A 139149-nucleotide genomic window follows, 5' to 3' on the forward strand; every position below is an offset into this window, starting at 1 on the left:
GTAAGAAGCCAGACAATTAGAGCCTAGACCCACGTATGACTGACTTTATCTAGGGTTACCCAGACATCACGCATCCTGCACCACACCTCCCTTCTATCTGTATTACTAATATATACTTTTTATCAATTCATTTTTTCACAGTTTTGTTCTAAGCTATAATACACGTGAAACCATAGATTTGTTACACTGATTATTCATTAACATTAAAATAAACGCATAACAATTAACATTTTTAATATTTATCTGTATATTCCTTAATATCAGTCATAACACCAGTTATACACATTTCATATACTTACGAACAGGTTTATCCTGAGTTTTAACTTGAAAAATTCCACCTGGAAAAATGCTTTCAGAGAAGAATAAAGGACCCAAAAACAGTAGAAAAAATGAAGTCCAAGGCCAAATGTTGGGTCATAAATATCTAATTCTGTTCAGAAGAGAGGCTAAACCAAGCAGGCTCTATATTCTCAGCATTGTGGAAGTGTTTCTAATTGCTTGCTATGACAGTTTATCATATTTTTCATGGAGTTAATGAAAGAATTCTGTGACCGTTTATTTCTTTTTGCTCTGAATACATGAGTAAATTAGTACATTAAAAAGCTGATTTTTGCCCTGGCTGGTCTGGTTCAGTGGACTGAGTGCCAGCCTGTGGACCGAAATTTTGCTGGTTCAGTTCCGGTCAGGGTCCATGCCTGGGTTGTAGGCTGGGTCCCCAGCTGGGGGCATGCAAGAGGCAGCCAATTGATGTATCTCTCGCACATCGATATTTTTCTCCGTCCTTTCCCCTCTCTCTAAAAATAAATAAATAAAATCTTAAAAACAAACATAAAAAGCTAATTTTACTGTGTTGCACTCTATGTCAACTGTAATTGAATTTTTTAAAGATTTTATTAATTTATTTTTAGAGAAGGAAAGGGAGGGAGAAAGAAGGGGAGAGAAACATCAATGTGTGGTTGCATCTCACATACCCCCTACTGGGGACCTGGCCTGCAACCCAGGCATGTGCCCTACACTGGGAATCTAACCAGTGACTTTTTGGTTTGCCATCCTGAGTTTAATCCATTGAGCCACACCAGCTAGGGCTGAATTTTTTTTTTTTTAAAGCTCATCCCTCTGTCTCAGTTTTAGCAAGGGTCCCTGAGAAATAGGGACCAATGAATGACCCATCTCGAGTCCACCTAAGCAGGACTCGTTAAAAAAAAAAAAAGATAAACCCTTGCTTGGCAACTTCAGCTCACTGTCAATACCCAGTCTATCAAAGAGCTAGAAAGAACTAAAATTTCCCTCAATATACATGGTAGTTACATTCCCAGCAAATTTTTTGTTTTAAAATTATGAAAGATATAAAGGAATTAGTTAGAGGCTAGGATAATTATAAGCTATTTTCTCATTCACATCCAAGAGGAGAGTCATAAGTTGTAGGACATGCATTGAGTCTTCACTTTTCAGGACTTTTCTACACCGTGTTGCCATACACTGAACACAACTGGTCCTTACCCATTAAATGCCAGCACTGGTCCCTCTCCAAACATTACATCTACCAAAAATATCTCTAGAAATTTTGAAGCCACAAAGACACTGAAAATAATTGGCCTATAAGTATGATAAAAATTTATATAAATCTACTTTTCCTATGTTATTCTGTGATTAAATAGGAATAGTTCAGAACGCAGTTTACTCACATCCTCACATCCCAGTTGTGTATATTTGATTTCATAAGTCTTTGTTTATTCTTAAGGGGCTCTAACAATCTTCAACTATTCATTCATTCAGGATACGCATACCAAGTTTTATGATATGTCTGGCTCTCCTCTAAGCACTGGAAATACAAATTATGTATAAAGACAATTTGTGTCCTTTATACAAAACTGGAAACTCACAGGCAATTATGATACACAACCATATGTCAGGTCATAGAATTTGTTGAGATCAAAATAACTAACACATTTCAGAGGTAGCAAGGTGGAGGGAGGTGGAGTAGGCCATAAGGGTTGTAAATGATGATGGATGGAGACTTGACTTGGGGTGATGAACACATAATACAGAGTACAAATGATCTGTGGTGGAATTGTGTACCTGAAACCTGTATAATTTTATTAACTAGTGTCACCTCAATAAATTTAATAAAAAGGAAAAAATAAATTTAAAAAATGACTAACAAAAAGGTCCTGTAACACACTGAAGTTAGTTCCTCTCTATTCCCTTCTAAATCATGAAAACCTGGTAAGAGAGATCCCTAGGAAGTCTCTGCAAGGCCTCCCCTCAACAGCCCTCCTCAGTGAGGCCCAACCACTGACCCCCTCCACCCTCCATATCTGTGCCAATGGCAGGGTGACATGTTCAGAGCATCCCTCAGGAAGTGACTACCTCAAATGTACCATTGCAGCCTTTCCTATATTTTCCTTTTTCATTCCAGAAACTTAACCAAAGGGGTCAAGATCTGCCTTTAGTCAATGGCCTTCAGAGGAGAGATGTAGGAGGCCCAACAAGGAATAAGATCGACCTAAGAGGCCAGGGAGAGACCAGTACATCAGTTATCATTTGAGCTCAGGTTACTTAGCTCCCTCCATTCATCAAGCAAATTAACCTGCACCATGTTATTACAACGGTCCTTTAAGTGATAGAAACAAGCAGTGTGCATTGCCATTCCCATAGATAGCTACTGCATTGTGGAATCCATGTGAAGGAAGGTATTGACAGCTGATGAGACTTATTCACAAGTTAAGGGCAGACATTGCAAGGGTGCCCTGGGGCTGAACAAATTGCAAATACTGGACATTAAGATGACTTTGAGCAACACTGTGACCAATGTGCTCAACAGTTGCTCTTGCCACAATGCAGAAGAAGTTTTCCTGAGACTATATCTTACAATGTCCCTTGATTACAAATAATGGCATAATGAAATTAGCTGATAATTTAGTGGCTGCTATGACACCGATGTGGTGATTAAATTAAGGAAAGAGCAGAGTTCTTATTTGGCAGTTTTTTTAATACTAAAGATAAAATCATACTGACAATTCAGTGTATTTTCATTAGTATGGGTTTGTGTTGGTTCTTGTTTCAAATAAACAGGTCCTCAGCCCGAGATCTTTCCTATTAGAATCTATTTACTCGGATTTAATTTGGATACAATGGAGAGCAGTTTAAAATTCAAAGATGGAATCTATAGTAGAAACTACCAAAAATTGTGTTTGGGGATGTGCTCTGAACACAATTTAAAGAAGGAGGATGGTCAAGGGTCAGGTAGAGTATTGGCTAGACCTCTCTCGGGACACTTAACAATCCTGGTGGGTCATAACACTAATATCTACAGGAGTCAGGTAGATATCATCACTGAGTAAATAGGCTGGGAGTCAGGTGAGGAGTGGAGTCTGTGAAAACCTCCTGACCTATTGCCCCCTTAAGGAGAAGCAGCTGCTCCTCAGCTGTAGCTGATAGTTACATTGCATAATGGTGGCTCAATGTGGCTACATTTTTGGCTCTTTTAAAGTAAGCCAGGAACCCAAATTTTCTATGTGAAAATCTCGGTTAGGAAAGGTTATCACCAATTCCAAAAATTATTTTAACAACCAACAACAAATTTTAAAAACCCACTGAATAAGCCAATCAGAGCAGGTCTTGGGCCAGATATACCCCTATGACTGCAGTATGTGGGCTTTGCCTCACATTATAAACACTTGAGTACAGATGTCTCTATCTGTTGAGATGTATAAGCATCACAGAGGGGCTATGATACATTTAATTCATTTTTACATCCTCATCACCTATAAAAATGCTTCAATATGGTATATATGAAAAAACTTGCTTAATAACAGAAGGAATTCCACAAAACAAGATGAAAAAGCATAACTAGTTTACTCAGTATGTTCTAAAAACATGTGTTTCACGTGCAGTCATCATGACCAGGGGTCCTTGGGGATGTAACAGATGAAAACCCCCTTCCATCTCTCACCTTCCAGAATGCATATTTTATTATGGAAATAACATTATACCTAGAAAATAAACCAGGTAATACAGATAGGTTATCTCAGATGATTGTTCCTATTTTAGAGATGAAGAAACAGAGGCAAGAAAAAAAGGATTTACCATAAATGTACTGTGTACCCCAGCTCCCTACTTTAGTGTGTACCTCACTAGAGTGCTTTTCCCATAGCAGTTGCTTGAAAATGAGAGCTTGACATTTATTCTAAAATTTTCTGAACTAAATTAGTTATCCTTACTTGTGAAACTGGAAAAGTCAGTGTTCAGGCTGCCTGTCACCACCAGAACCAATAAGTAGAGACAAGGATTGAATCTTCTTGGGTGCTTTATTCAGATGGTCAGTGATCTGAGAAGATAGCAAGTTCTGTCCCCAACCTCTAGGCTGTGGAACAATACCAGCTGCACAGCAGGAGGTGAGCTTGAATGTAATGCATTTGAATCATCCTGAAACCATACCCATTCACCCCCCCACCCCCACCCCCACCATCTATAGAAAAAATTGTCTTCCACGAAACAGGTCACTGGTGCCAAAAATGTTGGAGACTGCTGCCCTAAAAGACCTTCTTACATTTCATTCCAAGCCAGCCTTTTGTTTGTTTGTTTGTTTATTTTTTTAGGAGAAAAAAAATGTAGGTACAGGGTTTGGAATTCAGGAAAAAGGTTAATCAGATAAAAACTGCAGTTCAGCAATTTCCCTAGCATCCTTTCATCTGTTGACCAGTGATTCTTCACCTGTGTCCAGGGCAGAGGGACGGCTCTCCCTGGAACACAATGGCTCAGCTACCATCTTGATTGCTTGCAGTCCTCCTGGGGCACAAAGCTCAAATTGCTTGTAGTCTCCTGGAGTCAGGATATGTCATACCTTCAGTTCCTGAAACAATAGCTTTTACATGCATTAATTACCAAGCTTATTACTATGACTTGAAACTAAAATTTTCCCACTCTTGAGTTCCCCCATCATTTGTACCTAAGTTTATCTAACACATATAAACAGGTATCACCCTGGCCAGATGGCTCAGTTGGTTGGAGCATCCTCTAGTACACCAGAAGGTTACAGGTTCCATCCCCGGTCAGGGCACATACACAGGTGGCAGGTTCGATCCCCGGTCAGGGCACACACGGGAGGCAACTGATAGATGTTTCTCTCTCACATCAATGTCTCTCTCTCTCCCCATCTCCCCCCCTCCCTTTCAAACTATATCCTTGGGTGAGGATTTAACACACACACACACACACACACACACACACACACACACGTATTACTTTCACTTTCTCCAGTAGTAGAAGATCAGAACTTTAAAACAATAATGCTGACTTCTTTGTGCACAGATCATACTGGAAATGTTACAAGGAAAAGATTCTACTGGTCATGTTATATGCTCAGAAATACTACTCTCCCAAGCTTCCTTGCAGCCACTGACACATGTGCCTCTGGAAGATTTGGTGTTGCCTTCCTACAGCTTCCTCCAACCCACATATGTAGGAGATTTAGTTTGTCAGGTTCTAGGTACGCTGGGAGTGCCTGGGAGTGAGCTTTTCACCAGCTAAATACACAGGGTCTATTGTTGCTATTTTGGCCCAGGATATACATTCCAGATTGTTTATAGCAGTAAAAGATTGGAACAAACTGGAAAAGAGAGTGACTATCCCTAAGGCGACAGGGAGATTGAGACAGAGCTTGGGGAGACCAGTTCACTGCAGAAGGATAAAAATCTTGTGCTTTGGGAGCTGGTCTGTTATAAGATATTTAAATCTTATGTGTCTACTTCTCGTTTGTTCTCTTAGGAGCTTAAAAAAGACTTTTTAAAAGATAAAACCCGTCTCAGCTTTGCTAAGTAGCACCAAGAGGGAAAGATCTGGTGACCTGTCGGTTCACAGGAGCAAGCAGCATAGCGCCCTCTGCCGTCCAGTGCAGCAATGGCGGCGGGAGAAGAGGGTGGGACCGCCAAGTCGCTGCCAGACCGGATCACGATAAAGGCCTTTGGGGAGTTTTATTAGAGCAGCTCCTAAACAAATTGGCTCCATAACTCAAGGGGCATCAATGTCCCCCGAAGTACATGCTACAATCCCATACTATGCACCTAACAAAGATTCCCCAAGTGAAAAGGGAAATAAGGAAAAGCAGGAAAATAAGCTAGTCAGTTGAGGATGTGGCAGAGGCTCCACACTCACCAGGCAGGAAGGGCAATTACACGCGGAGGAGACAGAATGGTTCTTCTCCCTTGGTTTCACCTCTTCTAAGAGGTCACCTACTATGGAGACCTCTTCTTACCACAAAGGATCTTTGATCCTCATGTAATTGATCCTCAGTAGTTGCTATGACTTATATTTGTAAAGTTCTTTAGGGACTACAAAATTCTTTTTATCTGATTCTACCACAGTCTTGTAAGTGAAGGCAAATATTTTTACGATCCCGTTTTATAAAGAGATAACTGACTCCCAGAAAGTTTCCATGACCTGCCCAAAGTCAAACAGCTAAGTGAGAAAGAAACAGCCTAGAGTGATGGCAAGCGCTTCAAATCATCCACAAAAATAAAAGTCCCCAATGACTAGAAACCTGCTTCATTCTACAAACTAAGAAAGCATCACCAGCCTACTCTTCCTCTTGCACCCTCCCTAATTTATAACTACCTCACTTGGGCCCCTACCCACTCCTGCCTTCTCACTCTTCTCCCCAGTACCACAGAAGAGCCACCACAGGTACCTCTACTCCTCCATGAGAATCCTCATATTCATAGTAGTGGCTCCGGGCATGAGGGCCCATTCACTAGGCCCTGGGCTGAGGACCCCACAGAGTTACAGTTGGGGATTCTGCTGCTGGGGAGGGGTTGCATCCCTCCTCCTAAGGTACATTATTTTAATGCCCAGATATAGGGAAGAACTGGATGTGGTGAGGCTAGTAGGGTGCTACCCCATTATCTTTCAGGGATGAAGATTGAGACTTTCAGTCTTAACACTCAAATCAGACCTCAAGCAACGTGTGGGAGCACAACACAGCAGGAGCCCAGTGGTCTCTGGGGAAACCAGACCCATGCGTGACCTAGGGGATGAAGAGAAGCAAATGGAAGGCAGCCCCGACTCCTGGGCTCCCAAATAACTGTTTCCACTCCCCAAGCCTCTTTTTTGCTGCAGGTCATATGGGAAAGGGGTCCTATGCTCATCCAGGAGAGCAGTGGCTAAGGAGGAACAGAGTCTAAGTAGAAAGCGTAGATCCTACACCAGCCTCCACCCTGACGGCTCTCCCCAAGCCCTGCTCCCCCTAAGTAACCCCGCAGTTCTCTAACTTGAAGCCAGTCTGGGGAAAAGAGTATTCATAGTTTTCCAGTAAGGAAGAGGTTCCTGAAAGTTGGCTGGAAGCACAGGAATAGGGCCTGAGGAGCCCTTAATGGGGTGGGGGGGGGTGGAAGAGCAGGAGCTGAGATCTGAGGAAAAGAACTGGTTCTGCTTAAATGGCCCCTCTTATGTCCTCCCAGCTTAACTGAAGAAAAACCCTGACCCCTGAGTACTCTTCTCTTTCCAGCGCCAGAGCTAGAGCTCTCGTCTCAAGATTTTTTGCCACAGTCTACACCCTGGAAGAGCTCTCCTACTAGCTCACTAACTTTATGCACTATGGCCTGAGTTACCCATGGGGCTCACCACAGTCTTTGTTTTATTTATTTATTTTAGCCTGACCCCTCTGCCCCGCCTAGTCCCCTTATTCCTGGGTTCAAGGCTTCCCCTGTGATTCTAACCTCATTCTGATCTGCCACAAGCCCATAAACAGGAATCATCTTTCCCCATCTGGAAAATTGAAGTATTAATAAAAAGATACATACTCATGTATGATGCAGGGTCCATAGCCCATGTTAAGTAAATTTTTATGGGATGAAATGGGGCTGCCCTGGGAAAGGAAGCTTCCTAAACTAGGTTTCTCATCCTTCTAGCCCTTTACAACATGGCAGGGTGATGACAGGGCTTCTCCTATCTGCAGAGCTCTCCGGAGCCTCCCTGGCCCCTGCTCTAGTGTCTACATGACTCAGCGTTACAGAGGGCTCTGTCATGTGCACTGCTTACCTGAATGCCTTTGGGACTAATGGGCTAATGGGGTCAATGTAACTGTGACCCATTCAGCTTGTTCTCTTTTTGGAAGAGTTGGAATGTAGAAACTAACTATAGGTTGACTCTTCTTAGTGTTGCAAAATTTTCCCTTTCCCAAGGCCTTTCTTTGAGCTTTTCCTGTAGGTTATAATCCTTAAGCTATCAGTCATATCTGCTGACCTTCTCTGGCTCTTCTAAAAGATCCTCCCACCTCATTCTTGGCAATGCTGGTGAGCAGGAGTAATTCCATTCCTCTCTGGAGACATTAAAGTACGTCCCCATTACTTCATCTTTTACTATGGCCCAATGCTCCCCTCTGCCAAGGTACATGGGGGCCTGTTGCCAGATGAAGAGCCCACGGAAAGGGGAAAGGACCATGCAGGTGCTGCCTGCCCTCTGCTTATGACTCCAGCTGCCAGTCCCTTCCCCCCAAGAAGTCACCTCTGCTTCTTATTAGGGGCTCAGTCCTGAATTCCTGCATGGTGGTAAACGGACCCATGGAGCACAGGCCCTGCTTGCCAGTTGCTACCACAGGGGTATTTGTGGCCAAGGTGGCAGGATTTATCAATGTCTATCCCAAGGAAAGGAAGAGATGACTTTGTACCTCTAGACAGAAAATAAGAACCAGAGTCAAGGGAAAGAAACCAAATATGTGAAATCTTTTTCTAAAGCCATCCTGGGGAACGGTTGAATAAGGTCCAGAAATCCCTTTCAGGCCAATTACCTAGCCATGCTGAACCACGGACAGTCATTTCCAGGTCTTGTTCTGGCTCTACCTAAAACATCTGTCCCCACTTGGTCTTCTAGGGGATTTACTATTTATCCACCCAGATTCAATTTGGTGTCATCTCCTGGAGGAAGCCTTCCTTGTCCCCTGCCATGCACTCCCTAGGCCTGCAGTTAGCCACCCCCATCCTCCCTTCTCTTCTCATTTTCGTATTATTATTATCCAGCTATAGGTATCTTTTCCCCCAGCTGACTGTCAGTTCCTAAAGGGCACAATCTACAGGGTCCAGCAGGAGTAACACCTGCTTGAGTGTGGTTGGTAGGGTAATAATATGGGTGTCATAATTTATAGCTTTAATTTGAACATTTCACCTAAAATGTTATATGTCATGCTTGAGTGTGATATTGTTATGTTACAGAATTACATACTTATAATTTTATAATAAAAGATTGTGTAATTTTAAAAAAGGCATTATTTGTGCCAGACCCTGTATAATATCAGCCTCTGTTGTCTCTGCTTAGAATGCTGTCATATGGAAGGAACTCAGTAAATGTTCATAGAGTAACAAAAAATGGGATCAATTGATTAAAGGACATGAACATCCTTTTGTCTCTTGACATATTGCAAACTATCCTCCAAAAAGTCTGCATCTATTTACAATGCCATCTGCTATGCATATGAGCCAGGATAGTAAAAAGCTAGGAAAATTCCTTGGCAAGTGGAACCAGGAAACTGAGACAGACAGCTGAACAAACTGGCAGAGCAGTTTACAGCCAGATACAGAAGTTCACCTCCCTAGAGATAACATCTAGGCAACAGTCGTACTTTGGTTCCAGGCCCGGAAAAGCAGAAAAGCCAGGTAGGCCATGCCAGGACCTGCTACAATGACTAAGGACTCCCTGCCCTGGCACTGACCAATCAGTGGAGACCGTGACCCTGAAAAGGCACACCAGGAAAACTGATGAATATTCCATCGAGACCTCCCCTAAAATTCCTACCTGCAAGAGAGACATAAAAGCTTCAAGACAAAGGACCCATGGTGAGTGCTTTCCCTCTGATGAGCAGCCTGAACCATTCCTTCCCCCTCTCCCCTCATCCTTCCCCCAGAGGCATGTGTCTCTGAAACTCTAAAGGTCCCCACCAGACTTGCAACCAGGGGAGAAATAGGCAGAGGTAGCTCTTCCCCAGCTAATCCCCTGACTAACCTGTCCCCAAGGCCCCGTTTTCCCAGTGAGTTATGGCAGCCCAGCCTGGGCTCTCCTGTTGCTTCCTCCATGGTGTTCCCTTGTTCCCAGCTTTAATAAATGTGCCCTCATAAGCATCTAAACTTGGGCTGTGAAATTTTTCCTACACAAAGTCAAGAACCCACATACTACCGGCTCGCCCTAGGCAGACCTGCTCAGGGCCAGGTCCCCTGTTCAATAACAAATTAGAGTATAGGTCTCGTTGCTATTTTATTAAGAGAAACTCTGTCCTAATATTTTAACATGTATTTCTTTACTAGTGAAGTTAAATAATTTCCCCACAGTTCATTTCACTAATTATAATCCTCCCATGAATTGGCTCTTTATATCCCAGTGATCATTTTCTGACGGCTTGCCAAGGCTACAACGAAATTTCTTTCTCCCCACCTAAGCAAAGAGCCACAAATTGCTCTCTCCCTTTAAGCAGGTAATCAAATGAAGAGCTTTTTTTCCCATAAATTCTGTAGATCCATATCAAAGTAGCCCAGAAGGCAGTTTACAACCTGTTTGCTACCTAAGGCAGTTAAGATTCTCCACATTGCAGATGTTATTTTCTTTGGTAGGAGCTACAGATAAGAAATACCATATCATTTTTAGCAGATAACTAAAATATCTGGAACAGTGTACGTCTGTAAAAAAATTACCTTTCTCTCTTTTCCCTTGAAATTTGCAAAGTCTCTTCTCTAGAACTTCTCTTCTTAAACCTCAAGAATGAGAAGGAAAGGAGGAGTAGGAGTCAAGTGGTATTGACAAAGCATAGCTCAAGGACACATTCACACGGAGAACTTCTTAGCCAGCCTTGTGGTCAGTTGGTTAAGTTGTTGTGATATAAATTTGAAGGACAAAGTCTTTTTCTCTGTGAAGGGTGGGCTGAGATCCTATTCTATCTCTATACCTCCCTGCTATGGGGCTCCCCATTTCCTCTGATGGACAGTTATGCAAAGAACATGTAATATTTGCCCTGACTGGTGTGGCTCAGTTTATTGAGCATCATCCTGCAGAGTGAGAGGTCACTGGTTCAGGGCATATGCCTGGGTTGCTGGTTCCAATCAGTGTTTCTCTCCCTCTCTTTCTCCCTCCCTTCCCTTCTCTCTGAAAATAAATAAATAACATCTTTTTTAAAAAACGCATTGCATTGGAACTTCTGGCCAAGATGGAGGCAAAGATAGGTACACTTTGCCTCCTTGCACAACCAAAAGAAGGACAAGAACAAATTTAAAAACAAAAAATAACCAGAACTGCTAGAAAATCGAACTGTATGGAAGTCTGACAACCAAGGAGCTAAAGAAGAAATATTCGTCCAGACTGGTAGCGGGGCGGAGACAGGCAGCAGGGGCAGAGAGGACACGTGGCAAGGCGGGAGCTGGAGAACCAGGAATGTGAGGTGACAGCTGGAGGACCAGGTGGGAAAGGCGGCAGCTGGTGGTCTGGGTGGTCCCACATTTGCATGTGGATATACCAAGGAGAACAGCTGGGGAGAGAGACAGACATGCAACCCAGAGTTCCAGTGTGGGGAAAGAAAGCCTCAAAACCTCTAGCTGTGTAAAAACCTGTGGGGGTTGCAACAGCAGGAGAAACTCCCAGCCTCACAGGAGAGTTCATTGGAGAGACCCACAGGGTCCTAGAACATACACAAATCAAACCACCCAGCAATCAGCACCAAAAGGGCCCAATTTTCTCATGGGTAGCGGGGGAAGTGACTGAAAGCCGGTGAGAGCCAAGCAAGCAGCATTGTTCCTTCTCCAACCCCTCCCCCACATACAGCATCACAGCGCAGCAACCAGAATTGCCCTGCCCTGGAAAATACCTACTCCACCCCTTCCAACGTAGCAAGTGGGATGAGACAAAGAAATACGGCCCCAAAGAAAGAACAGATCAAAGCTCCAAAAATAGAAGTAAACCATGAACAGATAGCCAACCTATCAGATCCACAGTTCAAACCACTGGTAATCAGGATGCTCACTGAATTGGTTGAGTATGGTCACAAAATGGAGGAAGAAGTGAAGGCTATGCAAAGTGAAATAGAGAAAAATATACAGGGAACCAACAGTAAAAGGAAAGAAACCAGGACTCAAATCAACGGTTTGGAGCAGAAGAAAAAGAGAGACATTTAACCAGAACAGAATGAAGAAATAAGAATTCAAAAAATTGAAGAGAGGCTTAGGAACCTCCAGGACAACTTTAAACGTTCTAACATCCAAATCATAGGGGTTCCAGAAGGAGAAGGGGAAGAGCAAGAAATTGAAAACTTATTTGAAAAAATAATGGAGAACTTCCCCAATCTGATGAAGGAAATAGACTTCCAGGAGATTCAGGAAGCTCAGAGAGTCCAAAGAAGTTGGACCCAAGGAAACACACACCAAGGCACATCATAATTAAATTACCCTCTCCCAAGATTAAAGATAAGGAGAGAATCTTAAAAGCAGCAAGAAAAAAGGAGACTATTACCTACAAAGGAGTTCCCATAAGACCATTAGCTGATTTCGCAAAAGAAACATTGCAGGCCAGAAGGGGCTGGAAAGAAGTATTCGAAATCGTGAAAGACAAGGACCTATATCCAAGATTACTCTATCCAGCAAAGCTATCATTTAGAATGGAAGGGAAGATAAAGTGCTTCCCAGATAAGGTCAAGTTAAAGGAGCTCATTATCACCAAGCCCACATTATATGAAATGTTAAAGGGATTTATCTAAGAAAAAGAAGATCAAAAACTATGAACAGTAAAATGACAACAAACTCACAACTATCAACAACTGAATCTAAAAAAAAAAACTAAGCAAACACCTAGAGCAGGAACAGAATCACAGAAATGGAGATCCGAGGGGAGGTGGAGGGGAGATAATAGGGATAAAGGTAGAGGGAATAAGAAGCATAATAGGTAGGTACAAGATAGACAGGAGACAGAGGCAGGTTAAGAATAGTTTAAAAAATGGAGAAGGCAAAGAACTTACATGTACAACCCATGGACATGAACTAAGTTGGGGTGGGGGCGGAATGCTGGTGGGGGTGGGGTATACAGGGCAGAGGGGAATAAAGGGGAGAAAATAATGGGACAACTGTAATAGCATAATCAATAAAATATATATATAATGCATATTTACCACACTGATAATACCTTTTTACAGTATGTACTACGTAATATGTGGGAAAATTTATAGATACTATCTCATGCCACACAATTTGGCTTGGCACAATCTCACCCACCATTCAGGCTTTGATGCCTACTCCAGTTCATTTCCAAGTTCACATGTACTGCCAATCCTCATTTAGGCCAGAGCTGTTTATCTCTTGATCTCTGAAGAAACAGTGTTCTTAGAATCTTAACTCTGAACACAGCCTTCATGGCTCAAGTTAGAAACTACTCTCCTTATGTCCATACAAAAGCAATGTAAGATTTTATCTGTGGGGCTTTTTTAGAACCTTTCTAAATGTGGCTCTCTTCATGGTCAACAAATCTAAACTGCTCCTGCCCTGAAAGCTTTTTCCCCTTATCTGTACTCTAAAGAACCTCTTAAAATTCACAATACATGGCATCTAGAGAGCCATGTCTCTTCCAGGCAATCACCACATTCACACAAAATACATTTGATCCAATTCTTTTCAGGAACCTACTACGACTACCTGACTTTATCTAAGTCCTCTGTCACTTGGGATCCAGTGCAACCCATAATCCTCACCTCAGCATTCATGACTGACATGGCTCTATTCAAGGGAAACATATCTCCATATCTCTTATTCAGGCTCTTAAAAGGTGACTACATTTAAGTGACAAGACCACTTGCAAATGGCACCTTGGCCAGGATAGCAGAAAGACATCGCTTCCATGTATTAGAAGCATCTGAGCAGCAGAAGCATATAGATAAAAGACTAACTTATCAAATTTTTTCTCAGATGGCATGACTGCAATGCATTTTTATATTATGATGTATCATGGTGCCAAGCATCTATTTTATTCTTTCCCTTTGGATTCTAATGCACAACTCAGAAGGTACTCATAAAGTAGCCAATATTCCCAAAGTTGTTCATAGCACCTGAGGCACATTTTGCAACTATTTCTTTACTCTTAACTTCGTATAATATTATATATATATATGGATATAGATATGTATGTGTATATATATATATTTGAACATGTGTGGAACTTAATACTAATGGTTTATAATATTCTATGTATCTAGATAGTACTTTAAGAAATGGTAAAATCACAACATAAGTTATAGCACTTTATATGATAAAATTAAAATGATACATAGTATTTACTGTGATCATTTTAACATGTGCAACCCGATTACAATGTTAGAACATGATATGTAAAACAATTAATTTCCAAATCTAAGTATTACTTTAAGAATTGTATTGACAGTACCAGTTGCTATGGCCTTAACAGTAATATATCTACAAATTAAAATTAATTTAAAAAATAATTATCTAATAACTATAATGACTCAAGGAAGATTCGCTAATTTGACATTCATTGCTATTAGGACAAAAAAATATGTGAAAATAGAGATTGTAATGACACAGTAGTTTTGCTGAAATGAATGCAAAAAATTCAAATTTCAGCTGCATCTTTAGAAGGACAATCTGCCTACCTTCCTTCAAACAGATAACATCCAGCATACCATCAGTTCTCTGGTATTTTCAACTTGCCAGGACTTTGGAAAGATGAATTGGAAGGAACATGATTATACGGACACTAGAGAACTATTTCTGGTACAGAGGATTTGTATGACTATAGAAAGGAGACTTAAGGAGAACTACATTAGACTCCAGGGCTCTTCGTGTATTTCTGGGTCACTGATGCAATCAGCATTTGAGGTAAATGAGCGATGTCAGGAGATTTCAAGCAGAGTGAGTCATGTTTTTTGCCTCCTCCCAAACCAGGAGCCCTTAGATTCCCCTGTAGCCACCTGCACTTTCAACCATCAATGCTTTCTTTCCTTCCCACAACCATTACCTTTCCCATTCCCACAATCCTCACCAACCAGAACAGAAACCATCTTTAGTTCAAACAATACTACATCAAGAGCTGGCATAACGCTAGAGAATGACTCCATTAAAGAGAACATCAAGATCAAGGGGAGGAAATATCTTGATTATTTTCAAAAGATATCAATTCCCAGCAAGGAGCCAGAGAAGGCTATAAGAAAGCATAGAATGAATGTGATTTTTAAATGAGATTGGAACAGGAAAGGGTGAAATAAGAACAGGCATGAGAACCACAGGACAGGAGGGTGAGCTGAGTTAGCTGGGTGCATGGTGACTAGAAGTCAGGGGTGACTTAGGAACAGAACTGTGAACCGGAAAAAGGAAGAACCATGCCAACCACAGGAGCCACTGCATCCCCATGGACTCGCCTGGAATGTCTGACACCAACTAAGTAGAGAGGTCAGTCAAGGACAGCAAACCCCTCTCCCTTGCTCCCAGCAGAGAGCGTCTCTCCCTCTTCATAACTCTTGGGTTTTGTATACAGGGACATCTGTAGGACAGACAAACACCGTCCCCGTGGCAAGTACATACACATCCACTTGCATAGGTACAAAGGGATGGGCCTTTCTCCCTCTTCTAAAGATTACCTTTCTAACATAACAGTGTTACCTGTACAGGTGAATGTGCTGAGAAGACCAGCTTTCCCTTCCATAATTCACAGCAGCAGCCACTGCCAGTCAAGGCTAACGCTCGTTGGAGTTATTTGCCTTTTCCTCATATTTTGCCACAGCTTAAAAATCAGGACTTTTACTGATACTCTATCTGTCCTCATACTAAGCTCCTATGTTCTTTTTGACACCAAGCTTTGCTTTCATGAGAAACAAGAGCAGGAGACATGGGAGAAGTCAATGATGATTCATCTTGGAGAAAAACATCCTTAAAAAAAAAAAAATACTTTCTTCATTTTTAGAGAGGGGAAAGGAGAGAGAGAGGGAAACATCAATGAGTGGTTGCCTCTCAGGCAGCAGGACCAAGACGGCAGAGTTCTCCAGAGAAACAGTCAAGGGAAAGCAGGCAGTTAACTCATGCAAAAAATCGCCTGTTTGTCTATCATGCAGTCCTAGGGATCCCAGGAAAGGAACCAACCCCCTAGATTTGGGAACGCAGAGACCGTCTCAAAGGAGGTCACTTCGCTTCCAGCTGGTTACGTCAGAACTGAGATCCTAGTCTAACCCTTGTACTCTTATCCTCCGAGGTGATTTACATATCGATTTGTTTATTGGCTATTAGCAAGCACTCGCTCTCCTCATTGGCTGATACTGTCCGTGCCCACGTTCTGCTGAGGGTGTTCTCGGCGGCGGGTGAGACTGAGGGTCAGAGGCACCTACATTTCCGTTTCCGGTTCGCCTCCGGAGCCATGGCGACTGTGGGAGGCCCGAGGTATCTGCTGACGTTAGGCAGATGGCGCCGGAGCGTTGGAGTTGCACCCCAGTCGCGGGTGAGTGGCTACTCTCCCTGCCCCCGGAGGGACTCTGGATCTCCGGAACAGCTCCGCGCAGAGCGGGAGCGCTCTCGGCAGCTCCTCCCTGAGCGAGTTCCCGCAGCCTTCCTTTATGCCCCGCACGCAGCTTTTCCCCCCCGGTTCTGCAGGCTCATGCCGCCATCGTGCCCGGCGTATCCCAGGTGGATAACAGGTCCGATTTTCTGGGGAAGAGGCCCCATCGCCGGCACCCCGGCATCCTGCAGCTGCCGCGCGTGCGGCTGCCTCAAGCCCTGGCTGACACCGCGCAGTTACTGCTGCTCGGTGAGTAACGTTGGGGAAAAAGGAAGCGCGAAAAGTGGAGACTGTGCCTGTATAAAACGGATGCCGCTTTTCGTCTTTGGCCCTTAGAGAGTTCAGTGCCCAATGTGGAGAAGCAGGTGCAAGCGTTGACCAATTATCTCTGGAGCCGGCATTTACCCGTAGAACCAGAGGAGTTGCAAAGACGGGCAGTACATCTTGAGAAAAAATTCCTGGAAAACCCAGGTAGGACTTAAGAATTATTAAAGGGTAGGTCAAATGGAAAAGTCAGTGAGGAATGAAGAGCAAGACAGAATTTTAGTCTCTCAAGTAGGTAGTGCAGTTTCTTACTTGATTTTCTGGACAGAGTTATCACGATGATACCTTACTAAGAGAAGATAGATTACTTCAGAGATTGCCCTTGGGTCTTTGGTGAAGGTCAATGAGTGCTATAGTACTGTCTTGTCAAAATCTAGATCTTTGTTTTTTTCCTCCAATTCGGCTGGATTAGACCAAGTTTTTATTCAGGTGAACTAAAGTCCCTATATAGCTCCCTGTCCAGTGCTGAAAACTTCAGGGATAGAAGAATAAGTGTAATTCCTCAAGTTATTTTCATGATTGTGAGGTCCTTCATCTTACAGACCTGCCTTTTATTCATTGTGCATTCCCTGTACTTCCCACAGTACTGGGCTCATAATAGGCGCTTAGCATATGAAGTAGTACTAAACTGAACATAATCATGACTTAAGATTTCCAAACCGATTGCTCCCTGTAGGAACATGTAGGAGATGTCACAACCTTAAGTTTGGGGGAAGTGAGGAAATTCACAAAATGTTGTCCTTTTTCTTATCCTTTAAATCTTTACTACAGTTCCCTGGGATGGGATGGATCAAGAAAATAAACTGCTCTTAGAGACAAAATACCATTTAATACACTCTGACAGTAGCAGCGGTGATTGTTATTATTCTCACCTAAAATTTTTCTCTAGAATTGGCTTCTCTCTTAAGCTTTGAAGCTTTACCAAGGTGGAAGCTGGGGAGTAATGGGCAGGCAATATATTCAAATACTGGATTTGAGCCATGTTCTTCCTAGGTCCTCACTTCCAGTCCTTGTTCTCATCCCAGACTCACCTCAGACAGAGGAGAAACTTCGTGGAGCTGTGCTACATGCCCTGCGTAAAACTACCTATCATTGGCAAGAACTGAGGTAAGGGGGGCTAGAGGAACTGCCGAAGAAGGAAAAGTTTGTCTTTTTAAAGAGAGTTGGACAAGTACAGTTGCACAATTTTGTGCTTCAAAAAGCAACCTAGTTTTCAGGGCTCCCCAGGTCTCTCTTCTATGTAGTGAAGGGAGAGTGCTGACCAGGAAGAGCCCTTTCCAAAGATTTTACTGCCTAAAAATCTAGAGGTAGCTATGGGATAGAGGTTATTTCCTAGTGGAAATGACTCTCTCGTTTTTCTGGCAGCTACAACGAGGGACTGAGCCTGGTATATATGGCCGCAAGACTGGATGGTGGCTTTGCAGCAGTCTCCAGGGCATTCCATGAGGTGAAAGTCCCATAACTTCCAACCTGAACTTTTTTTACCATCAGTTCCCTTATTCATAAAGTAGTCTTCTAGGGTAGGATTCTTGGAACATTTCATGTGCATTTGTTTAAGAGGCTTTATCCTCTATTGGGATGTTGTGACCCAGGAAAGGATTAGAATCACTGTTTTAGGAGCTTCCTGTTATAAAAGTATTTGTATTACTTCTCAAAATACAGTCACATCTCATTCCCTCTGTCTCGGTCTCCTAATTCGTATTTAGCAAGGCCCTAAATGAATGTCTACTTACCCTGTGGTGCGGTGTTATATATTTCTTCAGATCCAGACTCAAATTCCAGAGTTTCAGCCACAAACCTTGATGGACTTTGGATCAGGTACTGGTTCTGTCACCTGGTGAGTATCTTTCTCTCGATCCATTGTAGCTATAGAGAGCCCTGCTTATACCACTCCAGTATCAAGACACTGGAAAACCAGAGGAAGAATAGGAAAGTTGGGAATTGGTATGTTCCTTCCCTCAGAATAGGCAGGACATGAGAAGGTACATGGATTAGGGCCAGAACTTAAATGTCAAGTGAAAAGAGACCCATGTTTAGAAACCAAAAAAAACGGGAAAGGATTTAATGTAGGGCATAAGTTTTATATATCATCATCAAAATGTTTTTTGCTTACAAGTAGTTTTTTTGAGTCTGCCTTTTTTTTTTTTTTTAAGGAGTTGTAAATTAAATAAGAAAATAGCATTGTTAGTTTTTCCAACATTTTGACGTAACATTCTGTTTCCCCAGAAGTGGGCTTCATGATAGAGGGGTCTCTTGTAGTAATGATTCTTTGTCATGAAAACTGGTGGTTTATATTTTGTCATATTAGGGCTGCTCATAGTGTTTGGGGCCAGAGCCTACGTGAATACATGTGTGTGGACAGTTCAGCTGCCATGTTGAATTTGGCAGAAAAACTACTGAAAGGTAAGGACAAGGTATAAGGAAGGGCTTTTCTAAAGTTGAAGGAATTAAGAAAGCCAAGGAATACTAAAAAATGTGTTTTATTCGAGGGTAAAGGGGATAGCTAAAAGTTAAAGATGAATCTGGTCTCCTTTCACTGTTATGATCAAACAGAGGGTGATGGAGGCCTTTATTGGACTGTGGATGGGTTGGGTACTATTAACAGGACAGATTATCCACCATTCTCCCTTTCCTTTTTAATATGCCCTTACCCTATGCATCTCACTCTCACCTAGCATTTTTCTTTATTCTCAGGGCCGTGTTTCTTAACAGAATATCACTTCAGTTTATACCTATACACCAGCCATTTTCAACCTTTTTCATCCCATGGCACACATAAACTAATTACTAAGATTCTTCAGCACACCAAAAAATATATTTTTGGCCGATCTGACAAAAAAAGTCGATATAATTTTGATTCACTCACACTGGATGGCTCTTGTTTCGTTTGCTGTTGCCATTTTTTAATTTGACATTCTAAGGGAAAAGAGGTCAGTGCCCCGACTAAAGACTCAGGTGTTGCATATTTTAAAAATTCTTGGGACACACTGGTTGAAAATCACTACTATACACTCAGAGTTGGCACACCTTTGCTTTCCTTTATAGGTGGTTCAGAATATGGGGAGCCGTATGTTCCAGGTGTCTTTTTCAGACAGTTTCTACCAGTATCACCCAAGGCAAGTGGCAATGTGTAGAATATGCTAAATGTGGAATTTGGCAGGTGGAAAACTATTGGCCTCAGTTTTGCAGCCCAGTATTGAGTGTTAGAAGACAAAAGACAGCAGAAGAAATTTAGGGAGATAGAAGTTCATTGTGCTCTGGGAAGCGGGTGAGAGCGGGTCGGTCACAGTCCTTGTCTTCGTCCTCAGGTGCAGTTCAGTGTGGTGGTATCAGCCTTCTCCCTAAGTGAACTTCCCAGCAAGGCTGACCGCACTGAAGTGGTCCAAACCTTGTGGCGCAAGACAAGTAATTTTCTGGTAAGTTGAAATCCCTTTTGCCCTTCAAGTTTTAAAGCTGCTTCACAGTTTTTATGTTTTTCCTTCTCTACATTAGAGCTTATCTTCATTCTCAACCATTTTTTTCTCCTGCATAGATTCCTTTGTCCCTCTTTTAAGGTCACCATCCCCATCTTATATATAATGACTGCTATTCCACCTGTGAATGCTCTTACAGAGCTACTGACATTTGTGTCTTCATGTAATTCAGGGCTTCTGCTTATTATCCCTTTTGTGAATAGATACTGGTGGAGAATGGAACAAAAGCTGGGCACGGCCTTCTCATGGAAGCCAGGGACCTGGTCCTTAAGGTAAGATTCTTTCTCCCTCTCACCCTCCTGCCCCCACCTACCTGTCACTAGTTTACTGGTGCTTCCTTGAAAACTGAAAAGACTGCCATACAAAGGTAAGAGTGACTCTTAGGATAGTAGGCTTGTCAAGTCATTATGATGTGGGTGGTGGTGGGCAAACTAGGGCCTGTGGATCAAACCTGGCCTGCCACCTGTGTTTGTATGAGCCAGACTCTGTTGGGTAAGGCTTCTTTCACACTCCAAATGGCAGACTTGAGTTGTTGGGACAGGAGCACATTTTGGATACTTTATGGGCCTTTAAAAAAAAAAAAAAAAAAAGCTTGCTGATCCCTGATCTAGGACATGACTGAACCAAAAACTTTATCTCTTTGAAATTGTATCAGCCTGTGTATAATCATGAACTTATTTTAATTGTCCTGGAGTGGGATTTTTGAGAGTAGAGGTTGCTGACAAGGAGAGCACCATCCTATGTGCCAAGTTCCTGCCTTTCTCCTGCTGCAAAGAGAAGCTCTTTGTTTAGAGTATTAGAGAGGCAGCCAGCTTAACTCAAAGAACATAGTCAAAAATTACCAGAATTGAATGTTAAAGGAACCATCAATTGACTGAGTGCAGAAATTGACTTATGAGAGTAGACCACTCAGGCCCAGATTTTTTTTTTTTTTTTAATTTTCTTTGATTTCAGGGAAAGGAGACATCACCGCTGGACCCTCGACCTGGTTTTGTCTTTGCCCCAGTGAGTATTACTCCTGCCTTTCCCAGCATGCAAAGATCTGAGCTCAGCTCTGTCTAGGACAAGCGAGAGGCAAACCTAAGCCACCCTCCGCTGCTTCGTGTCCCTATCCAATTTCTTCTTTGTGGATTCCCTGCTCCCCCTGCCCCCTGCTCCTGTGCTCCCTTATCCTTAGCCCTTCCTGACCCTATCACTCTTAGTTTTTGAGTTTTATGATCTGTGGTTCTTTTGTCTTACCTCATGTTTTTTATGTGTGTTTACAGTGTCCCCATGAACTTCCTTGTCCCCAGTTGACAGCACCTAAGCCCCTGGCCTGTAGCTTTTCCCAGGCTTACCATCCCATCCCCTTCAGCTGGGTACGTACCCTGGGAATGTTACAGCAGGGAGGAGATAGCTTGGGAAGGCAGGATGAAAACCAAACCAGAGGTGGAGGAGCAGGAAAATTCAGAGTAGCCTGGAGATCGTAGGGCCTGAATGTGCATGACGCAGAATATGGAAAGGGCTGCAGGAATGGGGGTCAACATTTTTTCCCATGTCTTTTTCCCTGTAACAGTCTCTCTATCCTTACCTTAGAACAAGAAGCCAAAGGAGGAAAAGTTCTCAATGGTAATCCTTGCCCGGGGGTCTCCAGAGGAGGCCAGGCGCTGGCCCCGAATCACGCAGCCCGTCCTTAAACGGCCACGCCATGTGCATTGTCACCTGTGCTGTCCCGATGGGCATATGCAGCATGCTGTGATCACAGCCCGCCGGCATGGCAGGTACAGAGGCTGTGACCCAAATTAGTGGGAGGTGGCCGGAACCTACAGCCCTCAATGGCCGCTCTGTTTCACAGGGATTTGTATCGCTGTGCCCGTGTCAGCTCCTGGGGCGATCTTTTACCTGTGACCACGCCGTCTGAGCTTCCTCCGTCCCCTGCTGAAGATCCCCCTGAGAGCTGACAAGGATCTGTAACAAGAGTGTTCTTGTATCATGCCTGCCAAGGCGAACGCTACCTGGTATCCAGGATGGGAGTGCTGGTATCCCTGTATGTCTGCATTTGTTTGAGGTTTTAATAATAATTAAACGTTTTCAAAGAATGGAAATGGATCTTGTGATTCTTAAAAGATATAGAGGTCAGTTGTCACAGCTGTAATGAAGCAAGTCCTCAGAGTTTCAATGCCTTTCTTCCCACACAAATCTCAAGCTCGCCCTCTCCTATGAGAATCCTGCTCCTTCCACCAGAGACCAGGACTTCGAGGGGAAGTGATCTGGGGTAGTGGGGAAAACGGCCCCCAGCACTCTGAGAACTGGCTCAACAGGTCTCGAGGTTGTTAGGACACCTGAATAGGGGGCCAGCAGCTGCTTAGCCTCTGGTTTTTCGCCCTCCTTTCTTTTCTCTTCATCTCTCTCAGGGCTCCTCAGCTCCCCCAGAGTTTGCCTCATGAGTTTTCCTCAAGAACTGATCCCATCCGGACTGAATCCTCCATCTCCACCCCTAAATGTCCAGGCAGGTCCTTCAGTTTGCTTGGTTCATTTCTGTTTTCCCCTCGGCCTTGCTGTTTCAGAGCGGGAGCAACTTTCTTTGTATTAAAACTCTTAGTTCCTCTCCCACCACATATATGAAACAGGCACAGTGAGAAGTGGTAACAGTATCAATGTTGTCATATACTAGAAATCTCAATGCCCCACTAGACATTTCCATGCCTGGATCTATTTTCCTGGGGTTACAGGAAAGCGGAGTCCCCTCATGTACTAATTCCCAGAGTGGCCAGAGCACCACCCCTCAGCCCCACCTCCTTCCTACCTCCTGGAGGCTCCAAATCCCCTCTGAAAGGATATGGTTCAGGTATCAGCATAGCAACCTATAAGCCTTGGGTTCGGGTAGAGAGGGTATGGAAGGCTTATATCAGATGTCCTGAGTGAAGCAGGACCAGATTATCCCCAACACAAAGTAGCTGGGAAGTAGCTACCATAGACGGTCCCATTTTGGATTAGGCCAGCCCCAGGCATGAACAAAGACAGTCTGCAGCCCTTGGATTAGTCATGGAACTGAAGAGAAGACAGCACAGGGTTGTACCTGGCTGGGAGTCTGGAGTTTCCAGTTTGGTGTGGGCCAGGGGAGGGGCCTCCATGTAGGGGGCGGGCAGGAAGCTGGGGCAGGGCCCCAGCCAGCTATGCAAGACTGCGCAAGCAAAGGCAGCACCAAACAGAGAAGACCCAACAGCCTCCTGAAACTTGGGGAGTGGACGCCACAGCTTTGACCTCTTAAGGCACCATTCCTGCTCCAAAGCTTGTAACTCCATCTGTCATCTGAGGTCTCTGCTTGTCCTGTACCCCAAGGATGGAGCCACTTCTCGGAGTAAAAATTGGCTGCCTGTTTGCCCTGCTGGCTCTCACCCTCGCCTGTGGCCTTACCCCCATCTGCTTCAAATGGTTCCAGATTAAGGCAGCCACAGGTACAGCCCTTCTGCATCTTTGGCCCATAACCTAAGTCTGACTTCAACCCTGTCACCCTATCCTGACACCTTGCTCTGATTCTCTGGCTACCCCAAGCTTGGATGTTGGACGCTGCCTGCTGCTCTTCAGTCACTTTTGTCCATCTCATTTCGTCACTCATTGTCAGCTGGATTGCCGCTCTTGCTTTTCATTAGGTCGTCACCGCCGGGTCCTCAGCCTCCTGGGCTGCCTTTCTGCGGGTGTCTTCCTGGGGGCGGGGTTCATGCACATGACTGCTGAAGCCCTGGAGGGAATTGAATCGGAGATCCAGAAGTTCATGATGCAGGTGAGCCGCTGAGTAGCAATGCTGAGAGGCCAGAATGATGAGCAGAAAGAACCACGGGGAGAAAGGGGGAAAGGATGGAGCCAAGGACATGGGTGGACCAGGAGGGAAGATGACAGCGCGTGTGTTCTGTGGAATGATGACAACGGGCCAGACTGAGCTTTAAGGACAGCAGTGGGGCTGAAGGGACGGGAAGCTGAGCTGCCCCATCCCCCATCTAATTTCTGCTTTTCTCTCCCTAGAACAGGACAGAGAGTGCGGGAAATTCTTCTGGTGATGCTGATTCACCTTACGTGAGTATCTCTCACCGCCAACCTGGAGGGTGAGGAGAACCAGAGACTCTCATACCCAGGCCCTTTTGAGGCGGGACTGTGAGGAATGCCAGGGATCCTTCTGGTCCTCGGCTCAGACACTGCAGGGAAGGGAGGAGCCAACCCAGTCCTTTTGGGCTTATGGAACCCCAGACACATTCTTTCCTTCTTTACTCTTTATTCTCTCCTTCTTCCCCTGGACACTTAGACATGCTCCCCATATCTCACCCCTGCTGACACTGTGTCCCTTTTTCCCGCTGCGTTCTCGTTGCATGTCCATGTCCCGTCCCGGCTTCGTTCCCCCACCCTTTCTAATGCCCTAGTCCCACATTTCCATTCTCTCCAGTCTCCCATCCCACCTCCTCCCACTGCGCTTTCTTCTTTCCTTTCCTGACCCATAGCCCCTCTCTCTGTTCCCAGACAGACTATCCCTACGGAGAGCTCGTCATCTCCCTGGGCTTCTTCTTCGTCTTCCTTTTGGAGTCGCTGGCATTGCAGGGCTGTCCTGGAGCAGATGGAGGATCAAAAGTGCAGGAGGAGGAAATGGGTGGGGCTCGTGTCCTTGGCCTCCACAGTCACGGACCTCCCCCCTCCCCCTCGCGGAGTCCCTTTCGAGCCCTCGTCCTCTTGCTCTCACTCTCCTTCCACTCAGTGTTCGAAGGCCTGGCTGTGGGGCTGCAGACAACAGTAGCCGCTACCGTGCAGCTCTGTCTTGCTGTCCTGGCTCACAAGGGGCTCATAGTGTTTGGGGTAGGACTGCGGCTGGTGCAGACAGGCACGGGCTCCCGATGGGCCGTGTTCTCCATCCTGTCGTTTGCTCTCATGTCCCCCCTGGGCCTGGCCCTAGGGCTGGCTGTGGCTGGAGGCGATGCCGAAGGGGGGCCGAGGCTTAGCCCAGGCTGTGTTAGAGGGTGTGGCAGCTGGCACCTTCTTATACGTCACCTTCCTAGAAGTTCTCCCCCGGGAGCTAGCTGGTCCTGAGGCCCCTCTGGTCAAGTGGGGCTGTGTAGCTGCTGGTTTTGCCTTCATGGCCTTTATTGCCTTGTGGGCCTGAGAGATTCCTGACTTTTCTGGGGACCCATCTAGAATGCTGTCCCTACCACGAGAAGACACCTCCCAGAAGGCTTTGGCCCTCAGGCATTTCTTCACTGAGACTGAGTGGCATTCACTGGACAGCATTCCCACGAGCTGGATCCCAGATTTTCCTAACGGAGATACCACTGCCCATCCAGGACTCAGAAAAGGATGTTTATGTTTGGTTGAGTGCTCATAGATTGGAGAATTGATAGAAAGACCACTGCTCCAGATTTGACTCTTGTTCCATTTTTGCTACTATGTGTAATAAAATGTCCATTTTAGCCTCCCCTTCAGCCATGCTATACTTCATTCCTCCGGGCTGCCTGCGAGCTGCCCAGTGGAGTGGGGAGCGGGAAGGGTGAGTGCTGGATGCAGCCTGCGCTTCTGGAATCAGGGCCCCGGGCCAGTTTGTCATTCGCAGTCAGGCCCCCCGGACATGGGAGCATTGCTGAAATTCCAACAACCCTGCTCTCACCTTGCCTACAGGTGTTGAGATCCTGAGCCAGATTTCCCAGCATTTAGAGAAGAAGAGGTGTAAAAACAGAAAGCGTGGGGATCTAGGTTTTTCCTACATACACTAACCACACCCACCCCACTCCCAGAGCCTATTATCAGCCACCCACGAGCCCTACAGACTCTTGAGATCAGGCTCCATGGAGCCTACTTCCATCTGGTTTCTATTTTTCACACTGAGCCCTGTTTGGCCTTAGGGACAGGATTGCTCTTTGAGCCTCTGTCTCCTTCCATCTGCCCTGTGCTGGGGGATTAAGAAGCGCTGTGTTTGGAAAGGGATAAAGGCGCCAGATAGATTCCAAGGGCGATTACTTGGCTCTGCCACGACGCGGTGGCTTTCCTCGGCCTGCCCTACCTGCCGCTGTGCCTCTGGCCCCTCTCCATTGGACCACTGGTCTTTCAGGTGAGTAACCCCTACAATGTGTTGCTTCTCTTAAAAACCGCACAAGTACAAAAACTGAAGGTCTGGAATTGAGGAGGAGCAGGACGGCTGTGGTCCCGCCCCTGGCCCGTGGGGTGGAGGAATATCTCAGGCACGGAGGAGAGACGGGAAGGGAAGTGTGCCCTGTGAGCTCAGGCTCACGCACCCATTTGCCCCGTCGAATACTCTCCGTGTAGAGGCCCAAGTGGCCTTCACATGGGCAAGGTCTCCTGAGTTTCACTCTCGTCTCATTTCATTCCTGTCTTCTGTCCATCCCATTCCCCTCCCCACAAATTAAGGTGTATAAACCTCATCACCAGCCCAGCTCACGCTGCCTGGGATCAGTGAAAAGCCGAGCTAAAGGCAAAACTAAATAAAAATGTCTGACACAGGAAATAATTTCCCTGAAGCAGCATCCTGTTCTGTTTCCCTTCACTGTTAAACGCACTCACTCATAACACACTCAGAAGAGGGCCTCGGATGCTGTTATAGTAACAGAGCTGCCACACTGAGCATCTGCCATGTGCCAGGCACTCTGCTGTCACTTCCACATATATTCTCTCCCCTTCCCAACCCTGCCAGGGAGATGTTATCCCCGTGGTTGTAAGTCCAGGGAAACACAAAGTTAAATAACTTGATCGCCTAACTGGACTTCAAACCCACGTTTTTGTAATGCTGAGAAAAGCTCCAAGTATAGATTCTCTTCTCCTTCTTACCTTTCCCTGCCCCACCTTTACCTTACCTGTACCTCCTGCCTTATATGTTAGTGTCTCCGGAGAAAGCAGAGAGCACATTGGATAATTGAGGCAAGTTCAATACAGGGAGTGTGTAGAAGGTGTGGGCAGAGTTAGGACAGAGCGACAAACGCTGGTGCGACACCCTGGGGCTGAGTAATAGCAATGCTGGTACCTGGGCTGAAGAGAAGGAACAGTTCCAGAAACTCGAGAGAGCCACCCGCTGAGCGCTGCGGGTCCTGGTAGCGAGAACAACCAGCCTGCAGGGGCTCGGCAAGGAGTGCTCTGAAGCCTCACCTCCGTCCCTGCTGCTACAATTTCACTGTTTGGGCACCTTCGGAGACTTGCCCCTTAACATCGCTCTGGGAGTTCCACACTTTTCAAACTGACACCTCAAGGCTCTCATCACTGTATTCTTCAGTTTTATTCTCCTACCCATTGGACCTCCCTTAGCTATCTTGGACTAATGTCCCTAAAGTCAGGGAAACACATTCCTTGAGAATGGGAGGAAGAGGAGTCCTGAGGCTGAAGCAGAGACAAAAAGTAAAGAGTTCGTGGTTCAGCTTCTGTGAAGTCACCCCACCTCTCCTCTGAGCCTTTGAGCTCTGATCTTGAGAATGGGCAGGACCATGCACAATGGTTATCGGGCCCTCCCTGTGTCCCGAACGCAGAATCACCAAGAGCAATTGGAGACTCAGGAAGCGAACTGGGAACTGGGGAAAGTCAGGAAGAACCATGCCAACCACAGGGGGGCACTGCCTCCCCATGGACTCGCCTGCAATGTTTGGGATGAACGAAGCAGAGAGGTCAGTCAAGGACAGCAAACCCCTCTCCCTTGCTCCCAGCCGAGAGCATCTCTCCCTCTGCCTAACTCTTGGGTTTTGTATCCAGGGACATCTGTAGGACAGACACACACCATCCCCATGACAGGTACATACACACCCATTCACACAGGTGCACAGGAATGAGCTTTTCTCCCTCTTTCGAAGATTATTCTGCTAACACAACAGTGTTTTCTGTGCAGTTTAATGTGCTGACAAGACATACCCTCCCTTCTTCCATATGCCCAGCAGCAGCTATAGGCAGTCAAGGCTGATGCTGGTTGGAGTTCTCTGCTTTTTCTTTGTAGTTTTGTTTACCCAGATGCTAGGTGGGCTGATGATTCCAATTATGCTGCATTTAAGGACCTGCCACCTGCCCTGTGTGTGGTCACCCAGTGCCCTCACCCCTTCTGATCCTGGCCTGCTGCATTTAAAATAGACTTGGACCTATGAGAGTGATGAACTGCTCAAGAATCAAGAGCATGTTCCATGCCCCACTTCCACGTCAGCGTGTCAGCACCAGACATCAAGCTGCACTAGTCGTCAGCTCAGTTTCACTGAGAAGAGTGTGTAATTGCCTGTGGGGTTTCCATAAAGTAATCTGGCAAATGACCTTGTAACATTCCATCCGCAGTACTCTGGCCACTAATACTATAAAGTGCCTTCTCGTTTTTACTTCTTGTGCATCAAGAGCCCATGCGTTAGCCTGCAACAGCCACAGAGTATCTGAAGTTCTCTTGATGATTATTGTTCATACTTATTGAGAACCTTCTCAGAGAACCACAAATATAGGCTAGTTAACTCCTGAATTCTTGGATTCTTATGGGAGGAGGAACTCCTGAGAGGAAACCCTGGTTGCTGTGACTCACCTGAAGGAGATTGGGGTCAACTGAGTGACCCAATAAGGCCTCTAGAAACTGTGTGAGGCATGGTCTGCTGACTTATTGAACCACCTAAAATGGAATCTAGGTGACCCCACAGAGGATCCTGCAGAAAGGTGGTCACAAGATGTCCTTGGACACTTCAGTCAGCTTTCTGTCCTTCCTTCTTTAAAATTATGTTGGTGACATCTCTGAAATCCTATGGTGTTTCTCACTAACAGATAAGGAAATGTTCTAAGTAGCACCTCTCCCAAAACATGAAAATACTATCAATCTCAAGGACAATACCATTCTACTGAATAGGGGCCAATGACTCTGAAGTCACACTTTGTGAAGTGTCTATGCTATACAAGCCCTTCCCGTGGTTTATGTCACCCGGAGAAGAGCATGTGAGAGCTGGACAGGGGGAAGGTAGGAAGGGGGCATGATGCAGGCATACTAACACTAAGAATAAAAATGGTGCTCAGATTCCTCTACAGTTTATTGTTACAGCAGAAGTCGTGGGAGACAGGAGAACACCCTCCACCCATAACACACTGTGGTCAGAGCCCCAAGTAGCCCTTTCCACCTCTATGCCAAGCCCCAAGCCACCCTGCCCTACTTTGGCCCCCTCCCCCCTCCCACTCTAGACACACACTGTCCAGACAGCTACCAGAGTTAGTGCAGCCAATGGCCCCAGGCCCCATCCTATTGCCCCAGCTCCAGTCCTTCCTTCAAACTTGTTCATTGCCCACCACCTCCCAGTCCAACTTCCATTCACACACTAGATATTTCTATCACATCCTGAGGACCACTATCCCACCAGCAAGCCTCCCTGACACATTCATTTAGGCCCATATCCTTCAGAAATCTGAAGGGTTAATGCGAAGCCATATCCACTTTGGTGAATGGAGACCCAGCACCAAGTCCCTTACCCTTGCAACGGGATGAGTAGGGAAGAGTCTGGGGTAGGCACCATGGACAACTACAATGACCTCTTATCCCTCATTTATGGACACCTAGATTAGGGAGAGGGGGTGTGTGCCCTCTCCATCTTATCACCAGAATGAGGGAGGGGATCATTTAGGGCTCTGGGTCCCTAAGACATATTAGGACAGCTCTCCCAGGAGCTCAGGGGAATCACAGGTTAGAGGTCAAGGTTAGGGTAGCAATCAAAGATCAAGGTCATCTTTCCACATGATCTGCCCACCTTCACTTGCTCGCTCTGGCCCAGTGCCCTATCCACCTCCCAGGTTAGTGCTGGGGGAGGTGAGGGCTGGGTCCCACACCAGACAACATGGGCCTTTCAACAGGAGACCTCCATGGTGTGCCCCGGGGGCCCTGAAGGGAGAGTCCCAGACTCGCTGCTCTGGGACAGGGTTCTCGAGCGGGATCGGTTGCCATCAATAGATGCTGCGCTGGTCAGGGAGGCTGTGCGAGACCGAGACAGGCGAGTCATGCAGGATGAGGCCACTGTGGAGACAGCAGGATATGCAGTCAGTCAGGGAAGAGGTGGGGAAGAGAGACTGGCAACTCAGGTAGGGGGAGGGAGTCCGTGAGCTTGATTTGGCAGATGGTGGTAAGTCCAGGAATTAGCCTAAAATGGTTCCTCCCCTCAGTGGCCATCCATCATCCTCGCAGCAATCCCTTATCCTCATGATAGCCTCTGACCCCCATACTCACTGTAGCCCATGCCCTGCAGGAAGTACTTGAAGGCCTCTGTCAGCTTGCCTGGCTGGGGAGGTAAGATGAAGGGAGGGAGACAATGAGGTGAGGTTACAAGCTGAGCAGGAGGCCAAGGCCATGGCAGGTTGGAGATGGGATGTGTGGCAAAGGGTATAGTTCAGTGACACTAATATCCCATCCCCGGGTGGCAGGGGCTACTCACCTGAGTCAGCTGGGGCTGACCTCCAGAGTCGGCCATCTATTCAAAAGAGAGCCATCCAGAAAAATGACATACACATGAGTAAAATGAGCCATCCAGGAGGTAGAAAAGGGTAACTCCTCCCTGTTTCCCCACTCAGGCCCTTAGGCTATTTTATTATTTGGTTGTTTTTTTTTAATTTCAGCTACCCCCCTTGCTCCCAGGCAGAACCCTGGGGACGTAGAAGCTGAATCTAGGATTCAGGATCTATGGCTCTGGACAGGGGGCCAGGAGTCAGGAGAGACATGGAGTAGGGTTACTGACCTTGAGGAAAGAAGTCTGGGTGGGGTCCAGTTTTGAATTACATTCCACCTGGAGCAAGTAGAAAGCTGAATGAATGACATCACACTTCCTGTGGCCCCTCTTATCCAAGGGACCCAAGGATCCAGTCCCCAGTTCCTTTCCCAACAGCCCCTACCCATTTCCTTTTTAAAAGGAATCTTCACCATAGTTGTTCTCTGTGTCCCAAACAGAGCTTGCCTCCTGGCAAGAGACCCCTCTAACCAACGCCTTCGGACTCCAACCCTTTCTCAACCAGCCCCAATTCCCTACTGACCACTGCATCTTCATAGGGTGCTTGGTCTCCTACCACCAGCATCACAGGGCACCTAGAGGCACAGTGTCAGGGAGGAGGTAGTGAGCCCCTTGCACTCCCGCACCCACCTCTTCCCAGAAAAGCAGCTGGAAAATGTTGGGCTCCAAAGGGGAAACAGCCTTCTGAACTGCGCTGACCCCACCAAGAGGATTTAAACGCGGAAGACGTAGAGGGCAATAATTTGCTAAATGGGATAGGGTGGAAAGTAACAAGAGAGTTCCCTGGCAAAAGACTCTCCTCCTAAAGGATATAAGCACCTAGGGAAGATCCGGGGTGAGAGACAAAGCTATATCTCTTAAAGTCTTACTTGAGAGTGATATCACCTCCACGCTCTAAGTTCAGGTCTCGGCGGCTAGAGGGAGGTTAAAAAAGGAGTAGGAATTTTAGACAGGAATACCATCCATCCAGATATAAGCTGTCTCCCCCAAAAGAAAGCGATCTTTTCCCCCAAAAACTACATTCAAATATTGGTGATTAAAAGTGGGAACCAAAGGGGAAGGTGGTAGGCAGGCGTCAAGCACAATCCCTATAGCCACTGTGCCCCCAGGTCCCTGGTCAGAGGAGAGGAAAGGCACAAGGACAGATCATCATCTTACTTCAGGGAATCCAACACTTCAAGAGAAGTAAACAGGAGAAAGGGGAACAGACATCTCCTCACTGTTCTGCCCACCGTGTCTGTGCTGCAGTTGTCCCGGTAACATACCAAGTCCTGCCCTCTTTGCACACCATGTACACTCGGACTTCCCTCTCCTCTCTGCCACCCCCATCCCTAATCACTGCTTCTAAATTACTTTGATATGCATGCACACACATGCGTGCACACGCGCGCGCACACACACACACACACACTCTACCACTGACTTGTTGTAGCTGTTCCAGTACAGTTCAATGTTGTCCAGGTTGGGTGCATGTGTAATGATATTTCTATACTTTTGTATCAACTCAGAATTTCCAGACAGCTCTTCCTGAAGGAAAGAAGAGGGAGAAAGGTTAGGGCTGGGAAGAGAAGCCAGCAGTTACTAGATGCAGAATGGCAAGCTTTCTTCCCTTCCCAGATCCTGTCCCAGCTAAGAAATTACCCCAAGCATTCAAGCCCCTGCTGGTCCCCTCTTTTTCCTCCATCTTCCACAATCACTTACCTGGCTGAAGAGATGTCCAAGTATCATCTCCGAAATGGAAGAGGTGAGGCCTGTTAGCTATGAGGGAAGAGCAGGTGAGAAAGCTCAGAACATTGTGGGGAGAAGAGACCCAGGCAAGTGACACAGCTTCTTTCCTGCTCTATGTCCCTCTCCTTGAAGTTCACAAGCCAATCAGTTATACTGGTAGAGCCTCACTGGACCCATGCTAGGGTGGAATCCCCACCCTAGATCTCAGCACCCAGACCCCTTCAAACCTTGTGTGCTGCCCAGTCCATCCAACCCTTGGCATTGGGGTCAATGTTGATGAGGACAAGACCCTCGACTGTGTCCGGGTGGTTAAGCTGAAGGGCAGCAGAAAGAAGAAAAATCAGAGGCAGGACATGGCTCCTCCCCACTGAGTTCTACCCACACTTAGGCTCCCATGGGACCTCCCTCCCCTACCTTCAGACCCATGTCCTCCTGCCAAATATACACTAGCAAACAATACCCTCTTAACCAGCCTGCTATAGGCCTCAGACCTGCCTTTCCCTCTTCCGGGGGTTTTTAATTCTTACAGCATATCGCGACAAGATGTAGGCTCCAGCTCCAACACCAACTCCAATTATTGTGGAGAAACTGTGAAGAGAAAATGTATGTGTACTTGGTCCAAAACTTTGGTTCACCAAACTCCTTATCCTCCTTCCTAAGGCCATGGGCACAAAGGACAGGGGGGATCTGCCAAGGAGCTAAAAACTGACACTGGTAGTCAGTGTAGGTCCCTGAAGTCTTTCCCCGGCTCCCTCTTGAAGAGCTAGTGTCTTGAAAAGAAACACCCATCCACCAACCAGCCACACATTGTTTTCCTAGGCAGCTCTTTGTCCATTCTCAATTTTCAGAAGCTAGTTCAACTTGTTCTGTTTTAATTCCTACTTCCTCTAGAGGAACTGAAAAGAAGGAAATTTGAAGCAAGATGTTAAAAAAAAAAAAAAAGAAAGAAAGAAAAGACATCTTCAGTGAACAACAGCAAGAACGGGGTTAAAGAGAGACAAAGATGTGAAGCAGAGCTGTTGGGGGCCGTGGTATCCACGAAGAGCCAAGCCAAGGACAGAGCCCAGGAGTGCATACCAAGGAGGCCTTGCCTGGCTTTCTCCTCGTTCTCCAACTCTCCCTTACACACAGGGCTCCCAGTTCCCAGGTGTGTATACAGAAGGAGAGGGAGGAACAGAGACAGGTCTGTCTAGTTCCTCATAGATTATGTCACCCCCTCCTCTTCTTATATAGCTTTCTGATCCCTCCTCAGCCTGAGGCAAGGCCTCACATAGCCCCTTCCTTTTCCTTTCCTCCATCCGTTAGGGCTACTCAGCTGACTCAGGTCAGTTTTCCAGACCCACCCTTTCCCCCTCAACAATCAGGTTGGGAACAGGGAGGAGAAACGATATATCTAGGCTAGAAGCCAAAACTCGCCCAGGAACCATAGTGGACATAGGAGTTCTAATAGCCCATGTAACTCGAAAGAGAAATCTGATTTGGAGGGATCCCCAGGCTTCTCACTTTAAGTACTGCAGGATGCAAGGGATCGTGTCCGCAAGCTGGTCCAGAGATGGATACTGATATCTGGGGAAGAGGGGAATGTTAAGGAAAGTACCACCCTGCCCCCACAGCCCCCCCCCTCAGGGTGTCCTACTCATCCTCTCCTAGAATCACCACTGTCCTCCCTTTCCTCCTCCCCTGCTCCAATCTCCCCCACAGCTGCCATTTGCCTCACAACCTGAGGATGAGGGAAGGAGCTAATTCTCACCCCACAGGGAACACAGGAGCCCCCTCTTCCATCCCAGGGGCATCCACATGAACCCGCACGAAGTTCTGAATGATCTCCTGCATATCCCCGAATTGAAACAGCGGCTGGAAGCAAGATTTATCTAAAGAGAATTCCCATGACCCAAACAACAGAATCAGACAGAGAAGAGTGTCCCCAAGTCAAAACCCACCTTCTTTCATGCCACAGTCAGACTAGGAGAGAACTTCTTGACATACCACATGGCCCCCTTCCTGCCCATGAGGACCCTTCCCCTTTACACTGTGGTTTTACATGCTGCAGGGACCCCCACCCCCCACCCCACCTCTTCGCAGAAAGGAGTGGGAGGAGAAGTGAAGGTCCTTACAGTTGAGTCCCACGTCATGGTAGGTGAGTATCGCTGGGCGTTTGGGTTTGGGGGTGCCATAGACAGTAAAAGTGACAGAGCCATAAGGCGTCTCCACAGAGTGAGTCTGCAGGAAAACAGGTCACCATCAGGGAGGAGTTAGGCTGAGAGGAAAAGAGGCAGGAGAAGGACCCCCACAAAGGTCAGGGAGTTAAACGGGGGCGGGGCAGAGAGAGGAGTAGGGACCAACGTATTACAAACAGGATCAGAAAGAATTTAATTTAGGTAAATTTGACAGTGAAGATGATTTTGAGGGTGGGAAAGAATCATGAAAGATTGGAGAGCATCAAGGAACTCTGAAAAGGGAAAAGGGAAGGAAAGAGGGGAGATAGGGATGGCAAGGACCAGAGTAGAAGGGAAAGGAGAGAGAGGAGAGCCAGGTAGGAGGGCCTCTCTTCCCCGGGGGAGAGAAGAGCCCCTTCTCCCGCCCTGGGACTGCCCCACGCTGTTACCTGTCCCCGGTCCAGGAGGATTCGGGCAGCTAACTCAGCCTCCTGGAGAACGACACACAGACAGATCCACACAAACACACAGCCACGTAGAGTGGAGACACAGATGGAGAGACAGACACCGATAAAGAGAGGTAGGTAGAGAGACGGAAGACAGAAAGAGATGACAAAAAGAGACACGGAGAGGATTAAGATTAGTCTAGTGACATGACAAAGGCCTGGACTCCCAACTGTGGTACATGGGGAGAAATGGAGAAAGTAGGAGTGCGGATTAGGATGAGATCATGAATTTGGAAAGGCAGGAGATGAGGGGGATGCTTGGAAGTCTAGAATTTGGGCCTGTGAGTCAGAGGGTCTCTAATAACCTTGGCCACCTCGGGTGTCTGCCCTGGCAACAGCGGCTTCTCCTCGGTGATCTGCACCTCCTGCAGCTCCGCCATGGTGGCCTGGCAGGGTGAGGAAACACCAAGACTGGGGAGGTTGCCTCCACATCCCCACATCTCCTCGAATACCTTCCTCCTCTGTCAGGACAGGGTAATGCAGGGTGCAGGGGGCCCCAGGAGCTTAAGATGACTCCGGGACACAGAGAGCCTTTCCCGCCCCAGAACTACTGGCCTCCGTGTCCAGGCCCAATGCAGGGAAGGTCGTGTAAGAGGAACCAGGACATCACTTCTCTTCAGACTGGCCACCCCACTGCCCCCCTTGACACTCACACCTCCAGACCCAACTCCCCTGTCCTGGATGGAAATACCAGAGTGAGGCAGCCATGCAGCTCAGGTTTCCCAGGCTATATTTAGGGACCACCCCACACTCCCAGTTAGTTAAGGGGTGAAACTAGTGGCTTAGTGACTGGGTACTCCAAAGACACTAAGGAACAGGTAGAAAGAGTTCACAACTGACTGTGACCTTCAACTAAAGCCCCAATGTCAGCAGCTCAAAAGGAAAGGGGCTAAAAATGACCTGACTAACACGGCCAAGAGGGGGAGGGGGGAAACAAGAAAATGGGGACAAGGGACATCTGTGTCCAACTGACCCAATGTCTCCCTTGCTCCCAAGGTTCTCCCTCCCTCCTCACTGTATATAAATTAGCATACATTCAATATTAGTGGGGCTAGTGTGGAGCAAAGCACTTCTGCACACCAGCAGTCAAGAGCCTGCAGCCTGGGGGTGGGGTCACTTACTGGGCTCCTATTGGCTGGATGCAGTGGGGTTAGGGGTCAGGGTTCTCACTGCTCCTGGCTCTGGGGTCTGAGGAAACAAGGCAATGAGGTGAATGACATGGGAGACACAGGCAGACCCTGGTCTTTTAGGGACATAAGGCTTCAGCCAAGACCTAGATTACCTGGGTCACCAACCCTCCCCAGTCTGTACCCCTGAGTCCAGTGAACAGTCTGCTTTAGGTTTCAGCCTGAATCAATACAGGCTGGAGGGGCCAGCGGGGCAAACAGAGAGCAGGTATCAGTCCAGGCTAGGGGGGAGGAGACAGGGAAGTGCTGATGTGGAGGAAGGAGCGCGGCATGGGTCAGAACCTCTGGATTCTAGTCCCGGCTCTGCCGCTGCTGGTATGACCTTGGCCCAACCAGTACTACTGGCCTCAATTTCCTATTTGCAAACTAGAAGTGGGGACTAGGGGATCCCCAAGACTTTTGACAGCTCTCAGAGTGATAGGAGAGTAGCAGAACAGGACTGTTTCCCTCCACCATTTAAAAAAACAAAAAACAAAAAACTTGAAAAGGCTCGTGCCTCTGCTTCTCTCCTCCATCCAGCCTTAGTGTGGGTCCCACGAGTGGAAAAAGGCGAGAAGGGTGGTCCCGCAATCTCCTCCCAGCTTCCCCCGACTGACGACCCAAAAGGGCCGAGCGCCAGCTGGAAGGATGAATAGGAGGGATGGGACTGACCGAGCCCAGCACCCGGGACCTGTTCCTACGCTGCCGGTCCTCGTGGAAAACGATAGCCTCGCGACGCGGGCGCGGAGCGCCCTGGATCCTGGACACAACCTCGCGCACGTCCCAAACACGCCCTGCAACTCGCCGAGCCTCCGCCTTTGTGCACAGCAGCCCAGCACCCTCTTCTTGAGGGCCCCTTCCCGCAATCGGTTGGTTCCCTGGGAGAGATCAAGCCTCCCACCGACCCCGCAGGCCCCAGTCAGGCCCTCCGGCCCCTCGCCTACCCCTCCCCCTACCTGCTGCCGCAGCGGCCGCTTCCACCTTCACTTGCCTTTGACTCTCCAGCCCGCCTGGGCTCCGGCTCCCCACAGACCCGCCCCCGGCCCGCCCCAGCCCGCCCACGGGCGGACAACTCCCCGCAGATCCGCCCCAGACCCCCCAGTAAACACGCCCCCCCTGACCCCGCCCCAAGCTGTTTGCAGCTGGAGAAGGGCAGTTCAGGGGGCCAAAGGGGAAGTCTAAGGAAAGCAAACTATGGGTGCTTCCGTGCTTCGTTCGCGCTCCCGCAACAGCGCCCCGCAAGCGGGCGGTCGTGGGGTGCACAGGGATCCCTTAGTCCTGCGGGGGACCCCCATGCCCTCCCTCACCCGTGACCTGGATTTGCCTAGCGCACTGTGGCTCCGTCTTTCGCCCCCAGACTCAGTGGTGGGGACTGGTAGGGGAAATGAACCCAGGGTGGTGACACCCCACGATTTCGACTCCGCCCGTCCAGAAAGAGAGTCTGGTTCTGGAAGGAGGAGGTGGGCGGGGATCACCGCTGAAGAGGCTGGGGGTCTCGCCCGTTGGGAGGGGCAGGCGTGCCAGCACCGACTGAGGGAGGGGGGCGTCGAGGGCTCCGGAGTTCCAACTCCGGGGCGCCCAAGGACCTGGTACCTCCTCTCTCTGCTGCGTCCGGCTGCCTGCTGTCCGGCTGCTCCCTGAGAAGTTGGAAAACAAGGCTGGGAGGGGGGGGATGCGGGGGGCCGCTATAAATAGAGGGAGATCGCGGGTGGCGGGGGGGGGGGGGGGGAAGAGGATGGCCCAACGGGGACTCCCAGGTCAAGGCCCTAAGGGGGAGGTGGAGGAGTGGCCAGGGACCCCCAGGGGCTCTGACTCTTGGGTAAACAGGCGCGGGGGCGGAGTTAACTCTGCGGGGGTGGAGTGGGGGCTTGGGGAGGACGCAGTGTCCCGGGCTAAGACCCAAGAGACCCTGTGGCTTCGGCGCTAACCCCTCCTAGTCCGGCCCAGAGAAGAAGGGTGAGATCAGCTCCGTCTGGCTGCATCGCAATGCCCAGGCGACGGTTTCTCAGGGACTACTGCTTCCCTCTCAGGGCTTGGGTGGGTTTGTTGTCCAAGGCTCTTCATTCGCCCAGCCCTCCCCGCACCTAGATGCACCCTCCTTGGCCTCCTAAGAGGAAGGCCACCTGGCATGGGATAGTCAGCTATGGGGCTAAGGAAATTTGAAGTAGCCTTAGGAAAAAGGAAACCTGATTGAATTTCTTCCCACCTGCCCCCCCTCTTAGCTCCCCTCTTCCCAGGGTCCCCACCCCATCCCCTCCTTCAGCCTGGTTCCTGAGTTGCCATTTCGGGGGCTGGGCACCAGGCCAGTTGGGAACAATAACCAATGGAACTGAAGCTGCCAACTGCAACACCAGCATAGACTGCTGCCCCAAGACCCCCAAATTGCCCTACCCCCTCTTGCCTGGGAACCACCCCCCACAACCCCCCTCACCACCCACAACACCCCTCCCATCCAAGGAACATCAATGCCCCTTTCATCCCCTCTTGGCAGGGTTTATTGGAAAAAAAAGAGGGGCCAAGAGGGCGGAGGTGACCCAGAGGAGGAGAACTGGTCAGAATAAAACCCAGCTTTCAACAACCCAAAATCTAAGGACCCCCCTACACTCACTAGTTGAAGCACCCAAGTTTTCCTCTATTCCCTTCCTCCACTCACTTCAGAAGTATGTCCCCAGAAACTGGCACAGAAGCTGGGCACCCTGGCTCCTCGCCTAGTCCCCTCTCCCCTCTGGATGCTAGTTTAACACTCTCTGGGAATAGGAAAACCTGCTGCAGTTAAGATCATACACAGAGATGCACAGGACAGGAGAGAGATCTCACCAGCCCTCCTGCAACTGGGGGAGAAAGTCGAGAATGAGAACTTATGCTTGCTGCCTTCTCTTCTGTGTCTAAAGCAGTTTTACTTGGAGTGGGGGAGGGAAGGACCTGGAAGTTCCAGCATCTAAATTCGTCTCTCTCTCTTGGTAGGGATGACTCAGGGGGAACCTGATAAGAGGCCTAGCAGGGACGTGAAGGGTGGGGCAGGAGGTGGGAAATTTCCACTGGGATCCATTTACTTCCCAGGCCTAGGGGTCTCAGCCTGCTGCAGACAGAAATGACGCTGCTTCTGCCCTAAGATAAGGTGCCTCTCTCTCCGGGCAGGTCCCAGCCTTTCCTGTTGTGGCCCACTTCCCTGTAAGCCACTTCCCTGTAAGCGGCCCAACAATGATAACTGCTCCCTCTAACTTCCTTCTCTGGGGCCAGAAGCAGCTTCAAACTGAACATCAACCCAGTAACAGTTTTAAATATCTGCTATGTGCAGGTCACTTTGTAGATAGAATTCACAGTGTGAAGTCTAGTCATACCCTCTCTAGAAGCTTATGATGGAAGAGTTGAGGTATAAAGATAGAAAAAGTTTTTGAAAAATATAAGATTAATTGTTTAAACAATAAATCCTATGACAGTAGTTTCCCATCCTTCTCAAGTGGGAGATCAGAGATTTCCATTCCCACATGATGGGTGTAGTATCCCCTGATGGAGACAAATCATGAATTCAGTAATACTTTCAAGTAAGTTTGTACTGTATTCTGATAATCAAAACATCTATGTATATAGTAATACCTAGGTGTGCAAAGCATTTTATTTATCCAGTTGTAAATCTTCTGTGTACATACAGATTCCAGGGGTCTTTGCAATATATCAGAAATCCTTGCTCCAGGAGGCTGTAGATCACCAGGTTAGGAAATATTGTCTTTGTACAATACCGAGGAGAAAAAAGGTTTTATTCCTAGGGTGAGGCACCTTATGAGGAGTGCAATCATGGAGTATTTGGGTAGGAGAGAGGGGCGTTCAACCGAGAAGAGGGAACATGGGGGTAAGTTTGAGGGCAGAAATTTCCAAGTTATTTTGAAAAACAGAATAATAGCTACTTTGTACAAGAAACTTCCCATGTATTATCCCCCTATACCATAGGGTAAGTATTGCTGTCCTTATTGTACAGATGAGGAAACTGAAGCTCAGAGATGTCTAGTGACTTGCCCGAGGCCAACAAGCTAGTAAATGACATATCTAAAATTTAAATCCCCACCCAGGTTCATGCCACTCCAAGGCTATGCTCTTTCCACTATGAGATAGCCCCCTCAAGCATATAGTGATTAGGCCATTATGGCCTCAGATGAAAAATAATGCTGATGAGAGGTGGGTGATATTTGTTAAGGTAGATTGGGGCTGAGTGTGAATGTTCTTGAATGAAAGGCAAAAAAGTTTGGCACTGAAGATCCATAGAATGTTCTTGAGTAGGAATAATGGATAAAAAATAGTTTTGTGAAAATTAATTTGGTGGGGGGTGGATAATAGGTATGGGTTATGGGATGGGTGGGGGTAAATCATTCAGTGTAGGAAAGTGGTCATTTAGAAACCAAAGTATGGCTGTGTAGTTCAGTTGGTTAGGGTATCCTCCCAATATGTCAAGGTTTCAGGTTCAGTCCCTGGTCAGAACACATACTAGAATCAACCAATGAATATATAAATAAGTAGGAAAACAAATCAATGTTTCTCTCTCTCTCTGTCTTTCCCTCTCTCTCTCTCTAAAATCAATTTTCAATAAATAAAAATAAAAAAGAAGCCAGGGTAATGAACTAGATATGAGATGACAAGGATTTCAAGAAGTGTGGGAGTAACAGGAATGGAAAGGAATAGATATGTAAGACAAGGAAAAAACACTTACAGGAATTGATGACTGATTAGACAGGAAGGAGAAGGAAATCACCAACCTAACTGTTCTTTTTTAGGATTCCTGAAGTTCATCCATCTATATAGTTTCTGGCGAGAGAAAAGGCCATAGAGGAACCCCTGAGGAACATCCTTGACCTGCAAGGAAGCTTGCCTGAAAGATTTTCAGAGTCTGAGACTCACCCTCACCCTGACCTATTTCACCCTAGCCCACCCAGATCTGTTACACTCCAAGACCATTTCCATGTTGAGCCAAACAAGGGCACCATTTAAAGTTCCTTTTGAGGCTGGTCTGCTAAAGCCAATGAGATTTTACATGTTGGCCTGGGCCTGGAGACTAAAAAGAAGAGTAATGTTGAACTTACGCTATCTTGTTTTCATTAACCCCTTCCCTGGGCTCTCTTCAACCTTTGTTGAGGGTCAGAGCATAAGGCAATTTGACCAGGACGGAGAGGACTAGGTCAAGCTGGTCTGGGATGTTAAGGGAAGTTTGATCACCTGGAGAGATCAGAAGGTTGGCAATTTGTTCAGTGCAACATGCAAGGTAGGGAAACCAAAAGACCCTTCCCCCAAAGACTAGAGCTATAGCTGAGGCTGGACATGATGTCATATAAAATCTACTGAGGTCATAGAAGCTTCCCTCTCTTCCCCTGTCTGTCTCCCCATTGCCACATATGCACACACTTACATACAAAGGCTGGGAAGGGCCAGGCACCATCTGGGCACTCTTAGGTACCAAAAGTGGTGGGGAAGTGGGTGGTGATGGTGATTGCTCAGAATGTAGGATACACACAGGTTTCCCTACTGCTGGGAACAGTAAGTGGAAAGAGGGGAGAGAGGAACAGGGAGGAGGGGTTTTCTTTCCTGTTGCTGATTCAGATTTTATCTTAACCTCCATCCTTTTTACTCCCCAGTCCTCTCTTCCTTTCCTCCCTCACCCCCTAGTCTCCCCCTCTACTGTCCTCCCCCACCTCCAGTTGATCATGGCATCAGAAGCAGAAAAAACATTCCAGCGGTTTGCTGTCTTCGGAGAATCATCAAGCAGTGGCACTGAAATGAACAATAAGAATTTCTCCAAGCTGTGCAAAGACTGTGGCATCATGGATGGCAAGACGGTCACCTCCACTGATGTGGACATCGTGTTCAGCAAAGTCAAGTAAGAGACCAAAGATGGGAGTAGGGGTTGTGAGTAGGACAAACAAGATAGTGAGACATGGAAGGGTTTATGTGATATAGCATTTGTAATAGGTCTACTGAGTACCTACAGGGTACCTGGCACTGTCTACTTATTCTCTGTCCTCAAGACATTCAGTGGGCAAGTCTGTGTAAGGGGAGGGTTGGCCCTTGGTAGGTGACGAGTTCATGTTTCAGAGTTCCTGGATTTCTGTTTGACTGACCAGGGCCAAGAATGCCCGAACCATCACATTTGAGCAGTTCCAGGAAGCAGTAAAGGAACTGGGCCAGAAGCGGTTCAAGAGTAAGAACCCAGATGAAGCCCTGGAGAATGTTTATAAACTCATAGAAGGCAAGGATCCAGCTACCACTGGTGTTACTGTGAGTGATATTCTTCATTGCTAACACTTGACCCTACTTCCCTAAATTTCTGCTGCTCCTTCTCCTCCCTTACCCTCCACTGACCCTAATGCCTGCCAACACAGATACTGTAGGGAGATGACAGAATGCCTCTGGGGCACTCTTGGTACTGAAACGGACTTCAGAGACCACCTGGTCATTTCAGAGGCAAGGGAACTGTGGCCCAGAGAGAGGAAGTGACTTGCCCAAGGTCCACAACTATTTTCATTGCAAAATTTAGACTCATTCTCAAGTGTCCAGTATCTGAGCCAGACAGCTAGGGCCTGGTGGACACAGAGTGCAGAGGACTTGGAACGTGATTTCTACTCTTCTTCCTGCTCTTATATAAGGTCTGATCTCAGACTTTCTGCCTCTCACCCACCCTGTTCCCTATTTGTCCCCTCTCTACAAAAAGCTCTTTCTACTACTCCTGGTTTCAAATAGGACCAGTAGGAGGAACCTAGCTTATTGGTTTTGGGGTTGAAGTCCTCTGGCCATAGCCTCATCAAAATAACTCCTCTGGAAGCAGGAAAACCTCACACAGTCCACTCACTCCCATCCACCAGACTCCTCTTCTCTCACTGGTGGATGGCTCTTGCCACAGTTACTGCCCACAGCCACTTCTGGGTTCTGAGAAAGCAGCACTGTGCCACAGGTAGAGCAAGAATGAAAGGCCATCTTTAGAAAAGGGGTAAAACTGTGGAGGGGAAAGAAGAGGGATCAGACCCATCATCCTCTGGCTTGCAGAAAGCAACAACCGTGGGCGGCGTGAGCCGGCTGACAGACACCAGCAAGTACACTGGCACCCACAAGGAGCGCTTCGATGAGAGTGGCAAGGGCAAAGGCATCGCAGGACGGGAAGAGATGACCGACAGCTCAGGCTATGTGAGTGGCTACAAGAATGCTGGCACCTATGATAAGAAGCATAGCAACTAAGGAATAGCCTCATCTTACTTAGCCTGCCAGCCCTTGACCCTGCATCTCTAACACTAGGGAGCTTGGGGAACAATAAACATCTGTGTGTGCAGCATATAAGAAGCTCTGTCTTCAACCAGGGTAAGGGATGTATGGGCCCGTGGGTGTAGACAGAGAGGAGAGAAGAGAAAGCCCAAGGAGTCAGGGTTTCCAGCTCTCCCTCTTTTGCTCTACTTAGCCTGATGCCTTTGAGTCAAAAGTTAGTATTCTTGTCAACTGATCAGGGCTGAGGAATATATATGGAGATAAGCGATGAACAAGATATGGAGGTAAAAGTATTTGCTATTTGCATTCACATACATTACTAGTATTCACACACCTGCCAAAGGGGAGTAGCAATTCCCAATTTGATGGAGGATGACCCAGATACCACCAACCAGTCCCCTGTCCCTCCGCCTTCCTCATCTGTTGCAATCCAGGATTTGTTGTGGGGAGAAATAGAAGCCAGCTAGGATGGGCCAAGGATCTACTTAGTCTGACTCATTACGAGTTTGTTCTATAGCTGGGGGAAGGGAGAATCCATTTTCAACACTCAGCTGGAAGTGAATTTTACCCCACTGCACCTCCATCATGTTTTGTGTGGAACAGAAGATCCTAGACAGCTAAGGGTAGCCCAGGAAGATGGCCAGAGGTGAGTGGTCTCCAGGGCTTTGAGAGTAGGAGTTCTAGTGCACTTACCGAGAAAGGAATGAAATCAGAACTGAGTCAGATTTTTTTTTAATCTTTTTATTTTTAAATGATTGCATATTTATAGGAAGATGCAAAAATAGTACAGAGAGGTCCCATGTACTCTTCATCCAGTTTCATCCAATGGTTACATCTTACATAACTCAGATGTGGTCTTGAAACCTTCTGCAGCTACAGCTAGGCCCACCTCACCCATCTTGTCAGCAGCAGATCCCAGGGTTTGGGGAACATCAAGAGGGGCTTTGGGAATGAACAGAATGCAGGAGTGTCTGAGGGGATGGAGCAGAGAAAATAACTTGAAACTTCAGTGAATAAAAGAAAGGATTGTGGAAAAGAAGTTGGAGAAGACAGGGTGACTAAAGGAGGCTGGGAGTGTGGGGGAGAGACACTGGGCTCCATGATGGAAGGAGGGAAGAAAGAACACGTTATGTGAAGAAAATGACTTCATAGACGGGAACAGACAGGGAACTGCGGAGTTTCTGGGGAAGTGAGGCTAAAATGTACCTAAAGGTCTCAGGAAGGTCCCTATAGCTAGAGCGAGCTAGCATGTGGGTGAGTGAGTGGAGAGAGTCATAGGGAAATGGGGAAGACTGAAAAGAGAAGGGTGTTGGATATGGGGACTCGAAACATTGAACTTGGTGCCTCTTGCCAGGGTGTAAGCTGAGGCTCTGGGCCTCCATCCAGGATTCAGTATCTGGCCCAGTGGATGGACAGTCACTGCCAACTGGATACAGTCAGGTTCCTGAGTGGGTAAAACTGCCTGTGGGAGAGGGAAGATGATGGGGGAGGGGCAGGTAAACAAGTTGGAAAGAGCCTAGAATACAGTTATGGCTTTGCATGGTGATCAAAGCTCTGGACATTTTTCCTACTTCCCTGGTCTCTTGGGAGGGAGTCCTGCCTACCTTCAAAGTCAGGGAGGAAGTTTTGTACCAGGGATCAGAGTTTTGGAAATGAGGACAGGCTGCTCTGTGGTGGCAATAGGGAGTGGTTCTCAATGAAAACCTCCTTTGCCTAGTAGAGGCCAATGATACCTATTGGTTCAGCATCATACTTCTGGGAACAGAGCAGATAGAGCCTTTGGTTGGTCAGGGTACCATTGTAGCGGCAGCTGGTGGGTGGCTGTTTGGTGACCAGAGAGCAGATTGTAATGGGGAAGGAGTCCTGGGTGAGTGTACAATATTCATTGTAATTCTCACAGAAGTTCTCACAGTGCTTGCAGAATTTCTGAACTTCTGTCCAGGGGACATGTATCACATAATGGCTCTTCGGGCAATATGAGCTTTGCTCTCTGCCCCGCACATAGGCCATCAGACCATTACAGTAGCCCTGGAAACCTGCTGGGTAGTTAACCCTGGGATAGTCAACGTGTAAGTCTTTGAAGTTCTTGATGGCAAGCTGCAGGTTGATGTTCACGACCAGAGTTGGCTCTAGAACAAGTTGGAGGAACAGGAGCCAGGCCATAGCTGGTGCCATTCTTCCTGCTGGTAGAGTTAAGGTGGTTGGAGGCAGAGGTGGGCCTAGAGTGGCTGTCTGCCCCTTCCCAGAGCCTCCAGCATTCCCCCAACCTTCCCTCTGTGCCTTCCCCTATACCCTACGTGCTGGACTGCGCCACAGAGATCTTCACCCAGCCCTAGACTTCATGCCCCAGAGAAAGGAGACGCTTAACCGCCATCACCCAGTCAGCCAGCTGCCTCGGCCATTCCCCGCTTCCCTTGGTCCGCCTACAGTCTCAGCCTCACCCAGTTCATGAGCTGTAACACTTACAGAATATGAGGTCCAACTGGTCCCTGCGTGACCACCTCTCCTTGATTATCCCTGGCCCCAGTCAACCCTTCTGGTAAGAAGATGCAGAGGCAATAGAAGGAACAAGCTGAGCTACGATTCTCTGATTGCTTTGGAGGAAGGAAAGGAGCTGAAAGATGAGCAGGACAGCAGGCAGGGTTTCTTCTTGCCTGAGGTCAAGGACAGCCCAAAGGTGAGAAGAGGCTGGAAAGGTTTCTAGATAAAGACCAGTCCGGGAGGATGGAATGTCCCCTGAGTCTGAGAAGCCCCTGTGCTGAGAGGGTTGGATAGGTGGGAGGAAAGAGACATTACAATCTGTTTTCCCTTTTCTGGTGTCATAAGAACACTTAGTTCCAACCTCCTTGCCAGAAGTCTCTACGTTCTTGGGCTTTCTTTGATGTCCATAAGCCCTGCTCCTGTGGAAAGGTAAGAAGAAAAGTAGTCTCATGTTTCTAAGGAACAAAGGGCTCCTTATTCCTTAGAGAACAGAGAGTCTGCCACTGTCTCATCCCACGCACAGGAGCCCACACACATGCAAAAGCCTCCCACCAAAATGATGTACTAAGAATCAAAGACATATCTCTGTGGACCCTCTACAGTCCCCATCATCAACCTCACAACAACTACAATGAGACAATCACACTACTCCCTCACTGATAACTTCAGGCGCTTTCAGAGTCAGGGCACATGGGGAGATTTTTGCTTGCTGACCCTGGAGCCTCAAACTTGTCAGTAGGTCAGATTAGACAGCATAGCTTGGACAGAGGGGATGTAGGCCATGTGAGCCCAGAAAGTCAGATTCCTGGTATTGTTTGTCAGGTTGGGAAAGGGCTGGACTCCTAACTCTCCCTTTCATCAACATCTGCCCCTTCATCAGAAGCAAAGAGCCTGCCAGCCACAGCCCTTGACTTCCACGGGCTCCAGCCTGGTCTCCCTGCAGAATATGATCCAGGTTGTGGGCTTCCCACAGGAGAGCAGGGAGTCAGACTGCAGAAACCTGAGTGCTCCAAGGCCAATGTGTAAGTTCAGCAGGAGGTACAGAGAGATGTACTGGTGTTCCTCATTCCTAACCCCCTAAGTTGCTCTTTCTGACAGCACAAACGAGAATAGGAAACTGAACCCATCCTTTCCACAACTTGCCTCTCCTCCTTGCCATCTATCTCAGCTTCCTCAATTACCTGTACAAGAAAAATGAGAGTGATCCTAGACCCCTTCTTCTCCCTAACTGTACCTTTAGGGAGGTTTTTGAGTAAAACAGACCAGAAATTGAATCCTGCTCTGCTGTTTACAGGCTGTGCACCATCAATCTAAGTTTACTAAAACACCGTAAACTTCAGTTTCTTTATCTGTGAATGAGGATGATATTTTATACCTTGCGGCAGTATTAGGATTCATTAAGATGTATATCAAGAGCTTTTAGCCCAGTGCCTGGAACATGTTGAGTATTCAAAATGACCGTGAGTCCATCAGACAGGTAGCCCTGGAAATCTTAACTTTTCCTAAACCAGTCCCTTCCATTCCTATTTCCTCCCCTGCTGGGGGTCTCCCCTCTCCTGGACACCACATTCACTGCAACCCTGGTAAGGCTCTACCCTCATAGGACGTAAGGCTCCCATGACCTGGCCCTTGCCATGTCTCCAACTGCATCTCCATGCCCACCTGCTTCCCCTAGGGTGCCCCCACCCACCCCCATGTCCTTGTTCATGTTGTCGCCTCCTCCTGCCCTTGCCCCCCACCAATTCCACTGAGTTGGCTCATAGGAAGACATATCCCAGAAATTCTGTATAAGAAGCCTCTACTTGGAACACCTCTCCAGGGAAGTGTGCACAGCCAAGCAAGCGCAGGTAAAGCCCACGCAGGCAAGTGTCCCATCTGTGTCCTTCAGGCTGGTGTGCAAGCCAGCACTGAATGGAAGCCCATGCATGGAGGTGCTGGAGTCTGGTGGACTCAAGTCTTTGTTTTGAGGAAGCTCACTACACTGCGTGGTCCCCACCTCAAGGCATGCCATCTCTTCCCTATTTGCTCAAAGATGCAACTTGGCCTTTCTCTTTCTTCATTCACTGCCCACCCACCACCACTCACCTCTGCACACACAATTACAGAAATGGAACAGCACCCTGCAGAGGAAAGAGCTCAGGACTTGATATTCGATTACCTACTGAGTTTCTGTTTCCTCTTCTATAAAATGGGATTAATACCTCTCTTACCTCATGAGACTATAAGAACAGAATGAGATGATCTGGGTGAAAGTGCCTTTTAACCATTAAACAATATTTAAGTGGATAACTAGAGATGGTCTCCTAGGTTCCACACCAACTCCCATTTTTCCCCAACTCACTACACATCTGCAAAGCCTCCTTCATTACCCAAATGAGCCAAGTGACCTGGCCCCTTCCCCACTCTGCCCTTCCAGAGTTCCATCTAATACCTGACTTAACATTCATCTTCACAAAGCTTTCTATTATTAGCTGTGCCCATGTTGATTACTCCAAAATATTTTTTAAATAATTGTAAGAGGTCATATGAAATGCACTATGACAAATTTGGGGGAAAATATAAAGGTAAATAAGACGGATCCAATCCAAATTCAGTTTACAATTCAAAAGGAAAGTCTCACATACGAGCATATGTTACAAAGTCATGAGTCACAGAGCCAGAGAAAGTGCTGAGCGTACGATGGGCCTTTGGTTTTCAAATTGCCATTCTAGTAGTCTGGTCTTTAAAATCCTACCCTGGAGGTGTTGATCCATAGAATCGCTTCGTCCAGTCAGACAGCCTTGTCATCGTCTCATCTACTCCCTAAGCCTGAGATGTGTGGAATTACACTGGACTTTACATACACAAGAATTATCCTAGAGATGAAGGAACTAAGTTTTAGAGATGTTCAGCAGCTGGCCCAAGGTCACAAGTCTAATTCAGTAGTTCTCAATGGGGGACAATTTGCTCATATCTGGAGACATTTTTGATTGTCACAACTGGGAGATACTATTGGCATCTAGTGGGTAGAGGCCAGGGAATGGTGCTAAACATCCAACATTGCACAAGACAGCTCCCACAACAGAGAATCCTCAACACACTAAAATGTAAATAGTGCTGAGATTGAGAATTTTGGTCCAATGAGAGAATCAGATTTCCTAATAAGTGCAGACTTATTTATACCTTATATATTAAAAAGAGTTGGTAAATATCTAGGACTTAGAAATACATGTGTTACATTTTGCTTATAATGGTATTGGTTTTTCCACTAGCAAAAGGAGTACCAATAGTTCATCATTGAAACAATTTTGAGTTATTTTTCTTGTAAAGGTGACCTTGTGCATATACTCAACTACACATTCTCTCCCTTCCCCAAGTTTTAGCATTTCTAGAACAACTGACTAGAGTGGCAGGTGCAGCAATGGTTGCCTATGATTGAGGGGAACCCCTAAGACTTTTCCCAGAGTGAGCTCACCTCAGTCTCAGTGCATCACTTTTTGCCCTGTCCAGCTAAAATTACTTGAACAGCATACTGTGTCATGGACAGTTCCTAGGTTGTCCTCAAACCCAAAGGATTGCTTCAGTCATCTCAACTTCTTGTCATAGCTGCACCTCAACCTCAGGGTTGATGTCTAGGAGCTGCATTGTCAGTTTCTCGGTCTGCTAGTTGGTCATGATCCTATCTGGGACTGGGGTCGTTCAGGGGCACAGTGAATGCCTTCTAACCCAGAAGCTAAATCAGTTAAGGTCACTTATCCACAAGGCATTATGCTGTGTCCTATGGGAGATACAAAAGAAATGCAACAGATGGTCCTTGTCTTCTGGGAATTGACAGTCTAAATTGGAAGAAAATAATTACTCCATATGAAGAAATAACCCATGATTCAAGGCAGAAAATTATATGTCTTAAAGACAGTAAATGTAGGAATTTAGTAGTGAGAAAGATCTCTCTGCATTGGGAGAATCAGAGCAATTTGTGGGGGGGGTAAGTTTTATCCTGGAAACTCAGGGGTGGGTCTCAAGGAACAGTTACATGGAGATAAAGAGAGTTACGAAAGGTATATTTGAATAAAGAGAGAAAACCAGCCTGGCTAGGGTTGAGGCCCTCAGTGGAAGAAAAGTCAGAGATAAAGTTGGAAAGACAGGTTTGCCAAATTGTAGCAGACCTTGAATATCAGGCTAAGGAATTTATATTTTATTCTGTGGATAAATGGGGAGCTGACAATGGCCTGTCATAAGGGAGGTCTCAAGCCCCAGTCAGGTTCTCCTCTCTTACGTCCTGGCTTGGCTAAACACATTGGTCTGGAAGCCAAGGATTCCAACCCTCTGTCAGTTCTGCCTCCTCCAGACCCACAGCTGTTCCAGAAAAGGTCATGAGAATTCAAAGACCCAAAGCAAGTTCCACATCTGACCCCAACTTGCTGTTTGTTTCACTTTACCCATTTACGTAAATAAGCCCATTACCTTTATTTACCCTAGGGGCAACAAAATTGGGATAACAGACCTCAGATCTGTTCCCGCTTGAAGGAAAATTCTCATGGGCTTTCCACTGGTATCCAGAGTCTGTGCGGAACTCCGGAAGAGAGACAGTCTGGGCTCTGAAGGGAGGGCACCTATCCAGGCCCAGCCCTCCTCTCCCAGCCCCCCCACCCCCACCCCCTCTCAGCACAGGCTGCAGGAAGCAGCAGCTGTTGTCCTGTGGGGAAGACAGGCAGAGGTCCACCTGGCACTGCTGGGGTTTTCACAACACCCGCCCCAGTGACAACACCCGCGCAGGCGCGAGCAAACACACTCGCATGCACACACACCCAGCAGCCTAGGGAGAAGCTGGGCCAAGAGCAGTGACCGTGGCCATCAAATGAGAAGGATGCTGGGGTAACTAGCTACCTCACATCCCTGGATACAGGCTGCTTGTGTGAGGGGCTTTCTTCCTTCCCATCTTCTCTTCCACCATTTTGTCTTCTGTCCTCTTCTCTAAATTTTCTCTTCTCCCTTCTGCCAGACTCGCTGACCAGCCCTTGGCCTGATGCCTGACTTACTTTGTTCTCCCTAACCTTGTTTCCCCCCTCCGCCATGTTTTCTTCTTGCCGCATCCATGAAGTGAAGGAAAAATGGCAAAATTATCTTACCAAATGCAAAGTGAAGCCAATCTTGGAAGCTGGGCAGTTTAGGCAAATAAATAAAATCACCTGCCTTCTCCAAATAATCGAGGAAGGGTAAGGGTTTTAGCATGAATTGTGCAGATAGTAGGTTCAACTCCTCAAATTTCTTGCAGAAGCCTAACCTTTACTTTCTCTTCCCTTTGACCTGACACAGTAAAGCTGTGTTTACTTTCACATAGCTCTCAGGCAGCCTTCTGGAGAACCTAGCATAATGGAGATGAAGAGCAAACTAGGTTAATTATAATGACAGGAGAACACAAGAGAAGAGGGCAGTGCAAATCGTGGTTTGGAAACATCTCACTCTAGAATAATGAGAAGTAAGAAGGAGTCTGGACGAGGAATTCAAATGAGCTCTTGGCCTCCCACCCGGTCCTGTAACACCAGCCCCCCCGCCCCCCGCCCCTGCTGCCCAGGGCTGGACTGGCCTCTCCTGATCTGCATTCTATCCACAGTCTGCTTTAAACCATGGATTTTATCTCCACACATTTGCATTTCTACAGCAGCAGAGGCATAATTCTCCATCCAAAAGTTCAAACTGCAGAGATTCAGACACCTTAACAAAGCAGTGAGTGCTGTACCCAGAGCCAAGGCGTCGCTGACAGTGACCCAGAGGGGCCAGAGGCCTGTGTGAACTTGCTCCTGGTTCTCTGTTGCCATCTAGTGGCGCTTCCCATCTCTAACTCCACGTTTTCTTTCAAAGATCATCCTGACCCACAGCTGCACTCTCCATCTGCTATACTGATGTCCCCCCGGCCTTGAAACAAACACCCAGATCCTAACTTCTAGACCAGAAAACAAACTTTATGATCAAGGTGGTTTAACATGGCCTCTCTATGGTTACAGTCTGCACAACAGCCGGGGGATCTTTAAACAAATAGGCCTTTTACTCCTCTACTTAGAACACTCCCAGGGCTCCTCACTGTGCACAGAGCAAAGGTGTCAGTCCTAACAGTCTCTAAGGCTTGCCATGATATCGCCTCTGGTCCCTCTCTAAAGCCACCATTCACCTGCTCCAGCCACACTGGACCTGACTGTTCCCCCAGGCATACCCGTCTGCGTGAGGGCCTTCGCAGCACTTTACTTGGAGCATTGTTCCCCAGGCGGACACAAGTTCACTCTCTTACAAGGCTTTGTCCCAGAATCACCTACTTCAATGACCCTATTTAAAAATCACTGCCTACCAACTTCCATCCTGTTCTACTTTTTTCCTTAGCAACTATTGCTTTGAACAAAGTACAATCTATATTTTTACTGCCTTTCCCCCAATGGAATGTAAGGTCCACAAAGATAAGGATTTTTGTCTCTTTGGTTCACCAATATATTCCAAGTACCTTGGCACATAACAGTGCTGAATAAAAATTTGTTGACCACATGAATGAACCTGAACTCAGTATTCTGAGGTCACCTACTACTTACTTACAAGTGAATCCTGAAAGCAAGAATACCATGCTGCTCGGTTTTCCAGGCCTTCCCCCGCACACAGAGCAATGCTTCTCTGCCTCAGTGTCCCAGCTTTTCTGAGTGCTTTATGCCAAGCTCCCCAGAGCCCCCCGAGCAGCAGTGACCCAAGTTTTCCACCAGGAACAGGACATAAAATGTAAAGGAAGGCCTAAGGTACCACCCCAACAGTATTTTCAAGCTAGACAATGTTTAAGTTTTACAAATTTTAATAAAGGAGGAAGAGGAAGAATAAAGGGTGAGAGGCGTTGTGTGCCTTCTTCAGGTAAAGCCAGGTGGCCTTGCTCACCACCTGGAAGTGATGGGCCCAGAGGAATAAGCCATTGTGACATAGCTGAGTTGGGGTGGTGCTGGCCATCCTGGCTGTGATGATTCATCTACTTCCCTGTCTTCTTCATCCTCCAAAAGATAAGCAGCAAATCCTGATGACAGGAAACCAAACAAAGCAAATATCTGGGCTATTCTAGCTCTATCTCTGGTCAGGAAAAAAAAGGCAATTCTTATCACCACAGTGATTGGTTGTTCCCAGAATTATGAACCAGAGGTATATATAGGAGGAACTTAATAACAACTCTCCTTGAAATTCATTTTGGCTTGACATCTAGATCAGGTGCTTTATTAGGGTCATTAAAATCATGTGGCCAAGGGCTAAATGTAGTCTCTGAGTGTGAGGATTCAAGCTTCCTCATTGCCAGACAAGTTTAGGCAGGTACATCAGCTCCATAGGTATTGGCTTATTTGGCACATGTAGGCGGAGAGGCATGCACCTGATTCATTTCCTGACCTGGGAATGCTCCCTAGTCCACGCCCCCCCCCCCAACTCCTCAACAGAAGCAACATAGCCCAGATCAGCTCTTAAGGAGTCAGACAGTGAGAAGAAGCCTTCGGAGAGCTGAGGCCCATCGATGGTAGGTGCATCCTCAGTCCACTGAGCGGGAGCGGCAGCGCGAGGACCCAGTAAAGAGGTGAGGCCAGCAATGGGTCATGGGTGAAGAGACTGGACAGAGAAGGGATGGGTTCTGACAAGATGAGAGTACGCTTGAATGAGAGATAAGATGGGCAAAGGAGGGACTCAATGCGGAGGGGATGGGGACACAGGGGAAAGAGAAAAGTGATGGCAGGGGTAGAGACACAAAATCTGGGAGGGATACAGAGGAGATGGGGATGGGGTCATGGAGGGGATGAGACACAGAGAAAGGCATAGGGACATAGGGACCCAAAGAGGATGGGACTTGAGAGAGAAGAGATAGAACACAGAGTAGGAGGCAAGAAGAACAGAATGAAGGGAGATAGGGATACAAGGTGGGAGATGGGTGTGCAGGGTTAGGGGCTGGGGGCATAGCAGGTGTGGCACAACAGGGGAGGGAGGGATGAGACCCAGGGGGAGAAAGGGAAGTGAGGTATTGATTAGCTAGAAAGAGCAGGGATAAGGAGGCTCATTTCTCAACTACATACCACCGACTCTCTGTCCCCAGTGACCCCAGGCCTCCATTCTGACCATTCTCCCAAGAGAGATGTCACCATCCAAGGCAGGATTCTGCCCTCTACTGTTGCTCCTGTTGCTGGGGCTGTGGGTGGCTGAGGTCCCAGTCAGCGCCAAACCCAAAAACATGACCTCAGCTCAGTGGTTTGACGCTCAGCATGTGCAGCCCAGCCCCCAGGAATGCAACAGGGCAATGGGCAACATCAACAGGCACACAAAACACTGCAAGAGCCTCAACACCTTCCTGCAAGAATCCTTCACCAGTGTAGCTGCCACCTGCCAGACCCCCATCATAGCCTGCAAGAACGGCCATAAGAATTGCCACCAGAGCAAAGGGCCTGTGTCCCTGACTGAGTGTAAGCTCACCTCAGGGAAGTACCCCGAATGCAAGTACAAAGAGAAGAAACTGCATGCTCCTTACATAATAGCCTGTGACCCTCTCCAGAAAGATGACTCTGGAAAATTCCACCTGGTTCCTGTGCACTTGGACAAAGTCCTTTATGTTTCCAGCTTCTGTCACTCTTGAGTTAGGCTTTAATTTCCTCTCTAGGCCTCTGTGTGCTCCTCCTATGCCCAGGAGGTTCTCTTCCCTTCATTTCTTGGAGCCCTTTCCAGCTTAGGCTTTTCTGAGAAGCTAAGGGACAGCTGAGGTCTATACCTTGATGGGCTAAGCTCTGGAAGCGATGATCTTTTATCTTTTTGTTGCTGTTTCCCTAGGTACTCATACCCAAGAAGGGCTGAGCAAGCTCGGGTTGGGGGGTCCCTGGTCTGTGCCTTGTTCATCTTCCCCCCGCCTGACATTATCATGGCAGCAAGACAACAGAAAGAAATCAATGTAAGAGGGGTGCCTGGGGTTGATGGACAGGGCTAGAAGTCTTGCCCAGCTCTGATGTGTCAGTGCGGTGGCCTCTGTGCAAAGAAGTACCACTTTATAGTATTTCACGCTTTCCATGATACAGCCACACGAGACCCTTGTGAGATAGACTTGATGACTTGCCTTCTTTAGAGACCAGGACACTGAGATTTCAGACAGCTTAATTAATTAAAGACCTGTGACATTGGTTAGGAGCAGCACGTGAACTTGAACCTAAGTTTCCTCCCCTCAACATACAGTGCACTTTCTACTTCATCATTGAGGCAGGGTGGGGAGGGGGAGAAAGAAAGAAAGAAAGAGAGAAAGAAAGAGAGAAAGAGAGAAAGGAGAGACCTCTGCAGGACAAGAGGAGAGCTAGACAAGAGTTCACTCATGAAGGTATGTTCCCTGAGAGCTCTGAAAAGCCAGTTACTCTGGGTTGACTGCAATAAAGGGCATTACTTCTCTAGCCAAGAGACTGTTTATGAGGTGCCCCAGGGATCTTAATTTCATTATTTCTCTCTCTGCCTAACTGTCCTCCGCCTTCTCCAATCCAGTGCTTTTCCAGCCTGGGTCCTGGGCCTGTCTCTGGCTGGATCCCCTTGGCCTGAAGGCATAGAGCAAGGGGAGTATCCCAGTTTCAGCTCTCTGCTTCAGGTCACATTTCCCTTGACCTCAAGGGACTTCCGTGGCCCAGAGCCTGCTTGTCACAAACAGGCTGGCGGGAGCTGCCAGAGCTTCCTTCCTCCTGATAATCATCTCTCCTGCCTCCGTGCTTCCCTGGCTCTCCACTCTGGCAGGCAGCCCGGGCAGTTGGGGTTGAGATGTAGAAATGCTACCTCCCTGTCCCCTTGGGCTGCAGATATCACTTCTCCCTCCCTGGTGAGCAAAGCTGAAGAAGCCATGGCTTTATGTTTCCTGGACCTGACAGCCTCTCCCGCATTGCCTGCAGCTCTGACCATTACCGGCCCCTTCTCTCTCCTTTTATCTCAATCCCAGACAAATGGCACCATGGCCATACCTGCCCATACCTGCCCTCCTTCAGCACCCAGCTGGGAAGCCTACTCTCTGCCTACCCCTCCTAACAATTCTAGTGCTCCTTTGCTTCTGACCAGAGTTAGAGGAAGCTTTGGAGCCATAGGGAACTGGGTGTAAATTTGGGCTCAGAGAGTCATGGCTATGTGACCTCAAACCAGCTACTGAACCTCTCTGCATCTGTGTTACAACATAGTAAAATGGGAGTAATACCACCTATCTAACAGGATTCCTGGAGACTTAGAAATGACATTCACGAAGCCTTAGTCAGCCTCCGGCACTGATAGGCATTTAACAATAATAACTAGTAGTATCCATGGTAGCAGTAATAGAAATACCCCTGTCCAGTCATATCCACCTTTAGAAAACATGCAGACCGAGACAAATACTGAACTCAACTCTCCTTGAGGGCTTTCTTTGGCTGGTACGATGTTCGTGCGTCGGCTAGAGGACAAGTCTGCAGGCAGAGTCCTGTTAGGTAGGCTGGGTGAGATGATAAGGAGAGAAGGTAGGGAAGGGATGATCAAAAGAAAGGAGAAAAGAAAAGAACATTGAAGAATTCAAGCAGAGTGTGGGGCAAGTAAGTCTTGGAAGTAGAGATGCACTAAATATATCACAGAGGCTTGAAAAAAGAGGTACATGAAATGTACATTGTGGCCAAATGGTTGAGTATAAAGTCTATATATCCTATAGTCACTACCCTATACGTGTAACATTCTAAATAGATTTTCAACTAAGGTATGAGATACTTGGAGTAGCTGATTTTTTTTCTTCACGTTCTCCTTTTTTCACAACTTTTCATATATGCTTTATTGATGATGTCATGGTTTTGAAGACCTCCTCCTCACAAAGTTTTGAATTTGTTAAAATTATGCCTTTAATGCATCTTTTCAAAATGAGAAGAATTTCCAAATAGGACTTATATAATTTTTTTGAAAATTTTATTTATTTTTTAGAGAGAGGGGAAGAGAAGGCGAGAAACACCGATTGGTTGTCTCTCACATGCTTTCATCTGGGGACCTGTTCCCTGACCAAGAATAGAACCGTCCACCTTTTAGTTCACAGGCCCGGCACTCAGCCCACTGAGTCACACCAACCAGGGCCCAAAGGGGACTTTTTCTTGAAAGACTCTTGACCCAATCAGTATTAAATAATTAAAAATTAAACATAATTAAAAAGTAATCCGTGGTGACAAAGATAAAAAGCACCTTGGGAAGGGGTAAAAGGTAAGCTGGACATGGCCTTGCTTGGTCTAAATATGTTTACTTTGTGAAAACTCATTGAGCTTTACATTTAAGGTTTGTGTACTCACTGTATGTAAATTATACCTCAATAAAAAAAAATCCTCCTAAAATGTATGGTTCTTAAGGATTACTTTATTTAACATGCTAAGTGCTGATAGAGCAATCAATCCTGCAAAGATTAAGATATAATGAAATTATAGAAAGAACTATGTTATGATCTAACTTTCATTATTCTGCCTTGTACTATTTATTAAATTAAATAGTACTTGTATTATTTATTAAATTGTTATAAATACTTTTGGCTCAAAAAGCATATAAGATTCTTCCTAAAGTTATCCAGCCAATACGTTCTCTCCTATTATTCATATTGTCAACTAGTTTTTCCTAATTTTTAACTAACTGAAAATTCTGTTTTTAATTTTATTTTTAAATCATGTTATTATATTACGGTTGTCTCAATGTTCCTCCCTTTGCCCTCCTCCAGAAAATTCTTAATAATTGCTTTGTGTCCAATGTGAGATTTCATAACCATTAATTTATTACAGCATTTTTCTTAAAATAACATACATTTATAATTCCACTGAGTGATAGAATTTCAACATTTTTAAATGTTTATAAGAAAAATTGCACTCCAAGTTTCATTTAGAATGCTTACCACTATTTGACAGTGACCATTCAGATATTAATAATAAATTGAAATGACTTGTCTTTTTCTCATTACTGATGCTTTAACTAATTTGGTTTGACAGTCACCCATTCCTTCACATGATCTTGATCACAGCCAAGTTTAGGAATGCCAGGAATAATGTTGAAATAGGCATTTGGGCTACTCCGCCTCCCAAAGGTCAAAGCTGAGGTCCAAAATAAATAATAGGTTTGAGACTAACACCAGCACCAGCTGAACCTGATGCATTACTATCTGAAAACTGAAAAATAGGAAGAGGAGACTGATTAGTTGTGAGACATTTCTGTTGTTGGAGGTGGGAGCTTAAAGAGGGGGAAAGGATTATCTAGGGAAGTATTGCTCGACCTTGTATAGCAAGCTTTAAAGAATTATTTCAACCCGGCCCTAAGGAACAGAAATGAAATCCAGTTAAAAAAAAAAAAATCACCCTGCCTAATGTGGCCCAGTGGATTGGGCACCAGCCTGCAAACCAGGAGGTCACTGGTTCGGTTCCAGGTCAGGGCGCATGCCTGGGTAGCAGGCTGGGTCCCCAGCTGGGGACAAGCAAGAGGTAACTGAGCCACATCTTTCACATATTGATGTTTCTCTCCCTCCCTTTCTCCCTCCCTTCCCCTCTCTCTAGAAAATAAAATAAAATCTTAAAAAAAAAAAAAAGAACAAAAACAAAAAAACCAACTAAGAACTGGAACTATAATTGTTGGTGGCAAGAATGGCACCAGGTGTTAGAGCAGTAAAGTCAGACCGGGCCTTGGTTCGGCAACCTCGGTACTGAAGTTCTGGTTAGGAAAGAATTTAGGGCCAAGATTCAAACTATAAGAGGAAGTTTATTTAGAAAGAAAGTCAGAGAGGTAGAATAAGTGAGTGGTAGAAGAAATGGGCTCAGGAAACAAGTTACAGAGGCAAAAGAAGGGCCCTTGGGACCTAGCAGAAAGAGAGAGGCAAGGAAAATGTGCATGGGGTGAATGGGATAGGGAAAGGTGAGCCTGCTCTCTAGACAGAGCCATACTGGGTCCTCCAGCTGGAGGGTATTTATCTGGAAGTCTCAGGGGACAATCCCAAAAGAATATTCATCAGCTTTTCAGGTGTGCCCTGTCAGGGTCATAGTCTCTACTGATTGGGTGATGCCGGAGCAGGGGGTCATTAGTCAATACAGCTGGTCCTGATGCCATCTGTGGCAGCGCTTGTCTGGTTTTACTGCTTTTCTAGGCCTGGAGTTGAAACATAACTGAAGTCTAAATGTATTTGATGCCCGTCAGAACCTCATTGTCCTGCGGGCATAAGGGCTTAAGGGCTATTCTCTGGCCTCCTTGTCTTTTCCCCCTGTACAGGGTCTAACCCACATGACTAGAAACATGCCAGGAGAGGAAAGGTCAGGGGAGTGTCTAAATTGGGTGACCAGCGATATGAAAGGCCAGGGGGCCTAAATGTCATGACCAGCAATATTCTAGGTGAGGAGGGGTTACCCTGGGGTGAGGCCCTTGTTTTTCCGGTTTTACCTGTTGCTAGGCACCCAGCGCTTTCCTCCCTGGTGGCCTTCTATACCTGGCCCATCCTCCTTGCTATGCTCATGTCTGTCTAACTGCCTACCATACAATGAGTTAGCTTTCCAAGGAGTGAGACTGAGGTAGATTAGGCAGGGGGACTTTTCTACTTGACGCTGGTTCCCACGAAGTTTCCACTCTCTGAAGTAAATGAACCATAGACACAATGAAAGGGCCAGGTGAGTCCATGCGAGTGAGAAGGGTCCTGATCTCAAGGGCAGGATGTAGGAAGAGGAAATGCCCTTGAGATCAGGACCCTTCTCACCCTGATTCATTTGACTTTCTTCATGGTGTCTACAGTTCTAGGGGATAACCCTAGAACTATGGCCACAGAAAATATACCAGTAGCAGCAACATCCAAGAAGCCTTCTCTTTGAGGGAGCCTTGGCCCATTTCATCACATTTCTCCTATGCTCCTGCACAACTGGGCCTCTGAAAGAGCTTCAAAGACTTCAGATTCTTACTCTTAAAGTCCTCCTCCTACCCTCATCTCACCATGGACAGGTAGAAAGAGCAGTTTCAGATCTTACCGGGATGTTTACTTGTGCATGACTCCAAAGCCAGTAGACTTGGGAGATCCATGAAGCCACAGGGGCATGAGAAAATATTGCTGATAAGGCTTCATAAGAGGTCCACAGTTCACAAGAGGGGACGTAAGGGAAGATGTCTACCCATAATGGAAATACTCACTATGATGGAAAGTCCTCTTGACTTCATACCAGGGAGGTGGGAATTTTCTCATCTATATAAAGGTAAACTACTTCATAGGAATATATGTAGATTAAGTGTAACTATACATAAAGCACTTAGTACAGTGGCTGGCATGTAGGAAAAGTTTGAGTGGAGTTATTTTTATTTATTACTGAAGTGTCAAATGTTGAGTAGCGGAACCTGTGATGGATGGAGCAGGCCTGAGTTCCATGACAAAACATAAAGTTTAAACAAAGAAGACCAAGCTCTCCCTCACTTTCCTTGCCAAAAATAGTTCCTAGCCAAGAGTAGATAAAGTTCAAGTTCAGACTAAAAAAAAAAAAAAAAAAAAAAAAAAAAAATGGTAAATTGTAAAAGAGAGAGAGAGAAATCAATTTGAATATTTCAGAATAGTCTTTCATACAGTCTTATTTTATGTAAAAATAATGCTTTACTTCCTCTCCCTAAAAAAATAGTTTAGTAAAATTAAGAGAGATTTATCTTGTGGTTTCGTGTACCTGGACACACATCAGCATTCAGCCTAGGGCACAGGTGCATTGGCCTTAATGAGGTTTTTCTTTTCTTTTCTTTTCTTTTTTAATTTTAATTTTTAAAAAATCCTCACCTGAGGACAAATTTACTGATTTTTAAAGAGGAAGGGGGAGAAAGAGAGAAACATCAATGTGAGAGAGAAACATCCATCGGTTGCCTCCCTTACATGCCCCAACTGGGGATTGAACCCTCAACCAAAGTATGTACCCTGAATGGAGATCAAACCTGTAACTTTTGGTGTACAAGATCGTGCTCCAACCAACTGAGCCAGCGAGATGAGGTGTTTCTTAACTTTCTCTCCATGAGTGTGTCTCCGACCAGTATTTCTCTTCAAGAATTGAGTGAAGAAAATAAGATAATCATGGGTCCAAGGCAGTAGAAATCTCCTTCACATGAGAGAGAGAGAGAGAGAGAGAGAGAGAGAATACACACAGGACTTCTGGTCAAGATGGAGTCATAGGTAGACACACTTCACCTCCTCATGCAACCACAAGATGAATTACAACTAAATGTCAAAACAAATAATACCCAAAACTGTCAGAAAATTGAACTGCATGGAAGTCCAACAACCAAGGATTTAAACAAGCCACAGTCATCCAGATGGGTGCCTTTTAAGGGAATCAAAGCAGCTCTACCTAATACACAGAAACAAACACAGGGAGGCTACTGAATTGAGCAGACAAAGAAATACAGCCCAAATCAAAGAATAGAACAAAACCCCAGAAAAAGAACTAAATGAAACGTAGATAGGCAACCTATCAGATGCAGAGTTCAAAACACTGGTGATCAGGATCCTCAAAGTACTCATTGAGTACAGCATCAAGATAAGGGAAGAAATGAAGGTTACACTTAGTGAAATAAAGAAAAACCTACAGGGAACCAACAGTGGAGAGGATGAAGCTGAGAATCAAACCAATGATTTGGAACACAAGGAAGGAAAGAGCATTCAATCAGAACAGCAGGAAGAAAAAAGAATTTAAGAAAACAAGGATAGGCTTAAGAACCTCTGGGACAGCTTTAAATGTACCAACATCTGAATCACAGGGGTGCGAGAAGGAGAAGAAGAAGAGAATGAAATTGAAAACTTACTTGAAAAAATAATGAAATAAAACTTCCATAATTTGGTGAAGGAAACAGACATACAAGTCCAGGAAGCACAGAATCCCAAACAAGTTGGACCCAAAGAGGAACACATCAACACACATCATAATTAAAATGCCAAAGTTTAAAGATACAGAGAGAATCTTAAAAGCAGCAAGAGAAAAGCAGAGAGTTACCTACAAAGTTCTCATAAGACTGTCAGCTGATTTCTCAGAAGAAACTTTGCAAGCAAGAAGGGACTGGCTGGAAGTATTCAAAGTTATGAAAAGCAAGGACCTAAAACCTAGATTACTCTATCTAGCAAAGCTACCATTTAGAATGGAAGGACAAAGTGCTTCCCAGGCAAGGTACAGCTAAAGGAATTTATCATCACTAAGCCATTATTATATCAAATGTTAAAATGGCTTATTTAGGAAAAAGAAGATCAAAACTATGAACATTAAAAAGGCAACAAATTCACAACTATCAACAGCTAAATCTATAAACAAAAACAATGACCAAAAAAACTAAGCAAGTAACCAGAACAGGAACAGAATCATAGGTATGGAGATCATTTGAAGGGTTATCAGCTGGGAGGAGAAAGGGGGAGAATGGGGGAAAAGGTGCAGAAGTTAAAAAGTATAATTGGTAGGTACAAAACAAATGGGGAGGGAAGGGGGCCCTGGCTGGCGTGGCTCAGTGGTTTGAGCACTGGGTTGCGAACCAAAAGGTTGCTGGCTCAATTCCCAGTCAGGGTACATGCCTGGGTTGCAGGCCAGGTCCCCAGTAGGGGGCACACCAGAGGCAGCCACACATTGATGTTTCTCTCTTCTCTTTCTCCCTCCCTTCCCCTCTGTAGAAAAATAAATAAATAAATAAATAAAATCTTTTAAAAAAAAAAGAAAAACAGACAAGAGGATGTTAAGAACAGTATAAGAAATGGAGAAGCCGAAGAATTTATATGCATGACCCAGGAACATGAACTAAGGAGGGGGATTGCTGGAGGCAAGTGGGGTACAGGGTAGAAGGAGGCAAAGGGGGAAAAATTGGGACAACTATAATAGCGTAGTCAATAAAATATACTTTAAAAAAAGAAAAGAAAATAGACATAGGGCACATGGAATAGCGACTGAAACATAGAACCCTGATAAATGGCAGCTATGACTGTTTTTATCATGGTTGTCCTTGTCATCCCTGGGAGGTCCAAACGCTGCATGCAGGCTTGTAATGAGCTAAAGGCCACAAAACCCAAGTGAGGAGAGCCACATGCCTCACCTCCGGTTGGGATGAAGACTGTGTCCCCTCCTTGAGGACAGATCCTACAGTCAGGGATAAGGGGAGACAGACCACTCACTGAGGCAAGAACACAGTGGTCTTTGGCTCCCTGAGAAGGCCCCAAAGAGCTACACAGTAAAGAAAAATGAACCTGGAAACAGAGAGAGGCTTCCCAGAAGGAGTGTGGTGACTGAATTTCATGCGATAGAGCGCTGAGGCTCAGAGTTCAGAGTTCAGGATACCTCATAGCCATGGGCCCTCAGAGCCAGGGACTCCTCTTGGAGGAGAATCACTTTTGGAAAGATTCCTTGTGGAAACTTCTGACAAGGCTTCTACCTCAACCTGAGACACACCCACTCCCCTGCCCTGGTTGTTGACTCATTGCCAAGACCCCGATTCCCAACAAACAGACCAAGGAGGACATTCAGAGAAGCTAGGGCAAGGTAGCCCTGTTGTTCCCCAGAGCTACTCAGGAGTAGGACACTGCCCTGCAGTCCTCTCATCCTTTCTACTCTCTGGGCTTTGCCAGCCTGAGCTTGCCTCTAAGCTTCCTAGACTTTCATTCTGCTTGTGGTGTTCTCTTCTTTTCCCTCTTCTCCCTCTCCTAGGGATATTGCTCTATATACTCACAAGGTAACTGGGGAGCTAAATACTCACAAGCTTGGTCTCATCTTTGAATTAACATTGCAGTCATGTTTCACAGGCAGAACTGGTCAAATGCAGGGATGTCAGCGCAATCCATTGTTACGGGTGCTCCTTCCAGTCACCTGTCCTGGCCCCACGTAGTCCATCTCATGGAGATGTGAGCTGTTTGACAGGCAGCTGAAAATCTCCCATGCTGTGCCCAGAGAAACAGAATACTATCAGCAGCCACCTGCCTCCTGAAGCCAATGTTATACCTTCATTCAGCTTTTCTCTGGGTAAATTTTACTTCAAGGCTTCCACATCCCAGAGTGGCTCAGCCTTGGCACCCACAGAAAACAGTACCAGCAACAGTTCTTCTCATACCCCAACATAAGTATGTCATCAGAGCAGCGTAGCTTTCAGCTCCTCACTCACAGTTGACCCTGTTCTGCCACATAGCCTCAGCCCTCCACTGAGGGCCAGGAACGTAGGCTGGACAACCTCATACAGAATCCAAGCTGAGGTTTAGAAAATATGCACCTCATTTTCCCCAGTCACTCCTGGTCATTCGTAGTGGCCCTGACCTGTCCTGCAGCCGCCCAGCTCCTCCTGGGCCACCTTGTTTCCTGAGCAGCCTGCCTCTCACCACCAGGAGGCTGTATGCAGGATGAAGTCTGACCGTCATCCTGGGGGTGGCACTTGGAGTTCACAGACTGCCTCATGGTGCTTCTGTCCTTCAGTCCAGCAACCCAGACAGACTTTTGCGGCACTATCACCCACCCCTCCTAAGAAAACTGGTCTTTAGGTATCATCACTTATCTCCTGCCCCTCTTTTGAGCCACCTTCAAATTTCCCTATAAGGCTTCTCCTTACTTTCTCATCTGGCTACTAACACTCTAATGTTTCTTCTTGTTTCATAGAGATTTAGAACCAGGAGGCATTTAGAAATTATTACACTGAAACTCTTTGTGTTTATCATGCAGTCACTCACTATCAGTGCTCTCGCACGATGGAGCCAGAGAAACATGAACAGACCAGACTCCTGAACCACGAGTCTACCATCTAGTTGGGAAGATTGGATACTCACATAAGAATGAAATACCAAACAAGCTACCCAAATGAGTGGCACCAGGAGTTAATGCTGAAGGACGTTATGTTCTGAAGATATTAGCCTGAGGTCAAGTTGTACAGGAAGGCTTGTGCATATGATCAAGATGATATGATACAGTTGAGCTCTGAAGGCTAGATGCTCTTTGAGGGCAGGCTCTCAGGAAAGAGGAAAAGAAAAAAAAAAAAAGAAGTAAAGTTGAAGGGAGCAAAACATGTCCAGGAGACAAGAGGAATACCAGTCTATTAGAACAGAATTTGAATAGAATCCCAGGCCATAAGATAACTGTTAATAAACAGGAAAGCAGTATGACAGAGAGAGACAACATACCTCTGGAAGGAGACTTACCTCGTTTTCAGTCCTGGCCCTGCCACTTACTCAATCTGTGACTTTAACCTCTCTAAGCCTCAGATGCCTTTCCTGTAAAATGGGGATAATAACATGGAACACATAATATTGTTCTGTATATAAAATTATATATAAAGCACAATGCCTTGGCATACGATAAACACTTTTTTAATGCTAGCTATGAACTAGCACTGTGCCAAGCACATATTATGTTTATAAATGGTGCTTAGTACCATTGCTTTCCTTCTGCTGCTATTGTAGAGCCCTGTTTTCACATGAGCGTTAAGTAGTAGGGTGTGTATTATGTCTAGGGCCCTGTTTAATACCACCATACCATACTAGGCACTTTAACATTTCATCACATCACATTGAATATATAAAATATATATTCCTCATTCAATATCATTATTACAGAAATGTATCTGAAATTATTATTATTATTATTATTTAGAAAGAGGGGAAGAGAGGGAGAGAAACATCATGTGTGGTTGCCTCTCGCCCACCCCACGCTGGGGACCTGGCCCGCAAACCAGGCATGTGTCCTGACTGGGAATCGGATCAGCAACACTTTGGTTCACAAGCAGGCGCTCAATCCACTGAACCACACCAGCCACGGCTGAAATTATTTGTAATAAGCCTTCCTTCTGAAATGATTTGACAACAGGAACTTATGATTGACGCTGTTCCTTCTGCCATCGTGGTACTTGTGAATTCCTGTAAAATAAGCAAATCTAACCTAAGATTGTTCTACAAAGTAATAAACATCTTATGTGTGCCAAATTTCAAAAAAAAAAAATATCGTGCTCACTTCGGCAGCACATATACTAAAATTGGAGCAATACAGAGATTAGCATGGCCCTTGCGCAAGGATGACACGCAAATTCAAGGAGCATTCCACAAAAATAATTAAGTAAGTAAATAAATAAATAAATCTGCTTTATGTTACTGTGGTAGCTGGTAAGTAAATATGTTAAATTTGATTTTTCAGTTGTCTTTTCCAGTATTAGAGCCAAGATTTTTTTTTCCCGTCTCATATAGTACAGACTCGTGAAAATTTCCCTGACCCTAGGCACTGAGCCTGTACTGCTTAACGTATAAAGCACCCCTGAGACTGTGGCCATTGGGAAGACTTGTGATGGTGAGTGACTAGGATCAAAAAATATACAATCAGAGAAACCCCTTCCCCAGCTCCTTGAGTGGGGCTGGCCAGCTGCAGGGTCAGCACCTACCTGAGGGAAAGCTTGTTTACAACTTACTTGGATTCAGAGCTTGCGAAGTTTGTGGTCACTCACCTTGGTGGGCACCAAATGCTTCTGCCAGCCTCGGCTCCTGCTGCCATCCCCACCCCCGCCCTCCACGGCTTGGCTCTTCCACTGCTAATGAATAATCACTTGGTAATCCTTCCAGCCCAATGGGAGAGGCTCTGCTGAAGGCCTGAAAAAGAGAAATGACTTCCTGATGAAGTGTATTTGCTCCATGGGACCCAAGTCAGCTGCTTGCAGGATAATGTTCTCCTGAGCTCAAGAATCAACTATTAAGTTTGCAGGAGGCGCGCACGAAGGGCTCCCCACCATGGAAAGAGAGCGCTCTGCTGGTGAGCCAGGCTCCACCTTGGAAGCAGAGGGACAGACTTCTCAGAAGTTTCCCATCTGGCAATGCAGATCTTAGAAGCCTAAGTGATTTTCGCCACTTTGAGGAGCATTTTATTTCAAAGACAGTGAAGTCCCGCAAATCCCAGAGATGGAGATGCCAGGTTGTGTCTAACACTTTGACACAGACCTGAGAGGCTGTAGCCAAATCAAGTTCCCCACCTTAAGTCATTTGCTTCCTCTGGTCGCAATACCCACTTACTGTCAGTAATATATAAATATAATTTACTCAATAAGCTCAATAAATATGCACTCATTTAGTTCAAATAATACTTTTAAAAGTATTGAAAGTATATGAAACTGTGTGATACCTTATTTTAAGGAATGTGAGTGTCGTTTAATAAACAGAAGTAAAAATAAATATAATGAATGTTAGCCAATGTTTAAAAATTCATTTCAGAATTGTTTTCAGGTGAAAACTCAGCCTGATGTCTGTTGGTTCTATTGGAAAGTGGGGAGAAACAAAGAATTTGCCTTCTTGCTTTATTGGGAGACTTTCTCTTAAATGTTATCAGAAGGATTAAAAGATAATTATTGAAGGCAATTTTCATACACCACTTAAACCACAAACAGAGACATACTCATTACACTCTGCTTCCATGGAAAAAACTTTCTCCTTCCCCTTTCAGCCTGGCACTAGACCAAAGGGATGGACTGGAAGTAAGGAAGCTCATGGCCCCAGCTCTGCACTCATCTGGTCGTGCTGGAAGGGCACTTGCTCTTTCAGGACCTCCTGCTCCTTCATCTGTAAAATACAGAGTTGATTGAGATAATCTCTAAGGACTCTTCCAGCTCTCACCCTCTATCACCCCACAACTTTCTCCAAAAGGGCAAAATGTCAGCCATGGAAAGAACCCAACTCACCACGCCACTTTGCTGGCTGGAGCAGTGATTCCCTTGCTGGGAGTGACTGTTTATCCAGCTTCAGTGAGGACAGGAATTAACCCAACTCCACAACCTTAGTATTGACTCTTTTGGGAATGCCTGAGCTGGGCTGGGACAGTGAGGCATGGCCCTGTGGCCTAGTTTTCTTCCAAGATTAGTTTCCTTTTGTGTTCTGACTTCTCAGAGTTTCAAACAAAAAACACTGAGAAAGAATAGGGGCTTTGGAAGCCAAGAAGAAGCCTTGATTAAAATCCTGTATTTGACACACGCTACCTAAGTAATGATGGGCAAATTCCTTAACTTTTCTGAGTCTCAGTTTGCTCATATATTAAAAAAAGTAATCATACTCACCTCATAAAGTTCTTCTGAGAGATAAACAATGTACATATTTATTGAGAGCATAAAAAGGCACATGACCTCCTGAAATTGAACAGTAAAATGCCAACAGAGTCCTTAAATATTCGAAGCTGCACGAGTCCTGCAATGGTTGACTGAGGGTATGAAATTCTTAGAAGGGCTGGCAGAACCCCCATACCCCATGGTGACCTACTCACCCCCCTAACTCTCTGTGCCATTGTCTCACTTAGGAGGGATGACTCCAGCCAGAGCAGGATTCTGCCCTATGCTGCTGCCCCTGCTGCTGAGGCTGTGGGTGGCTGAAGTCCCAGTCAGCGCCAAGTCCAAACGCATGACCTCAGCTCAGTAGTTTGACACTCAGCACATGTGACCCATCCCCCAGGGATGCAAAAAGGCAATGAGCAACATCAACAAGCACACAAAACGCTGCAAAGGCCTCAGCACCTTCCTGCACGAATCCTTCTCCAGCGTGGCTGTCACCTGCCAGAACCCCATCACAATCTGCAAGAACAGTCATGAAAGCTGCCGCCAGAGCCAGAGGCATGTGTCCCTGACCCTGTGTGAGCTCTCCTTGGGGAGGTACCAAGACAGCAGGTACAAAAGGAAGCATCCTTTATGGTGGCTATGACCCTCCATAACAGAAGGATGGCACGAGGTACCTGCTGGTTCCTGTGCCCTTGGATAACATTATCTAAGGCCAGGTGCGTCCCTCACCCCAAGCTCTGCAGACTCCTGACGCTGCTGCTACATTTCCTCCCTTGACCTCTTTACTAATCCTTAGCCTCTTTGCAAATACCACTTCTCTCCCACATACCAACTGCACATACTCTTAATTCCAGAGGGGGATTTATGGGTGCCTGAAACTATGAGGGAAGGGAGGTGGTTCTCTTTAGCCCTTCGCTGCTGCTTATATTGCGTTCCGAGTGTGTGACACCATGTGGCCCTTCCAGCCCTAAGGGTCTCAGTCAGCAGGGTGGGTCCAGGTTGTGTGGGGTCTACGGCATATATAATTTTGGGGATTATCTTAAAAAAGAAAAATATAAAATTATAAACACAAACTAAGATCAGGGCCTTAGAAGGGCTGTGGTTAGACAGTTCAGAAAGATCCCAGGCAGGGGAGATTATCTAAGGAAGGAGGGCAGGAATATCTGCGAGGATTATGTGTCTGATTTTGCCTCGATAAAAGACTGCTCTTCCTGACTGAGGGTGTGTTACTGTCTGGGGCAAAGTATGGAGGTTGGGAAACCCCTTCTTATCTCTGTGAGGCTTCAGCTTCCCTTGTCTGGCAGACTGGAGAGAGGGCAGTACCGTGAGCAGGCTTGGGCTTGAAGGAGCAGCCTGGACTCCGCTATCCACCCCCTTGAGAACTGCACGGCGACCCCATCTCACAGGAAGGGGAGCAAGGAGAAGAAAAGCAGACTAAGCCCTGGGATGTCAGGCAGATTTGAGGCCTGGCCCCCTTGTTTGTCCTCAGCACCTGATCTCAGGCCTCACTGATACGATCTAGAGCAGGAACCTCAGATTCCTCAAGTGAATTTCTCTCCCTTGGGAATTTCAGAATCAAGGCCTTCCAAGAATCTTGATCTGGCCGTAATTAGTGCTTTTCTAACTAACTGTGGTATAGAAGCAGTTTTATAGGTGCATCTGCCTCAGACCAATAATTGCATAAAATACAATACAATAAAATAGAACATACAGATATAGAAAACCCAAGGTCAAATTTTATTTTATTCAATTAACATAAAATCACTCTATAAAATTAGCGTAAAGCTTCTCAATACTTTCTCTCAATTTCTATACTTACCTTGATATATACTCACACAGAGAAAAACATACACATATAATGCACACACATAAATACCATCATAAGACATGTGCATATACATACATGTGCCCAACACACAAACACACATGCACATAGTAAGGCAGCCCCTCTCCTTCCCTCTACTGACTCTGCCTCCTCCACACACCTCCCTTCCCATATTTAGAAAATTGTTCTAAACAGACTAGGGCTCAGAATAAGGATGATTGGTGAAATATGATATGGCAGAGAACACATAGAACCCAAAAATTCTGACCTCCAACCCCTTTCCTTACTTTCTAGAAAAAGAGATCTAAGTCAGAGTAAGCTCCTGCTACCCACCACATCCATACTATCCACCCCAAAGATAGCTCCCCACGCATCCAGGAGGCCTCTCCACACCACGCTCTGCCCACCAGCATCACTATCTCACCCACCCCTGTGATTCTGACCAAGGGAGACTGACTGGAAGTGAGAGACAAACAACATTCTTCTACCCTTCTGTTTTCACCCCGGTGCCGTGGGCAGGTTCCACTTCCTCTGTCTGCACCTTAAATGATGGTGTTTCTCAGGGTCCTATTCTTAGCTCACACCGCCCTCTCTTGAGTGACTTGGTACACTTCCATGGCCCAGCCCCGATCTCCCAAGTTCCAGGCACATATCTTCATCTATCTGCTGTTACCAGCCTCCTCAGTGTCCTGCAGGCTTCTTAAGAAAAACACTCTGATCTGAGTTCAGATCTGCCTGGCTTCCAAACTTGCCCCTGCTCCTGCAGCATCTCAGTCTTGGTTAGTGGATACATCATATCCCATCATTCAAGGTCCAAATCTAACAGACACTTGTGTCAACTCATTTTATTTGTTTCTCCAGTAATTCCCCATTTATCCCAAGTACTGCCTTAAGGGAGCACAGAAGTTCTAGAGTTTTCTTTTTTCCACATATCGCTCGATTCCTAAAATGTGCCCAACATATGTTATGGCTTTGGAGGGGGCTTTGATTTGGATCAGGCAAACATACCTAAGTTGTTGCAATCAAGAATTCACTCTCTAGCCCTGGCTGGTGTGGCTCAGTGGATTAGGTGCAAGTCTGCAAACCAAAAGGTTGCTGGTTCAATTCCCAGTCAGGGCATGTGCCTGGGCTGTAGGCCAGGTCGCTGACTGGGGGTGTGCAGGAAGCAACCAATCAAAGTATCTCTCGCAGATTGATGTTTCTTTCTCTTCCTTTCTCCATCCCTTCCCCTTCTCTAAAAATAAATAAAATCTTTTTTTAAAAAAAAGAATTACTTGTCCAGCTTTGGAGGCAGGTAAAAAGAATACATTTGAAACATATCAAACGGCAGAAGACTACATTACATTACATTACATTACATTACATTACATTACATTACATTACATTACATTACATTACATTTTTCTCCCACCTTTCCCAGAGTTTCATTCCTCCTAACCCAAAGCCCATTCTCTGTTACATGTTAATCTTCCTGTTACATGTCTCTGGTATAACATTAGGTCTGCGACCGGAGTTAGGCAATATCAGGAGATACTCAGCCATCTGTAACAGCTGTGGCCCCAGAGGCTGGAAAGAGTGTGGAAAGAATTCAGAATAGAATGAATCCTTAAATAGACTAATTATATCTAAGCAAGTGATGTAGCAACCTAGGTGGGAGTTTCTGACTTCCGTGTGTAGGTTGAAGAATTAGATGGAGTGTAATTTGAATCTAGGGGACTTGGGCTGTGAAATTGGCTCATTCAGAGAGTAATGACACAGTGTCCATAAAACACGGCTCAGTGGGGCACTTGGGGGCTTGAGGAGAGCTTTCCAAAAGCCTTGGGACAAATCTCTGCTGGTTACACTCTCCGGGCCACTGAAGACCTGTATCCAAAAAGTCACTTGGGAAGGGGCTCCCCAGCCATTTGGGATGACATAAGTATTTCCTAGTGGGTAAGTTTGTTTTAATATACAAAAAGCTTTAAATTAGGATGGAATCAAACATAGCATCAATATGTTTGTATCAAGGAATTTGTGCATATTTAGTATTTTAGGTTTTAGCATTAATTTAGTCTGTTATAGAAACAAATTGGCCTTATAATTCTAATTTAAAATGTGTAATTGGTTTAGAAGTGTGATTTGAAATAGAACTTTCCTTTAAAAGCAGTTTTAGAACATTTAAGAAAACCTAAGAATTAAACCAGCTCTGGCCAGTGTGGCTTACTTAATTGAGCTCCAGCCTGTGAACTGAAATGTTGCTGGTTAGATTCCCAGTCAGACCACATGTCTGGGTTGCAGGCCAGCTCCCGAGTTGGGGGTGTGTGAGAGGCAACCGATAGATCTATCTATCGCTCACTTTTGGGTGTTTCTCTCCCTCTCTTTCTTCCTCTCTTCCTCTCTCTCTAAAAGTAAATACATAAAATCTGTTAAAATTTTCAGTAAAAAAAGGGAATTGAACCACCACATTTATAAATTGTTAGATTTGTAAGAGATTTTTAGGTATTCAGGGATGTTTTGTTGATTAGCTCAGATGATGAAATCCCTTCATAAGGACATGAAATAAGTTAAATTTTAAAAATATATTTTAAATTTGTTTAAAGGGGTCTCATTAACTACACTTATAAGTGGTACCAAATAGTCATTAAATGCAACCTTTTAAAGAGAGCAAAAGGTACTTGTTTATAAGTTAAGTATAATAGCTTAGGCCCTGGCTGGGTTGCTCAGTTTCTTGAAGCATCATCCCAATACACCAATGTTGCAGGTTCAATCCCCAGTGAGGGCACACACAAGAATCCACCAATGAATGCACGGGTAGGTAAAACAACAGTTCGATTTTCTCTCTCTGTCTCTCAAATCAATAATTTTTTTAAATTTATTTTTAATTTAGAAAAAGCTTAAGGAAGAACTGGGCTTCTGATTTTCATTTTTGAATACAGGGAACATAAATATGAAAAAGCCAGAGTTGCCCTCTGAATATTCTTTTCTGGGCACAAAAGGTAGATAGTAAAAAACTCACACTTCCATTGCAAAACCAGTCCACTTTCTGTGCTGTTTTCATCTACACAATGCACAGTTAGCTTTGGTGGTTTTATTTCCTGGTGTTCTCATGTTCGTTGCTTTTACTGAACTTTCAGGAGGGAGGGTGGCCACTGATGATACAATAGCTTGGATCAAGGCACACAGCTGGCAGCGGTGGCACCGGAACTAAGCCCGGAGCTGTATCTCTCCTCAGTGCCCCCCTGCCCCTGCACCGTGCTGCTTTCAGGTGGGCCATCCTGCCAACTTAAGGAGGGCCCCCCCATTGGATCCCGGAGGAGTTGAGAAAGGGAAGTGCACTTCCCTGAGGCCAGTGTGGTGGTAGCAGAGGAATTCAGCAAAATATACTCCAAGAAAAAGTAAAGCTCAAGAGACTATGGTTGAATCTCCATCCTAAATAGGGGCTTTTTTCCCCCTGACCAAACTGGGAGTTTTGAGACTACATATCACCAAATTAGGTAGGCTTCAAACAACAAAAACTAAAAACAACAGATTGTCAAGCATCTGGTTCTTTCAATAAATCAGGCTGCTGGTGTGTATGTGTGTGTGCCTGTGTGTGTATAAACACACATATGCTCATGCTGGGGAGGTCAAGTTATGTTAGTGTAATTATATTCCACCAATTACAGATTCTTTGGGGACCAAAACTCCTCATTTGGAGTATAAATAAGTTTTGGCAGAAATAAAAACATGACAATGTAATAATTCCTGGGAATCAATAACTTCAGCACCGGTTTTGATTTGGGAGCGTTTGGAGACAGGGCACAGCATATTGAAAGTCCTGTAACAAGAATGGGCGGAATATGGGCAGAGGCCTGTAAGTGGACAATGAGTCCAGGAAAGGGGATGTCAGAGAAATGAAGATAAATCTGTACTCACCTGTTTAGTAGTTCTAAAGACTGGGGGCTTGGCTTCACTGGCTTCATGCTGTCATAATTCCCAGATGGCCTGCCGCTGGAGACTGCTAAGAGCCTTCCAGTGAGGGCTTGGGTGCCACTAGACATACCTGGCACATGTTAGGTCTTCACAAATGTTTGTTTAACAAAATGTGTTTTCAGAGCAAAGGAATGGGGCTAGGAAAATACACAGATCACAAATCTGGAAAGTTTATAAAGTTTCCTTTAAAACTCTCTCATTATGCTTTAAAATCTCCAGACAGGGGGAATCCACTAACTAGGAGACAGACTGTGCCATTTTCAGGCAGCTCTAAATATAAAAAAATTCCCCTCTGTTGAACCTAATCTACATCTCTGTCACTGCAGCAATTCATGATACCCTATTACTTTGAGCCATTCAGAACAAATCCAGTTCCTCTTCACACGCAAACTTTTAAATATTTTAGGAGTTTCATAACCTATGCCTTCCTTATAGAGGATTGGGCAAAAATAGGTTTACAGTTGTTCACATGGAAAATAATACAATCTTTAATAAATATTAATGCAAGAATAAACTTGTACTCACAACTGTAAACCTACTTTTGTCCCACCCTGTATTGCCTCATTAGATAATAGCAAAAGCTATAAAATGGCTCCTACTGTTTGATCCAATAATTCCACTTGCTAAAGTAGGCTAAATAGAAGTAACGCAAAGTGAGGAGGAGTAAATTTATGCAAATCTGCTTGCCCTTTTCTTTGTGTAACAGGGATAATGCAAATTCTAAACAGGCTCGTAGATACAGAGAAAAATAGACTGATAGTTGCCAGAAGAGAGGGTAGTCAGGGGGTTGGGTGAAAAAGGTGAAGGGATTAAGAAGTAAAAAAATGGTAGTCACAAAATAATCCCAGGGATGTAAAGTACAGTGTGGGGAATATAGTCAATAATATTCTAATAACTATGTATGGTGCCAGGTAGGTATTCAAAATATTGAGGGGACCATTTTGTAAAGTATATAATTGTCTAACCACTATGTTATATACCTGAAACTAACACAAAATAATATTTAAAATGTAATTGAAAAATAAAATTTAAATAAAGAAATAATACAATTCCTCAAAACTGAGAGTAACTAAAAAATAATAGAGGGACTATTTGATGCTTAAACCAAAGCATCAAGTTATCACTTCAACTGGAGACAAACACACAAAAATTATACTGACACATGGAAATATGTATGGGCAGTGCCACATGAAGAAAACAGAACATAAAACTATGTTTTCATAGGGTTGCATCAGTAAGGTCTGTAAGTGAATGTGGTGACTTTCCAGGACTCCCTCTCCAAACTATGCATCCTCCAGAGTCTTCCAGCCCTGTGAATTGACATCCAACCCAGAAGCTGTTCCACATTTGCTTTTAATTTCGTCCTATGCATCTCCCACTTGCAAACCTCAGCCAATAGATAAAAAAGAACTTGTGAGAGCTAAAGAAAGCAGGCTACGCAGCAGACCCCAAGCCTCAGCCCTCTCTACTCCCTCTTAGTTTTTACTTCTCACTTGTTCCCACCACCACTCTTGGTCTGTAGGGCTTCCTGCTCCCCTTACAGTCTTTACCTGGAGGGGTGATATCTCTTGGAACTAAGTATGACACTATCTAGGTCCAGCAGTGACAAAATAGACAAGGTCCTTGAGTTCATAGAGCTTATTTTAAAATATGTAGTGGTGAAGGTGGGCTTATTATGAGAGACAAGAAATAAACAAATAAATACATAATCAAATAGAGATAAGTGCTGTGAAGAAAAAACAAAATAACGTTATTGGGAGGTAACACTAGACCAGGTGGTAAGGGAAGACATTAGAGAATGCAACACTTTAGTTAGGACTGAAGGATGAGAGCCAGCTACTAGAATTGTGACAAGAGACCTCCAGGCAGAAGGAAAAGCAAAAAGGCCCAAAATTAGCAATAAGCAAGGCATATTTGAAGACCCAAAAGGCCACTATGGCTGGAGGGCCACTAGTAGCTTCCCACACAGGGTAAGAAATGAGGCTGGAGAAATAGGCAGAAAAAGAGTCGTGATGCAAATGAGAAACCATTGGAAAGGGCTGATGTGCTCTGACTGAGGCTTTTGGAAGATCACTCTGGCAAAGGCACAGCAAATGGCTCAGAAGGAGGTGAGAGTGGAATGTTCAGACCAGGGTGGAAACAAATGCGCTAGCACAGGCAAGATGCTGGCGCCACTAACTTTTGTGACATCTAGTTCAGAGAAAAAAGTTGTACATTTTTAAAGGAATATTGCCAATAAAACAAAACAAAAACTAAGGGGAAATTAAAAAATAGAATTAAAGTATGTATGCTGTGTAGATTTCTTAAGATAACTAAGATGTGTACTGCAGTTTCCTTGGAAGGCACAGGTAACAAGATGATGTTCTCTCAAATCTGTCCCCTCCTGTCTCTAAAATTCCCCTTTGGGGTCCTTCATTAAGTCCCCTTTGCCTTGAGGCATGGGACTGAAGCCTAGCCGAAGCTGCTGCTACTCTCCAAGTGGACAAATAGGGAGCAGCCTAGAGCCCAATACAATGTATAGTGGTAGCTGTATCTCTTAGTGTACATAAACTAGGTAATAGACATTACAAACACAAATGTTTCTTCCACCTACTCTCATGTTAGGATAACACTCTTTCCCTATAAGAACCATATTGGAAATTTTGGGGGGATTATTCTTAACTATAACACTACAGAACAAGTGTAAAGAAAAAATAACTGATTTTCTGATCCACCGGGATATATCTATCACTTTTAGAAAAATTTTCAGGACTGGCTACTACAAAAATAAAGTTAACACTTTTAAATATGATGGCTAGGTGATAGAAGAGGTGGTGTAGTGTTCAAAGTGTTTCTTGTATGGACTTGGACAGCTAAGATGAAACCCTGTAACTACGTGGTTGAGAGTGAAGGCTCTGGAGTCAGACTGCTTGGGATCAAATCATGGTTTCTCCAACTACTGTGTAGTTTATAGAAGTTATTTAACTTCAATAAACCAGAATTTCATCTATAAAATGGGAATTTAATAAGCTGCAAAGAATCTGAAATTGATGAAATATGCTAAGAACTGCTTGTGAAGGTAGGAGAGGGCTTCTAAACCTGCTCCATTCCCCGCCTCCGATTCCTCATAATCTTTCCCCTTCACATCTCCCCAAAACATGTACATAAATACACACTCTATAGTACACACAAACATGTACCACACCTACACACTCTTAGGTAAGAGCTTGCATTCTTAGGAAAGTGGTATTTAACCACTATACTTAATAAAATAAATCTTTCTAATTTATCACAGATGAAAACAACTCCTGGAAAAGAGTAACTGGATTCCAGACCCTGTATCCAGACTCCCTCACACTACAAGCTCAAAAATTTTCAATGTCTCTTTTTTCTTTCCATAGAGGGGAAAATAACCCACTCCTTTTTTCCAGGAGTTCATGGACTCCCATAACCAGCTTAATTTATATTCCACTTTCTAATGGTGGGCACCTTAGGCTCCCCCAACTGCTTCCCAAACAATTTTCTTCAGTATAAGGAATTTAACCAGGTAAGGTAAGGTTCAGACTGCCTCAACACTAGGAATGGATGAGCTGGGTTTGAAACAAGTGAAAGAGGTTCGTAATACAGTTGACTCTTGAGCAACACAGGTTTGAACTGCCCATATCCACTTATACTCAGATTTTTCCATAAATACCTGTACTGTTTCCATCCATGGTGGGGAGTCTAAGGATGCAGAAGGCCAGCTGCATTGTTCGGCCATGTTATATAGGGGACTTGAGCATCCTTGGATTTTGGTATTGATGGGGGTTCCTGGAACTGCTCCCCCATCAATACTGAGAAACAACTTAAGTATTGGGGCAATGTCAAAAGCTGTATGGGGATTTTCAACTACACCAGCATTGGGAGTCAACTGCATATCCTCTAAGAAAGTTTCCTAAGTGTTGGCCTCTGTAACTAGCTATTGGGCACCATTTACCCAGTGGACACCAGGGGGTAGCAAAATCACACTCTCCCGGTTCCCAGGCACTAACCCTAAGGAAGCTGGAGAGTCTTCCTGACTCATAACCCGACAGAACAGAGCTCAAATGGTCACTAGGGTTTGCTCCCCTAGATTAATCTTTTGATGCTATGCAGCAGAGGGATCTTGACTCAACATACACACAAACACACACACATTTTCCCTCACCTATTTTACAGACCCAGTGGAGTGGAGAAAGGGTGGACTTTAACTTTCTAAGGAGGTAAGAGAAGAGCGTTGCATCTAAGCGTCATCTTCCTCTCCCGCTGTCCCAAGGACTGCCCAGAAACGGTAGCCTCCTGACTTTCAAAGGAGCTGCACCCACTGGCAGGACGCTTTCCAAGCATCACCCCTTAGTTGCAGTGGTACATGCCTTCAAACCCCTCTCTGAGAACTATTTGGCTTTTTTTTTAATTGATTGATGAGAGAGAGAGAGAGAGAGAGAATATTTGTGAATTTGTTATTCTACTCATTCATGAATTCATTGGAATTCATTGGTTGACGTTTGCACGTGCCCCGACCTGGGATCCAACCTGCAACCTGCAACTTGACCCCCTAACCATCTGAGCTATCCGGCCACGGTATTTAGCTTTGTGTTCTCCTCTCAAATGCCCACTCCTTGGAGGCACCACCCACCCCACCCACCCCACCCACTCCTGTCTCCCACCCACCCACCCCTACCTCCCATCTCTAACCTCCACCCTACCTGCCCCTGCAGGACTTCCGGTGCACGCTCAGAAGAGGGGCAACACATCTCCTCCTTACTATGTCTAACCCTCCCTCAACCTTCCTGGGGGACACTCGCTGTGTCTTCGTTTTCTATCCAGACTCGAGGGCGGATGGGTGAAGCTAGAACTTTCTTAATTAGCCTACCCCCACTTTGCTGCGTCAGGTAGCGGTCCCCACCGCCCTGAGCCCCAGTGGCTCTGGGAGGCTATCGCCACCCCACAAAAGGGAAGGCTCTGATATTCAGTATTAAATTATGAGGTTCTGGTGCTTTCTCTCCGCCAGCAGAGATGGGAGAGCTAGGGGGTGCAGAGGAGACAGGACAGCGACCAAGGAACTCAGAAAATGTCCGCGGTTAGTGCACACCCTTACAGGAGGATCCTGATCCCGGGAGCCTTCGCCGCTTCAGCCACGATGCCCACCCCAAGCCTGCACAGCTCCCTAATTGCCCCCCACGCTCCCGCCCTCCCCAGGCCGCACAGAGGAGCCCATTGTCAGAGCCCGAACGTTCCGGGACTGAGCAGAAGAGAGGGGAAAGAGGAGGGCCGGCAAGACCTTGGAGGGTGGGAGGAATCCTCTCGTTTCCCTGCCCTTCGCTCCACCCAAGGCGCGCAGGGGCCTGGGGGCGGGGGTCTCTTCTGAGCCCCGGGTTCTGCCCAAGTCTGGCATCAGAAGGGAGAAGAGGTTCCCAGGCGAGTTAGAGACGGGAGGCTTCCGGCCGCCCAAAGATCCCAGTCCTAGGCTGGGGACCCCAGGGAATTCACGGACGCTCCAGCCTCTGTTGTGTCCCCTGCTGGGACTTAAACAGACCCCGCACGGAGCGAGGCGGCGGCGGGAAAAGAGGGGCATCTTTGGCTAGGCGGGCCTCCGAGGGTCAGGGTCGCCGCTACCCGCTGGAGGGCGGGGCGGAGGAGGGAGAGCCAGGCCGAGCGGCTGAGAGTCCAGGGAGCCGCCGACGGGCTCCGCGCAGGAGAGGGAGTCCGCGCAGGGGGCTCCCAGCAGGGGGTCCGGCTCCGGCGTGGAGTCGGAGGCGGGCACGGCGGGGCGGGGCGGGGCGGGGCGGGGCGGCCGTCTCGGCCCTCCCTGGCGGGGCCCCGCGGCCTGGGAGCCCGAGCGAGCCGAGCCGCCACCGCGGCCGGAGCTGTCCCCGAGCCAGACCCGGCGAGACGCGAACGGCGGGAGGGAGGCGGCGGCGCGCCGGGCCCCGCCCGCCGGCTGGAGCGTCGGACGCGAACCCGCGCCGAGCCATGGTGAGTCCCGCGTCGCCACTCCGGGGTCCCCTCCGCCTTCTCGCAGCCCACTTTGGGCCGCCAGTCCCCAGCTTGGTGCCTCTGACGCCTGCTTGGGACTGTTGAGCGCTCCTGGACTCTCCTCCCTCCCATCCCCCCTTCTTGTCTTTGATCTGTCTGTCCGCCCCACTGTCTAGCTCGGCCCCCACCGGCTATTGCCCTCACCCTTTCTTTCTCACTACTCTTCCCCGCCCCTTCCCCCATTCTCTTTGGCCTCGCCCCTAACCCACACAGCTCCCCTCGCCCTCCTCTGTCCTGACCTGTGCCTTCCTTTGCAGGATCTTCCCTCCCCCTACCGAGCCCTCCTGCGGGTTGGGTGCTGCAGCGGCTCTGGAGGGGGCCCGGCCTCAGGTCATGAGAACTGACCTGCCTGGAACTACCATTTTCCATCCCAGTCCCCAGCCCGGTGAGCCGGACCCACCCATCCGGCCCTGGGGGACCGTCCACAGCTGAGGCTGGGCTGGGGCCAGGGACATAGCCAAAGAGGGAAATTCCCTCGGAGAAGAGAGGTTGGCTCAGGGTAGTGGGCAGAATGGGGAGGGGGGCTCGCCGTGCCTGGAGGCGTGACTGCCCGAGCAGACGAGAGATTGCAGGGAGTGGGGGAGTGCCCCTGAGCTCCCGCTGCAGGGAACAGAAGCAGTCCTAGGGCATTCCCGCAGCGGCCGGGGGGGGGGGGGGGGGGGGGGGACAGCACTGGAGGGAGCTCCCTGCAGCGGGTAGGGGACCTGGCACCAGCCACTTAGGTCGCAGGGAGCTGGAGGGCACAGTTAAAATGAAGCCCATACCGACAGCAGTGGACACTATCCTGCGAACTTTCACTCCAGAAGTATTCTCTGAAGAATCACTGCAGGAGTGGCACTGCCAGGGAGCGTCCACTGTGGGAATGGGGTAGGGGGAACACGGCCCAAGGGCCGCCCCCTACGGGGAGTGGAGGACGGGGAGAGGCCCTGCCTGGGGGCGCTCCCTGCGGGGAGTGGAGAAAGGGAGGAGCACGCCCGGGGCTGCTTCTCTACTAAAGGAAGGGCACCCCTCTGGCAGGGAGGCTGGAGCGAAAAGAGGAACTGGGCCAGGGAGAGCTGACTCAGTCTTCTCTGGTCTCTTCTTTGGTCCTGGCCGGTTGGAGGCCTGGTATCTGTGCTCCTGCCTGCCGCCTCCCACCCCAGACCCCTCCTCCCCTCCTGCCGGTGTCGTTTCCTGTGGCTGAGACTCTCGCTCAGCCATGAGCTCACCGCCCCTAATGGGTTGCAGCTGCCTCGCTGCTCCAGCTCTAGATCCCCGTTCCTGGCCTCAGAGCAGACAGCCCACTCTGCCTAGCCACCCCCACCCCGCCCCGCGCGTCTCCACCCTCCCCCCACCCACGCTCACTGCGCTGGCCGGGTCCCCGGAACACTGGGGGGTCTGTCTGCTCGCCCACACACCTTGGGGCCGGGTCTCTGTGTGACGCACTCGAAGGCCCTCTCTAGAGTGGCTGCCCTAGCTTCTCGTGGTCGGGACAGGCAGGCAACTCTGGTATGCAGTTTTGTCTTCAGGGCAAAGGCAGAGCTGGGGGTCGGGTAGGCAAAGAACTAGAAAAACTCTGCAGTGAGCTTCCCCTTGCCCACTTACAGCAAATAAATCTGATAAAATAAACTTCAAAGCCATCTTAAAGGAGAAATAAGTTTGCAAAGAATAGCCTGAGGGGTGGTTGTTTAGAGTGTGGGATGCAGAAAGAGAACCCATGGATTCACTTAAGCAGGTGAGTTTGGAGGCAGCAGGCCTGAGTCTTTTGAGACAGTGGCTCCAGGTGGAGATGGGCAAAGAGGTCCTGCTGGAATCAGAAAAGATTTCAGCTCCAATATATAGCATCAAGACCTGTTCCCTCCTTCCCCACCTGTTCCCTCCTTCCCCACCTGTTCCTTTTGTGACTTTTTCCTCTTTCAACTGTCCCCACACAGTTCTTTGTAACCCAATCCCACATGCTCTAGGAATCCGTGGGTGATTGCTTCAGAGCCACTCTGGGAGAGGGGAGAAGGATGCTGAAATGATTCAAGATAGGGCCTCCCCTCACTCCCCGGTCCTCCTTCCCATCCAGCCACCATCTTTACCACATGATTCGCCGGGTGGTAGCACCGCTTCTAAACACGGGGTCTCTGGATGGTAGGCCCTGTGAGGAGGGGCTTGCAGGATGGCAGTGTGAGTGCCCCACCCTCCAGAGCTCCCAGCCATAAGTCAGTCCCCTGATGGCCAGGAGCCTGTCTCTGCTCTCTGGGGGAGGGCCTGTGCAATCACACTGATTCACAGGAACCAGGAATGTTCGCAAGTCCTCCCTGGCTCTCCACAGTCAAGGCCTCAGGGCTCTCTCATGGAATGCACTGCAAGGCCTGTGCACTCTGAAAGGCCCAGCCCCTCTCCCAACCTGGGCTCATTCAGCCAGCATTTCCTGATTGTCCCCTCTGTGCAGCCTAGCTCCCAAGGAACCATGCTTGGATGATCTCTAAGGATCTGAAGTCTGGTCTTGTCTCTCCCAGGAGCCTGAGCCAGTAGAAGACTGTGTGCAGAGCACACTTGCCGCCCTCTACCCACCCTTCGAGGCAACAGCCCCCACACTGTTGGGCCAGGTGTTCCAGGTGGTGGAAAGGACTTATCGGGAGGATGCGCTGAAGTACACGCTGGACTTCCTGGTGCCCGCCAAGCATCTGCTTGCCAAGGTCCAACAGGAAGCCTGTGTAAGTGGCCATGCATGCCTGTTCTACTTCCCTTGAGATCCTCTGCCTAACTCCAGAGACTAGCCAGAACGACTGATTTCCCCCAACCCAGAGATGCAGCCTACCTTGATACTGATCCCCCCACCCAGAGGCACCGCCCCTCAGATATTAACACATGGACACTCATCTTCCCCAAAAATTGATGTTTCCCCTAAGAAACATCAGCTTCTAAACACCCTGATCCTCCAGACCCAATTCCAGACATATTTTTCCTCATATCAATTTCTCAAGATGCTTACTCCCCCAGATGTGGCTCAACAGAGATCCTTCACTTCTATACTATAAAGACCTCCAAAGAGTCTGAGTCCTCCAAGACAATGGCGTCTGCTGACCATGTCTTTGTAATGACTCAGTTCTTAACTCCCACACATGGAACTAGCTTCCTACCATCGGAAAACTGACCAATTCCAAGCCCTTCCTCTGCCACAGGAACACCCCAAGTATCCCCTCCTGCTCCCCTGGGGTTATAACCCACCAGGCATAAGGCCACTCATGCCTAGGATGGTCCCATTCTAACTGCCCTCTCCTGTTGGTTTCATCAGCAGAAGCCTGAGCACAGCCTCCCATCTCTCTTCCCAGGCCCAGTACAGCGGTTTCCTCTTCTTCCATGAGGGCTGGCCTCTCTGCTTGCATGAGCAGGTGGTGGTACAGCTAGCAGCCCTGCCCTGGCAGCTGCTGTGCCCAGGGGACTTCTACCTGCAAGTGGTGCCCTCAGCAGCCCAAGCACCCCGCCTAGTACTTAAGTGCCTGGCCCCAGGGGGTGGGCGTGTGCAGGAGCTACCTGTGCCCAATGAGGCCTGTGCCTACCTGTTCACACCTGAGTGGCTACAGGGCATCAATAAGGACCGGCCAACAGGCCGCCTTAGTACCTGCCTACTCTCTGCACCCTCTGGAATTCAGCGGCTGCCCTGGGCTGAGCTCATCTGTCCCCGATTTGTGCACAAAGAAGGTCTCATGGTAGGACATCAGCCAAGCACACTGCCCCCAGAACTGCCCTCTGGACCCCCAGGGCTCCCTAGCCCTCCACTCCCTGAGGAGGCCCTGGGCACGAGGAGTCCTGGGGATGGGCACAATGCCCCTGCTGAAGGACCTGAGGGCGAGTATGTGGAGCTGCTGGAGGTGACACTTCCCATGACAGGGAGCCCCATGGATGCTGAGGGCTCCTCAGGCCTCTCCAGGACCCGGACTGTACCCACCCGAAAGGGTGCTGGAGGGAAGGGCCGGCACCGGAGACACCGGGCATGGATGCACCAGAAGGGTCTGGGGCCTCGGGACCAGGATGGGGCACGCCCACCGGGTGAGGGGAGCAGCAGCGGAGCTTCCCCGGGGTCTCCGCCGGGAGCCGAGGCCCTCCCAGAGGCAGCAGCCCAAGAGGTATCTGAGGCCCCAGCAGAGGTGCTGGGGGAAGCCTCTGAATCTTGCCCCCTGAGGCCTGGGGAGGTTGGAGGAGGAGCAGGCCAGGGAGCTGAAGGACCTCCTGGCACCCCTCGGAGAACAGGCAAAGGAAACAGGAGAAAGAAAAGAGCTGCAGGCAGAGGGGCTCTTAGCCGAGGAGGGGACAGTGTTCCTGTCCCTCTGAGCTCTAGGGACAAGGAAGAGCCCAGCCAACAAGAAGCCCTCCTCAGTCTTCCCCCACCAAATGAGCATGAGCTTCCAGGAGGCAGCCCGGTTAAAGAGGTGCACGAAGGTTCGGGGAAACCAGAGTCCGAGCCGAAAGAGGAGCTCACACCAGCAGACGAGAAAGAGCCCTGGCCCCCAGAAGGCTGTGGACCTATAGAAGAGAAGGCCAGAGAGAGAGAACAGAAGGGCCTGAGCCCGGTGTGCATGGCAGGTGAGATGATACTGAGGTCAGTGGGGCGAGGACCAGGGTAGGTTAGGACTCGGAAAGGGGGCTGGAGGAGGAGAAGAGGAAAGGCTGGGAGCAGAACAGCCATACCCGGTCTCACTTGAGGCCCATAGCTCTGTCTCTGTCTGTGTAGGACCCACAGGTCCCGAAGGGCTCCCCTCTGACCCTCCAGCACCAACCCTGGAAAATGTGCAGGAAGTGCAAGGGGACAGAATCCCAGAAGAGGCCCCTCCAGTCTCCATCTCTGATGACCCTGACATAGCTTGGGACTTGATGGCATCTGGATTCTTCGTGCTGACTGGTCAGTGGGCATCGTGGTTGAAGGGCAAGGGGTCAAACAAAGAGAAGTTGGGATGGGCTGCAGAAAGAGGCAGGGCGGATGGGAGGTAGCCAAGGCCTGCCCCCAGCCAGGACAGCCTGGCCATTTTGTGTCCTCAGGAGGGGTCGACCAGAGTGGGCGAGCTCTGCTGACCATCACTCCACCGTGCCCTCCTGAGGAGCCCCCACCCTCCAGAGACATGCTGAGCACTGCTCTTCATTACCTGTACTCGCTGCTCAGGTAATGGAGGCCCATTGCTGGCACCCTGGTCACTAGCCTCCCGGGTCATGAGGACTTTAGCCTCATCTCAGGACACTGACATCCTGACATCTAGGACACCTACTACTTCAACCTCAGATTTTCAGATCATTGACTTCCGACTGTACTGACCCCAAACCTCCAGGATATCTGCATTGTTCTTACAGTCAACACTGCTGACTTTCCATATCCTAAGACACTGCCTAGATTAGCAGGACATTGATTCACTTACTCAGCAACTGTTTACTGAGCACCCAAAACCTGTTAGGGACCATGCCACATGCTAACTTTGAATTTATACCCTCCAGAGCATAGAATTCTTAATTTTCTAGAGCCTGATCCTGTGACCCAATAGCCACATGAATATAGACTCCTGATTGGTAGGTCACACTGCATCTTGGACACGCGTCCCAGACTTTGGGTCTTTGTCCATTGGCTCCCAGACATACCAGGAACTAACTTCTGAGACCTAGTAATGCTAAAGCCATACGCTGTGCCCCTACCGCCTCATCACACACACACACACTCACTCACTCACTCACTCACTCACTCTGCCTCCTTGGGTCTTCCTATCCCCACAGGCCTGATTTACAGATACTGGGGCTGACCGTCCTGCTGGACCTTCGCAAGGCACCTCCCCTGCCTCTAGCACTCATTCTTGTCCTGAATCAACTTCAGGTAACCAACCTCTTGAGACAGATCCTTCTCCTGATCCTAACTTTTCCCTAGCGGCCATCTCAGGCCACCCAGGTACCCACAACTTAGGGTTATTCTTCCCTCCTTTAGGACTCAGGAGACCCCCGCATCATTCAGCGGCTGCTGCTTCTCAGTCATAGTGACCCTCCGACTGAGCTCCATGGATTTCAGGTTTGAGCCCCTCACTCCCACGTAGTGCCCCTTAGTAGTGGAGAGAGAAGAGCCTGTCTGGACCCCCAGGGGGCAATGCCCCAGTGAGAAACCCCCTGCCTTCCCATGTGTCTCCAGGGTGCTGAGTTGCTGTCAGAGAATGATCTGAAAAGAGTAGCCAAGCCAGAGGAGCTGCAGTGGGACTTGGGAGGTCACAGGGAGCCCTCTCCAAGCCACTGGGTAGAGATACACAAGGTAAGCTGCACCTCTCCCACCCAGAACACTGAGAGCCAGGAATGACCGAGCTGAGAACATTCTAGGAGGCAAGGCAGATCTGAGACTCGACCAAGGGAGCTGGGAAAAAGTGGTTTCCCTTCCATTCAACAAACCTACTTAACAGCTCACAAACCATGAGCAAAATGTGCATGTACAATGGGATGAGTATGTTAAATCAATTCTTAATATGCCATGAAGCTTCATATGATTTTGTTTGGAGATAAGTCAGAAACAACGAGCGAACAGTGTCAAATAGCATCACTGGGGTTCCGGAAAGAGCTGAAAGTCAGGAAATCTGGTTCCGGGTCCATGTGACCTTGGATAAGTTACTGTACCCCACTTCCTGAGATGGTGCCTTTCTGTACCTGCTCCCTGCACCAACATCACAGACTCAGGATTGTTGCCCACAAAAGACATCCATTGTGATATAATCTCTGATTCTCTGAATCTAAGCGCTGTGAGTATTCAAGAAAAGAGGTGTAAACATGATCTTAGCCGAGTATTACACGAGGCCTATAACATGGTCTCTTAGTTGTGTACATGGGACCTGGGTATCTAGATAGGCCAAGCAGAGGGTTTTATAGGGTGAGGGAGGCAGAGGAAGGGAGACTCGTGTTTGCTAAGTTGCACAATGTGCCGGGCCCACGCTGGGTGCTTATGTAGCAACATCCCTTTAAACTTCATAAAATCCGTATGACTTACCTGGACTTTATAGTTGAGGAAACTGAGGTTCAAGGAGGTTTCTGGACCTTCCCAAGGTCATACAATTAGTAAGCAACAAAGTCAGGAATTGAAGTCAGCATTGCCTCCGTAAAAGTCTCTGGGGTTGCCCCATATCCACCCTAGAGCGGAGGCTCCTTATCCTAGACTGTCCCTGGACTCCATCCCTGTGTGTGTGTTTCAGGAAGTGGCAAGGCTGTGCCGTCTGTGCCGCGGCGTGCTGGGCTCTGTACGGCAAGCCATTTCGGAGCTGGAGGCAGTGGCGGAACAAAAGGGAGAGGTATGAAATGAGATGGGACAAAAGGGCACAGGGTGGGGACTGTGGTAGGACCTCAACTCTCAACTGCTTCCTGCTCCCAGGAGGCGGTAGGAATGCCTGAGCCCCTACAGAAGGTGCTGGCAGATCCCCGGCTGACAGAGCTGCAGAAGGATGGGGGAGCCATCCTGATGAGGCTGCGCTCTACCCACAGCAGCAAGTATGAGGGACGGGTGTGCTGGGGCAGGTGGACGTGGCGGGCGAGACATGACAGAGGGCTGCCGATAAACCTTAGCTGCCAGATCATTCTTACTGAGAACATATCTGGACAAGATATCATGCTTTTCCACTTATAACTGTCACAAGGTCCCTCCATGCTTTGGAGGATCAGAAATGTTAAATGTCTTGGTCAAGGTTAGTAAATAAATGAAAAAGTCAGGATTCAAATCCAGGCCTATACAATGACCACGATGCTCTCCCACCTCTTGTCAGGATGCAAGGATGGAATAGGAGTGGGGGCTTGAGAAGCAAGGACAGTGGTTCATTCTGCCCCACTCCTTCCCCAGGCTGGAGGGCCCAGGCCCAGCTACACTGTATCAGGAGGTGGATGAAGCCATTCACCAGCTCGTGCGCCTCTCCAACCTGCACGTGCAACAGCAGGAGCAGCGGCAACGCCGGCACCGACTCCAGCAGGTGAGCCAGGACCCCAGACCTCTCTTACTTGGCCTGGGGGACTGGCTTCAGCACCCCCTTTTCACTGATACAGTTGATAGTGTTCTTCTAACCTGGCTTGGTCAACTGGCCTTCCCTCTTTCCTCACCTCCCCTGGAGGTTAGTCATGGTCAGTGTGAGATTCAACAGGAGGGAGATGGCATCACAGGACCAGCAAAGAAGAGAAGCCAGATCTTCCCCCTGCATTGTTTATGTTTGACCAAGGATCCTTAAAGATTGTGAGAGCTGGTTGGTATGCTAGGGCGTTCTGAGAAGAGCTGACTGATCCTGGAGTGCCTGCCTTCCTAGCTTAAAAATAATGTCTGTTGATACTAGCTCTTTATCTCTACTGTGACCCATGCTCTCGCAACTCTTTTTTTTTTTTTTTTTTTTTTGGAAGATTTTATTTGTTCATTTTCAGAGAGAGGGGAAGGGAGGGAGAAAGAGAGGGAGGGAAACATTGATGTGTGAAAGAAACATCAATCAGCTGCCTCTCGCAGGCTGGCACCCAACCCACTGAGCTTCACCAGCCATGCCTCCCTCAACTCTTTATACAATGTCATCCTCCAGATCTGAGGCTGGAAAGACCCCTTGGAAGGAGAGGGCAATGGAAGCCCTAAATGCCTTAGGAACCAAGGCCTTTTTGTGGGGGAGATTCAGTGAAAAGTCTGGCTTCTCTGAATCTTGATTCTTCTCTCTTACGGTTACGAGCCCTGTAGGGATTTGCTCCCCACCCTCCTACGTGGGTCAGAGGGGGAAATGTGATTGCTCCTCCCTCGCCCCAAGTGTGGTGAGTGAATTCACCTCACAGACCTTTATGTGGGCATCAGGGAAAGGGTCAATAAAGGACCAATGTCAAAAAGCAGGGGCAGGGCAGGGGGTAGTGGCAGGGCTGTCTGTTTCCTGGGATTTCTGCATATTGGCTCCCTCCATCCCAGTATCCAAGGAGTTATATATCTTATCGTATGTTTGCTTGCTTGCTTATTAGCTTTTTTCTCTCACTGTTTAAAAACAGTTAGCACACAAGATTTGAAGTCTAAAATGCTCAGCTTGAGTTTTAGCTCTGCTAGGAGTGAGGCGTTGGACAAGTCTGAAAGTGCCTCTGAGTTCTCAAGTCCTCATCTGTAGAATGGGGATGATAAGTACACATACAGGGGTGTTAGGAGAACAAATGAATCAAGCAAAGGACTACAGAAGTGTTGGCTGTTGGCCCTGGTTATTGGGAACATTCTGACTTATGTTCAGCTGTCTCACTCAGCGTCCTGCCATTCTTTGGAGGAAAAAATTACCATCACTTATTGGTCAAATATCCTATAACCAGTGAGTCTCTAGAGCCCTTAATAGGCAACTAGAGCTGCATGCACATAACTGCGCATGCAAGCACACGCGCACACACGCAATACCACCTCCCGAGCCAGCTCTCCAAGCCCGGCCTCTGGGTCCCCTACATGCCCATCACTGGGCTCAGTAAATGTGAAATTTCTCCTGGCCCCTATTTTGGTCCTCATCTCACCATCCTGCCTCGGGCTCACAGCAGTTTTGTTGATTTGATCAAGGCATAGTCCTGGAACCCTAACCTTCCTGCCCAGCTTCCCTTTCATTTGGTACTTTACAAGGATCTCTTACTCACTTCTCACCGTGCCTTGCAGAAACTACTACCATCCACTGTTAGCATTCCCACTTTACAGCTGAGATGAAATGGTTCGCCCAAAGTTCTTCTGATTGGGGTGATGGGGTTGGAACTGGGCCTCAGCTTTCCTTTCCTTCCCTCTGCAAAGCCTCTTGGTCCCTCATTGTCCCGCTCTTCCACCCCGTCTGCCCCAGGTGCTGCAGTGGCTGTCTGGTCCAGGGGAGGAGCAACTGGCAAGCTTCACTGTGCCAGGGGACTGCCTGTCTGCCCTGCAGGAGACAGAGCTCCGATTCCGGGCTTTCAGTGCTGAGGTTCAGGTGAGAAGCGGGAGAGGGGCAAGGTGAGCGGAGACAGTCGGGGAGGAAGGGGCAGGCTTAATGGGAACGAGGGCCAGGTCTGAGCGCAGCCTCCCTTCTCTAGGAGCGCCTGGCCGAGGCGCGGGAGGCCCTGGCCCTGGAGGAGGATGCTGCCTCCCAGAAGGTTCTGGATATCTTTGAACAGCGGCTGGAGCAGGTTGAGAGTGGCCTCCACCGGGCCCTGCGGCTACAGCGCTTCTTCCAGCAGGTGTGTGCACGGCCTCACCCTTCTATGCCCGCCACTGTCTTTCTTCTGCCTGGAGATGCTGATAGGGTAGTGGTTAAAAGCAGGGACTCAGGTGGCCATCTCCCTGGCTTTACCCAGGGGCTCTGCCACCTACTTGCGGAATGGCCTGAGAGGAGATACCAAGCCCGAGTGTGCCTCCATAGGCACCTACCTCGCAGGGCTGCTGTGAGGATTATATAAGCCATAGGAAAAAAAGCACTTAGTGCAGAGCCTGCCGGTGGTAAATTCTATGTAACCATTGGCTATTCTTTCATCTAGGCCACTGTCTCCATACCAGCTTAGAGTGGCATGGTCAGGCAGCACTCATTCCTGATACTGGATGAGTGAGGGGGCATGTTCTGAGAGGACCGGGAGTGTGATGAGCATTGGGAAGCCATCATGAAAGTAGCCAAGAGCTGCCAGCAGGCAGCATGCAGGGGCAGCACAGGACTTCACTCCTTCCTCTCCCCATTCCCAACCCCGTTGGTCTTATAGGCACATGAATGGGTGGACGAAGGCTCTGCCAGGCTGGCAGGAGCCGGGCCAGGTCGGGAGGCAGTGCTGGCAGCCCTGGCCCTGCGACGGGCACCGGAGCCCAGTGCCGGCACCTTCCAGGAGATGCGGGCCCTGGCCCTGGACCTGGGTAGCCCAGCAGCCCTGCGAGAATGGGGCCGCTGCCGGGCCCGCTGCCAAGAGCTGGAGAAAAGGATTCAGCAACAGCTGGGAGAGGAGGCCAGTCCACGAGGCCACCGGCGACGGCGGGCAGACAGTGCCAGCAGTGGAGGGGCCCAGCGGGGCCCCCACAGCCCCTCACCCAGCCTCAGCTCCCTGCTGCTCCCCAGCAGCCCTGTGCCACTGGCAGCCCCGTCGCATTGCTCCCTGGCTCCCTGTGGAGAGGACTATGAGGAGGAGGGCCCTGAACTGGCTCCAGAAGCTGAGGGCAGACCACCGAGGACTGTGCTTATCCGAGGCCTGGAGGTCACCAGTACCGAGGTGGTAGATAGGACGTGCTCACCCCGGGAACATGTGCTGCTAGGCCGGGCCGGGGGGCCAGATGGGCCCTGGGGAGTAGGCACCCCCCGGATGGAGCGCAAGCGAAGCATCAGGTGAGAGCCCAGCCCCATTGGTGCCTAAGATGCAGGCCCAACTGCTCAGCGGGAAAAGAATATGACATTGTTGGGGGTGGTGACTCTCCCATGCCCCGGTCTCCTCTGCCACTCTTTGTTGTACCCGCAGTGCCCAGCAGCGTCTGGTGTCCGAGTTGATTGCCTGTGAGCAGGAGTATGTGGCCACTTTGAGTGAGCCAGTGCCACCTCCTGGGTGTGAGCTGACCCCTGAACTTCGGGGCACCTGGGCCGCGGCCCTGAGTGTCCGGGAGAGGCTTCGCAGCTTCCATCGGACACACTTTTTGCGGGAGCTTCAGGGTTGCGCCACCCACCCCCTGCGAATTGGGGCCTGCTTCCTTCGCCATGTGAGTGATCCTATGAAACTTCATCCGGGTCATGTTTCAGCCCCACCCACTTGATCCTCCTTCTTAATGTCTGTCCCCTAAACCCATCCCTACCAAAATACGTGGTCCAAGACTGGAGCCTAGTGCTATTCCCTGGGTCCCTCTGTGTCCCTGTCCACAAGTGCCGCCTGGCCTTCACTCTCTCCATGGGAGCCCATCATTCCCTTAGCAGACGGAGTGTTCCCTGCTGTCCCCGCTTTGGGCTACAGTGAGGATGTGGAGGAGGAGAGGAAGGGTCTTGTCTGCAGGGATGGCTTACTTCTTCTCTACTGGCACAGGGGGACCAATTCAGCCTTTACGCTCAGTACGTGAAGCACCGACACAAACTGGAAAATGCTCTGGCTGCACTCAGCCCCCCGGCCAAGGTAACCTTTTATCCAACGCTCACGAGAAGGGGCGAGGCCATGAAGGCCTAAAACCCACCCAGGCTCAAACTCTCTCAGGGAAAAAAGCTTTCCTGGATGTGCCCAGGCACATCACCTACCAATAATATCCTGGAACCTAGAACCTAGGTTCTTATCTAGTCCACCTGAGGGATTACTGGGCAAGACTCTTGGTTCCTCTGAGTCTCTGTTTCTACACTGATAAGTGGGGGCAATATTCACTATATCTAACTCACAGAATACTCTCAGGATCAAAAGACCTCACAGCAGATGTGAAAGTGACTTCAAAAGTTAAAAGCCAGAGAATATAAGGGATTATTTGTATTCCTCCTTTATTCCCTGTCAAGATACAGAGGATGACTGAACCTCCTGCAGCCCCCCACCCGCTGTCTTCCTGGGAAAAGGTTTTCACCTTACTTTTGGGTGTGTCTGAGCTTCATCTATCCCAGAAGCCTGGAATACCACCCACTCACCCCTTCCCTGCGGGGACAGAGCTCAGTCCCCACCAGCTCCCGCCCCTTCCCTAATCCCTGTCTCTCTCCTTCACAACCTAGGGCTCTACAGAGTGTGGGCCTCACCTGCCCAGGGCCCTGCAGCAGCCTCTGGAGCACCTGGCTCGGTATGGGCGGCTCTTGGAGGAGCTCCTAAGGGAAGCTGGTCCCGAACCGAGTTCTGAGCGCCAGGCCCTTGGGGCTGCAGTACAGCTGCTTCGGGAACAAGAGACCCGTGGCAGAGACCTGCTGGCCGTGGAGGCTGTGCGTGGCTGTGAGGTGAGGCCAGGGTTCCAGTCACTCTGTCTCACACTGCCTACCCCTGTGGCCTCAGAAGCAGTGTGGGCTGGTGACGAGAGAAATAGACTCACGGTCAGAGGTCCCCAAGCTCTAATTTTTAATCAACTGAATGTGGCCAGAGTCAAGTCACTGAACTTCGCTGGACTTCTGTTTCCTCATCTATAAATAAAGAAGCTATATTCTGCCCAACAGCCCAAGATCCTACATCTGCCTGTGCTTACCTATTCCTTTCCTAATTCTTATCTTTAGCTATCTACTCTGCACTTCTTCCTGCATTTCTACACTCACACTTATCTTTTTCTCCTTTACCTTATCTCTTTCCAGCCCTGAGGTTCCAGAACAGGTTGAAAACCTACCTCCTCTGAGATAGACTTCTTTCCCCATCAATTCTTTGCTGATTCTCTTCCTGGGGCAAAATGGCGCTTTGGTCCCCAACATTCAAAGGCTTCCACATGAGAGGCTATAAACCCTGCTATGCAATATGCCTTCCATCTTCAGAGGCAGGCAGAGCTGCTAGGCCAGGATACAGTGACCAGTAGGTGGATTCTAAGCCAAGGGCTCCCCTGACTTCCTGACTCTGAGAATTAGTCATTAAGCCCTTGCCCCATAAATCACATTTTTACTCCCCATAAAAATACACACAAAGGGCTCCAAGGCCAACAATCTTTCTTTTTCCTTCCTACAGACAGATCTGAAGGAACAGGGACAGCTCCTGCACCGAGACCCCTTCACTGTCATCTGTGGCCGAAAGAAGTGCCTTCGCCATGTCTTTCTCTTTGAGCATCTCCTCCTGTTCAGCAAGCTCAAAGGCGCGGAGGGGGGGTCAGAGACCTTTGTTTACAAGCAGGCCTTTAAGGTACAATGCCTGCAGGAAGGGGGTGTGGCGGGGAATGGGACAGGAAGTCATGTTCTTCTTGAGGACTCAGAGTGTTCTCTAAATTCAACCCCAACCCTGGTTCGGAATCTGCATCATGTAGAACAGATTTTGGCCTGTAACCAGCAATTAGTTAGGGTGTGAGGGTGATAGAAGTCTGTCATCAATCTGCTCTTTGAGGTTTTCCTTATCTTTCATGCAGAAGACTCAAGAGGCATTCCAAGCCAGAAAGGAGGAGGACGCTCCCCATTAAGAACATACGTGGTCCCTGGGGGATGGGAGAAAGGACACTGTATATATAGCTTAACATGACGGAACTGAAGAAACCAAGAGGAGGAAGGCCTTGCTTTAGGGAAACATCCCTGGTATCCAGATAAACATCAGTAGCAACCTATGGCTATGTGGCATGATTCTAAGGGTTTCTAGACTCTGTCCCCATACACTAGTTCCAGTGTTTTGGGGGCGGGGGGGAAGGGGAGTACAATATAGAGAAAAAAAGCCTAGGTTTGGAATAACATAGATGTGGTTTGAACCTTCCTTCTCTAATAAGCTATGATAAACCTTTGGGCAAGTTGCTTCATGACTCTGGGCATTCCCCTTCTATAAATTATGGTTGCTATGGAAACTAAATGTGGAGCACTTGGCCGATGGTAGGTGTTGAGCAAACATTTACTGAACGTCTACCAGATGCCAGGCTAAGTGAAATGCTTTACCATGTGGTACCATCTAGCCAGAACTCACTCCATCCTTACCCACTCTCTTTTGCTCTTTCTCAGACTGCTGACATGGGGCTAACAGAAAACATCGGGGACAGTGGGCTCTGCTTTGAGCTGTGGTTTCGACGGCGGCGGGCACGAGAGGCATATACTCTGCAGGCAGCTTCACCAGAGATCAAACTCAAGTGGACAAGTTCTATTGCCCAGCTGCTGTGGAGACAGGCAGCCCTTAACAAGGGTAATAGGCAGAGCTCGGGGAGGGTGTGCTTGGGGTCAAGGTTACGACAGGTTAGCTGGAGAGCGTGGAGAACACTTGGGAAAATAGGATGTAGGATGGAGAAAGAGAAATGACTTATGAGAAGATGCAAGATATGATTTAAGAGAGACTGCTGAGATACACATTAGTCTAAGGTGTACCAAAAGGAAAGAGGAATCTAGCAAATTTCAGGGAAGAAAAAGCAAATAGTTGGGGAAAAGAGAGTGGGAAAGTATGCATTGGACCTGGGTTCCAGAACTTACTTGCTGTGTGACCTGAACTCGTTTTTTGTTTTGCTTTTGGGGTGTTTGCGGTTTTGTGTTGTTTTGTTTTTTAATTCTCTGAACATCATTCCACTCATCTGGAAAAAAAAAAAAAGGAAAGTAGTATCTACATCTCAGTGTGATAGGGAGAATTATATATGGAAGTACTTGATAAGCTATAAAGGTATGTAAAAATGCAAGTTTTGCTCTGAACACCCAAGAAAAAGGAAAGAACATGAGTATTAGAAGAAAAGTTGGGCAGCTGGAATGGGAAACGGGCAGGATGCAACATGTAGGAGAAAAGAGACAGATGCTTGAGGAGGATTTGAGGACCACTATATCTCCATCCATGTCACGGGGAAGAGTAACAAGAGATGCCAGAGGCATAAGGGAGAGAAATAAGAGGTGAGAAGGAGCAAAAGAAGAGTCAGCCACAACAATGCTAGGGCTGGGGCAGAGAAAGGGCCAAAGGAGGTTGGTAACAGGGTCTCTGTTCCCTAGAGCTCCGAGTGCAGCAGATGGTCTCCATGGGCATTGGGAATAAACCTTTCCTGGATATCAAGGCCCTTGGGGAGCGGACGCTGAGTGCCTTGCTCACTGGAAGAGGTGAGGGCCACAGTGCCGGGGAGTGGTCCAGCAGCCAGGACCTTGACAGTGAGGGCACAGTGGGGAGGCATGGTAGAAAATGAGGAACGGTAGTGAGTGGATGTCTTCCCAGAAATGGGACTGACTGGGAAGCCCTCTATAAAATTTAGGGTCTTTTCAGGGAGCCAGGAGGGCTTTCCCACACCAGCACCCACCCCCCACCCCGACTCTCTGCAGCCGCCCGCACTCGGGCCTCCGTGGCCGTGTCATCCTTTGAGCATGCCGGCCCCTCCCTTCCGGGCCTCTCACCGGGAGCCTGCTCCCTGCCTGCCCGCGTCGAGGAGGAGGCCTGGGATCTGGACGTCAAGCAAATTTCCCTGGGTGAGGCACCTCTCAAGGGGTGGCTCCCCCCAACAGCTGGGTCATCATTGTGATGTTCAGGCTGCTTGTTGCTGAGCAATTCCTTTTTCTAGCCAAGAAGCCCAGTTGCCATGACAACTATTTACAGCTTCCCCATTGCTAAAAGAGCCTTCCATCCGGTTGCTAGGATAATGCTACAGCAGCCTGTTGCTAAGAAGCACTTCCTCTGTACCTCTCTCTAGCTCTCCTTAGGTTTCTATGGAAACTGCTTCAGCTTCCTGTTGTACCTTCCTGGTTCACCATGGCAGTCCTTCTAGTTTCCTATCGCTTCTTCGCCGGTTGCTCTAATGATGCTGCTGACAATTCACTGCCTCTTGGTAGGGGGGGTTCTCTTGCAAGTGGATTGCTATGGTGACTCACAGCTACCTGTTGCTATAGAGCTTTTTATTCCCTGATGGAGCAAGTTGGTTGCTTAAGGTAATTTGGAAGCGTTCTATACCCTGCTCTCACCCTAGCTTCCCCTCCAGCCCCAGAAACACTTGACTCTTCTGGAGATGTGTCCCCAGGACCAAGAAACAGCCCCAGCCTGCAACCCCCCCACCCTGGGAGCAGCACTCCCACTTTGGCCACTGGAGGGATCTTAGGGCTATCCCGGCAGGTAAGTCCTTGCAACAGGGCTGGGAAGGGGTGACCTCTTCAGCCACTTTTTCCTCTCCCCCACCCCTGGCTGACAGGCATTCAGATCAACAGTGAAAAGCAATCTTTAATATCAAAGAGCATAGTGCAGGAGTGGACGAAAACGGGAGAATGCCAACAGCTTGGTTTGGACTTGGATTAAATCAGCAAATTCAGAAACTCTAGAGAGGAAAAACGGGTGAACTGACACTTGGGTGAGAGAGATGGGATACAGGAAAGAGGTCATTTCTTACCCTTTTAATTCACCTCAATTTCTCTCCCCTAAGAGTCATGCCCGAGCCTTGAGTGACCCTACTACGCCTCTGTGACCTGGGTAAGTTGGCACACCCCTTTCTACCACACCCAGCACTCCTTCCCTCTTGCATGTACCGTCCTTAGTCCCCCCCCAGCTGTTTAAGAGTCTGCGTCTTCCCCTTCCCAACCCATCTTCTTCTTCTCTCCTGGCTTCTAGAGGAAATCCAGAACTTGGCTACAGCCCCTCCTCTCAGCACATTTTGGGCTGGGATGGCAGTGGGACATAGTGAAGGACTGGAAGAGCTTTGACTTCCTTCCCTCTGCTTCCTGGAAACAGAGGTCAAAGGACCAGCGCATTTCCCTGCTACCACTATGTCTGTAGCTCTCCCCAACTGGGTGCCTTCTTCCTTCAGAAACCAGAGTAGCCATACTTGCTTGCCTTCATACCCTGGAGATGGGAATTTATCCTCGGCCTCATCCTTCCCCATCCTGGGCCACTCCCAGGGCACGGCCCCATGTCCCCGGATAATTGGTGTTTTCCCCTTCTTCCCATCCCCTGACCCTCCCTAAGAAGACTCTTCTCTACCAGGTTATCCATAATTGCTGGTGACTCCATTCTGGGGTGTCATAGGAAACGGAGCTATGCAAACCAATATATGGGGGCGGGGGGCGGGGAACTGCCAACTTTATACATGTAATTACTGTTATTATAATACTATTGTTGTATTAAATGTATTTACTCGCATTTTGTGTCCAAAGAGCTAGAGCAGTCCTCTGGGTTGAGGTGATAGTAATAACTTAAATATTTCTCCTCAATCGTTAACTAGAACATAGAAAATACAACAAGGCTACAAGGTACCTTCCTTGTATCCCTTCCTGTCCCAAGCTGGGTATGGGCCCAGCCTGGGAGAACGTGCCTCCTCCTCTCACACTGTACCCACTTCTTTAGGCAGAGCTAGTCACAGCCAAGGAGGGATTCAGCACACCCCAGCATATTTCCAAATGAGAGGTCCTCAGACCACAATGTGTTAGACTCCCCTAGGCCACTAGCTACATGCCAATTCCTGGGCCCTACCCCAAAGTTACGGAAGCCAAAGCATGTGGGTAAAATCCCAGATTCTGTATTTCTTAACGAGCTCTTTGGGTGATAACTAAGTGTCTAAAGAGGTACCTCTTCCCTGGACAGAATGGGCCAAGGAGGAGAACAGGACATAGGCAGACAGACTGTGCCTCATGACACTTGTTTATTGGGGACACAAATCTGCGACAGGGATGACAGGAATCGTACCAAAAATAGCAACGTCTACAGGGCCCCTGAAGGGGCTTAGAAGGGTACAGTGCCCCCCACCCCCACCCATTGTACAAAAATAAACTCTCATGCCTATGGACCAGCAAGGACTGGCAGAGCATCTCCTCAAAATGGGTACAACTCTCTCTGCCAGCCCTGGGACCCCGTTCTTTGATCCTCACCCCTGCCACTTCTAAGGCACTGTGACTCCCCTGGGCTGGGTGGGTACCGACTGGCCCACCCCCCTATGCCCTCCACACTCTACCTCTCTCTGGTCCTCTTCGGGCTGGGATATGGGTCCCACGCTGCCCCCTGCTGGCTGCTCTACCCAACTACCTCTAGCGCTCCCCCGCTACGGCGGAGTAAGCTCACTAAACTAATGGCCCCAAAGAGGGTTCCCTACCTCTCTTGCCCTCCTAGCCCCACTTCTCCAGATCTCGACAGCCCGGGGCCCTCCTCCCCTTCCTGCAGAGGAGGACTTGGAGGGGTCTCTCCTGACGGTGCGCGGAGGTAGGGCAGGGACGCGTCAGCCTGGGGCGGCCGGCGGCCCCGAGCCCGACGACTGTGGTGCACTTGCAGGTGCAAGGCCATGAGCTCGGGAGCTCCAGTGGCAAAGGGGCAAAAGAGGCAACGGTGGAGGGCACCCCCCGGCCCGGCCTCGCCTCCCGGCCCCGCCCGCAGGGACAGGTCCAGGGGTTCGGCCTCACCGCCTCGCCCGTTGCGGAGGGTCCTCCCAGGACTGGCGGGTTTCCTACGGGACCCCGGCGCGGTGCCACTGGAAGGCCGAGGGCTCGAGGTGCCCTCCACCCAAGTCGCAGGCTGCTGAGCCGCCTTGGCTCCAGATGTCTGGGCCAAACCGCGCTGGGAAGGAGGCGGCGGTTCCGGTGGTGGCCCAGGGCCAGCCCCGCTCCTCTGCTCCCGGTGGTGGCGCTGCAGGTGGTACTTGAGCGAGCCGGACTGGGTGCCTGCGTAGTCGCAGTGTGGACACTTGTAGGGGCGTTCGCCTGGGGAAGAGGGGAGTTCTATAAGGTCAGAGTCAGGAGCATTGCCCGCCCTCACCCGCACTGCGCTCAACATACAGACCTTTAGGCCAGGAAGAAAACTGCCTCTCCCACCCCTCGCATTTAGTTAAAGGAGGGTTTCCCAACCCCCTCCTCTTAGCCAGTCTGAAGGCCCTGTCTTGGCCAGCCCTCACCTCTCTCTCTGCCCTCCAGTACCCTCCCTACCCTGGAAGCTGCCCCCTCACCTGTGTGTACTCGCAGGTGCACTTTGAGGTGATGTGCTGAGCGGAAAGATTTTCCGCAGAAGGGACAATCCTTGCCAGTGGCCCCCCGGCTCCCTTCAGATCGGGTCCCTCCAACTAATAGCCCATTCTCTTCTGCAATACACACGTTAAGGGAAGTCAGAGGGACACATTGCCCTAACCTTACAGAGCCATGCATCCCACACCCACCCTACTTCCCCTCAGGGTACAGGAAAAAACATCATGCTTGGGGAAATTAATGGATTTGCTGTGAGTTTAACTGGTGCCCTCGGGGGGCCCTTTTTAAAAGGAAGGGACAGGAGGGGAGTTGGGGGTCGTCGGAGTGAGCAATCTCAAACAGGAGACCCCTTACGTACCCTGTGTGGTGGTGGACCTTGCCTGGGTCCCCGAAGCAGGTACAGAGTGCCCTGGCCCCTCCCCTGGGCGCGGGTGCAGTGAAGCCAGAGGGCCCAGCGCCCGGTTTCGGGCCCAGGTTTCCTCCTCGGCCTCCACAACCTCCTCTTCTTCCTCAGGCTCCTCGGCGCGGTGCCGGCGAGCCCGGGCTGGGAGAGCAGAGGACAAGGGGCGGAAGCCTCCGAAGCTGCGGCCAGCCCCAGACTCAGCACCCTCACCATTGGGCCGGGGTTCGCCAGCTCGCAGGCTCAGGTAGCCCAGGAGGCTTGCAGGCTCCCGGCGCTCAGCTGGGGTGGGAGCTGGGGCCAAGAGGAGCGTGGGGCCCAGTGGCTCATAGGTCAGCAGGCCCAGGTCAGGAGGCTGGGGGGCCCGGGCAGACCCTGAACCAGGCCCCGGGGTACGCATTGGGCCCAGCTTGCTGGCATGCACCTTCATGTGATTCTTAAGGAACCAGGGTTCCTTGAAGCAACGGCCACACACAGGACACGCATGATCGAAGGAGGCCTTGTGCTTGCGCATATGGCCCTTGAGAAACCAGGACTGCGTGAAGCTCTGGCCACACACTTGACAACGGAACTCTGGAGGCGCAGGGGGCTCCTCAGGAGTGGCAGGCGCAGGGGCGGGGGTTGCCTCACGTTCAGGCTCCGGCTCGGGCGCTGGCTCGGGCTCCGGTTCCGGCTGGGGGGCTGATCTGGGTTCAGGTTGGGTTGGAGGCGGAGGCTGGGGGACAGCCGAGGTGGCCGCCAGAGGGCGATCAGGAGCTCCGTGGGCCGTCAGGCTGTGGTGCAGCAGCTCCTCCTCCTGGCTAGAGCCGAAACTGCATAGGCCGCATTTCCAAGGCCTGTGCAAGATGTGCAGGTGGCGTTCGCGCTCCGCTGCGGTGCGAAACTTGCCTTTGCAGAAGGGGCAACGGAAGGCGGATGACGAGGGAGCCTGGGGCTGTGACAGGCCCTCAGTGGCAGGGTTGGCCTGCAGACCCCCTGAGCTCCGGGCTCTCCCTAACCGGGCCTCACGCAGTAGCGCACGCTCCTCCAATTCTAGCAACAGGCGTGCGGCAGGGCTGCGGGGGCGCTCGGGCTGGTGCGTGCGCAAGTGCGAGCGCAACAGGGCCCGCTGCGCTGCACGGTGGCCGCAGTGTGGGCACTGGAAGGCCTGGGCACCTGGGTGTGCCCGCAGGTGCAAAGCCAGGATTGAGTTGAAGCGGAAGCGCTTCCCGCATACTGGGCAGGGAAAGCGCCGTTCGCCAGCGCGACTCTCAGACCAGCCCACGGCTCCCATTCCTGGAGACCCTGCGCTAAGGCCTGGCCCGTTTGAGTAGCGCTGCAGATCCAGTTCGCCCTCGAAGGCGGGCGGTGAAGGCGTTAAATGGCCGCCCAGGGCGCGGGGACGTGAGCCCTGTGGAGAAAGATGCAGATGGAGCAAAAGGTGGAAAAAGGAGAGCTGTGTGGGGTAAGAAGGGCATGGAGAGCCAGAAGAACCCAGATACACCAGGTACCCTTCCCACTCACCTTGGGAAAGTTGGAGGATGAATGGGAATTGAGCTGTTGGGGCCACGGAGATAACATAATGATGGCAGGTCAGAAGGAGGGAGAGGTAGGGAGGGGAGGGAGTATAATTGCAGGTATTTGCAGGTTCAGGCCAAGTTTCACTCACCTCCATGGACCCCCTTCACATTCTTTGGTTCTGGGGAGTGCAGGGAAGAGGAGGAGGAAAAGCTGCTAGTGAAGGCAACAGGTGCTGAAGAGCTAAAGCAAGAGAGATAGATTTGAAGGAAAAGATGAGTCCTGATTTTCAGCCATGGAAAGAGTCACCCCCAACTCGAGACTCTTAGCGCCCTGTATTCCTGAAACCTATCCCTTCTTCCTCCTTGCATCTCAAGGCAGGAGGGGGCTGCTGTCTTCAAAACTTATACTCCATGATTTGCCAACCCCCACGGCTCCCTGAGAACACAGATTTCTTCCCCTAAACACATTTTAAATGCCTGGTCCAGAGCTACCACTATCACCACCCCCTGATGTTGGGGGAAGACCATCACAACACAGCCCTCTCTCATTTAGATTGGGCTGTGCAGCTTGGTGAGCAAATGGGGTGGGACTGTCGCTCTCAGACACCTAACTGACCAGCCAGCCGACCATCCTTCCTTTGCTCCACAGTCCTTCCTTTGCTCTTACCCTGTCTTTCTGTCTTCCCCCCTCATTCTCCCTCCCTCTGCCTGGATTCCTGATCCATTCATTTCCATTCATTACAGAGACTCATTCATGCATGGGAGAGAAACACCTCCCAGCAGCAGCAGTCTGGAGACAGACAGAGGGGGAGGGGCACAAAGGGGGAGAGAGCCAGAGGGAGAGGGAATGAAGAGAGAGTTGGGGGAGGAGTGGAAGTTAAGGGGCGCTGCTGGCCTGGGGAAGGGGTTAAAAACTCCAAATACCGGATAGGATTCATCCCCGTGTTTCAAACCTTGGAGCCTGCAGTTGGATGGGGCATCTCAGCCCCTTTGTCCAGGGCTGTTCCGAAGCAGGCTTTCCTCCTCTCTGCAGGGGAGAGGCTCCCTCACACAAGAGGAGGATTACACTGGCTCTGAGCTCAAGAGGCTGGAGTGAGGGACGGGGGGCGGGGCTGGGCCATCTGCACAGATAGGAGCTCAGTACATGCTCTGAGCAGGAAAGGGTTAAAATTCTCCAGGCTAAAATTCCCTGGGCCTGGGATGTGCAGACCTCCAGTTCTGAGGAAGAAGAAGAGCAGTGAGAGGAAGAGGATTGGGGGGGTGGGGGGGTTGCACTCCTGATTCTAAGCTGCAGAGGAGGTTAGCATTAGGACTTAGAAGCAATCCCAGAATTAAGATCCATGGAAATAGGCCTGGAAAGGTAACTGGAAGTCAGGATACCTTCCTGCTTACATACAGAATTTTATCTGCTCAAGGCTAGATGAATGTGGAGTGTGTGTGTATATACACACACACATATATGCACACATATAGGTATGTGTATGTGTATGAGATAGAATGTTTAAGATACAAAGAAATTCCTTACAATAGGCATGAAATGGGATATTGAGAAAGAAAGGCACTCAAGCATTATTTTGCTTAAGGATCTTTAATGGATGAGAACTGGGCCATAAGTCAGCCCTGCTTATTAGCAGAGAAGAGAGGCTCTGGAAGTCTGAGGCTTCTTTAACTTTTTGTATTTAGAGGATGTAATAAAACTCCAAGAACAGGCAGGTACCTGTCATATGTGGAATCTGGGTTATGGGAATTCTATTAACAGGAGGTTAATTAAGAAAGTGTCCTTGTCCCAGGGTCACTAAACAACCTCTGCCACACTTTTAATATTTGTATTTCTGTAACTCCAAATTAGGGCATCCGCCCTCATCTTCTGGATTCTCCAAATCCCGTTTTTGAGACCAAGAGCCTAGCCATGCTCAAGAAAGGTGTAGAGTAGTATTATCAAGAAAGGTGTAGAGTAGGACTGAGGAGTACAAGACTACTGTGGGCCCAGTCTGACCATTAATAGCCCTGCCACCTTCAGTAAGTCACTTAACTTACTCCCAGTTTACTCATCTGTAAAATAAGGGGGTTGGATTGATTTATAGAGATGGTCCTTTCCAGCTCAAAAGTTTTGTAGTGCCAAGTCACAGGACTCTTCTGGACCCCAGAGAGAAGTTAAAACAAATGGTCATCCCTTCAGTACCATGGAGAGTGCAGTGGGCTACCAGAGCAGCCACTGTGGCCACCTCAGTACCATAGATAGAGCTATGAAGTGCTAGAGGGGCAACATTTGACATTTTAGCACCACAGTTAAGGCACTGAGAAAAGCTAGAGGATTTTTTTTTTTAAATTCCTTTCTGGGAGCCATGGGGAGGGGGGTGGAACAGTGGTACCAGGGGGATTATTTTTGCCTTTTGGATGACACTGAAAATAGATAGATGTAACAGAAAATAGATGTAACTAGAAGAATTTTAATTAGCTATAAGGAGTGTCCTGACAGTTACAGTTTGTACATCCTGGAATGAGTGAGTGAGGCATCATATTTGGGTCCATCACATTCTGTTGCTCTCCTGGGGATTCCCGGAACATCCTGGTGTACAGCCAATCTGGTATATTCAGAGGAAGCAGATGGTGGGGGAGGAGGGAGGAAAGGCTGGGAATACTGCATGGTCATAGCTGACTAACCTACAGGCACATACTCTGATTCTAAGAAGATTCTAGGGCCCCTGAAACTGCCTGTAGGATAGCAAGCAAAATATTTCAGGGGAAGCTGACCTCATATCCAAGGCAAGTAGAGTAGGAATAAGGCAAAGCTTCCTCCCCCATACCCAAAATCTGCTTTGCACATGACAAGTTTCTAGGAAAGAAATAGTGATATACAAGAAGATCCAAGTTGAATTTATATTCCTGAGCAGGGCATCTTTCCCCAAATGGTGGTCTCAAATCAATAAAACCCACTGAGAGACCCTCTAGGTGCAATCAAGATTCTCTGAATTACTTCCACACCAAACCAGGTCTCAGGCATATGATCCCATGAGTTTTTCTCAAAAGGAGAAAGCACTGACAGGGCCCAAGATTCTATGAACTGATTTAGAACCCAGGTCATGCTTGTATTGCCCATGGGCAATTATCAACAGTTTTCTATAGTCAGGCCATAGGCACCATCCACGAGATTTGGCCAGACAGTAGCACTGACCTACTTTCCTCACCCACTGGGAATCAGGGGTTATCTTGCCCTTATTTGGGTTCTATAGGGATTCAAGGCAAGTGATAGGGATCAGAAGTCTTTCGAAAGCAACAGGCCAAGTACTTGTATGTGCTAGCAGAGCTGGTAGGGAAGGGGGTGTGGACCACCAAACCTTACTGAATAGGAAAGAATGGAAGGCTTGGTGAAAAAGACTTAATAACAGGGACAGGTACATAGAAATGTCTGCTGACTGGGATACCATGAAGATTGTCCCTCAAACCTTGTGGTTCAATAGTTTTTAGGATCAAAGTGTAAAGGGCAAGGGTTCAAGACTTCTGAAGCGTATTGTGACTAATCATCTGTCACTGATCATTTCTAATACTTGATGTCTTTCCCTCTATTGAGGATCCTACACCTCCACTAGTCCTCTAACAGTTATGATTAACACTGCACTAGATGGGGTTAAAAGGAAAAGGAGCTTCCTTAGATGGTCTAGAGTCAAAACCACCTTTTATCACACAGACATCCCAGTAGTTCGTTTTTATGGTCTCCTCGCCATGGCCCTCTGAACCTCTCTGCTCAGGTAGCTCCTCCAAAGTGACCCCAGATCACAGCTTGCCCACCTTTTACTTTGAGTTCTTGGTAAGGCCTCTATCCCTTCATCCTCACTGCCCTGAGTCGGGGGCATGGAATCTCAGTCATGGACTCCAGCAGGCAAGAGGAAGGTACACCTGCTCACCTACCACCACCCCACCATGGTGAATCTTACTCCAGAGGCATGTCCCAACTTGACCCCTCTTCTGAAAGTTCTGGATTTGGGGGAAGGGGCATACAGCCAGCCCTAAGTCCCCTTAACTGGAACTGACCCTATAAAGGTCAGAGTCTTAGCACCCATATGGGCCTCAGTCCTGGCATTTCGGGGTGGGGGGTGGGCAGGAGAGCCTCTGGGAAAATCCACCTCCCACAAGTAGATTGGCAAGTAGAGGAGGACCTGTGATCCTGCACAGGAGGTTCTTCCGGCAGCACCCCAGACCCCTCCCCAGGAAGATAAGCCAGAAGGATGATGGGGGACAGGGTTGGGAGATTGGAAGGCCAGGGCTCAGCTACCCAGGCCGGGAGAACAAAAGCTGAGTTGCAGCCGCCTCTGCTGCTGCCGCCGGCCGAGCTCTTTGTGACACTTTGTTTGGGACGCAGAGAGGGAAGCACCCCCCCATCCTCTCCCCTCCCCCACCCGGGCTCCCAGAGAGTTTGGGTCCCTTCCCCCTCTACCAGCAGCCCTACCTGGGCCGGGGGGCGGTCATCCACTCTAGCTCCCGGCTCCGCCACCCTGCACCCCCAGGCCCCTCGCGCCCTGCCTTCGGGCCCCTACAAAGACGCCCGTCCTCGTCCCCCGCGCCCCCCCCCGCTGGCCTTTCCCCTTTGGTGTCCCCTTTCCCGGCTCCCCCACCTGGCCCCCTCCCGCGAGGCCCCCCTAGCTCTCCAGGCTTCTGAGGCCGCAGCCCCCACCCCGCCCCCCCAGGAGCTCTGGGCGAAGTTTGCTTGGGGCCGAGCCGGCGCCCCTCCCCCGCCCCCGCCCCCTGCACCTGCTCCGAGCCCGGCGCGCGGAGTGGGCCCCCCCTCCGGGAGGGGGGGGAGGGGGCCGGGGGCGGGGGCCGGGTGGCGGAGGGGGGGCCGGGAGTGGGGGCAGCGGCTACTCACGAGCCCCGGGCGGGCGGCGGCGGAGCGGGCGGCGGCGGCGGCGGCGGCGGCGGGCGGCGGGCCGGCGGCGCGGGCGTCAGCGTTACGTGGGGCCGGGGGAGATGCGCCGGGCCCCGGCCCCCCCGCCCCCGGCCCGGCCCCCGCCCCCTCCCCGGTCCCCCGCCCCCGGCCCTGGCCCGCATTGTGTGCGGCGGGAGGCGGCCCGGCCATTAGCATGCGGGGGGCGGCGCGGCGGCACTGGGAGCCGCGCGGGAGCGGGGCTCTGGCTCCGGGGACTGGGAGCTGGGGACCCCTGGAGCCGCGAGAGGCGGCCGCCAGGGGCGGGGTGCGGGCAGTTTGAAGACGGGGGGCGCTATCGGAGGGAGGGGGATGGGGCGCACAGACGATTCCTACAGAAGACTGGAAGAGATTTTGAAAGGTCATCTCGTCCTTCCCCCAGCCTCCAAGCAGCGCTGCCCCTCCCACCCTAAACCCGGACATACCAGGGAAGGAGTTGGCTCTGCCGCTTTTTCTGCCCCAACATGCACAGACTCGGGAAGTTCTTCCTGGGGTTTTATCTCAAAGCCTCTCCCTACAATTTCTGTCTCTCTTTTTGGGGAGGAGGAGGGGCGATTATAGAGATAATGTCTGCCGTATAAGAAACATTATTAAAGTTACTCCTCGGTCCTTTCTGTTCTTGATAAACAATTCCTGCGCCTTCCTCTCGAATTCTATTTTCCATTCCTTAAGTCACTTTAATGACTCTTCAATACAACAAATATTTACTGAGTGCTTACTAAGTACCAGGCACTATGCTTAGCGCTTTGGGGGGATGAAAAGTGGGGGGGTAGTACCCTCCTTCGAGGACATTATAGTCTAGATAGGAGCCACGAATGTGTAAGTAATATACTCAGATTAGTCAATATTTATTAAGTGCTGGTTCACATATTTAATAATATATAATCCTTAACACTCAGAAATACAATTAGTCTGCATTTATAGGAAAGGAAAATGAGGCTAAAGGGTCTCTTTCCTCTGGCCTGCCAGCTCAGGGATCCTCACTGCAAGCCCAACATCTCACATTCTGTCAGGCCATCACCACCAAATAAAGTTAGACGCGCGGGGGTGGAGGAGGGAGAAGATGCTCCAGTTCTCACCCCTTTAAGTGTGATTCCCACTCCCCAGGAAAGAAGAGCAGATACAGTGTTCCAATGAGTGTTGGCCCAGCACTAAGCAGGGCAGAAGTGGCTGACAAAGCAGGCCACTTTCCTCCCAGTGTATCGTCTGGTAGTAACTCCCAGGGATCTTCTGCTCAGCCTTCTTTCATCATCAATAATAATAATGATAATAGCCACTAACATTTATTGAGCACTATGTGCCCGGTGTTGGGCGGAGCTGGTTCATATGCATTTTTCCTTTTAATATTCAAGGCACACCTGTGGTATTATTAACTTCCCTGTACAAGTAAGGAAATAGAGAGATTAAGCAACCTGCACAACGTCACCCAGGTAGATCCGGGATTCAAACATAGGTCTGGTTGCCTCCAGACCTCCGGCTCTGCATCAAAATGGACCTTCCTGATTTTTTATTTCTAGAGTACATATTTGGGCCCAGCTGGTTCTTCTTCTTACTGTAGGAATAAATATCCCCAGCTTAGCTTCTGAATAAGCCCTTTAGAATATGGGCATCAGGCACAACAGTATGACCTCATCCACACCACTAATGGTTACTAAGCACTCACCGTGAGTCAACAACCCTTCACAGTCATATTATTAGCTCCCGTTTTATCACTCAGTTTGAACAAACAGTAGTTCAAATAGGTTGAATAATGTATTCAAGGTCACACAGCTAGGAAAGTGGCAGAGCTGAGATTTTAGTCCAGGTCAGCTTGCCTTCAAGGCAACTCGTATCTCTCAAAAATATTAATTGTTGCAATAGCATCCTTCCCAAGACTGATCATTTGGGGGCTGTCTTCTATACATGCCTAGATGCAAGTTATCACTAAGTCAAAGAAGATCCCCACTATAAGTAGCGTACCCCATCCACTTTGTCAGTGTCCCATCCACAGTAAACCCTTCGAGAAAGGAAGGATAGAGAAGAAACCATTCAGAATGTGACAGACAGGAAGCTAGGGGAATTAAACCTTGCCTGGTCTTAGGACAAAGCTGCCAGTGGTAATGACATGGGAACAATCCAGACAGTAATGTGGGATTTCCCTAGGGAACAGCAAGTAATTTGAGGAGGAAGCCTAAAAAAGGAGAAAGATTAGATGAAAATGGCAGGGGGTGGGAAGGATTAGAGCTCAGGGTAGAACTGTCCATGGGTGAGTGATAAGAAGAGGAATCCACGATGGGCAGAGATGGGGGAAACAGGAACAGAGCCAGGCAGAGCTGGGTATCTTGTGGAGTGAACAGAGGCTGGTATCTATTACCTATGGCCAACTCCCTGGATCCTTAGGCCCTCATAGGGACCTTTGCCCCACCACACCCCAGCCCTGATAGCCTGTGTCTGCCAGGACAAGTTTGTTGTATGCTCTGAGCTACCAGGTCCTGCCAGGAGCTCCAGGCCCAACTGGGTCCCATCCTTTTGGAGTAGCTGCTTCAGAATAGGTAGGTGAAAGGCCCTGAGCCTCAATTCCCTGGATATTAGAAGCATGCAGAGGGGTAGCTAAAATAGAGGTTCCTGCTTGACCTGTCTCCTGATAGGTGCCATAATGCATTTTTCCCAGGAAAGCACCAACCTTCAGTAATCAAGGGAGCCATGGAGGACAGAGCCAGCCAGCAAGAGCAGGAGAGACCCAGCCCTCGTCTGGAAAAACTACAGCGCTGGACAAGGCACAGACAAAGTGGGCACCTCTTGGTGCTGGCGGTGAGGCCAGGATGCCCCATCCCAAGCTTCAGCACATCCTCTTGTACCTCAATTCAATTTCATCCATGTTTTGTGGACACCTACCATATGTTTGAACCTGCTAGACTCTGAGCTCTACGAGGGTGGAGGAGGTATAGAATAAATAAGGCGAAATCCTTAATCTAGAAGGATTTCTTGTAGATTTCCTGTAGAAGCTTGTAGATTTTTCCATTATGTGGGAAAAATACATAGGTAAGTAATTAAACTATGACATGAGGCAGAACAAGTTTAATGATATCCCTTCTTTCACTGCCCTTGGTTGACTACTTTCTGCCACCAGGCATTCCTGCCAATTGCTTGTCTCTGGGAGAGGAGGGCATTGGGAGGAGGGAAGGAAATCCATGACAGTTCCCCTTCAACCACCCTGCATTCGGCCTCCAGATGAGCCAACTATGGCTAGCAGTGGCTGTGGTGCCCATTGCTGTCTCAGTTGCCTGTCTGAACTCTGCTTGTCACATGGCCACAGCACTGCCACTTGGACCTGGAGCATTGGTAAGACCCACCACAAGGGAGGGTGGAAGGAAGATCCTGGGGGCCCTTCACTAATGGAACCAGAGCTCAACACTTGCCTTTCTCACCATTCAGGGTTTCCTCAGTGGGATCGTTACCCTTGAGCTGCGCAGAGCACCTCGCCTTTGGAAGGTGAGAGGGAAAGAGAATGGAATACTACTCTCCCACCCCCAAAGCGCGCACGCAAACACAGCCCTCAACCCAGAAAGTGGCTCTCTAAGCTAATCCAGTCAGCTCTCTGCCTCTCACTGTCCTAGAAGACTGAAGACAGAAAGCAAAAAACAAACAAACAAAAAACAAAAAACAAAAAACAAAACTTGGAGGGTTGATGGCCTTGTTAGAAGGTGGATGAGTTGAGTTTTGTTTTTGGGTAGGTAATGGTTGGCTTGGGGTTGCAATGAATCCCCTAAGCTGGGCAGGGCTGAACTGGCTCACTGGCAGGTGCAGGCCATGATGATATTAAACATCTTCAGTCTGATCTTTGGCCTCATCGTGGTGGTGGTTGAGGTGATGAAGACAGCCTTGGGGCCTGGTGCAACTGCCTCCTCCAAGGTACAGGTGAGTAAAGGAGAAGGTGGGCAGATGAGGAGGCAAGAGGAAATGGAGAGGGATAAGGACAGGGGCAAACAGGTGCTGGGTTCCCTGTAGCATCCTCAGCCCTGTCTACCTGCAGCTGGACGGTTTCCTGGTGCTGGAGCTCAGCGCTGAGGCCTTCACCCTAGGAGGAGTGCTGGTCTCAGCACATTCCCTATTCCTGCTGACCCAGAGGAAGCCAGGATGCTGCAGGAGACGGAGTCTGCACTACCAAGAGCTGCAGGAGGTACTGAGGGCAGGGAGGAAAGTATGGAGCAACTAGCTAGAAGCTCGGGTTTTGTTGTTGTTGTTTTTGTTAGTTTGTTTTCTGGTTTTCTTAATGGCTATTCTGACCAATGGCACTTAAAGGTGGCACAGAGGGTCCTAGCCTCAAGATGATTGGTTTTCTGACTTTGGACGTCCCTCCCCTAGTGGTGGGTAAGAGGGAATTGGGTTTCTAAATTGTTGGGGCTAGAAATGTGGGAGACCATTAGGAAGCTGCCTCAATATTGGAAGGGCTATGGGAACACAAGAAAAAATCAGAGAGGAGGAGGAAGTTGCTCCTATCTGGGATTCCTCCTTTCTCACTCCTCACACCTCTGTCTGGTTTTCAGGGTCCCTGTGAGTTGGAGGAAGTTACTGATTTGGAGAATGGTCCCACAGTGGCTAGCACAGCAAACCGAACAACTGAATGAGCTGGCAAGGGCAGCAGACGGGTGCTGCTCTCCTACTCAGTGGGAGCCTTCTCCAGACCCTCCTGCACCCCATCCCACCAAATTCTGAAGCTAGGTGGAGTCCCTTGAAATCTACATGAAGTCTGGTGAAATGCCTTCAATTTCCACTCAGACTAGGACTCTTTCTCTTCTAGGGAAAGCTATACCTAGACCAGGTTTTTCTCTCACCTCACCGCCCTGAGAAACTGCCCCCCCCCGCCCCCGCCTCGCCCCCTGCAGGGCATCCTTAAGCCAACTTTCAGCTTCCTCCCTTCCATCTTTACCCACCTCCTCCCCACAGTTTCATATCTTCCTCATCTCACTGTTTCTCTTCTTTCCACCTTTCATAATCCCATCCACTCCAAGCCCGAGTTCCCGGACACGCCCACTCTCTGAAATCAATTCCTGGGTGGTTTAGCTCTCTCCCTTCGACCAGTTTCCTTACTCCACCGCAGACTACAAGTCCCGGAATGCCCCGCTACCCCTTGGCCTGCTGGGAAATAAAGAGCCTTTTCTCCGCGGTGAGGGCGCTGTGCATCTGCTGAGTGACACGAGGCGCTGAAAGTCCGGGCCTAACCGAGTTTTCTCGGACGCGACCACTGGCCCGGCGTTCAGGGAGGAGCCAGGCGGGTTATTCTGAAAGGGGGCACCGCTACCCCAACCACGGCAACTGACAGCTGACTGTGGGTCCACACTACTCTCCCTGGCAGCTTCGGAAACCGGTAGGGGTTGGGGGATGGCCCTCGGCAAAGCTGGGGTTTCCCAGATCCTGTCGCCGCGCCCCCTCCCACAGTGCCCAGGTCCCAAGTCCTGAGACTTGGAGCGCGCGCGAGAAAGGGGTTAGAAATGATGAGTCAGAGCCCGTGGCCCTTCACGCCTTCCTTCCCCGGGGCCTGGGTGCCTGAGGCGGACCGGCTCTCTGGGCAGACGAGTGAAAGGGTCAGGAAGAGGGAGGGACGCGGCAACCCAACCTACGACTTTCCCGCCTCTGCGAGCACGCGGTGTAGCAAGCCCGCGCTGCCGCCACCCCTCCTTGCCAAGGCGGGAGCAGGACTGCGCAGGCTCAGCCTCTCGGTTGCCCAGCCGACCTTTGATCTCGGCAGCGGTCCGGTTGCTGAAGCTCTGGTTGCGCTCAACCCCCCACCGTTTATGACCTTTGCAAGTGTGCAAAGATGACAAGCATATGTGGCTTGAGAAAAGCCCAGGAAAACTGAGAGGCCCAGTAGTACAAAGCAAGGCAGCTTATTAGCCGCTAAAGAAACTAGAAGTCGGTCGGAGCTGGAGTGCTGAAAGAACTCACCCCAAATTCACATAGTGCCCAGGATGGGTGTGCGCATCACACTCATTTTTGTTTCCACTTGAGAAGGCGTCTTTCCCTTAGAGAATGCTGCTTCTCCGGACTCTGCCAAGCCTAGACACCAGTGAGCAAAGAGCGCAGCCTGGCTGCCTTGCCCTAACATTGCAGTGGTGCCAGCGGCAACTCCTTTCTGATTGTGACACCTTGGGAGTGGTAATAGCTGCCCTATGACAAGGTTATGTGAATACTAGTGGGTGGGGATAGTTCTGGGATTAGGCTTTGGAATGGAGAAAACAAGATCTGGGCCTCCCTCTTCTCCTCCCAGTCTAACAGCCAGACTAACGGAGAGCTCATGTGTGAATGATTCACAAAATAATTTTCTTCCAACTCAGAAGGTGGTGGTAGATGAGGAAGCTGGGGGTAAAAAAAAAAAAATCAACAGTTCACTCTCATTGTCTTCCAGATAAGAAATATAGTTTTTAGTGAATTGATCAGAAGTCTATGAATTGCATCCCAATTCTTGGAGAAGTTTAATGACTGTGCAAATAAATCATTGTATTAGTCAGGTTGGGCTAGGTTATGCTGTGATAAGAATGCTAAAATCGCAATTTCTTAAAATTACAAAGGCTTCTCTCTTATACTACATGTCTAGAATAGTCTGGCAGGAACTTATTCTCATTATTCAGTTATTCAGTTACCCAAGCAGATGAAGCACCACCATTCTGAGATCCCGCCATGTCATCATGAAGCTTAGAGTTTCCCTTCCTCCAAGCATGAAGAATTGTTCGTGAGCTCTTAAATGCTTCTGCCTCAAAGGGACAAATATTGTTTCCACTCACACTTTATTGACCAAAGTAAGTCATATAGGCACACCCAACTCAAGACAGAAAAGAGCAGTCTTTTCATATTCCTGTAAAGAGAAGGGAAGCCGAATTACTCATTGAAAGAGTTAATCATTTGTACTGATTCTTGAACAGCTTAGCAGTTGTAACTCATCTATCCTAGCAGTTATGCCCATATCTACTTCTTTGGTTTTGTTCCATGAACTACAAAATGAAGTTCTTAATAGAGTCCTCCCCAAAATTGACAGAGCTGAAAGGAAATTTAGATTCTACTTTTGTTGTATAAGTTTCAGCAAGTCAGACCTCTCTGAACTACGTTTTGCTTACATCAAGATAATCGTAGCATTTAACTCCTCTACCTTACCAGAGTATCAAGGCTAAAATAAAATTGTAGATAGAAAATAATTTAAAACTATAAAGCACTTCAGAGGTTGAAAATAAATTGCTTATAGAGAAGGAGTAGTGTGAATGAGTGAAACAGATAGGGTATTAGGTAATAAGGAATGGAACTGTGGCAAACTAGAAAGCACACATTCTGTTTAACAACCTGACTCCCACTCAACTCCATCCAAACATGTGCTATTTGGGATGGTGGGCCTAGTATTGCCATAGTTCTAATTTTCTTATAAAAGTCAGAAATTCGGACTTTTAAATGTGAAATCTTGTGATTTTATTGTTATTTATTTATTTATTTTTAGAAGGGAAGAGAGGGAGAGAAACATTAACATCTGTGTGAGAGAGAACTTTGATCAGTTGCTTCTCCTATGTGCCACAACTGGGGACCAAACCCACAATGCAGGCACGTATCCTGACCAGAGATCAAATGGGCACACTTTTGCTTTGGGGAACAATGCCCAACCAACTGAGCCACACCAGTCAGGGCAAAATCGTCTGATTTTAAAATGATAATAACCAATTATTTAAAAATTGACCAGATTCAGTCCATAGTCCTTCAATGATAGTCTCTCCATTATACAAACATGGTAGGAATTGTGGACAAAAAAAGGGACCACACACTAAACTTGATAAGCTCAGGGGAGGCAGACATGGTGGCCTTAAAAACTCAAGAGATCTAAAGTAACCACATAGGATGCTCTGAAATTAAAACTTTCTAACTAAAATCAGTTCATGGCAGGTAATCGCATCCTAAACCAGTATTTTTCCCTAAAAAAGTTCAGTCTTTACCTAACCTGAATCTATTGGTTTTTTTGTTGTTTTGTTTACAATGACATACCCGATAACATGCATTTGGAATATCAAAGTAATTTCCTTTTTCCCCCGACTCCTGAAAGCACAACCACCGCACCAGAGCAGAAACCATGAATTCCCTCATTGCTATTATCATGTTAATTGTTAATATTAACTATCCTATATCCTATATATGTAAAAGAAGTATGTGTCTATTTATTTTTATGCAATCCCATAAATACCTCCCCCCCTTTTCTTTCTCCCATCTTCCCCATGAATTTCATGTAACACCCTTACATCTTCCCCTTTGATTCTGATGTGTAAAATAAGTGGTAGAACTGCCATTTTCCAGAGCATTTTCTTAACCTATTGAGATTTTGCTTCCCAGGAGTTGTCATCTGTTTTGCTCGAATAAACTCACAAAATTCTTATAGGTTTGGACGTTTCTTACACTACAGAATTGAGGTTTTCTTGGCCAGTGTGGCTCAAGTTCTGTCGTGTAACCAAAGGATTGAAGGTTCATTTCCCAGTCAGGGCACATACCTAAATTGCTGGGGGCTCGATCCTCAGTCCCTGATGATGATACAGTCCCTGTATGGGCGTATAGGGAAGGCAACCAATAGGCAATCCATGCTTCTCTCTCACATTGATGTTTCTCTCTCTCCCTCTCTCTTTAAAAGCAATGAAAAAAAATATTCTCAGGTGATGATTTAAAGAAAAAAGAATTGAGGTTTTAGATGTGCCATACTGTTTTGGTAGGCCTTTGAGGCTTCTGAAGTTCAAGTCTTGGAAATGTTTAACATTATCTTCTTAAAACTTTTAAAAATCAAATCCCCTCTATGGCATTGGTTCTCAAGTAGTATCTCTACCACCCCCACTCCACCCCACCCCAGGGGTTATTTGACAATTTCTAGAGACATTTTTGGTAGTAACAACTGGGGCAGGGGCAGATATGTAACAAAAGGAGCATTAGATGAGTCAGATTTGAGATTTAGCCCCAACACTACTAATGCCCCTTTCCTGTGCATTATCCTCTGCCACCTGCAAGTGCAGACTGCCTGAGACTTGCTCTGGGATCCTCATTGTCCCCTCGCCCCCCACCGCCAACACTGTCTAGTGCCAGAGTCCCTGGCTGCTCCCTGAAAGCATTCTTCTTTGCTACAGTGCTTCCCAGCAAAGTATCTACTCTTTCATCAGTTTGTCAGCTTGTGTGAAAGTCACTCATATTTTACTTACCATATTTCGCTGTGTATGGTTCTCACTTTTTGCCCAAATTTTTGAGGGAAAAATAAGGATGTACATTATACATGGGTAGTACTAAGTCCATATGTATATATAAATGTTTTAAATTATTTATACTTCTGTGTTAAAAGTGTAACTCTAGAAAGCAATAATGATATTGGTATGCAAAATTATACCCTGGAATACAATAATCGGTTTTATTTCTAAATATAAATATATTTAAAAAATTGGATTAAAAAATTAAATGATTTTTTTTTCCTGAAAGTTTGGGCCAAAACTGTGGGTGCACACTATACATGGGAGCACATTATACATGGCAAAATACGGTAAATTGCTGCACATTGGAACTTCACAGGAGGAAGTGACTGTGATAAAACCCCTGCTGACATCGGTTTTTAAAGGCCTTGACCCATATACCTAGCTTTAAGCATTGAAGAAACATCCTATTCATATGGCTTAGTATGTGTGCAGCTGAATTCTGTGATAGGTGAAAAATTCTCCATGTTGATGAATTTTACCTTCATTTTTAAAAACTTCAGACATGTATTCTGGCCTTAAGCACATGATTATATACAACTAATGATATTTCCCAAATGAAATGATCTGCTTTTGAAAATGGTTCAGATTTTGTGGCAGGGCTATGTCCTCTGCTGCCATCTCGTGGCCTCTTGGCTGCCGGAGTTGAGGTCTTACAAAGAGCCTTCCGCAAGATAATGGCGTGTGGCAGTTGCTTAGCTGGGGCAAGAATCTCTGCACGCTGCGGCGCGCTGGATCCCTCCTCTCAGTGAGTCCACCACGGCAGCAGCACACTTCGCTTGGCGCAGAACCTGGACGTGGTGAGCCCGCGGGAAGCGCGGGGCCTTTCCGACTCATCTGCAGCCCCTTGGGCCTCTGTGTCTGTTATGCAATCCTCGAGATGAGTCTCGCCAGGGGAAATTAGTCAACTCAACTACCCAGGAGTAATCGGAGCTGACCTCGCCTGCTTGGCCTGATGAATACTTGGTAGCCACTCACCACTCTCCACCTGGGACTGGAATGTTCTTAATCTCAGTGAGAAAAGATTACACCTCCGGGTTTCTGGATTTCATTTTCTTGTCTAAGGCCATTGTGTGTTGCTCTGTGTACACGCCCTCCATCTTGGCTTGCCCAGCTGGTGCTGAATCAAGTTTGATGTTTGCTTGATGAGCGGAACAGTGGCATTGTGCTCACCATGAGACAGTGTTTCCTATAAATATGCAGGGTCTGTGCACTGAAGTTATCAGAGGTCCCCCTCTCCAGAGCACAGGGAATCTGGGAGACTGCCCTGAGCTGAACTATTGGTGACTGAGCAGTGACTCAGCAGAGGAGAGAAGGCTGGGAAACATTTTTACTTGGTGCTATTTTTTTTTTCCATTAAAATAATGTGTTAAAAAAACTTTCCAATTGCTAAAGCAAATTTTTAGAACTGTCCCTACTGTTAATTTCTGTAAACGTTACAGTTATTTGTTTGTCTTTTTTATGGAGAGTCCTGACTCTACCACTCCCGTATCACCCCTAATTCCAGAAGAGGAGGAGCAGGACGGAGGATGAGGGGGGGAGGAGTGCAAACTGCTGCCCTTGGTGTTTTAACTGCTTCCCCGTGAGTTCAGGGGGCAGGGCCTCCTTGTATAATTTCCTAGGGCATCAGACCAGAGATCGCCTGCTACTAAACTGCTGTATGTTGTTTCTTTTGTTTTTCCTTCTTTGCCTACATTTTCCTGCCTTATTTCATTTATATCTTTTGTTGTATGTTATTCTCGATTCTACCTATCATCTTAAACTTTATTTTTCTTACCAGAAACTACCTGTGTTCTGTCTAGACTTATTGAGTTGTTTTGTCGATTCTTGTCTATTTTAACTTGTCTTTGTAAAGTTTTCTTGTTTAAAATATTTTTCCCCAAGTCCCAGATCTAAAGGTATGATTTAATTTGTTTTGCTTTTTTATAATTATGTGTTTCCTTTAGTATTAAAACAATGCTATGCACCTACTCTTATGCTTTAGGGAAAGAAAGAGAACTCAAAGTCATGACATAGAAAAAGCAGGACTGATGTCTTTATAAATCTCAAAGATGATTATGATGAAGAGAAACTGTTCTTTGTGAGCCTAAGATGTGAAGCTGGGTCCAATGGTTACTTATTAGAGAGAGGCCAAAAAAGGAGAAGAAACTGAACACTTTTCCAAAGATGAGCAGTTTTGATATTGGACTCTGAACCTCTGGATATGTTAGAGGTATTTTGCGCATGCACTTCTCCTGCCCTGATAGGTTAGTGAAGCATGTATTCAAATATCAGCAGAATGGTTGAAATAGATGACCTTTAATTTCTTCTCCAACACTAGGATTTGGTTTCTCATCAGTAGTGATGTTTTTTAATTGACCATCCATATTCTGTAATGTGAATGACTCATTAAAATCCTAATGAATAAAATTCTAAAGTAAGGTGTAAAATATTTTACTGGACCCCAGAACAGAGTTTAACTGTGGTACTACTGAAATTTGGGCCAGATAATCCTTTGTTGTGGAAGGCAGTCATGTACTTTGTAGAATGTTTAGCAACGTCCCTGGCCTCAAACCACTAGCACAACTTCTCCTCAGTTGTGACAGTCAAAAATCTCCATGCATTTCTAAAATTCTTTAGAGCTAAATAGCCTCCCTCTTTGAAAACCAGTGGCTTAGAGAGATTAAAAAAAATTTCAAGAACATAATGTTTAACTTCTCCAAGATTCTTGTGTTTAAAGGGAGACCTACAAGAACTATGCGTATTACACATCCAAAACCTGAACTCTTCCCCATGTGTCTACCCCCTACTTCCCATTCTGAATTTTCTATCTTTATTTTTTTAAGATTCTATTTATTTTTAGAGAGAGGGAAAGGGAGGGAGAAAGAGAGGAAGAGAAACATTGATGTAAGAGAGAAATATTGATTGGTTGCCTCTCGAGACTGAACCTGCAACCCAGGCATGTGCGCTGACGGAATTGACTGGCAACATTTCCCTTTGCCAGATGATGCCAACCAACTGAGACACATAAGTCAGGGCTGAATTTTCTTTCTTAACTAGTGTTACCACTTGGTCACACTAAGTGAATGCTAAAGTCTTCTCCCTCAAATAATCACAAATGTCATGACTATATGTGGTGCCAGGTGGGTATTAATGACTTATCAGGGGGATCACTTCCTAAGTTTTATAAATGTCTACCATTTATAAATAAATTAACTGGTCTCCCTCATTTCCCATAGCCAATTACTCGCCATATTCTATAGATTTTCCTCCTGCTCTTGAATCAGTCCTCCTCTCATCACCACCTTTCGCCTGGACCACAGACAACAGAAAAGGCTTCCTAAATAGTTTCTATGCCTCTGGGCTTGTCCTTCTCAACAGATACATGTTTCACATTAGCCACATCAATGTGACCATTAGCTTCCCTGCTTAAAAGTCCTCAGTGGTCCCCATCACCTATAAGATCAAGCCCAAGCCTTTTTAAATGGTATAATAACCTCTGTGAGCTGGCCCCGGCCTGTCTTTCCTCTGTCGTCTCACACATCCCCATCCTTGCACTTAGCTCTTCAGCTGCAGCAATCTAAAGAAGGTAGCATGCAGCCTTCAAAATTTTTTTGAAGTATTACTATGTATGATAAACACTTCACCCTGTCTTTGAGCCTCACTCTCTCCCTCTCCCGTTTTTTTTTTCCTTTTTGATTCGCCCAAGGATGATTACAGTGACAGCACTGACTCAGTGATGGGCTGGATGGGGGTCAGGGCTGTTTGTTGCACACAATAGTGAGAAGTTAAAACAATTAAAATACTAATGGAAAGTTAAAGCCGTATCATGTCAAAACAGTTAAGTCAAAACATCTCACTTTGGCGCATGTTTCTTACTTCCATTCCTAAATCAAGCTGTGGGATCTAGTACTAGCCCTATACTAGCACTTCATATCACTATCTGCTACTGATCCTTTCAGACTCGGCCCAGTCCTCACCTACTTGGGGAAGCTTCCCTGAGGTCTTCCCTTTCTCCTTTCCCATAGAAGGAGGAAGAAAAATCATTATCACAGCAGACAGAGTCAGCACTGTGGAGGGTCAGCACAAATAAAACTTAGTAAAATAACCCTTATCTTCCATCAATTTCTCCCATATATTTACTTTTACACAATTTACCACCCCTAGAAGCCCAAACCCCTTTCCCTTTGTCTTGTCACTTCTTCACAGTTCTCACCCTGTATTAAAATAGTATAAAATCCCCTGTGTCTAATCTCCTCTTTGGGTCTTTATTTTTTTTGTATGTCCTTTCTCCTGTTAATTTGGGTTTTGTCAATTTTTGAGCTCCAGCTACTAAACCTAAGAGGATAGAGACAAGTTTTTCCTCCTTACAATTACCATTTATGTGTCCATCTTTGAAGCAAGAACTGTGTCCTATACATCTTTATAACCTCAGAACCTAGCCAAGTGAATGGCATATAGGAGACATTCGGTAAGTAGTTACTGAATGAATAGACTAAGTCAGAAGGAACTTAGAAGAAGGCATTCTACAAAACATAGGAACTCCTGTGCAACATTTTAACAGTCATTCAGTCTCTGCTAAAATATTAACATTAATGGTGCCATTGGAGAAAATCACTCAAACATGGCGCCACAACAAATTCATGATCTCAAACTGCAACTAGACCCTAAAGGCTACAGCATACTACTACTCATGGTAGTTCTTCATTTCCATAGCTGCTACTTCAAGTTTTTTACCTAGTTCTTCATTGTTATTCTAAAGTGCATTTGGAAGAATAACCAAATGATAACAAAAAGAGAGAAAGAAAAGAAAGGGAAGAAAAGGGCATCTGCCCTGGTTGTGTGGCTCAGTGGATTGAGCACCAGCCTGCATATGAAAGGATCGCTCATTCAATTCCCAATCAGGGCACATGTCTGGGTTGCTGGCCAGGTCCCCAGTTGAGGGCATGTGAGAGGCAACCAATCCGGTATCTCTTACATGTTTCTCTCCCTATTTTTCTCCCTTCCCCTCTCTAAAAGTAAATAAAATCTTTTAAAAAGAAAAGAGAAAAGGGTATCTCACCAGAAAAATAGTAAGGTGAGACTTGGCCTGTCAGATATTAATATATATTATAAAGAAGAAATTAAAACTGTGGTATAGGTACTAGAATAGGCAGATAAATGAATGGAACAGAAAAGTGAGAAAAAAAAAAGAGCTCAAGTATATTAAAAGATTTAATGTATTTTGATGGCACTATTTTTTATTAGTTAATTGTAAACTGATTCTTTTAAAAAAAAGATTTATTTATTTTTAGAGAGAGGGGAAGGGAGGGAGAAAAAAAGGGAGAGAAACATCGATGCGTAAGAGATATATCAATTGGTTGCCTCTCACACACCCCACACTGGGGACCTGACCCACAACCCAGGTATGTGCCCTGTCTGGGAATCAAACCAGTGACCTTTTGATTCACAGGCCCTCTATCCACTAAGCCACATCAGTCAGGGCTGATTTTTTTCTTTTAAATTTTTTAAAAAATTTTTAATTATAGATGACATACAATATTATACTGCTTTCAGGTGAACGTAGTTATTAAACAGATACAACTTACTAAGTGACTACCCCATAAGTCTAGTACCCATATGATACCATATATAGTTCTTACAATATTATTGACTATGTTCTTCCGTATGCTATACTTTACATCCCTATGACAACTTTTTAACTGCCTTTTTGTACTTCTTAATCCCTTTACCGTTTTTACCCATCTCCCCAACCTGCCTCCCATCTGGCGACCATCAATATAATTTGTTCTCTGTATCTATGAGTTTGTTTCTTTTTGTTTGTTCATTCATTTTGTCTTTTAGACTCCAAATATAAGTGAAGTCATATGTTATTTGTCTTCCCTTGTCTGACTTACTTATTTGACATAATGACTTCTAGATCTATCCATGTTGTCACAAATGGCAAGATGCCATTCTTTTTCATGGCCTAGTAATATTCCGTTGTATATATGGATCTTTTTTTAAAAAACAAATGATATTGGAACAACTGCATAACTTTGCAAATAAAGTTATACTTCTATCAAACACCGAACACCAAAATAAATTCTAGGCAAAGACTTAAATAGAAAAAATCAAAACCATAAAAATAGTAGAAGAAATATAAGTAAATATTTACATAATCTGGGGCAGATGAGAGCTTTCTGAGTAGAACACTATTGGCAGAGACTAAGAAAAAGATTGATTTAACATTGAAATTTTTAAATTTATGTCCAAAAAATTACAAGAAATAAAGGTAGAGTTCCAAGTGAAAAATTAGGGAAGGATGACAGCAACATAAAGCTAAAATATTGTTCGTATTAACATTGAAAAGAATAGAAAAATTGATATTAAAAAGCCTATTTACTAAAAAAAATTAAATGGCCAATAAATCTATGAAAGATTGTTTCTACTTATAGAAGTAAAAATGCAATTTAAAACAATAATGTCATTGTTCTGCCAATCACATTAACATTTTAAAAATATATGTTTATTGATTTTATTTTATTTTTTTATACTAAGTATTTATTTGTATGCTGCTGCCTGCATATATAAAATAGTCATCCTTGTGAAGTAGAAATTCATGAAAATTCAGAGAGGTAAATGTTAAGGACTGACAAAAGCAGAAGTTTGTATAGTGTGGCACGTGGTTCGGGGATAAGCTTTTTGTACAGGCTTCAAATTTAGCTCTCTTTGAATATTCACTGGTTCATGAAAAGTGGTTTAGAACACCTTCAAATGTTCATTTCATTACAAGAAGAAACAAACTTTCTGGGGTCTGAAGGGATTGGCACTTGAAGATACTCCAGTTAGCAGGGGGTCATGTTGAGCATTCTGCAGATAGAATTGTTTCAAATCTGCAGCTGCCTGGAAAACCTTCATGCAGTTGCCCAGCCTGCAGCCGGAGCTGTTGAACCACTTTCTTCATAGTGGTGACACCTGAAGAACCAGACATGGTGCATGCCTATGTTTATTGATTTTAGAGAGAGAGGGAGAGGGAGAGAAACATCAATATGAGAGAGAAACATTGATCAGTTGCCTCTTTTATGCACCCCCACCAGGGATAGAACCTGCAACCTAGGTATGTGCTCTGACCTGGGAATTGAACCTGCAACCTTTTGGAGTAGGGGACGACACTCCAACCCAACCTAGCCGCCTGGCCAGGGCCACATTATTCACATTTTTAAATACATAAAACCAACTATTGATGAGAATAAAAAAAAAAAGGCACTTTCTTATATCTCTGATAGGACTGCAGATTAGTACACCATAACGGGAGGCCATTTAACATCTTATATCTACAGGTTAAGGATTGTGTACCCTGGCCCTGGCTGGGTGGCTCAGTTGGTTAGAGCATTGTCCTGATACACCAATGTAACAGCTTTGTTCTCTGGTCAGGGCACATAAAATAAGCAACCAATGACTGCATAAATAAGTGGAACAACAATCTCTTTCTCAAATCAATACTCTTTTTTAAAAAAAAATTTAAAAAAAGAATTGCCAACCCTTGGCCCAGCAATTCTGCTTCCAGGAATTTTTCTCAGGAATACTCAGATATGTGTAAGGAGTTACCTATTAAAACATTACAGCATTAACTTAAAAAATTTAAAAGTGCAGACAGTGTAAATAACAGCAATGAGTTGATATTTAAAGTACAATAAACCTAGAAAATGAAATATACTGGCACAAAAATGTAATGAGTGGCAGGCACCATGTCTGGCCAGAAAGGTGTTGAGAAGAAGCCCCTGAAGCAGCCCAAGAAGCAGGCCAAGGAGATGGATGAGGAAGATAAGGCATTTAAGCAGAAGCCAAAAGAGGAACTGAAGAAACTTGAGCTAAAAGCAAAGGCCACAGTGACAGGCCCCCGGGCCACGGGTGGAATTGTCCTTGTGCCTGGGGCAATCCTTAATTCCATTCCAGTTTTAATATCTGGATTCCCTGTCATAACATCTCTTGCCACTTGTAGCTAGAATGAAGGGGGTTTTTTTTTTGTCTTGGAGGCTGTTGTACATTTAAAAATAAACATTTGTAAAAAATAATAATAATAACAAGGAGTAAAAGATGTCCATGGTATATTTCTAAGTAAAACATACACACACACACACACACACACACACACACTCTGCATCCAACAAAAAGGGGGCAAAACATTTGAATAGACATTTCTCCAAAGAAGATTTACAAATTTCCAATAAGCACATGAAAATAATGTTGAACATCATTAGTCATTAGGAAAATGCAACTCAAAATCATAATGAGATACCACTGTACCACTTCATCTCTGCTAGGATAGCTATAAAAATGACAATAGAAAATAACAAGTGTTTTTAAGGATGTGGAGAAAATGGAACTCTCATGTATTGCTGTAGGAATGTAACATGCTGCTGTGGAAAATAATTAGTTTGGTGGTTCCTCAATAGGTTAAACACATAATTACCAAATGAACCAGCAATTCCACTTAGAGATATATGCAAAACAGGTGTCCAAACAACAACAAAAAGGCACATAAATGTTCATAGCAGCACTATTCACAGTTGCCAAAAGGCAGAAACAACTCAAATGTTGATCAACTGATGAATACATAAACAAAATGTGGTATAGATCCATATGATGGAATACTTCTTATTCCACTGTGCTACAACATAGATGAACCCAGAAAATATGCTAAATGAAAGAAGCCAGACCCAAAAGGCCACATTTTATATGATTCCATTGATCTGAAGTATCTAAAATAGGCAAATTCATAGCAACAGAAAGCGTACTAGTGATTGCCAGGGGCTGGGGGAAGATGAGAATGGGGAGTGACTGCTTACTGGCTACGGGGTTTCTTTTTGCAAAGCTGAAAATGTTCTGGGACTAGATAGTGGTCATGGTTGTACAACATCGTGAATGTACTAAATACCACTGAATTTTACACTCTAATCAAAATGGTGAATTTTGTGTTACATGAATTTTACCACAATATTTAAAAGCACATTACAAACAGTTGGTATAGCTTGTTTTGTTTTTCTAAAAGTATATACATAGAAAAAAGTGTAGAGGAATAAATATCAAATTACTCTGGTTGTCCGCTGAGTGGTCAGTTAGGACTAATGTTCTAATTATTCTACAATAATTCTGCATTACTTGAGTCCTTTTTAAAACATGCTATGGAATAATATTTAATGAAATAAATGAGTGTTTATCATATAGTCATATATTATTAAATCAAAACAGTATATTTAAATGATCCCAATTTCATTGTGAAAAACACCTATTGCATAGGAAACAAAACCTCCTGGAAGTGTACATGCCAACGTATTAATGATTATGTTTCAGTGGGATGATTATAAGTGGGTTTTATTTACTTTTTAAAAAATACATTTTCAAAATTTCTACAGTGAGGAATTTTGTGTTCTAAATATACTTTAAAGGTTGTCCTTATATTGACCCCAAAACTCTTCTTACTTCTTAAATGGAAACTTTAGCTGGGAGAAAAAATGGTAAGTTAGAATTTTAAAGGTAAACAACACCAAAGAATTTGGAAACTATTAAAGTAAAGGAGGAAGAGAATTTCAGAGAGACAAGTAAGCATGTTCTTAGAAAAATCTCTTGCATGACTAACAGAGTCAAAGAAATATGGTAGGGAAGAATTACCCTTCAAAAAGGGAAAGGCAAGCTAAGAGAATGAGGATGCAATAAAGTCATATTAAAAGGTACAGACTGGAAGGTGCATTTGTAATAAATTGTAACAAACAGTGTCAGGGAATTTAAAAAGAATTCAGGGAAGGAATGAAAAAGTTTGTTCTAACTTGTGACCTCCGGCTACGTCTGGTCACTAGGTTGTAGGATAGATGGGTTTGTATTAATAAAAAGGGACCTGACCAACAGATTTATGATATAGAGTTATAAAGGAAATAAAAGATATAGCTATAAGGGAAATGCAGGTCAAAACCACAATGAAGACGTACAAATTGGTTGTTACAAAATAGTCCCAGGATGTAAAGTACAGCATAGGTTATACAGTCAGTAATAGGATAATAACTACGTATGGTGACAGGTGGGCACTGGAAATATCAGGGGGGCCACTTTATAAAGTATATGATTGTCTAACCACCTGAAACTAATACAAACTAATATTGAATGTAAACTGTGATTGAAAAATAAAAATTAAAAAAAATGATATACCACATCATAGTGATTAAATGGCTATTATCAATAAGACAAGAAATAAATGCTGGAGAGGATGTGGAGAAAAAGGAACCTCCATGTTCTGCTAGGGGGAATGTAAATTGGTACAGCCACTATGAAAAACAGCATGGAGGTTCCTCAAAAAATTAAGACTAGAGTTACCATATGATCCAGCATTTACTCTTCTGGGTATCTACCTGAAAAATTTGAAAACACTTATTCATAAAGATATATGTACCCCCATGTTCTTTGCAGCATTATTCACAATAGCCAAGACATGGAAACAACCTAAGGGTCTTTTGACAGATGATTGGATAAAGAATATCTGGTACATACATTCAGTGGAATACTACTCAGCCATTAAAAAGATGGAATATTGCAATTTATGACAACATGGATAAATCTTCAGAACATCATGCTAAGTGAACTATGTCAAGCAGGAAAGGACAAGAATCATGATTTCATTCATATGTGAGATATAAAACAAAAAAAACCTAACAAACAAGAAAAAAACTCATAGACACAGACAATAGAACAGAAGTTACCAGAGAAAAAGGGAGGTGGGGGTGGATGAAGAGTGTAAAGTTGGCCACATGCACGGTGATGTGAAGAGACTAGACTTCTGGTAGTGAGTGTACAATGGAGTATACAGATGTCGTATTGTAAAGTTTTATACCTGAAACTTATGTAATGTTATTAACCAATGTTACCAATAAATTTAATAAAAAGGGGGGCCTGAGAAAAGAGCAGTTATGTGCAATTATGTAGCACTTAATAATAATGCCTTCATTTCTAATAATATTTACATGTACCTTTTCATGTTTTCTGTGTACTTGGCACTGCCTTAAACACTTACAGTTTTTTTAAACTCACTTAATCCTCACAACAGTCCTAAGAAGCAGGCACTACTATCCCTGCTTTACAGATAAGAAAAATGAAGCACAAGAAGGTTAAGTAATGTTACACATTAATATCACACAGCTAGTAAGTGAAAGAGCCAATTCATATCCAGAAGCCCTATTCTAGAGTTCATGAACTTAACCACCAAGTCATACCGCCTCTGTGGCCAAGACAGCCCCTCCAACAGTGATTCACAAAGGAAGTTCAAGAGGTCAAAACTATTTTCCTAATAATACGAAGATTCTTCCTCCTTTTTCATTCTCATTCTCTTATGAATATACAAAGGAGTTTTCCAGAGGCTACAGGAAGTGTACTGACATCATCACTATAATAATTAATAGAAAATGTGTTTGTATAGTGTTGTCTCTCCTAGGATTTTTTAAGGCAAGCTCTTTGGGGTCCTAAAATCAAAACACTTGAACACCATTGCCCTAAGGCAGCAGTTTTCAACATTTTTCATCTCATGGCTCACATAAACTAATTACTGAAATTCTGCAGCACACCAAAAAAATGTATTACATTTTTTGCCAATATGATAAAGAAAATAGGTACAATATTGATTCATTCACATAAGACAGCTATCGTGTTGGCTGTTGTCATTTTTTTAACTTGACAATCTAAGGGAAAAGAAGTCAGTGCCCCTGACTTAAATAGGCAGGTATTGCATATTTGTTGGTTTTTTTTTTAAGATTTTATTTATTTATTTTTCAGAGAGAGGAGGAAGGAGAGAGGAGAGAAATATCGATGAGAGAGAGAAACAGCAATTCATTGCCTCCAGTGTGCACCCCAAAGGGGTACCAGATCCACAACCCAGGCATGTGCCCTTATTGGGAATTGAACTTGCAACATTTCGCTTTGCCCAGTCAACTGAGTCACACTGATTAGAGCAGGTAATGCATATTATAAAAATTCTTGCAGCACACCAGTTGAAAATCACTGCCTTAAGATAAAGGGACCATGGTTTCTGAAGGAATAATAAAGATTGATTTCCAGATTTCATTCATTCATTCATTCGTTCGTTCATTCGTTTGTTCATTCGTTCATTTATTCAGTCATTATTGAGCACTATATTCCAGGTATGGTTCCAGGTGTAGGAATTACAGTGGCCGACAAGAGTGGCTTCGTCCCTTTACTCTTTGAGTTTAGTGCAATGGTCATAAAATGAGAGGGTGCATGGAATCCCTTGGTAAACTAATTAAAAGTACAAATTCTGGGGTTAAGTCCTGAGAAATGCAGACTTAATTTTTAGGGGATGGGACTCAGAAATTTTATTTATTTATTTATTTTTTCAAGAGGATATTAAATCATTTATTGATTACACATGATAATGGATGATACACAAACTTCATTCCCATCTATAATTTTCTCTGGTACCATCGTTCGATTTAGATATATCGCATAGGATGTGCCAACAACCATTAATAACCAAACAAACTCCATGACTCTGCTTGGGTGACCCTTTTAATGGTGAACTCCAGGTCACAACATAGTAACTTATCAATTCAACTACACCAAGGTTTCTGAAGACAATGGCTTGTGTGCCCAAGCAGGTTGTAAATAAATTTCAAATGGAATCTGGCATCACCCTGAAGGAATTCTAACTTCACACTGTTGGGGTACTTTACCAAGGTGGCTTCAGAGTAGGCTAACTTTACACAGCACATTTAAAAAAAAAAGACACATTTATTCAGCGTCATGATCAGACCATTACATTTAGCAATCAACAGCATGGGTGCAAAAAAAAAGAAAAAAGAAAAACTGCATTAAAAACCCTTTGTTGGAATGCTTTACACTTTCCACAGAACAGAAACTAAAGCATCCTGTTATGCAGTTAGTCACAAATACAGTCCTTGAGTTTTTTGCCCATTCACATGAGTGTTATCTAAAACGTGTCTTCTTTGTGGCAGCTAGGCCCTGCCACCACTGTGCTTGGCTGAGTTCGCAAATCTGTTGTAACCTGTAGCTTCCCTGTCACTTCTCTGGCTCTCCTCTCCTGCTAAGCTTTGTTTCCTGGCAGCAATTAAAACCTTCTGCCACTGCCATAGCTACTGCTGCTGCTGGAACCGCCATAGCCCCCTTGATTTCGTGGTTTGGCACAGTATTGGCCTCCACCACCATAGGGGCCAGAGCTTCTGCCTCCAAAGTTTCCTCCTTTCATGGGTCCAAAATATGAAGATTGATTGTTGTAATTGACAAAATGTAGCTTCCGCCACCTCCAAAATTGCTTCCATCATTGCCAAATCCATTATAGCCATCCCCACTACCACCATAACCACCACCACCACAGCTACCACCAAAGCCACCTCGACCGCTGAAGTTTCCTCCATGACCAAAGTTGTCATTCCCACCAAAACCACCTCCACGACCACCTCCGAAGTTTCCAGAACCACTTCGACCTCTTTGGCTGGATGAAGCACTAGCCATCTCTTGCTTAAATAGGGCTTTCCTTACTTCACTGTGGTCATTTACAGTATGGTATTTCTGAATGACAATCTTGTCTGCAGAGTCATGGTCTTCAAAGGTTACAAAAGCGAAGCCTCTCTTTTTGCCACTGCCTCAATCAGCCATGATTTCAATCACTTCAATTTTCCCATACTGTTCAAAATAATCTCTTAGGTGATATTCTTCAGTGTCTTCTTTAATTCCACCGACGAAAATCTTTTTCACAGTTAAATGGGCACCCAGTCTTGAGAATCTTGTGAGACAGCCCTCTTTGGTTCCACAACTCTTCCATCCACCTTGTGTGGCCTTGCACTCATGGCTGCATCCACCTCCTCCACAGTGGCATATGTGACTGGAGCACTTGGTGTTTGAATCTCTCATCACCACACAGTCTGTGAGTGTTTCCTATTGCTCAAAATGGCTCCTCAGGCCATCTGTTGTTTCAAAGCTCAACCCTCCGATAAAGAGCTTCCATAGCTGTTCCGGCTCTTCGGGGGACTCTGACGTAGACATGACGACTGCAGGAGAGGAGACTTCACTGATGCTTCCTCAGAGGTGTCCACTGGCAGAAAGGAGTCAATTCTCATTATTTAAACAATGCTGTTGATTCTTTTTTTTTCTTTTATTATTTTTTAAATATATATTTTTAAAGATTTTATTTTTTAAAGAGAGGGAAAGTGTGGGGAGAAAGAGGAGAGAAACATTTGGTTGCCTCTTGCACACCCCCAACTGGGGGCATGGCCTGCAACCCAGGCATGTGCCCTGACTGGGAATAGAACTGGTGACCTTTCAGTTCATAGATCGGTGCTCAGTCCACTGAGTCCAACAGCCAGGGCCTGTAAAGTTGATTTTTAAGTGAAATATCTACTAACCATATATTGAAAAACTGGTATAATGGTTGTTGACCTTAAAGAGAAAACTTGGGGAAATAAAAGTGATCACCATAGATAAAGACCTGTGTGACTCCAAAGAGCAGAATACATACCAGGTCAAAGCTAATCTGGAGGCAAGTTTTCTTCACATGTTAGGCCGTAGTGGTCATGCAAGTGAGGCACAGAGTCCCAATCAACTGCAAATTTTGACTCTAGTGCTAAAGAGCCATGCCAAAGACATTGTCATTAGGATTCTCACACTGGATGCGATATTTTCTATATGGCCTCTAAGCATGAGGGAGTTTTATAAGAACCAAAAAGGAGGGTTGATAAAAGTCACAACTGATTTATTACACCATTTTAAGCACTTATTTTCTTTAACAAACTATGTCAACTTAGATGATAATATAAATTCCAGAGTGACCACTTAGGTTAGAACAGACTAAAAAAGCTGGCTAAAGTTCAAGGACTTTGAGGATAAGAGAATCAGGACTTTAAGAAAGAAGAAGAAATGGAAGCAGCTTCCCAGACATACAAAAATATAAATTTCCCAAATGGATCTATGCATTCAGTACAATTCCAATTAAAATTCCAACAACGGTTTTCATGAAACTTAACAGCCTAATAAATTTTAAACTTAAAAAAAAGCAAACGAATGCAACAAAATCATATCAATAGTTGCCAAAATATACCTGAAGAGAAAAATCTAAGCTAGAGGCCAGATGATGGTGGTACTGATGGTGGTGACATATATGCCCATAAGGTAAAGGTTTATTGTAAAAATATGGTCATTAAGATAGTGTGGACCAATGAAAGAATAGAGAACCCAGAGAAGGGCTCATGCATGTATGAAAACGATTTATGACAGAACTGGTGTTGAAATCAGTGGGATATTAAGAGCCTATGCAAGAAATGGTCTGGGACAACTAGGTATCCATTTTGAAGAAAAAGAAATTTAATTCAAACCTAACAGCAAAACAATATGAAGACAAAACTTAAATTAAAAAATTTTAAAAAGCCCTGGCCAGTGTGTCTCACTTGGTTGGAGTGTCATCTGTAACCAAAAAGTTTTGGGTTCGATTCCCAGTCTGGGCACGTACAAGAGGTGATCAGTTCATTTTTCTCTCTCCCCTTCCTCTCTCTCTAAAAGCAATGAAAAGTGTCCCCAGGTGAGAATTAAAAAAAAAAAATTAAAAGAAAACATAAGAGACTATTTTTATGATCTTAGTTGGGAAGTATTCTTAAGACATCTATTTAAAAAAAAAATCACACTAGGCTTCCGGCCAAGATGGAAGCATAGGTAGATACACTTTGCATCCTCACAGAAAGAAAAGAAGGACAACAACATATTTGAAAACAAAAAACAACCAAAACTGCCCCAAAATCAAACTGTATGGAAGTCCAACAACCAATAAGTTAAAGAAGAAATTCACCCAGACTGGTTGGAGAGGTGGAGACAGGTGGCTGGGGCAGAGAGGACATGCAGCAAGGCTGTGGTTGGAGGACTGTGCAGATGAGACAGTGGATTGCAGTCCCACATTTCAGCAGATAAACTAGGAGGAACAATAGGGGAGCAAGAAAGACCACACAACCCAAGATTCCAGCATGGGAAAAGAAAGCCTCAAAACCTCTGGCTGGAAAAACCTGTGGGGGATGTGGCAGCGGGAGAAACTCCCAGCCTCACAAGAGTGTTCACTGGACAGACCCACAGGGTCCTAGGATGTACACAAACCCACCCACCCAGAGAATCAGCACCAGAAGGACTGAATTTGCTTGAGAGTAGCAGGGGGAAGTGACTGAAAGCTAGCTGAGAGCCAACCAATCACACTGTTCCCACTGACACCTCCTCCACATACTGTGCCACAATGCAGAAACGTGAGTTGCCCTACCTAAGGCTCCACCCCTTCCAACATAACAGGTGCACTGAGACAAAGAAATATGGTCCAAATGAAAGAACAGATCAAAACTTAAAAAAAAAAGAACTAAGAGGTGAAGATACAGCCAACCTATCAGATGCAGAGTTCAAAACATTGGTAATCAGGATGCTCACAGAAATGGTTGCGTATGGTCACAAAATAGAGGCAAGAGTGAAGGCTATGCAGAGTGAAATAAAGAAAAATATACAGAGAACCAATAGTGAAGGGGAGGAAACTGGGACTCAAATCAACGATTTGGAATGGAAGGAAGTGATAAACATTCAACCAGAACAGAATAAAGAAACAAGAATTCAAAAAGGTGAGGAGAGGCTTAGGAACCTCTGGGACAACTGTAAACTTTCCAACATCTGAATCATAGGGGTGCCAGAAGGATGAGAGGAAGAGCAAGAAATTGAAAGCTTATTTGAAAAAATAAAGAAGGAAACCGTCTCCAATCTGGCAAAGGAAATAGACTTCCAGGAATTCCAGGAAGCTCAGAGAGCCCCAAGGAAGTTGGACCCAAGATAGCATGCACCAAGACACATCATAATTACATTACCCAAGATTAAAGATAAGGAGAGAATCTTAAAAGCAGCAAGAGAGGAGATAGTGCTGTGGCTGATGCAGCTCAGTGGTTTGAGCACCAGCCTGTGAACCAAAGGGTTGCTGGTTTGATTCCCAGTCAGGCAAATGCCTGGGTTGCAGGTACAGTCCCCAGTAGGGGGCATGTGAGAGGCAACCACACATTGATGTTTCTCTCCCTCTCTTTCTCCCTCCCGAAGCTCTCTCTAAAAATAAATAAATTTTTTTTTTTTTTAAAGAGGAGATAGTTACCTGCAAAGGAGTCCCCATGAGACTATCAGCTGATTTCTCAAAAGAAACCTTGCAGGCAAGAAGGGGCTGGAAAGAAGTATTCAAAGTCATGAAAGACAAGGACCTATATCCAAGATTACTCTATCCAGGAAAGCTATCATTTAGAATGGAAGGGCAGATAAAGTGCTTCCCAGACGAAGTCAAGTTAAAGGAGTTCATCAGCACCAAGCCCTTATTATATGAAATGTTAAAGGGACTTACCTAAGGAAAAGATCAAAACTATGAACAGTAAAATGACAACAAACTCACAACTATCAACAACTGAACCTAAAAAAACAAAAACAAAAACAAACTAAGCAAACAACTAGAACAGGAACAGAATCAGAATCAGGAACAGAAATGGAGATCACATGGTGGGTTATCAGCGGGGAGGGGTGGGTGGAGAATGGGGGAAAAGGAACAGGGAATAAGAAGCATAAATGGTAGGGACAAAATAGACAGGGGTGTTAAGAATAATATAGGAAATGGAGAAGCCAAAGAACTTATTACGTATGACCCATGGAAGTGCGTAAACTAAGGTAGGGAATGATGGTTGAAGGGGGTTGCATGGAGGAGAGGAATAAAGGGGAGGGAAAAAATGGAACTACTGTAACAGCATAATCAATAAAATATACTTTAAAAAATAAATTAAAATGAATTAAAAAATCACACCAGAAAGGAAAGGATCGATCAATCATCTGCTATTAAAGTTAAGACCTCCAGTTAATCAACACATCATGAAGAAAATAAATTATATTTTTAAAATACATAACTATGTAAAGATATTTGCTACACATTTAACCAGCAAAATAGCAGTTTTCAGCATACAAAAAACTGTACAAATTAAAAACAAAAATACATAAATAAGCACCCCTAGAAGATAAAACAAGAACAGCTCCTAGTGGATTAGTAATATTGTCTGCTTAGTTGGATTGTGAGTGATTGCATTTTTTAATAAAGATTTTATTTATTTATTTATTTACTTACTTACTTACTTATTTATTTATTGAGAGAGAAAGAGAGGGAGAGAAATATCACTGTGTGGCATCATTTTGCACTCCCCCTGCTGGGGACCTGGCCTGCAACCCAGGCATGTGCCCTACACTGGGAATCGAATCTGCAGCCCTTTGGTTCTCAGGCCGGTGCTCAAGCCACTGAGCTACACCAGCTAAGGCTGCACTTTATTTTTAATCATTATATGATTGATAGACAAACATAAATATGTTAAAATATTCTTTGGTAGATTTTCAGTATTTAATAATAATTTGACAAAAGAAAAACAAAGCAGCCTTGACTGGTGTGGCTCAGTGAGTTGGGCATTCTCACACAAACTAAAATGACACTGGTTCTATTCCCTGTCCAGGCACAAGCCTGGGTTTTGGGCCTGGACCCAGTTGGGGGCATGTGGAAGGCAACCAATCGATGTTTGTTTCAAGCATCACACATCAATGTTTCTTTCCCTTTCTTTCTCAAGAAAGAAAGAAAGAAAGAAAGAAAGAAAGAAAGAAAGAAAGAAAGAAAGAAAGAAAGAAAGAAAGGAGGGAGGGAGGGAGGGAGGGAGGGAGGAAGGAAGGGGAGAGAGAGAGAGAGAGAAAGAAAGAAATCTTTAAAAAAACAAAATAAATGAAAAATGCAGAAAGAAGGCATTAATAAAGAAAAACCTGAAATTAATGAAATGGGAAACTGATAAATTATAGAAATAAGAAAAACCATAAAACAGAATATTTTAAAAGGATGATAAAATCCTCTGTCACACATTACTAAGAAAAAAAAGAAGAAAACAAACAAAAATATGAAGAGGCCCTGGCCAGGTAGTTCAGTTAGCTAGAGCATCATCATGATATGCTAGTGTTGTGGGTTTGATCCCTGGTCAGGGCACATACAAGAAACAACCAATGAATGCATCAATAAGTGGAACAACAAATCAATGTTTCACTTTCTCTCTCAAATCAATAAATATGTATATGAAAAATGTATAAGGCAATATAACCACAGATACAAACAAAAGAAATGAAAGTAGCTAATACAAAAGAGTTCAGACACTATTTTAGATTTTGTCATTTAATTTTCACAAGTACTATGTGTCAGGCACTATTTTAGATTTTGTCATTTAATTTTCACAAGTACTATGTCATTTACTTCATGGTTTTCACAGATGAAAAAATAAACTATAGCACAGAGAGTTAAAAGAAGGTTACATAGCAGTGAGTGACAGAGCTGGGACTGGAATCTAGGCAGCCGAGTACTTCAGCATATGCGTTGAATCATTCCTCAACACTGCCTTTCTTCAAACGCTCATCTCATAAAATGTTGAAGTCCAGAAGATCCTTGCAGACCACTTAACCTATTTCTAAAACCTATTTTATGGAAGAGGATATTTTTTACATTGCTCTAAAAATGGAATGAACTATCAGGAGAAACCTTGAGGAGTCAGTTTAGATGGTGCTGACCTAGAAAACAAACACAAAAATTATATGAGTATATCCCTGGTCCCAGCTGGCGTGACTCAGTGGGATGGCGCCGGTTCAATTCCCATTCAGGGTGCATGCCTGAGTTGTGGGCCAGACCTCTTGCATGCTCTGAGGCAACCAATCAATGTTTCTCTCACACATTGATGTTTCTCTCCCTCTCTTTCCCCCCTCTCAAAACAAAACAAAACACTAACCAGACATTTCTATTTTGTTTAAATTATTCTATACTACAGAAAAAGAAGAACTTAAATTTTAAACACAATAAAGATAATACAAAATATAATAGACCAGCTTTATTTTTGAATATAGATACAAAACTGTAAATAATATCTTTGCAAATCAGATCCAACAGTCTATTTGAAGAAAATCATTTCATGACCATGTAGGATTCCAGGAAACAAAAATGGTTTAACATAAGGAAACTTATGTCTTCAATTTACCACAGGAACATAATAAAGCAGGAAGATTACTTGGCTATATCAAGTTATTAAAAAGCCATTTGATAAAAAGTCAGCAGTCATTTCTAATAAGAACAGTGATATGTGCCAGACATATATTCCAAGGGCTTTGCTTGCATTAACTTATTTAATTCTCCTAAAAACTATATTGCTACAATTATTTTTATCCCTATTTTACAAAAAAGAAAACTGAAACTCAGTGAGGTTAAATAATGTCACACTTATGGAAATGATGGAGTCAGGATTTCAAGCAAGACAGTATAGCTCTAGAGCCCACATCTTTATCAGCTATACCACATCACCTCTAATAAAATCTCTAATTTGTACCAAAAGAACATCACTATACTTAAATATGATCAACAGTAAGTATTTTTTTAAAGATTTTATTTATTTACTTTTAGAGAGAGGGGAAGGGAAAGAGAAAAAGAGGGAGAGAAACATCAATGTGTGGTTGCCTCTCGTGTACCCCCCAACTGGGGACCTGGCCTGCCACCCAGGCATTTAGCCTGACTGGGAACCGAACCAATGACCCTTTGGTTTGCAGGCTGGTGCTCAATCCACACCAGCAAGGGTAATCAACATTAATTATTAAAGGCTAACAGTAAACTCTATAGTAACAGGAGAGATAACCATTAAAATTCAGGGAAAAGTTCAGTTTGAGGATTTTTGTGTGGGTGCATCAATACACAGCACAATTCTTTCCTGCCTGATTCTGAACAATTTACAACAAGAATAAAATGTAATCAGATAGAGAGCAAAATATCAATTGTGTTACTGTTAAAGGCTAAATAAAGCACATGGATTGTATCTTTGGGGAAATGGTCTTTATGAAACTAAACTCCAGAGTTAGGCAGATTTTGTCATGGATTCATGGATTCACTGAGCCCGGGCAGGTCTCCCCTTGTGGGGGAAGTAGCCAAGCATGCCTGGCTTATTTTCCTCAAGTTTATCAATGGGGACAGAGAGCCCAGGAATATCATTCTGGATTGAGTTCCCTCTACCCAATTCTTTATTCAATCACAACTTAGAAATTACTGAGAACAGAATACTAGCGGGAACAACAAGGCTTTGAAAAAAAGGAGATATGTCCTCTTTCTCACTTTGTGAGAACTTAGGGGTGCTGGTATAAAGGAAAAGGTGAGGGAACATGAGAATGACTATTACATGCTGAATGATTTGCCTGAAATATTTGAGTACTTAATTTAAAACTCACACCAATTAACAGATGAGACATCTGTAACTCAAAAAAGTTAAGTAATTTGCCCAAGTTTATCCAGTTTGAAAGTGACCAAGTGGCTATTTAACCAGGGAAAATGTCAAGAAAACAAAACATCGTGTGAAATCTTGAAGTTCTTGTTACACATCATTCAAATAATTCGACAATCAAAAAAAAGTTATGCCAAGGAGTCATTTTTTTCCAAAGAGGAGATTGTAAAGAATGGGGAGGATTCCCCAAGCAGCCAAGATATTCAAATTAGTAAGGGAAAACTTTCTTATGAAGAATATAAATGTCAGTTTTTACTAATGGAACAAAATATTCATAAACATGGAGATATGAATGAATCATCTGAACAAAGGCATGACTAAATTTTGTCTAAGTGTTCAGTTACGCAACAAGCAGGCACTCCCTTCTCACTTCTTTCTAGTCTCTATGACACCACCAACTCTTTCTATGGCAGGCGGGCGAGTTGTTGCAGAAGCACCTGCAGACCAGAGAGTGTGCCCACTGTTTACTGGGCAAGCTTGGGAATGTGCTCAGATGAGCACCACATAAGATAAAATGCCTTTGGCTTCCTAAAGATATGTGGTAATGAGTTGATAAGATCATTCCATTATTTTCCTGCCCCAAACCTTCCTTAAAGCTTCCTTCACATCCTTGTTTCTCAAAGAGTAGATAAGGGGGTTCAGCATTGGGATCACCACCGTGTAGATCACTGCAACCCTTTGGTCTTGAGCCAAGGAGTAGCTGGACCTGGGGCGTAGGTACATAAAAAGTGTTGTGCCATAGAAGAGGCACACAAGAGTGAGGTGGGAAGCACAAGTGGAAAAGGCCTTGAATCTGCTCTGGGTTGAGTTCATTCTCAAGATGGTGATGAGAATTAAGAGGTAAGAAACCAAGATGGTGAGGATGCAGCTAAAAAGGTTGAAACCAGCAAAAATAAAAAGCAAGATCTCACACAATGAGGTGTTCACACAAGACAGAGACAGGATGGGTGGTCCATCACAGAAGAAATGAGTGACCACATGAGCACCACAGAATTTCAGACTGAAGATACAGCTTGTGTGGATAAGAGAATTGAGGAATCCTGCACTGTAGGAGCCTGCAATCAGAGAGGCACAGACCTTAGGAGACATAGTGACAGCGTAGAGCAGGGGGTTATGAATTGCAGCATAGCGGTCATAGGCCATGGCGGCAGTGAGATAGCACTCACTAGTGGCGAAACCTGCGTAGAAAAACATCTGAGCCATGCAGCCAAGATAGGAGATCACCTTCCTCTTGGCCAAGAGGTTTACCAGTGTCTGGGGGACAACTGTGGAGGAGTAGCAGAAGTCCAAAAAGGACAGGCTTTTTAGGAGGGCGTACATCGGTGTATTCAGGGTGGCACTCACGTGGATCAGGAGGAACATGATCAGATTTCCCAAAAGCGTGATGATGTACATACCCAGGAACACCACGAAGAGCAGTGTCTGCAGCTGGGGGTCACTAGTGAGGCCCAAGAGCTCAAACTCAGTCCGTTGGCTGAGGTTCACCCCTTCCATCTTTCTCAACTGCTCTGGGATGTGGAAAGGGAAGACCACCAGAAATGAGGTGCACACCCAAGGAGTGTCACTGGCTTTAGTTCTGCCCTGCTGACAGCTGTCTGAAGATCGGTCTTACTGAGCAAGGCTGTTTTTGTAGATGAAATCCTGTCATAGAGAAGATTAGTTAGGAAGGATTACTTGAGCAGCAATGAAAGATATAAAAGAGATAGACACAATTTGGTCTCCTGGGGATCTTAACAATTTCTAAATAATGAAACAATTACTTACCAAATATATATTGACAGCCTTCCATATGCTTAGCTCTGTGTTCCCCCATCAGGAATTCAAGAGTGTCTGACTTCAGGAAGCTTATATTTTAGAGATGGTATATTTCATGTTTAAACACACAGGCTCGGTGTCAGACTGCCAAGGTTCCAAGCCAGGACCTCACCACGAACTATCTGTGTTATCTTGGGAATGTTATTTGACCTTTCTGAGTTTCGGTTTTCTCAACTGTAAAATAAGAATAATAGCTTTAATCTCAAAAGATTGCTGTAAAAATTCAATGAGCTGATCCACGTAATGACTTAAAGCCTGTCACATGGAAAAATTCCAAAATATATTAGCTTTGATTATTCTCATTGGGGAGACAGACCTAACAATGCATACCTAAACATGATCAATAAAATGAAACAACAACAAAATTAGGCAAGCAACTTATGACCAAACAATATGGACAGAGACACGGTACTAAGCAAGAGTGACTAAACAGGGCCTTCAGAAGGTTCTAGAGGAACTGAAGGTGGTTCATTGGCTCAGTGATAAAACTGCCTCTGTGATCTTGGCATAAAAAAAGACACTGGAATAACTGCTATTTTTGTTGGTTGCAATTTGTACTTCTGAATGAAAACTAGGGAAAAAAACATAAGGGTGATTGTCTGGGCTGGCGTGGCTTAGTTGGTTGGGTGTCTTCCCACAAACTGAGAGGTCCCACAAACTAAGAGGTATTGTAGGTTCTAAAGATGATGAAGGCTGGGGATGAGGATGAGG

At 46.6% G+C, this 139149-nt stretch overlaps 10 protein-coding genes, 1 non-coding gene and 3 pseudogenes across 20 annotated transcripts; 8 read left to right on the forward strand and 6 right to left on the reverse strand.

The window, feature by feature from the left end:
- The first annotated feature begins 16341 nt into the window (after positions 1-16341).
- Positions 16342-22414, forward strand: METTL17 (methyltransferase like 17). Its single transcript, XM_054565200.1, has 14 exons — positions 16342-16458; positions 16611-16764; positions 16852-16986; positions 17865-17946; positions 18205-18286; positions 18603-18676; positions 19148-19242; positions 19885-19955; positions 20148-20255; positions 20516-20584; positions 21267-21317; positions 21578-21670; positions 21888-22072; positions 22147-22414. The coding sequence occupies exons 1-14, from the start codon at positions 16378-16380 to the stop codon at positions 22250-22252; spliced, it is 1386 nt and encodes a 461-aa protein (XP_054421175.1). The 5' UTR covers positions 16342-16377; the 3' UTR covers positions 22253-22414.
- Positions 22415-23634: 1220 nt separating this feature from the next.
- Positions 23635-25745, forward strand: SLC39A2 (solute carrier family 39 member 2). Its single transcript, XM_054565201.1, is given in 5 exon segments — positions 23635-23749; positions 23945-24075; positions 24315-24365; positions 24804-25259; positions 25261-25745. Coding segments are annotated over 5 exon segments (930 nt in total). The 3' UTR covers positions 25438-25745.
- A 3537-nt stretch (positions 25746-29282) lies between these two features.
- On the reverse strand, positions 29283-37978 carry NDRG2 (NDRG family member 2). 6 transcript variants are annotated; one of them, XM_054565649.1, is made up of 18 exons: positions 37916-37975; positions 36840-36962; positions 36278-36344; positions 35462-35542; positions 35100-35141; positions 34609-34714; positions 34245-34365; positions 33998-34060; positions 33022-33082; positions 32722-32808; positions 32468-32524; positions 32190-32293; positions 31636-31680; positions 31290-31341; positions 30998-31045; positions 30698-30733; positions 30493-30544; positions 29285-30282 (listed from the first exon to the last, which is right to left on the reverse strand). In XM_054565649.1, the coding sequence occupies exons 4-18, from the start codon at positions 35534-35536 to the stop codon at positions 30116-30118; spliced, it is 1116 nt and encodes a 371-aa protein (XP_054421624.1). In that variant the 5' UTR covers positions 35537-35542; positions 36278-36344; positions 36840-36962; positions 37916-37975; the 3' UTR covers positions 29285-30115. The 6 variants fall into 6 exon arrangements, with proteins under 6 accessions (XP_054421627.1, XP_054421626.1, XP_054421624.1 ...); XM_054565650.1 differs by lacking the exon at positions 37916-37975 and adding an exon at positions 37279-37349; XM_054565648.1 differs by lacking the exon at positions 36840-36962 and having other exon boundaries at positions 37916-37978.
- A 4034-nt stretch (positions 37979-42012) lies between these two features.
- On the forward strand, positions 42013-43537 carry TPPP2 (tubulin polymerization promoting protein family member 2). The gene is made up of 3 exons (XM_054565202.1): positions 42013-42185; positions 42430-42583; positions 43349-43537. The coding sequence occupies exons 1-3, from the start codon at positions 42013-42015 to the stop codon at positions 43535-43537; spliced, it is 516 nt and encodes a 171-aa protein (XP_054421177.1).
- A 1737-nt stretch (positions 43538-45274) lies between these two features.
- On the reverse strand, positions 45275-45736 carry RNASE13 (ribonuclease A family member 13 (inactive)). The gene has a single exon (XM_054565203.1). It carries the CDS (start codon positions 45734-45736, stop codon positions 45275-45277), a length of 462 nt encoding a protein of 153 aa, XP_054421178.1.
- Positions 45737-47496: 1760 nt separating this feature from the next.
- LOC129063178 (ribonuclease 7-like) lies at positions 47497-54650 on the forward strand. The gene is made up of 3 exons (XM_054564202.1): positions 47497-47502; positions 48325-48415; positions 54190-54650. The coding sequence occupies exons 1-3, from the start codon at positions 47497-47499 to the stop codon at positions 54648-54650; spliced, it is 558 nt and encodes a 185-aa protein (XP_054420177.1).
- An 11309-nt stretch (positions 54651-65959) lies between these two features.
- LOC129064510 (U6 spliceosomal RNA) lies at positions 65960-66063 on the forward strand. Its single transcript, XR_008528488.1, has one exon. It is a non-coding gene; the product is annotated as a U6 spliceosomal RNA (small nuclear RNA).
- Positions 66064-68285: 2222 nt separating this feature from the next.
- LOC129064128 (ribonuclease 7-like) lies at positions 68286-68745 on the forward strand (annotated as a pseudogene).
- Positions 68746-79651: 10906 nt separating this feature from the next.
- On the forward strand, positions 79652-97345 carry ARHGEF40 (Rho guanine nucleotide exchange factor 40). The gene is made up of 24 exons (XM_054565653.1): positions 79652-79784; positions 82331-82528; positions 83147-84398; positions 84547-84714; positions 84852-84972; positions 85572-85668; positions 85777-85857; positions 85975-86091; positions 87017-87112; positions 87193-87308; positions 87655-87781; positions 89624-89746; positions 89850-89993; positions 90507-91117; positions 91248-91482; positions 91800-91886; positions 92459-92674; positions 93381-93551; positions 94346-94523; positions 95306-95410; positions 95627-95770; positions 96277-96407; positions 96712-96758; positions 96897-97345. Exons 1-23 carry the CDS (start codon positions 79782-79784, stop codon positions 96751-96753), a joined length of 4563 nt encoding a protein of 1520 aa, XP_054421628.1. The 5' UTR covers positions 79652-79781; the 3' UTR covers positions 96754-96758; positions 96897-97345.
- Positions 97346-97832: 487 nt separating this feature from the next.
- On the reverse strand, positions 97833-112091 carry ZNF219 (zinc finger protein 219). Of its 5 annotated transcripts, none has more exons than XM_054565654.1 (6): positions 111975-112091; positions 101278-101369; positions 101133-101165; positions 99588-101019; positions 99214-99345; positions 97833-98971 (listed from the first exon to the last, which is right to left on the reverse strand). In XM_054565654.1, the coding sequence occupies exons 2-6, from the start codon at positions 101281-101283 to the stop codon at positions 98367-98369; spliced, it is 2208 nt and encodes a 735-aa protein (XP_054421629.1). In that variant the 5' UTR covers positions 101284-101369; positions 111975-112091; the 3' UTR covers positions 97833-98366. The 5 variants fall into 5 exon arrangements, with proteins under 5 accessions (XP_054421629.1, XP_054421630.1, XP_054421631.1 ...); XM_054565655.1 differs by lacking the exon at positions 111975-112091 and adding an exon at positions 105993-106044; XM_054565656.1 differs by lacking the exon at positions 101133-101165.
- On the forward strand, positions 108732-110656 carry TMEM253 (transmembrane protein 253). The gene is made up of 6 exons (XM_054565659.1): positions 108732-108839; positions 109260-109370; positions 109464-109520; positions 109830-109940; positions 110062-110208; positions 110576-110656. Exons 1-6 carry the CDS (start codon positions 108732-108734, stop codon positions 110654-110656), a joined length of 615 nt encoding a protein of 204 aa, XP_054421634.1.
- Positions 112092-122012: 9921 nt separating the features above from the next.
- Positions 122013-122231, reverse strand: LOC129064409 (guanine nucleotide-binding protein G(I)/G(S)/G(O) subunit gamma-5-like; annotated as a pseudogene).
- A 6070-nt stretch (positions 122232-128301) lies between these two features.
- Positions 128302-129348, reverse strand: LOC129064129 (heterogeneous nuclear ribonucleoprotein A1-like; annotated as a pseudogene).
- Positions 129349-137181: 7833 nt separating this feature from the next.
- LOC129064130 (olfactory receptor 5AU1) lies at positions 137182-138271 on the reverse strand. Its single transcript, XM_054565205.1, has one exon. It carries the CDS (start codon positions 138115-138117, stop codon positions 137182-137184), a length of 936 nt encoding a protein of 311 aa, XP_054421180.1. The 5' UTR covers positions 138118-138271.
- Positions 138272-139149: the final 878 nt, after the last annotated feature.

This window comes from Pteronotus mesoamericanus, unplaced genomic scaffold, assembly GCF_021234165.1.
Source record: "Pteronotus mesoamericanus isolate MK-2021 breed Mesoamerican mustached bat unplaced genomic scaffold, CSHL_Meso_final contig_164, whole genome shotgun sequence".
NCBI classification, from domain to species: Eukaryota; Metazoa; Chordata; class Mammalia; order Chiroptera; family Mormoopidae; genus Pteronotus; species Pteronotus mesoamericanus.

Excerpts from the sequence above, each read along its gene's own strand:
- METTL17 (XM_054565200.1), top strand. The coding sequence starts at position 16,378 with ATGGCGACTGTGGGAGGCCCGAGGTATCTGCTGACGTTAGGCAGATGG. Across the intron at positions 16,987-17,864 it reads AAAATTCCTGGAAAACCCAG|ACTCACCTCAGACAGAGGAG; the intron begins GTAGGACTTAAG and ends TTCTCATCCCAG. Across the intron at positions 18,287-18,602 it reads TCTCCAGGGCATTCCATGAG|ATCCAGACTCAAATTCCAGA; the intron begins GTGAAAGTCCCA and ends ATATTTCTTCAG.
- NDRG2 (XM_054565648.1), bottom strand. The coding sequence starts at position 35,536 with ATGGCGGAGCTGCAGGAGGTGCAGATCACCGAGGAGAAGCCGCTGTTG. Across the intron at positions 34,366-34,608 it reads CCATGACGTGGGACTCAACT|ATAAATCTTGCTTCCAGCCG; the intron begins GTAAGGACCTTC and ends AATTCTCTTTAG. Across the intron at positions 30,545-30,697 it reads GTCAGCCCCAGCTGACTCAG|CCAGGCAAGCTGACAGAGGC; the intron begins GTGAGTAGCCCC and ends TTACCTCCCCAG.
- TPPP2 (XM_054565202.1), top strand. The coding sequence starts at position 42,013 with ATGGCATCAGAAGCAGAAAAAACATTCCAGCGGTTTGCTGTCTTCGGA. Across the intron at positions 42,186-42,429 it reads ATCGTGTTCAGCAAAGTCAA|GGCCAAGAATGCCCGAACCA; the intron begins GTAAGAGACCAA and ends TTGACTGACCAG. Across the intron at positions 42,584-43,348 it reads CAGCTACCACTGGTGTTACT|AAAGCAACAACCGTGGGCGG; the intron begins GTGAGTGATATT and ends TCTGGCTTGCAG.
- RNASE13 (XM_054565203.1), bottom strand. The coding sequence starts at position 45,736 with ATGGCACCAGCTATGGCCTGGCTCCTGTTCCTCCAACTTGTTCTAGAG.
- LOC129063178 (XM_054564202.1), top strand. Across the intron at positions 48,416-54,189 it reads AAGCCTCCTTCATTACCCAA|TGTTGCTCCTGTTGCTGGGG; the intron begins ATGAGCCAAGTG and ends TCTGCCCTCTAC.
- ARHGEF40 (XM_054565653.1), top strand. Across the intron at positions 89,747-89,849 it reads CTTTCAGTGCTGAGGTTCAG|GAGCGCCTGGCCGAGGCGCG; the intron begins GTGAGAAGCGGG and ends TCCCTTCTCTAG. Across the intron at positions 96,408-96,711 it reads TCTTAGGGCTATCCCGGCAG|AGTCATGCCCGAGCCTTGAG; the intron begins GTAAGTCCTTGC and ends CTCTCCCCTAAG.
- ZNF219 (XM_054565654.1), bottom strand. Across the intron at positions 99,346-99,587 it reads AAGGTCCACCACCACACAGG|AAGAGAATGGGCTATTAGTT; the intron begins GTACGTAAGGGG and ends TGTGTATTGCAG. Across the intron at positions 98,972-99,213 it reads GCACCTGCGAGTACACACAG|GCGAACGCCCCTACAAGTGT; the intron begins GTGAGGGGGCAG and ends CCTCTTCCCCAG.
- TMEM253 (XM_054565659.1), top strand. The coding sequence starts at position 108,732 with ATGGAGGACAGAGCCAGCCAGCAAGAGCAGGAGAGACCCAGCCCTCGT. Across the intron at positions 109,521-109,829 it reads GAGCACCTCGCCTTTGGAAG|GTGCAGGCCATGATGATATT; the intron begins GTGAGAGGGAAA and ends GCTCACTGGCAG. Across the intron at positions 109,941-110,061 it reads GTGCAACTGCCTCCTCCAAG|CTGGACGGTTTCCTGGTGCT; the intron begins GTACAGGTGAGT and ends GTCTACCTGCAG.
- LOC129064130 (XM_054565205.1), bottom strand. The coding sequence starts at position 138,117 with ATGGAAGGGGTGAACCTCAGCCAACGGACTGAGTTTGAGCTCTTGGGC.